Below are 144,179 nucleotides of genomic sequence, written 5' to 3' on the forward strand. Positions count from 1 at the left end.
AACAATCTGGAAGTTACCATCTCTTTTCATGAAAATGACCTGGAACTCACCACACCTTTCCTAGAAACTTATGAATAACTCACCCTGCAATTTGCATTAACCTGCCCCTGAATTTGGATGTAATTACAGGTGAGTATATATACAGTTGCCAAGAACCCATGCACTGCTGACTCTGAGCACATGGCCTGTGAGTTAGCCCTGCTCCCCAAGAAGCAGTACCCTTTAATAAAAGATTACTTCTGGGCAGGGAGCGGTGGCTCACGCCTGTAATCCCAGCACTTTGGGAGGCCGACATGGGTGGATCACGAGGTCAGGAGATCGAGACCATCCTGGCCAACATGGTGAAACCCCATCTCTACTAAAAATACAAAAATTAGCTGGGTGTGGTGGCACATGCCTGTAGTCCCAGCTACTCGGGAGGCTGGGGCAGAAGAATCGCTTGAACACGGTAGGGGGAGGTTGCAGTGAGCCGAGATCATGCCAATGCATTCCAGTCTGGCGACAGAGTGAGAATCCGTCTCAAAAAAATAAAAATAAAAATAAGTAAATAAATAAAAATAAAAGAATAAAAGATTACTTCTAACACCGCTGGCTCACCCTTGAATTCTTCCCGGGCAAAGCCAGGAACCATCCCTGGCTAAGCCCCAATTTGGGGGCTTATCTCTTCTGAATCTTAACCTTTAAAACAATGTCTAGGGATGGGGATAATTAAAATAATCTCTATAGGTCCTTCTGTAACCCAGGGTCCCTGGGTTTTTGGGTACACACTGTGAAAAAGTATCCACTTGTGTCTATTGCACATTGACTTCTTGCTGTTTCAAAAAGTTCCAGAAAAGACAGAAAACCAAATACCACATATTCTTACTTATAAGTGGATGCTAAACATTGGGTACTCATGAGCATAAAGATGGCACCAGTAGACACTGGAGACTACCAGAGATGGGAAGGATAGAGTCAGGGAGGGTTGAAAAACTAACTGTTGGGAACTGTGCTCAGTACATGGGTGACAGAATCATTCATACCCCAAACCTCCCCATTGGCAATCAACCTTGGTAACAAACCTGCACATGTACCCCAGACTCTAACATAGAAGCTGAAAAAGAAAAAAAAGTTCCAGGAAGAAACTTAGCCCTGGAAAAAACAGAAAACAGCTGGATACAGATTCCTGAGTTGGAAGTGCACTTTGGCCAACTCCCTTCATTATCATACTAAAATCCCTGCCCAAGGCAGAGCTTACTCACCATTTTCTACACGTGACATGTGTAGAAGCATGATCAGCCACTGTGCCTGTGAGTAAAGCTGCCTTTACTCCATCTCTATGCACAGTGACTCAGCTAACTAGCTCAATAAAAGCCCTATTTCACCATTGTTTGAGAAGGTACTGCTTCGGGGAATTATTCCCAGTGCCCTCTTTACTTGCTGTAAGTAATAAGATCCTCTTGTTACATGCTCCTTGGTTGTGGTGATTGACAGTTACCCACCAAGCAATGGAGCCCACCCATTGTGTGGGTAACACTTCCAACCTTGACATTGTATAATTAGTGATTTAATTTTTACAACAGCTGTCCACGGATGGCAGGATGGCGATCTGTCTTTTTACATGCTCCCATGCGCACACACGTAGCTCCACAGTTGGATAAACCATGGTGTAAAGTGTTAAGAGCTGTATTTTTTTTAATCCATATGGACACTGAGCTGAGTCAAGCAGAGAGAATTTTCTAAGTTTTCATATTTGCTGATTCTATTTTAATGGTAAGCCTCCGGGATAGCTTACCCTTTACCTATAGCGTGAGTAAAAACAACAGGGTATTAGTATTTTTTTCAGCCACTAATTACAGTTACTTTGGCATATTTGATATATATTTAGATGTGGCAAAGATTATTAACTTTTAAGTGTTCCCATCCTTCTACCCATGCCCAATTTCATCCAAGGAGAGTCTGATTTTTTTGCCTTTTCTACTTCTTGGCTATCCTCAGAAGGCCTCTCCCCTCTTTCTAGGTCTTTACCACCCTTGAGTTTTTATCATGCAAAAACTGGGAACTTAGCTGCAAGAGAATTCCAGATACCAGAGGAAAAGAGGGAGGATTAAAACATGTAAATTGTTTGTTTGGTTTTGTTTGTTTGTTTGTTTTTGAGACAGAGTCTCACTCTGTCACCCAGGCTGGAGTGCAGTGGCATGATCTTGGCTCACTTCAACTTCTGCCTCCTGGGTTCAAGCAATTCTCCTGTCTTAGCCTCTCAAGTAGCTGGGATTCCGGGTGCATGCCACCACACCCAGCAAATTTTTTCTATTTTTAGTAGAGACGGGGTTTCACCATGTTGGCCAGGCTGCTCACGAACTCCCGATCTCAAGTGATCCACCTGCCTCTGACTCCCAAAGTGCTGGGATTACAGGGGTGAGCCACCGCGTCCGGCCAAAACATGTAAATTGAATTAAATAACACAGAGATAACAGAGAGGAGAGCAAACTTATCAAGACTGGAATAGGAAGTCATTTTGTTTGGGGGCTTTTAAGAGAGGTGCATCTCAGCAGCTAAAGAGTATAATGGAAGAAAATAGGAAAGAAAGGAAGATTTTTACGAAGCTGTCTTGGACCATGTATTTAGATCCTCTTCAGGCTTTTCAAGAAAAGTAAACAAAATATTTGAGCTGTTTTTGCATTCTGTTGACTGTTCCACAGCTCTGAGACTGAACCACATAAGACCTGGTAATTATAAGGGTTTTGGTTCTTTTTAACAAGAGGAAAAAAAAAAGGAGGCTTCAAAGATAAAATCTTTGTTTAAGGCCTGGCATGGTGGCATGTGCTGGTAATCCCAGCACTTTGGGAAGCCAAGTTGCTAGGATTGCTTAAGGCTAGGAGTTCAAGAGCAACTCCATCTCTACAAAAACTAAAAAAAAAAAAAAAAATTAGCCAGGTGTAGTGGCGCATGCCTCTGGTCCCAACTACTTGAGAGGATGAGGTGGGAGAATCTCTTGAGCCTGGGAGGTCAAGGCTGTAGTGAGCCATGATCCCACCACTGCACTCCAGCCTGGGTGACAAAATGTGAGACCCTGCCTCAAAAAACAAAAAGAAACACCCAGATTTTGTTTAGCTCGCAATTTGTGCCAAACTTATTTATGATAAAAACATAAACCTCTCCACCCCAAAGGCAAACTGAAGCAACTAATATTTCTTAAATTCATTAAATCTTGATTTCAGATCGTATTCTCAGTGCTTAAGGCATGGGCTATATAAACAGAGATGCCCCCTTTGCTTCTTTCAAATGCTTTTTTTTTTTTCCAGCTAAAATGATAATTATGATGGCCACAGGAAGCTACTGTGTTATTCATGCTTTTGGCACAAATGCATGACTCTCAGTATACCAATAAACAAGCCAAGGCAGATGCTAATAAGACCAGTGCTGAACTCTGTCCAGTCTCACACAGTGCTTCCTGAGTGATGAGTCTCCAACTTGCCATTTGTAATATCAGTATAATGACCAGGAAGTGACCCTCAGATTCTCAGCAGTGTCTGATTGGGCTGAGAGTTCACTGAGATGGAGAAAAGCAGGGCTATAATGGAAAGGGTTAAGAGTCCACCTCCCCATTTGGAGTCATTGTCAAGTCAGCCATGTAGACGAGAGAGAGAGTTCACTATTTCTGTGAATTAATTATCTGCGAGTGAATTCTGTGAATTCATATCTTTGGAAAGGAAAAAGCTATTATATATTAAGATATTCATTAATAAATTAATCATTTATAAAATTAGAACTCACTCAATCATCCCTCTCTGATAACACTGCAGAGCAAGCCTAAAAACGTTCAAAGAGGCAGAATTACATGTAGTTGACAAGGGTGGTGTTGGAAAACTGCCAGAATCACCAGCCAATGTAGATCTGGGAAAATTACTCCCCTTGAAGTTTGAAGAAAATGGGTAAGGATGTTGACGTGATGGATTGTTCAAAAGGGAATGGTTTGGGCTTAGAAAGATGAGAGAGGCCCTTGGGAAAATTGATGTATCCACTGAAGGCTTTTGCAAACATCTTCTATGATTGTTGTGTTAAACTTGAAGTGATTGGCATTGTATCTTGCTATTATATAATTCTGTTTGAAAATCATGCTTTTAAAAAACCTACATTCAATTTATTTTTTGTTTATTCTAGGAATTAGTACAGAATGCAATTATATCCCAAATCTTTCCAAATATACAATAAAAACTTATTTTTTCTATCTGTTTCATTTCTTCCACCAGAATATCTGAAGCAAATCCACCCATGTATGTATGTGTGTGTATGTATGTGTATATATGGCTATTTTCTCTGACCAATTATTCCACATTATCCCAGAATATACCATTTATTTGATCTGATAACTGGTTTTTATGCTAGCGGTAACAGGAATGATAACTATGGGGTGGATAGCAGGAAACTGGTACCTCTCCCCGTCCTCCCTGTCCTCACCATTCAAACTGATCTTAAATTGTTTCTCAAAGACTGGCTGTGTTAGAATCCTATCTGCAGCTTTCCCATCAGGACACATGAATTCTCTAGAGTAAAGCATCGGGTAGTGTCAGCCAGTAGAGGGCACCAGCATCGCAGAATGTGTCGTCTGTTGTTCAGACAGCTGGAGTCCTTGGCATGTAGCAATTTTTGTCAGCCGTTTTCAGAAGAGAAGCAGTTGGCTTTTAATGCTGGCAGGAGGTCATTGGTAGGTGACTGCTGTATTATGGAGCAAAACTTTGCAGGTGATCATTGGTAGTTGACTATTGCGTAGCAGAACTTTGCCCATTACTTTAAGATAAACAAATAAAAAGCATAGCTCATTCCTAAATCTTAAATCCTTTGCTTGTCAGTGATACTACCCCACATCCCACAAACCTCTTTCAGCTTTTACTTATAAGGGCCACTCTGGAAAATTCCATGCCATAGGGGGGACAAGATATGACAAAATCATTAAAAAGGTAAAGGAGGATAGAAGAGTGTGTCCCATTAAAGAAAATATCTTCAGTACTGATAACCAGGAAACTAGAATTCATTCATTTCTATGAATGAGAAAACAAGTATGTTGAAGAGACATCAGAGGACATCATTTCAAGAATTTAGGGAACTCAATGTTAAATTAAAGTCTCATGCCAGTGGGATTCGAGTGGAACCAGGCCAGAGATGAGGAGGCAGATGACATTTCTTGTTCTGGTGCTCATATAAAAATGTTCCATTTTGGTAATACAAAATAAATAATTGAATTAAATGAATGTGACAGTAAGCAAGTGATGTCCATTTAGCAATGGTGGATCATTTCCTCTGCAGATTATTCATGAAAAACTTTAGTATTAGGTAGTCTGATGGATTTATAAGGGAGAGCCCATAAATTTTAATGGCAGTCTGAAAAAATTGAATTTGGAAAAATGAATTCTCTTCTTCAAATTACCATTAGAACCCATTCCAAAGACGAAAAGAAATGACAATTGGATTATCTGTTCCACAGTCCTGTTTCCTTAATGGAGACTGATATTTGAATGTAATTTGGAAATGTTACTTGAAGAAAGTAACAGCCAAGCAGAATTAAGAGCAGATAGATCAATAGATAAGCCATTAGGCCCTCTATTCAAAATGTCACTGCGCAGTGCTGTGGCCCATGTGTTTGTGATTCGCTGTTCTTTTCACTGTCACTTCATTCTCCTGGTCCTGCAAGTTCATTCTCCTGATCCTGTTAGTTCAGCCGATTAGAAGAGCATGGCGCTAAAAATAAAACCAAGGTCACAGGTTTGACTCCTGTACACTCAGGATACTGAGATTTTAAGGCTTCTCGTTGCATTTTTACAGCCTCCTCGCAAAGACTAGTCCCCCCTCTGCCCAGCTAGCAATGGCTTCTCTGTACAAACCCTTATTCCAGCAAGTCCAGAATTGATCCCATTTTCAGTTCTATTTTTTTCTTGTATGTGGAATCTTTTTCCAAGCCTGATATCTAGTGGTGAAAGTGTGCTCATTATTTCAGGTCCAGGTGACACACCACATGCTATACAAAGCCCTCCCTGATCGCCACTGCCTCACGAAGCATTTTCCTCCTTTGGTCTCTTCCTGCACTGTGTGTTACTTCATGAAAGCTGTCAGATATGTCACTTGCAATCATATATTTTATCTTGTAACTTATTTTTATGTATATTTATGTCACGTGAGATTACATATCTTATCTTCTAATATATCTTCTGTTATATTACTTTTTGTATTTCCCACACTACTGATATGTTGCTTTATGAAAATTAGAGGCTCCAAAAGAAATTATTGGCTATACTAATACATTAGTTAACAAATTAATTGATGTTGAGAGAGAATGGCCTGGTTCGGCTCTTGAAAAACCAATTAAATAAGACATTCGAGTGGCAGTAGGTCTGTGTATAAAGGAAAGGGCTCTTTTTATTTTCCTTTTTCCTTAAATGACAGTTACTGTGTGTACTCTGGACTGAGAGGTAATGAATTACCACGCTGAATACAACAAAGTCAGGAATAAAATATGAACACTCATTATTCATACTTATGCTTTGATTTATCCTTAGCATATGCAGAATGAAAAGAGGTGAGTGGCAAGCTGGGTATTTTACGTTTCAGATCCGTATTTTCTCTCTCTGGGGTGGAATAGAGGAAATTCTTTAGGAAGGAGGGCAATTTTTAAGGCAGAAGTCTGCATTACACTAAAGGAACACAAGAGGGAGCCCTTTTTCAACTCAGACGTAGGGAAGAAAAAGAATGCCCTTCGTTTGAAGACGGGCTGAGTTCCCTAACCCGTTTGAGGGATTTACTGACATGGGCAATTCGCTTTCGCCTTTCAAAATTTCAAAAACATGCAAAATAAAAAATAACTATTATATTATGATACATAGTGAGTTTTGAAGAAGTATGTTGAGATTGTATCTAATAAAAATATTTCCCTTAAATTTTGTTTCTTCTTTTGATGCTGGAAGCAACAAACTGAATCCATTTTGTTTAGCAGTACATATTTATCTGTACTTATATATATGTGTTTACACTGTGTATGCGATCTGGCATTTCATGTGGTTTGCTGTGTGCATTATGATTTAAGGGAAATTCAGGGAATTTCAATTTTAAGGGAAATTCAGGGAGATCTGAATTTAACCCCATTTACCCCATTGCCTGACTTTAGATGATTAATCACGTTCTCCCGTTTCTCAGTTTGCATAATCAGAAGGCCAAATTAGATGACTTCAAAGGTTCTTTCCAGGTTAAATAGTTTACTGCGTCTGTGAACTATGACTGTTTTATTAAGTCTTTGATAAAAATTTATGATTTTTAGGATTTGGCTATCAAATGGATATAGCTTATGGTTTCCTTAGTGAAAGAGTCAGTAGAAAATTGAATATGTTGAAGATACAGTGTTTTAGCAACCAGGAGGGAATATATAGGTACCCGCTGGTCTTTGAGTTCAAAATATTTTTGTGTATTTTCTACACAAATATGTTACTCAAATGGTCTTGAGGTGACTCATTTTTGGTTGCTGGGTTAGTTCTATAAATACATGAAGACATTGCTTCATCTTTCTTTTTGATTAGTGTGTTGGGTTAAATGACCCAAGGAAATGTTCTTTTTTTATTCTTCTTTTATTTTTTTAATTTTTAATTTTTGGTGAGGAGGTCGTAATGGCTAGTTTTTTTGTTTGTTGTTTGTTTGTTTTATTTTAGCAGTCTTTTTTAAGTATCTGTATTTAGAGGAGTAAATACAACTTCACTAGATTAAGATACTGTTTAAAGCACTTACATAATAATTGCCCATAATAATTGTCTAAATTGAGGGGTAGGTACCATTATCACCATAATGCTGAGCTGAATTACTTCGTTTGTGTCTTCAGCCCATGGGTGAGGTTATCACGCTAGCTCTTGTACTCGAAATCTGCCCCTGTTTGCAGAGACACTCTTTTTTCTCCCACCACCTTCCTCGCCTTGTCCTTGTTCTCTCCTGGGGGCTGAGAATCTCCTATTCCTCTATCAGGGCAAAGGAATCTGTGATAGTAAAATGGCCTGACTAATAAGCACAGTAGAGAATATAGAAACATTTGAATGGATGAGGGCTCAGGAAATTATTTTCTGGAGCAAAGTAACAGAAACACAGTGGCTTTAGTAGTTTCGGGAAAGGAAAGGCGAAAGGATAATCTGGCGGCCGCAGGAATGTAGCGCATTGGTTATGTCATTGAAAGGGGAAAGATACCTATGTAAAATAATGTAAAATATGTAAACATCATGTAAACAATTTGGAGTAGATAGATATTCTAAGGCTTGGGAATACACTTCCTCCTTTCATTCATTCATTGTCTCAGCAAGCACTTGAGCACCTTCTATGTGTCAGGTACTATATACGAGGCCCTTGATATTGACATTGAATTAGACCTGTTTCATGGTTGTAAGATTATTGGTGTCTGAATAGGAAAGTAAACAGGTAAACACATTAAAGTGGAAAAGAATAGGCATATACCAGAGAGAGTGGGGGCACACGGGAGGCATACTGGTTGTTCATGCAGCTTTGGGCAGGAACGGGATTGCAAGCAGAAGAAAATGTTTTGCAACCACACAAGGATAACAATGGCACAGCGCGTTTAGGGAACTAAACGTTGTTTGGAATTATTGAAGATCAAAGTTCAAGGGAAGGAGTGGAGGGGAGGGAGGCTGGAGAATCAGGGATGGATCAAACCATAGGAAGCTTTGTAAGCCATGTTAAAAATGCATGGCAGTGTATGTTAAAGGTGACACATCTCATGTGGGGAAAATGTGTTTTATGTGGAGGAAAGGAATGGTAAGATGAACACTTTAGAGAGATCACTGCAAAAGCTCTGAGAGATGGATGTGAGTGAGATAAGAATGAAGGCATGGAGACCAGATAGCAGGCTCTAGACCAGAAATGATGAGGATTGATTGAGAATAAGTTTTCTATAAGAGCAAGCTGCACCCTTACCTACCTTTACTGACTTGATTTTGTATAAAAATACCACTCATGACAGTGATCGTATATTTTGAGTTTGAGAGTATTTTCCTAATTTTAAAAGCCTTTTCTCCACACTCCCCCTCCCCCCGCCCTTTTGTCCCCTTGTCTGGTAAGAAAGACAAAAAGGCATCGCTAAGCTCCTTTTCCACGTGGGGAGACTAAGCAGAGAGTCGGTAATGAAACTGGGATTAAAACTTGCACTATTGCATCTGAATTTGTATCATTTTCTTTCTTTTTCTTTAACTTTTTTAGAAGCCCTTCTCCTAAGCTGCCAAAGAAAGACGTTATGTTGAAGTGAGGCAGTGGCCAATTGCAGTTAATATGGTTGCTTAAAAAACAAACAAAAATCAAGAAAGTGAATTTCACCAGGTGAAAAACTCAGCTGCCAAACACATACACATGTATGCATATATGTGCATGTGTGTATGTGTGCATGTGTGCATGTGCATATAGGTTGTGTGCTTTTTTTTTTCTTTTCTTTCTTCCTTTTTTTTTTTTTTTTTTTCTGAGATGGAGTCCTGCTTTGTTGCCTAGGCTGGAGTGCAGTTACGCAATCTCTGCTCACTGCAACATCCACCTCCTGGGTTCAAGCAATTCTCCTGCCTCAGCCTCTCAAGCAGCTGGGACTACAGGTGCACTCCACCACGCCCAGCTAATTTTTATATTTTTAGTAGAGACGGGGTTTCACCATCTTGCCCAGGTTGATCTCAAACTCCTGGCCTCAAGTGATCAGCCTGTCTTGGCCTCTGAAACATTACAGGCATGAGCCACCATGCCCCACCGGTTATGTGCTTTCTGACACAGATGAATATGGGTGTACATGGTAGCCGCTTTGTACCTTTGTGCTTGGACTTCGTTTTACAACTTTGTCCTTGATTTTCTCCATGCGTGGATTAGGAAAAAACACTGTGGAGCAAGGTCAGTGGCATCTGGTCTCTTAGAAATGGGTTCTGTAGGTACCTTTCAAATGAAAAGCACTGAGCAAGAACTGTTATTGCCGACCGTGTGTTTCTCTCCTGCTGGTTGACAGAGTCAACAAGCAATCCTATTACCCAGAAAGAACACATTTCTTTAAAGGCTAAATTTGTCCATGGGGATTTTTTTTAACATTTTTTTTTGGTACAAAACCTGCCCAACCCGAAATGCCTTTACTGGTGTTAGCACCTGGTGACAATTATACATTTCTCTCTTATTATTGGATATAAAGAGGCAGGTTGTATACCGAGGCATCATTTTCCTTGCTAAAAATAAGCTAATCTCTCTTACCAGGTCTTCGGGCACTAAACAAGGAAATTTTCTTCTTTGGTAAGTTTGCTTTTTGCTTACCTAAAGTCATGTCCCTGGAAGGGTAATTAGTCATAAGCGTTCTGGCATTGAGTGCCAGCAGTACTATAACCACATACGTCAAAAAATAAAAATTCTCTGGAAAAAAAATAAATGCCATAAGAGTTTCTCAGATGTCTCAGTATCCATGTGATAACCAGTACAAATTGCTTTGGCCTCCTGATTGACTCAGCTGTTGAGCCCTTGATAATGTATATCGGTATTATCTCAGAAATGCCGCAGAGAAAAACAGGGATTGTCCTGGAGGTGTGCTGAGTATAGTCCCTCTTCTTCTCTTTATTCTAATTGCAGTTAGATCAAAAATAGTTCATTTATCTGATTAAGGTGGACTTGGCTTAGAAACAAATGCTATGCTGACTTTAAAATGTGGAAGGCATGATTTCTCTAGAGATAAAAATATGCAGGGGAAGCACAGCTGTGAAGTGTGGGGATGAAGACTTAAGGGAAGGATTATTCTTTTCCTTGTTCCCCTGTGTCTGCTTTAGCATCTCTGCACTTTTAGGACCCTTTTTACACCAAGATCAGAATTAATGGAGCTGTTCGCTCGAGCTCAATTATAGAGTACCCATCTGAGAAACTGTAAGGAACAGAACTGTAAATCTTATATCCAAATATTGAATTATGTCTAATTTATTTACTTAGGGAATTGAGAACCCTGAGTTCTACAGTCAAATGTGTAAAGATTTATTATGAAAGGACATTTTTAAGAGCAAGAGGAACAAAGCTTGTAATGGTTTTTCTATAGTAGAAATGTCTCCTAAATAGCAGGGTTGTTAAAAGCAAAACCTAATTTAGAAAGTAGAGGCAAAGTTGCCTCTTTATACCAGACTATGGGACACTGCAGCAAAACCACCTTCAAAAGTTATTGCCCAACACTCTCTTGCCACCTGTCAAAAATGAAATGAAAACTTGCATTTTTTCCTCATACGTAGAAACAAAACGAAGCTGCAGAGACTACTATAGCATTGGTTTTGCTCTCTGACCCTCCCATGTTAAAGGAACATAGAAATTATCCAAGACAGTATTTTCAACCACATATCATGGGGCCTTTGAGATGATGTAGCATCGATAAACTTACCATATGGCTTTGAGAATTCTTATTGTTCACGTTTTATAATCTTCCAGTAGAGTAGACAATTCTGACAATTGTGTATTTTCTTCTTCTTGTTTCTTTAAAGGTACAGAATTAGAGACTGCTGGATTGGCTTTTGCAGAGGATCAATGATTATAGAATCAAATGTATTCCACATGCACCCTACTATAAATTTTATTCCTACAACATCTTGAATTTAAAAAGCCAGACCATATTAAATATTCACCAACAAGAACTATACCTAAGATACGCCTTAGATTTTTAGAGGTGATTGATTATATAAAATATCAAACTTAGCAGTCAAAAGTCTTAGTGACAAACAGTGGAGCCTCAGTTTACACAATATAAACCTGAAACAGTTGCTATGAATCTTGTACTTGTAAAATAAAACCAAAGTTATGATCGACAGATGAAGGTGAAATTGTATTTCTGAATCACCAATGGGACTTCCTCACTGCTGGTGGTCCAGCATCTTGGAAGGGAGGGGAGGGGTTGGAGGATGTGCAGAGATGGAGGACATATAGTTAGAGAAGGTCCCACAGGTTATGCTGATGTGAACGCCTACCCCCAAGCCCACACAGTTTGGAAGCTCGTTAATTTAAATCAGTGGTTTTTCTAATGTCATCTCCCAAGGGACATTTGGCAATGTCTGGAGACATTGTTGGTTGTCACAACTGCAAGAGGTACAGGTGGGAGTAACTGGTATTTAGTGAACAGTGGGTAGGGATGCTGTTGAGCACACGCTCAAGACAGCTCCCACAACAAAGAATTATCTAGCCAAAACGTCAATAGTGCTGAGGCTGAGAAATCTGATTTAAAGAAACTCTGGATCAAAGGTTGGCAGGCTACCACCTGTGGGTTAAATCTGGCCCACTGCATATTTTTGTAAATAAAGTTTTATAGGAACAAAACCATATACATTCATTTTTGTATTGTCTATGGCTGTTTTCATACTACAAAGACACAGTGGAGTAGTTGTGACAAAGATTATGTGACCCGCAAAATCTAAGATATTTATTATTTTGCCCTTTACAATTGAGCGCTTTGTAATGTAAATAATCATTTAATTTTTAGGTAGATTTAAATGAAAATTAGGTGATTATTAGATATTTAAATGGTTCTGGATTATCTATCTGTGAGTCATTGTTAATTCTTAAGGTTCCGCTCTTAAAATTTGTTCAACTAAAAATCATAGTAATATTCAATGAAGTCTATATCCAAGAGGTTCTGTGGTTCTAGGTAGGGTGGGGCCTCAATAGTATATAATTTTACGTGATTTCCTTTTTTTTTTTTTTTTTTTGTGACAGAGTCTCACTCTGTCGCCAGGCTGGAGTGCAGTGGCGTGATCTAGGCTCACTGCCTCCTGGGTTCAGGCAGTTTTCCCTCCTCAGCCTCCTCAGTAGTTGGGACTACAGACATGCGCCACCACACCCAGCTAATTTTTGTATTTTTAGTAGAGATGGGGTTTCACCATGTTGGCCAGGATGATCTCTATCTCTTGACCTCGTGATCCGCCCGCCTGGTCCTCCCAAAGTGCTGGGATTACAGGCTTGCGCCACCACTCACGGCCTGTGATTTCTCTCTCTTTTTTTGTGTGTGTGATGGAGTCTTGCTCTGTCGCCCAAGCTGGAGTGCAGTGACGCTATCTCGGCTCACTGCAAGCTCTGCCTCCCGGGTTCACGCCATTCTCCTGCCTCAGCCTCCCGAGTAGCTGGGACTACAGGGGCCCGCCACCACGCCTGGCTAGTTTTTTGTATTTTTTAGTAGAGACAGGGTTTCACCGTGTTAGCCAGGATGGTCTCGATCTCCTGACCTCGTGATCCACCTGCCTCGGCCTCCCAAAGTGCTGGGATTACAGGCATGAGCCACCATGCCTGGCCTATGATTTCTTTAAGAAAAAAAAATTATGAGGATAAAATTGCATATTTGCTTATGATGAGACAATAAATCTCAACAAATTATTGGAGCCTTGCATATTCAAGTCTCTTTCTTCTGACACCTGTTTGGTCGCTTTTCCAGAAGTGCTTGCATCAAACTGCTTCCTGATTGCATCCTGCCGTACCTTCTTCTAGAACACCAAATCACAGCAATTCTGAGCACCCACAGGGTGCTGCTGCAACCCAGGGGCTTTGAGCTCTTTGCCCACTTCCCTATATATTCAATTCTGCACAAATGTGTCTGGCAGGACTTTTTTTCCATGATTAACCAGCACCTGAAAGTCTGGGCTTTGATTCTGGCTTTGCCGCTCATTTGCTGTGTGATCTTGGGCAAGTGAGTACGTCTCTGTGTCTTACTTTACTACACAGTGAGAATGTAGACTGTTCCTTTAAGTGTCTAATCTCTTTAAGCCATCGCTCAATTTTCTTTCATTTCAAAAATTTGAATTATCTTGGATTTGTCTTAGAAAGTTTTTATTATCTGTTATATTGCCAATTCTCTGCCGGTTAAAGGAAAATTGGTATCTTAAGACCAATATTCTTATTCAGTTTCAGCTCTATTGTATCTTAGACATTTAAATAGTTCTGAATTGTCCGCCTATGAATCATTACTATTCCTTACAGTTTCTCTCTTACAATTTATTCTACTAAGCCTGCTCCATCAAAACATATGTTTTCTTCTTTGTGGCTTATTTTTTATGCTTAGAAATATGCTTGATGCACTCTATGTAAGAAGGTCAAATAATTCAGCTGTGAGAATCTAAGAGAAATATCTTTTTTCTCTTGAGATTTTTCTGAACATGCAAAGGACTACAAATCTTATCTATTTTCTCCCAGATTATCAACAGATTTTTAACTCCATTGTTCATGTTTCAAACATGAATAATCCCCTCACTGGATTTTTCATCCAAATGAGCTCTCTAACACATAACTCTAAACTACAGTCTAATTTTAGTCTGGGTATTCAGCTCAAGAACTAAAGAACTGCCACTTCGAGTTAGGCCAAGGATTAATCTTGCCCAAACTACTAACTCTGACAATGGCACCAAGAAACTTGGGGAAGGGGGATATACAGCATCAGTGAAGAGTGGTGAGATGGGAGAAAGAGGGGCTATAATGAGGGACAGAGAAAACAACCATCATTACCACCAACTGCCATGTCCATGATATTCCTAGACATTTCAATTTTATTATGCAAGATGAATTTATATGCCTGTATTCCTATGTCTGAGACCTGTTCCCACCTAGCCCTGATTATACGAGGTTATGGCAGAATCATAGATAGTGGGCATTGCTATAGAGCACCTTAGAGAGAGTTTTCTATATGGGGAAACTAAAGTGCAGGTAATTTTTAAAAACTTTAAAAAATATTAATTTTAGCTGTTATCAAAGTAATATAAGCATATCAATAAAAAATATGGAAAGGCCTTTAACACACAACAGCTTTGCCTACCTACCCTCCCAAGCCTGTAGTCACACTCCTTAGAGGCAAATACTTTGGCTGATCTTCTGTTTCCTTTTGTGTTTGCCTCCATAATTCTACATGAGATGCTTATGTAATCATTTCCTGATTTCCATTTATAGACACAAGCTATTACTTGCTGGCTCTGCTAGCTGACTGGAGGAGCAATACTGGGTAGAAGTTACAAATGAGAACAGTGGAGCCAGGCTGCCTGGGCTTAATGCTTGAGACCACTCCTTCCCAGCTGTGTGGCTTTGAACCAGTTACTTTATATATCTCACGTGCCTTGTATGTTTGATGCATGATATACACTTATTCGGTAATTGTGAGAGTTAAATGGATGAGAACATGTAAAGCATCTAGAACAGCCCTCAGTACACAGTGTCAATAAACACAAGCTGTTTTTATTTTTAATTAATAACTTTTGTTTTTTAGAGACAGGGTCTCACTCTGTCACCAAGACTGGTATACAGTGCTGCCATCGTAGCTCACTGCAGCCTCCAACTCCTAGGCTCAAGCGATCCTCCCACTGCCTCCTGAGTCGCTGGGAATACAGGTGTGAAGAAGCTTTTTTTTTTTTTTGAGACGGAGTCTCACTCTGTTGCCCAGGCTGGAGTGCAGTGGTGCGATCTCAGCTCACTGCAACCTCCGCCTCCCGAGTTCAAGCGATTCTCCTGCCTTAGCCTCCCTAGTAGCTGGGACTACAGTCACGCACCACCACACCCGGCTAATTTTTGTATTTTTAGTAGAGACGGAGTTTCATCATGTTGGTCAGGCTGGTCTCAAACTCTTGACCTTGTGATCTGCCCGCCTCCTCCTCCCAAAGTGCTGGGATTACAGGCAAGAGCCACTGCACGCCATAGGTTTAGCAATTGTATGCCACTCCCCTGCCTTATGTTCTGCTCTCCCAATACCATATTGACAGGTAAATCTCTAGTGAGTGAATATATTATTATCATCTAAAACTATTTATGAACAACAAGCTCTGAGACTCCTGCAGTTACATTTCCATTCTTGACTAATGTGTTGGTTTTTTTTCCCAGAAACCACTTATTCCCCCAAATTAGTAACATCTTCATTGATTTTTTAAAATTTTTAAACATTTTCATGACACTTGTTATTTGAAATATTACTAACTGATGACTATTTATATTAAAAAGTTAAAATCACGGCCTGGCAAAATGCTCTTTTATCACTATTTAGAATTTCCTATTTTGTGAATCCCATGTCCTCCTCTTTCTTTTTAATTTCCTCATTTTATGGGAGCATTTTTCCCAGTAACTTCCACAGAAAGTGTTCATGGAATATGCATTTTTGATAGCAAGGACTGCCTTTTTTCTGTATCATACTTGACAGACAGCTTGGGCTCTATGTAGTATTCTAGATTGAACATCATTGCCCGCAGAATGTTGAAGGTGGTATTTTCCAAATTTTTTTTTTCTTTTTTTTGAGACAGAGTCTCGCTCTGTTGCCCAGGCTGGAGTGCAGTGGCGTGATCTCGGCTCACTGCAAACTCCACCTCTCGGGTTCAAGCTATTCTCCTGCCTCAGCCTCCCGAGTAGCTGGGATTATAGGCGCGTGGTGCCACGCCTGGCTAATTTTTGTATTTTTAGTAGAGATGGGGTTTCACCATGTTGGCCAGGCTGGTCTCGATCTCCTGACCTCAGGTAATCCACCTGCCTTGGCCTCCCAAAGTGCTAGAATTACAGGTGTGAGCCACCATGCCCGGCCCCTATTTTCCAACTTTAAAAGGAATAGATTACTTTTCTGATTAATGGTATTTGTTTGTAACCTGTTTTTATTCTTCTGAAATCCTGTAAAATCTTTATCCTAAGTGACTCTTTATAATAATGTGGCAGATATTGTTTGTTTTGTATTTCATTGTATTTGATACTTGGTGAATCATTTAAATTTAAAAACTGATGTTCTTCAATTCTAGAAAATTTTCTTGAATTATTTCTGTAATAAATCTCCTCCTGTTCAATTTCTCCATTCTCTTTATGGAACTCTTAATAGTTAAATAATAGACAACCTGCGGTGATTTTTCGAACTTTTTTCTTTTATTTCTGACAGGTTTTTTGTTCTTTTTCTGGGGAATTTCCTCAGCTTTACGCTCTGGTTCTTCCACAAGAGTCTCCTGTTTTTGCAATCACGTATTTTATTTTCAAGAAGTCTTACATATTTTCTGACAGTTTGCTTTTACTTGGCATCCTGTTCTTATTTCATGGCTTTGGTATGGACAAGAAGGACTCACTGAGGTTTTAAAGAATCCTATATATCCACCCGGTTTCGTATGATGGTGATCACAGTCCTGCATGTGATCCTCAGCTTTATAAATCCAAGGGTAACAACGTTGTAAGAGATAAGTTCCCAGGAATAAAATTCATAACAAAATCAATTTACAGAGACAGATCTGCCAGGATGATAAGAGAATTAAGATATGCTGGCTAGGGCAGTCTTCCCCAGTATCAAGATTCTTAGAAACATTATCTTTAAGTTTGATAAGCAAGGAATTTTTGAGCAAATGAGTTGTATGGTATGAAATAATAATAATTTTATTTACACATGAAAATTTTCAAATGTGTATTTATTTTCTATTTCTGTTCTTGTCCTAGCCATATTGACCTGCTTTTCAATTCTACCTACACTCAGGCTTGAAAACGGCCAAATGAATAGAACAGAACCTAACTGGGCTTTAACATGACCTGGGAAACGAGTTAAAATTGTGTGTGTGTGCATATATGCATGTATGTATATGTATGTGTATGCATATACAGTATATACATACACACACATCAGGCTACATCCCAGACTTGCTGAATCGAATTTATTAGGCATGGATCTCAGCATCTATTTCAAGCACATCCCCTAATTCTGGTCCCATATACCTGCAAATTCTGAAATAAATGTTCAGACTGGTCTCCATCTAATGCTTGTGCCAGAGACAAGAGTTAACCTCACAGCCATGGCCTCTTGGGAGCTCCTCTTTTCCTTAAAACTCTGACTCTACTTGGCTCTGAGCTACTGGCCAGACTGACTTTATTGTCAGACAGAGATGGATTTTCATCTAAGTTCTGCCAAGATGTGTGATCTTGGCTAAGTTATTTAACCTCCATGCGCCTGAGTGCACTCATCTGCAAGCAGAGAATGATAAGTACCAATATAGTAGAAAAGATGCCTAATATGTGATAGAACATCAAAAAATGCTAGTTTCCTTCCTTTCTTGATGGCATTTTGGATGAGTGCTTCCTGATGAGGGAGGAGATCATAAGCTCACTGATAAAGTGTCGCCAGCTACCCGACATGATGACTTTCTCTTGGTAGACCTCTTGCACGTAGTGGGCCCCATCCACAGGGTGTGGGTCTTCCTTAGATTCAGTCCTAGACAGTGGCACTTCCTGATCTGAGTGCCTTGTCCTTTTCCTGACTTTGTCATTTTCCGACCTTGTACATCTGAAGAGGCAGTCGTGGTAGAGGGGAAATAGCGTTGGGACTTGGAGATTGCCATGGCTTTCTTCTCTGAATAGCTGAATAACCTTGGAAGTTTCAAACATTTTCAAGTTATATGTTCTCTTTGTGCATTTTTATGCCACTTTTCATCTATATAATGTGATTGTTGTGTGCATTTTATAGTTACTGTATATAGCGTGTGATTCTTGGCTTAATGTATGCCTGTTTTTTGGAGTGCTAAGCTCCATGTCCATTCTGCTCAGCACTGCATCCCCAGCACACCTTGCATAGCGATGATCACCTAATAAAATCTCAAAACATACGTATTGAATGAATGAATGAATTATTAAATGAATAATATAGAGATAAAGTCATCTGCTCTTTCTTCCTCATGATAATTATACAGATCAAATTAGGTAAAGTACATGCAAATGCTTTGGAAGCTGTAGCATTGTACAAGTGTAAAATACTTCACTTTTTTTTTTTTTTTTTTTGAGATGGAGTTTCACTCTTGTCACCCAGGCTGGAGTGCAATGGCATGATCTTGGGTCACTGCAACCTCCGCCTCCTGGGTCCAAGCGATTATCCTGTCTCAGCCTCCTGAGTAGCTGGGATTACAGGTGCCTGCCACCATGCCCAGCTAATTTTTGTATTTTTTAGTGGAGACAGGGTTTCACCATGTTGGCCAGACTCGTCTCGAACTCCTGACCTCAGGTGAGCCACCTGCCTTGGCCTCCAAAATGCTGGGATTACAGGCTTGAGCCACTGCACCTGGCCTAAAATACCTCACTTTTGTTAACCTATACCTCTGCCATTTGTTAACAAACAGCAATGAGCCTAAAAAGTGTGCTTTAAATAGCCAGCAACAATGGCAAAAGATGTGTAGACCCTACCCAACACGAACTAAATCAGAACCTCTGAAGGTGGTGCCCGGGAATGTGTGTTTTCATAAGCCCTCTAGGAAGCGATTCAGACACATGCTGAAGTATAAGAACTAATATTCTGTAGGACATTCTTGACAAGGCTATTAGAATGGCAGAAATTACCATTCATCTTTATGATTATTATTTTATTTACCTAAACAATTCCTTTAAATTTCATCTTCTTTCGACCATTTTGATCTCAGAAAGTCCAAATCATCAGAAAGGCCTTCCCTAGACATCTATTCTGGACATTAGTTCCTTGTTTATTAACTTCATAGATCATAATGTATATTTACTTTATTGTTTCTGGTCTGTTTACTTTTTTAGTCTGTCTCCTCAAAATAGGTAAGTATTCTACAAGGAAGGGTGGAGTTTTTCTTAACCAATAATTTTCCCCGGTTCTCAACACAGTGGTGCCTAGCAGAGTTCAAGGAATGTTTGTTAACTGCATATGTGCCCTTAACAATATATTAATTGACAATGAGTGCCTATGGATTAATAAAATATAGACTTCATACTGAGTCATGGTTAGGCTCATATTAAAATTCATGCCTGCTTTCTGAGAATCAATACAGATTTATCAGACTCTCAAATTCTCTAAATTTTAATTTTCCTTTTTCTTTCATAAAGGAAGTTGAGATTTCATCCAGTAGTAAGGAATGAATGGCGCCTGTGCTCTGTGGCCAATATCATTCAATCTTTTTTTGCAGTAACTTGGGGTCTTTCTCAACACAGTGTCTCCTGTATAGTTAACTCTTGGTTGTCTGTGGGCAAAATATTTTTTATGAATCTTGCTTTGAGGTCCTTAATGAAATTGTATCAATTTATATTTTTAAGCCCTCCATCAGTCCTAGCAGAATTCAGCCCATCGGGATTTCTTTTTAAATAAATAATCACCTCTCCTAAGATGTAAGTGTGTGCATAATAAATACAGCGAGTTCATTCAGACTGGTTTGAGAAGAGCAACTGTCTTCCGCACTTCCTTAGCTGGTAAATAGGGAACATCCCGAGCATTTGTACCAACTGGGATAGATGCCAGCTCTCTGGCTCTGCTGATTTACCTCTTTGCCCAGTGTGAGTTGATTGTATTAAAAGAATTAGGCTTTAGGCCAGGCGCAGTGGCTCAAGCCTATAATCCCAGCACTTTGGGAGGCCGAGGTGGGCGGATCATGAGGTCAAGAGATTGAGACCATCCTGGCCAACATGATGAAACCCCGTCTCTACTAAAAAATACAAAAATTAGCCAGGCATGGTGGCATGCGCCTGTAGTCCCAGCTACTTGGGAGGCTGAGGCAGGAGAATCGCTTGAACCCGGGAGGTGGAGGTTGCAGTGAGCTGAGATCGTGCTACTGCACTCCAGCCTGGTGACAGAGCAAGACTCGGTCTCAAGAAAATAAAAAATTAAAAAAAAAAAAAGAATTAGGCTCTAAATAGTCAGTGAGGCTACCTTCCATTTAGATTAGTTTTTTTCTAAAATATTTGCCACTGGATTATAGATACTATGATTCTGTTTTATTTTCTGATGAGTCAAGGGAAGACAGTTTATATAAAACAGCATTTGCATTATTACTCAAACAAGGAGATACACCTCGTATGTAAGAATAATTCAATTAGGAAGAAAGAAAGCAATTCCTAAGAGATCCAATAATATTGTCTCCCTAGGAAAGGAAATTCTCTTTCTTGAGCCTCACTGTCAGGCAATTTACTTAGGCAGCAGCGGCCCCTTTTCCCCTTGGAACCAGGATGGCTAACAATAACTTTTTTTTCCTCCCACGCTACAGAAATCACCTCCTGGTCATTAGCCTGCTTCCCTTCCCTTCTTTTTAGGCTACTGCCATCTATTCAAATCCTTACAGGTCTGTTTTTCCAAGATGGGCTGTGATGTGCTCAGTATCTCCTAAGGCAGGCACTGAGCACTTTTAGAGTGAAAGTTTTAACTGCTACACCCTAAAAGGAAAAGCAACAGAAAATATCAAAAGTAACAAATATGGATAATTGGAGCATGGCTTAGAGCTCTTGAATTCTGGCCTGTAGTCCATACTTCTACGTTGGTAGACGGAATCACACTTGGAATATTGTTTCCTGTTTTTATTCCTGATGTTGTATTTCATCAAACTTAGCCTTTTTTTAAATTGAAGAATTGAAGAAGAACTTCATCTTCCAAGAAGATTCCAAAGTCCAGCCTAAGGAGGAAACCTGAAGGATTTGCCATAATGGATAAATAACATTTCTAACAACCTTTAGAGCAGGCCACACTTAATAGGTCTCTGCCCCCAGCAGAAATTATTCCTCTGGGATATTATTTTTGTATACTTTATGAAGTGTATGTTATGATCTCAATTTTATAGGAAATGAAATGCCAAATATACAAAAAGCTTAAATTTGTTGACCAAAGTCACACAGTCAATTTTCTAAGGGAGGATGGACTCGAATGAGGGCTGCTATGTTACAACTCAAAGGAGAATCAGATCATAGTCTATGTGGATGGTGCCCATAAGCCTGGGCAGAGTCTTCATCCATTTGGATTGCCATAACAAAGTACCATAAATGAAGTAGTTTACACGTAAGAGAAGTTTGTTTCTCATATTTCTGGAGGTTGGGAAGTCCAAAGACAAGGTGCCAGCAAACTCAGTGTCTGCTGAGGGCTTGCCTCCTGGTTCACAGACAGCCGTCTTCTTGCTGTGTCCTCACATGGCGGAATGGGCAAGGGTGCTCCCTCAGGCCTCTTTTCACTAATTTCATTCATGAAAGCAAAGCCCCCATGACCTAATCTCCTCTCCTAATGCCATCACCTTGAAAGTTAGGATTTCAAATAGGAATTTTGGAGGGACACGTTTACCATGGCAGGCAATGTGCAGCCTGCAGAACCCAAGTGCTGACCCTAGTTTGACCGGATGCCTTGCCGTGCCACACTGCTTATTGCTATCTAAAGCAGGGCACTCCACAAATTGTTTGCACGGTGAAAACCATCACTAATGAAAATAAAAGAATGAGCAACATTTATCTATCATCTATCTACCTACTTATCTACCTATTTATTTATTCACATTTAATAAATAGATTTTGTTTTTAGAGCAGTTTTAGGGTCAAAGCAAAATTGAGTGGGAAGTATGGAGTCCCTGTATGCCTCCTGACCCCACAGGCACAACCTCCACCAATATCAACATCCCCCACCAGAGTGGTACACTTGTTATGATTGATTAACCAAATTGACACATCATTATCACCCAAAGTCTACAGTTTACCTTAGGGTTCACACTCTTGGTGTTGTAAATTTTACAGGTTTTGACAAATGTATAATGACATATCCACCATTATATAGAATAGCTTCTCTATACTAAATATCTTCTGTGTTTTACCTATTCATCCCTCCCTCCCTTACATACCCTGGTAACCATTGTTTTTTTTTAATCTGTTCACTGTCTCCATAGTTTAGCCTTTTCCAGAATGTCATAAAGTTGGAATCATATAGTATATAGCCTTTTCAATTGGGTTCGCTTACTTTGCAGTATACACTTCAGTTTCTTGAACTTTTTTTTATGGCTTGATAGTTCATTTCTTTTATCACTAAATAATATTCTATTTTATGGATGACCAACGTTCATAACAACGTTTTTTTCTGAAGAAATAAAGAAATAAATGTTACTATGAATTAGAGAAATTTTAGTAAAATAAGTTACTTAAAAATTCCAACTACTTAACAATAAGATCCTGAAAGTTTCTTTCTTTGCCCTTTTGCTAAGATTATGTCACAAAATAATATGTTTATGGTTCGCATAACTTTTAAAAAATAATTACAAAATGAAATAAATACCAGACTAGGAATTAGAAGACCAGTGATTAGTGTCCCCTATACAATGTGACATTGGTAGAGAGCAAACCAAGTAACCTATTTAGACATAAATTTGCTAATTTGTCAAAAAAGGGAAGTTGAAGATCTTTAATATTCCTAATGAACAAGAAATCTAGTCCACAAACCTGTATTTCATGATAAGTGAATATCAAGTACATTTTGTTTGAGTTATCTAGTAATTTTTGTCTGTTATTACCCTGGACTTCTCTTAACATATCAAATTTTAATCCAGGAATTAAAGACAGTATACTATAACATTTCTTCACTATCAAATGTTTTATCTCTTTCTAAATCCATTCAACAAACAAGACTCTTTGAGCAGAGATGTTTTAGATATTAAAGCATCCCAGTAATTTCTTTTTGCATAAGGTGGTGGGTTTCTTCAGATATAATAAAACTAGCATCTTCAAACTTCTGAAACGTGGTGCAGTATCCTTCATGAATTCCACAGTACTTATTGAACACCTACTGTATACTGTGCCAAGTAATGTAGTTGTGAACAAAAGAGACATGGTCACTACCCTCCTGATATGCACAGATTGGTGAAGTGTGAAACACTGAGCAAGGAGGCACACAAATGAATATATAATTGCATGGTGTGATAAACATCATGAGAGAGAGGGAGGATGCAACAGAGAGAGTTCATTTAGACCAGGACAGTGAGGGAAACTTCTCTGAGAAAATACAATTGAGAACTGAGTGTTAAGCAGGTGTTGAAAACTTCCAGTTAGGATTAAGAGCTTGATTTTGGATAAGTCTGAAAGTTATTTTCCTGAGCTATGGAAGTATAATTAGGGAATCTTCAGCTTCATATAAAAGTCAGGAGCTTGGAAGAAAGATCAACTTTAGAGCAAGATCTACAATAGAGCAAACATCTCTGTGTACTCAAAGGTTAGCCTAAAATAGAGTTTGAACAAATATTTTAAAGGTGCAAAATACTATTAGAAAATACTATTTGAGGCCATGCGTGGTGGCTCACGCCTGTAAATTCCAGCACTTTGGAAGGCCAAGGCAGGCCAATCACTTGAGGTCAGGGGAGTTCAAGACCAGCCTGGCCAACATAGTAAAACCCTGTCTCTACTAAAAATACAAAATTAGCCATGTGTGGTGGCAGGTACCTGTAATCCCAGCTACTTGGGAGGCTGAGGCAGGAGAATCGCTTGTACCCCGGAGGCAGAGGTTGCAGTGAGCTGAGATCACACCACTGCACTCCAGTCCGGGTGACAGAGCAAGACACTGTCTAAAATAAATAAAGGTTAACCAAAACCAGAAATGACTAACAGCATGAGCAACAATCTAAACTGCACTTGGACCAGTGTGGTGGTTTACATCTGTGATTCTAGCACTGTGGGATGCCGAGGTGGGAGGATCACTTGAGGCCAGAAGTTTGAGACCAGCCTGGGCAACATAATGAGTTTAGCCGGGCTTGGTGGTACACCCCTGTGGTCCCAGCTACTTGGGAGGCCGAGGTGGGAGGATCACTTGAGTCCAGGAGGTTGAGGCTGCAATGAGCTAGGATCACACCTCTGCATTCCAGCCTGGACAACAGGGAGAGCCCTTGGCTAAAAAAGAGAAAATACATAAATAAATAAACTATAGCGTCCGCAGATAATCTGAGCCCAGTTGTTCACTGGCTGTGCATGAGGCTGTGCTTTGTGTGCTCCTTTCAAAGTTGCAGAACGAGTGTGGCAACTGACCTGGGTGATGGTCAGCCAGTGTGAGCCTGCCTAGGTCCACTGTCTCCTCACTCTCTATATGCCCATATTGATTGACAGATAAATCTGTCTACTTTGGAGATTTATTTCATCTACAACAAACAAACATCTGCTGCCTCTAGAGATAAGTATTCAAAGCTCCTGAGTAACTCTTCCATAACATTATATGGTGATTTATCACTGAAAGAACAAAAAACTAACAATAATTGAAATGTGGGTGTTTTTACTTTCAAGACAATGACCCAGTCTTGTTAATGACCTAAAAGTCATACTCTTAAATATTTACTTCTTTTAAAGGATACCATAAAGTACCGTCAGCTTTGCTGTAATAAAAAAGCAAATAGACAATCACCAGGACACAAAACTCTGATTTTACAGGTGAAGGAACTAAGGAACTGAGAAGGTAAGACTCCTTTAACCACTTAAGTCCAGTTACTTAAACCCCTGTAACCAGTCGTCAACTCTACACCTAGAGTATTTCCTCCTTTTTCTTCCTTGTTGCAGAATTCCATTTTGTTCAGGCACTCATGGTGAGATTTAGGAAGAGTTTTACTAAAAGGGAGAAACAATTATTCTAAGCATTGTCTCATCTAGATCTGATTTCTAGAAATGTGGCAACCATCATGTGATAGCAAAAGGAACTAGCCTAGGACAGGCTTAAATACCAAGGATGCATAACCAAAAGATTGAAAGAACCCAGGTGCTTGACACATCCTTGAGCCATCAGATTAACTAGCACTGGCATGGCCCCTATCTCTGGGTTAACTACTGTGTAAAATAATGCTGCTTTCTGTTGTTGAAGCCATTTAGGGCTGTGCGGTTGCTCTGTTTCTTCCTGTTGAAAGCACCCAACTAAACGACACCTTTAGTACACCATTCTAGATGATACCTTTTGAAGGTTTAAGTCCCTGCTTTATTGAATGAAGATCAAAATAGCTCTATCATTGAGTTGTTGAAAGAGATTAATGAGATAATGTTAATAAATTATTTGGGCCAGGTGTGGTGGCTCATGCCTGTAATCCCAGCACTTTAAGAGGCCAAGGAGGGCAGATCACTTGAGGCCAGGAGTTCAAGACCAGCCTGGCCAACATGGTGAAACCCCGTCTCTACTAAAAAATACAAAAATTAGCCAGGAGTGGCAGGTGCCTGTAATCCCAGCTACTTGGGAGGCTGAGGCAGGAGAATCGCTTGAACCCAGGAGGCAGAGGTTGCAGTGAGCTGAGATCACGCCACTGCACTCCAGCCCAGCGACAGAGTGAGACGCTATCTTAAATAAATAAATAAATAAATAAATAAATAAATAAATTAGCATGGTGTCTGGTATAGAGTTCCACACATGATAGCTAGTATCACTCTAAGTCAATGTTCCTTTTATTGTAATACCCTGCCTTCTAGACAATTTCAAAGTATAACCAGACATTAAATTGTAAGTTACATTTGAGAGACCAAGATATAACAGATATGATATTCTAAAGTAAGGTTACAGACCAAAATGCAAAGTGTCAAATGTTTTAGGTCTTGTTTGTTTGTTTTTAACAAAAAGCAGTTCCCTGACTGCTGAACTCCTCTTCTATATCTAAAGTACAAAAGCTTAAGAAAGAATGTTCAGGAATATTTACTTGGAGAGAGAGCTGTGATGTGAGTTCTGTCCCCTCCCCTAAACACATCAACACTCCAAGTGGGAGGACATATTTCTCACCATCTCAAGTCAAGAGAGGAACTTGAAGGAAACTGATCAGAGGACAGAATATGTGTGGTCTGAAGTATTTAGCAGGGTGGGAAGAGGGACAGCCTTGACTGGTTTAACAAAGAGGAAGGGTGGAATAAGGATATTTCCCTGCTGCTGAAAGATGAGTAGAAGCAAGGCTACACTGGATTTGGCCCTTGGAGGGCAAAGGGTGCATGAGAATTTCCAGGGAACCAGATGTGGACCATCCATACAAAGGAATATCTAGAACTTTCCAGTAGGGCCACCAGGAGGGGTGATGTGGCTGAAGGGTTGCTGTATTCCTAGAAGCTAAGGAGGGATAAAGTGACAAACCAGAAAGGTATAAATCATTCATGTCAAGAAAATTGTAGCCACCCAGTGATGGGGGAGATAAACTCTAAAGAACCCATAAAAGCAGCCATGAAAGAAACAGGTTGTAACAACTGGCCAGGTCTAGAGAACACAGACCCATCTTGTCACAGCATCCATTTTATTAGGCCTCACCAGCTCCTCTTGTACCTTATCTCCCCAGCCCTTGCATGTTGCTGGCTGGCTGTGGGCCTTAGGCACGAGAGAAGACTCTGCTTCAGTGAAGATGAAACCTTTCATTCTTACATAGGTTTACTATTCTAAGTACTGAATTGAGGCTGTTTTGTGACATAAAGTGATTCTAGGGCTTTTAACTTCTTGGGGCCTGTCCAAATTTTTATCTAGGATTATTTCAAAAAAAACTACCACAATGAATGGCTTAAAGGGAAAATAAAAATCAAACATTAAGTTGCTTGCATGCTTATACCCCATGACTTCAGCTCTTCCAACATACTAGTTACACAATTTCCTATTATATGCTCACTACGTGCTCTGCACTAGGATAAGTCTTTCAGAGATTAATAGAATCAGACCCAATCACCAAATCGTGTTGTATATTCCACTACATTGTATATTGCTGGGGATACAGAGACTGGCTCGTATCTGCTACTTAATCCATTTTAACTGTTAGTGCAAGGCTGTCCCTCTAAAACCTTGCAAACTATTGGTAGAGATGGGAATGGCAGTTATAAAATAATTACAAGAACTGGGTTCTAGTTAATGTTTTGCTACTGAGAAGCACTGAGACATAGGCTATTCACCCCGCTTTTGTGATGCTTCATTAGCATATCCGTAAATGGAGAGGAACGGGCCACATAAGCCATATGGCACCTTCTAAAATTCTGTAATTCTATAGCAGCATTATTCACAATAGCCAAAATTTGGAAACAACTCAAATGTACATTAAATCCTGAATGGGTAAATAGAATGTGGTGCATCCATACAATGGAATATTATTTGGCAATACAAAGAATGAAGTCCTGACCCATGCTTCAGCATGGATGAACCTTGAAAACATGATGCTAAGTAAAAGAAGCCAGAGACAAAAGACCACATATTATATGATTCCTTATATGTGAAAGTCCAGAATAGAGAAACCTATAGAAACAGGAATTAGATTAGTGGTTGCCTAGCATTGTGGAAGTGAGGCAGGGAAGCTGAGTGACTATAGGGAGATGAGGGTTTTTTGATAGGCAATAAAATGTTCTTGAATTTATTGCGATGGTGGCTGTATCACTCTGTGCATATACTAAAAATAATTTCATTTACATTTTAAATCAGCAAATTGCAGCATATGTGAATTTTATGTCAATAACATTGTTATTTAAAAATTCTAAAAATTTTTTATATAAATTGGAGTAAGAAAGTCAGAAGACACATTGAATGTTGAATAATGAAGTAACAGTTATTTTCTAATAACATTATATTCACTAAAAGAGAAGATAGCTTTGTAAATATTTTTATTTGTTGCATTTCAGTAATCTAGATTCAGATATAATTTATGAAAGGATGAAAGAAAAAATAAAACTTTTAGGATCAACAGACTGATTTTACCATTCTCCTTTTAACTTCTAAGTACTGACAGTAAAATTATTGTTAATGTTATCGTTTATTGATTGATGAATCATTAAAATATACATGTAATTATCAACCTTGTTTTTAATTTCACCTTATTCTTCTATTAAGGAAAAAGAAGAAGAGTACACGCATTAAGCCACTACTATTAGGCCTTGTACCAACTGAGCTTACGTATAGCATCTGATTCACTCCTCAGGGCAGCCCTTGACAAAAGTAAAACTATCCCAATTTCACAGAAGAATAACTGATGCTTAGAAAGTGTACATTATTTGCACAAAGGTACACAATAACACTAAGCAAATTTTGGATTGAATTCTAAGTCATTAAAAATAATATACAGAAATCAACTTGAGTTTTAACTATGTCTGTCTTCAGTGGCTCTACACAGAGCCTGTTAGATTTATGACTAACTCCCCTACCTAGCACTGAACGCATTTGCTAATCTGATTCTATTTTTAAATGATCTCTCAAGACTATAATCACAAATTCTCCAGCCCATTTTGGGAGTTTTCATACTGTTCTTCAACTAGAATTTCCTTTTCACATATATATTTTGTATTTCCTTAGCAGAGGGCCTTAGCTTAAACTTAAGCTGATATTCTCTCCTATTTGAACATATTTGCTAAATAATGAATGAGGACTTTGGGGATTAATTTTCCTGAACGTGTGAGACTGGAAGAGAGAGGGAAACACAGCAACACTGTTTAACCTGGAGAGAAAATCCCCTGCCATGGGTATGAACATGAGTATTCACACACAGAGCACCACTGCCACCAGCAGTGATGAGTGACTTCCCCTAAGTGGCTTCACAGGTGGCCAACTTCTAGAAGTGATGAACTGATGGACCCAAGAAGGCTATGGGGAGCTGATGTGAAATGCGTGCTCACCCATAGAAATATTAGAATGTGATTTTTCAAGAGATTGAGTTCTTAATGAGAGCAAGCACAAGCTCCATGTTGGTCTCTTCTCCAACTTGCATTTTTCTTTCTTTTGTGCAGTTTCTAAAAGATAAATCATATATTCATTGGGGTTAGTAGTGTGAAAGAAAATAGAATCTTGGGGCCCCAAAACACACTATGACAAGAGAAAGTTAAGCTTGGGAACGGACACCGTTTTCCTTTTGTTCCCAAATAGCTGTAATTTCACAACCCTGTGCCATAGCCCCATTTCCTCTGCTCCCTCTTTTCATGCGGTTACTTTAGCTATGTCAAATGTAGTTGACTGAGCACAGGACAATGCGTCATTGACTTTTTCCCCTACTCCCTCTTCTTCTTATGTAAAATGTAGATTTACTGAAGCTAATCAGAGCCTCACAAGAATGTCACCATCTGCCTCACTGCCTATCCTCCCTCTCTTTTTTCCCTTCCTGCTTGCTTTTTTCCTTTAATACTGAAGTTCCAAAAGCTCCCTGTCGACAAAAAGAGTCAAACTGTAAAATATTTGAAGAGATTTATTCTGAGCTAAATATGAGTTACCAATGGCCTCTGACACATTCCCAGGAGATCCTGACAACCTGTACCCCAGGTGGCCAGCTACAGCTTGGTTTTATACATTTTAGGGAGTCATAAGGCATCAATCAATACATGTAAGATGTACATTGGTTTGGTCCAGAAAGCCAAGACAACTGGAAGTGGGGGCTTCCAAGTCATAGGTGGATTCAAACATTTTCTGATTGGTTGTATTATTATCTAAAGATCTGGAATCAATAGAAAGAAATGTCTGGGCTATGATAATGGGTTGTGGAGAGCAAGGTTTTACCATGCAGATGAAGCCTCCGGGTAGGAGGCTTCAGAAAGAACAGATTGTAAATGTTTCTTATCAGACGTAAAGTGTCTGTTTTACCAGTTCTAAGGTCTCTGTGTTGATGTTAATGCTAGTCAGCTTTGCCTGAATTCCAAAAGGGAGGAAGGTATAATGAGGCATGTCTGACTCCCATGATAGGAGCATCACGGCCTGAACCAGTTTTTCAGGTTAACTTTGGAATGCCCTTGGCTGAGAGGAGGGGTTCATTCTGATGGCTGTGGAGCTTAGAATTTTATTTTTGGTTTACCACCTTTTGGAAAAAAACACAAGTCACAGATACTCTTGGGACTTAAAATTTCCCCAGGGATGTCTTTAACCTTGGCAAAATACCTCTCTATGGATTGAGACCTGCCCCAGTCACTTTTTAGTTAATAGTAAAAATACACATTGCTTCTGTTACGTCAGTTAAAATGCCTGGCTTCAGGATTACATGCTCCAACCTTCTCAGTTTATGGTCACAGCACAGAAGTTACATGGCTTCTTCATGTTAAATCACACATCTAAGTTTAGAAGGAACACCTGGATGGCTTTCAGGCTCTCTTAATTGGAACTTTATAAAAATTCCACATTCTTTGTCTATTCCTGCTCATCTGCAACTGGAAGTGCTATTGGTCAACAACATGGCCACAAAGCAGGTAGTGCAATGGAAAAGGAAAGGAAATTAACATTTGCTAAGTGCCTACTATGTATAAAAACCTGTTCTAGGCAATTTGCATGTTAAACTTGCTTAGTCTTCATAACAACGCATGGGATAGTTGTTAATAGCACTGTCTTGTAGATGGATAACAGAGGCTCACAAAGGTAATTTACCTACTCAGTCAAGCAATTATTAAATGGTAGAACCAGACTATGACTCCAGGTCTGTCTGATTTAGATTCCTTGCTGAAGAAGCCATAAAACTCATCACCTGTCTTTGAATAATCGGGAGGCACCATGGACATAAAACTTTCTTGTGTCTGAGTTTCAAAGATCTATAGATATCTCAAAGAAGTTCAAGTAACAAAAATATGTCAAACATCTCTCTAAAGTGCATATTTCCCAGAGTAAACCCAGTGGCCATTAAGATCTGGCAGGAGATTTTGCCAAAAGATTGGGATGAACCCAAAAAAGACAGCATGAAGAAGTCTTAAATTCTTTTCACATGTGTATCATTTTTATGTTAGCAAGGGGGCCACTTTGATCCTACAATCAGATAACCCAGGAAGTGATTTGGAATTCTTTTAAATATCTGTACCATCCTCAGGGCAGGACACAAGGTCAAGTCTATTATTTTGATTCATGTGAAAAGACTAGAGTCGACGCTAGGCAGTATTGACCTCCTCAGCTTCCAATCTGAGCAGGATGGGAAGTAGCTAAAGATTAACAAAGTAAGCAAACTTGTTTGCTGTACAAACTATGCATAAGTTTGAGGCCAACTTCAGGAATTCTGAACCCTCAGGCTGTGCTATGTAGTTTCCATAACAACTGGTGACAGAAAATGAGGCAAACAGAAGTGACTCACACAAAATGTTTCGGTCCAGTTCTCAGAGGCCAAGTTTGGTCATTGGAGACCTTTAAAGAATAGAGTCATCTCTGTCTTACTAATCACATTCAAAGGGCAAAATGTTCCTCAGAAAGAACAGCTGTCTCCATGGGCCACCAAGGAAGTCTGTTCAATCATCAGTGCAGAACAATGGGGAGTCCCTGCGGTTCACACATGGCTACTCCCTGCCAAGTTCCCTCTGTAAAGGGGCGTTCAAGAACCTCAGAGTGTTACTGCTTGATTGTATTGTACATGGTGACTGACTGCAGTTAGGTCCACAGAGGATTGGGCAGCAAGCTGGTGTCATGTTTTGATGGTTGGGTCAGCATTGCTTCATGGGCTAGGTTCACCTGCCCATGAATCAGGAGTGGGGCAGCGGGGGTAAGGAAGAAAATAAGGGGGCTCTTCTTGATATCCTTAAAAAATGTCTGTAGTTCACAGCAGTCTGCAAACCACTTCCCCCTAACCCTCGTCCTGCAACTACCACAAGTCTGTATAAAGCCTGCCTCTCTGATTTCATGCCTCACTGACCTGTTTTGCTATATCCCAAGGACTTTGTGCACAGCCTCACCCTCAGACAGGTTCTTTGCCCATTTGCACTGCCCTCTGCTCCTTCCATTAATTTCATCCTTTGCACTTCCCTCTACTCCTTCCATTAATTTCATCCTTTCCCACCATCCCCTTAATGCTTGTTGGGACCACATTTCTCTCTTTTTTGAGACGGGGTCTCACTCTCACCCAGGCTGGAGTAGTGGCATGATCTTGGCTCACTGCAGCCTCGACCTCCCAGGCCCAAGTGATCCTCCCACGTCATCCTTCTGGGTAGCTGGGACTACAGGTGCACAACCACAGGATAATTTTTGTAATTTTTGTATAGACAGGGTCTTGAAATGTTGCTCAGGCTGGTCTTGTACTCTTGGACTCAAGAGATGGTGCTCTCTGGGCTTCCCAAAGTGCTGGGATTACAGGTGTGAGACACTGCACCCGGCCACATTTCTTTTATTCTCTCCATTTCTGCTTTTGTTCTTTATCCTATCCTATTTGAATTGCCACACGGCAATTCAAATGAGCTTTTAAAAATATGGACCCACTTTGCCATCTTTCCCTTCAAAATGCTTCACTGACTTTGCCTTACTCTGAGAGTATAATAAAAACTACAGGAACTCCACCCCACGCACCAGGTTTGACTTCCATTCCTAAAGCCACCAGGCTACTTTGGTCTCAGCATTTTTTTTTTTTTTTTTTGAGACAGAGTCTCACTCTGTTGCCCAGGTTAGAGTGCAGTGCAGTGGTGCAGTCTCAGCTCACTGCAACCTCTGCCTCCCAGGTTCAAGCGATTCTCTTGCCTCAGCCTCCCGAGTAGCTGGGACTACAGGTGCCCGCCACTACGCCCGGCTAATTTTAATTTTTTGTATTTTTAGTAGAGATGGGGTTTCACCGTGTTAGCCAGGATGGTCTCGATCTCCTGGCCTCGTGATCCACCTGCTTCGGCCTCCCAAAGTGCTGGGATTACAGGAGTGAACCACCGTGCCCGGCCTGGTCTCAGCCTTTTGTAACCCAGATCCTTCTGTCTCTTCCTCCTATTTTTCACCTAGCTGACCTATTCTTTCCATCTCACTTTTAATACCTTTTTCTCAGTGAGGACCCATGTAAACATAGTGGAAGACGGTACAAAAGTGGAATGATGCCTACTCCTGGGTACTTCCTTTGTCCTCAGGTAGAGACTTCCAAAGTACAACATGCAAGAGACATCCCTTATTTCACAATTTTTGAAACCTGTTGAATCACTGAGTAGGCTATTCACAGAAGGTTGGTGATGCAAGCTCCTTATTATCCCATGCGCAGAGGAAGCTAACACACTTGCTCTGGCTAATTCTGGTCTTGAATCATTTCCTGTTAGCTCTTGAGACTCCTTGCATGTGGTACCAGCTTGCTGAGCAATGATCTCAGTTTATAGCAGGTTGCTTTGGCCTCTGGGATGTCGGTCCTGTGTGGCAGAGCCATGATCCAAGGAAGTTTCCCAGGGAAGCCCTGGGATTTGGAATTGGTGAGTCAGTTGAGACTGACAAAAATCAGTTTGTCAAAGAGAGGCTGTCTGAAAAATATACTGCATGGTGATAAACTGCCTTTTTCCCCCCTTAGGGCAATGCTAAAATTACAAAACAGAAATTCATTCATAAGAAATTCTAATCATAATAAAAATTGAAAATGGAAGTATTTGGAATCTGAAATCTTGATTGTTTTTGTTTTGATGCCTTCAAATTTAAATCAGAGTATGGAAGGAGTGGAAGTTCTTAAGACAAGTTAGTTATAGGCTCACGTATAGAAAAGCAAGCCTCTGAAATAGGCAAAACTCTCTCCATCATTCCAGTAAGGAGAATGAAGCCAAGAGAGGTTAAACGATGTGCCCATTGTCACAGAGCCAACGAATGATGCACGAGGATGGGTCCCCAGAGCCCAGGCTCATGCAGGCTTATGCAGGGGCCGAGACGGTTCTGAGTGCTGTGTTCCCCGGAGAAGACAGGCTTCCTATAAACCAAAAGAAACATTTATATACATAGCCAGTATAATCAAAATGCTGGGAAATCACACAGAAATCTGTTTACTTTTCTAAAATATTGAGTTGGAATAATTGGAACAAAATGTGCCATTCTCTTTATTGGATAACATATTTTAGTATAAATCATATAAAGTTGGCATTTTTGTAACTCAAAAGCAGTGAAACATTGGCAATTTGAAATTACATTTGTCTTTGAATTGGCTGTCTCTCCTGATTCTACTGTATTTTATCTCTGGTTTTAGCACTCAGCACATTACCAAGTACGTAGGAAAAACCCAGGAAATGTTTATAGAAGAAATGAACAAAATGAGATTCTGTTATCTAAGATACAGACAGCCTTGTGTGTTAAGCTTCTTACACAGACATGACATTTTAATAAAATAGATGGTAGCTTTATAAGGGCCTCTTGATAGAGAGGGATGTATGTAGGCTTTGGCAACGAGAAGAGAAGTCAGAATTTCACCTGCAGTACTTACTATGTGAGATCATGGGCAAATTACTTAATCACTCTGACAGCATTTCCTCATTGCAGAATGGGAATGATGATAGATACCTGCAAAGATTATTATGGGAATCAAGTGAGATTGTGTTTATACTGAATCAGTCTTACAGTAGCCACTCAGCAAATGTTATTCTTGATTCCAAATCCTGCTACTAGGTTACCACTTAATGCTTTACATAAAAAAAGTGGAGTTCTAAAAAGGTTGTGTTTTTAATGCTGGCTTCAGCTAAGCAGTGCTGACTAAAATGTTTCTTAGGCAATAAACGTTTTTGAATTATTTTTTGAAACATCATTCAAATAAAAATAGAGAATGAAGCAGCATTTCCCAAGTATTAATGACACGAATGCCTTACTATATTAATACAGCACAGTAATATCAACAGATTGAAGAAAGTAAAAATTCTAGTTGCTTTTCCTTTTTGGGAGAAGCATCTGTGTAATAAGGAATTCTATTTTAATACTGAGAAATGGTAAACTTCCTGTGTTCTAGTTCATTATAATTGCCCCGCCCTTTGAAGATGATAATGGTCTGCAAAACAGAGCTATTTTGGTACCAAGTAAAGCTGCAAAATCTCCCTCATCAGCAAAACTGAAGGAGAGGCAAGGAAAAAGTGTTTATGTTTGCAATTAACTGGGTCTTTTTTGATATTCAATAGTAAGAAAAACAAAGTTTTTGTTGATCTACAACAATTTGATATTTTAGGAAAAAACAATTCACATGGAAAAATGTCTTCAATTTAGTTTTGCTGCCATGTAAGAAGATATTCTTAGTGAAAAAAAAATGTGATGTGCATTCACTATAGGGGAAGATTTTCAGATTTTTTTTGGCTTGTCTTTATTATTGTTTATTTTTGTTTTTGTCTTAGATCTTAACATAGCTTTAACCACTTCCTTTTCCAGGGGTTACAATTGTGTTTATTCATAGAACTAAAGTTCAGTACCTTCTCCCTTTATTCATTTAGAATTCCACAAATATTTACTGATTATTACAACATACATGACACGGGCCTAGACTCAGGGGGACCCAGTGACCTACTAGAAAAAAAGTGTTTTGCCTTCATCAAATTTATATTGGAGGTAATTTCTGCCACCCTGATCATTATCATCTATGTTAATTTATATTTTATTATAATTCATGGTGACACAATGCTAAAATGACCTGGTTTGTCTATGTATTCTGATCTAGTCATTATATAGTACATTGTATATATTATACAATGTATGTATGTACAATGTATGTATACATTATATCTATAGTATATTGTATAGTACATAGTACATTGAATAGGACACATGCACAAACACACTTATATAAGCACACAAATACACATTTAATCCATATGCTATATATATATATGTTTTTTGTTTTTTTTTTTGAGATGGAGTTTCACTCTTGTTGCCCAGGCTAGAGTGCAATGGCACGATCTCGGCTCACTGCAACCTCCACCTCTCGGGTTCAAGTGATTCTCCTGCCTCAGCTTCCTGAGTAACTGGGATTATAGGCGTCTGCCACCATGCCCAGTTAATTTTTGTATTTTTAGTAGAGACAGGGTTTTGCCATGTTGGCCAGGCTGGTCTTAAACTCCTGACCTCAGGTGATCCACACACCTTAGACTACCAAAGTGCTGGGATTGCAGGTGCAAGCCACTGTCCCAGGACTGCCATAATATTTTAAGTTCAATTCAAATTCAATGGAGCAAGTATTTAAGGCCCAACTCTATAACAGACACCATCCAGGGGTTTGGATGAACGTGACCAAGTCCTTCCCTCAAGGAGCCTTCAGTTCGTTGAGGAAAAAGACTTGGAGAGAAAGATTTGCCAGGGAGTGGAGAGAAAAACGGCACTGATGCCCCATCCTGAAACTGAGGAGATGTCATCACAGGGAAGACATTTGACTTAGCTCATAGAAATGTAGAGGATTTGAGTAAGAGTGTGGGAAGAGAACAGTATTTCATGGCGGAGAGAGTAGCCTTGCAGTTCCAAGCTTTGGTTTGCAGAGCAGCAGCTTTGGCATCACCTGGGAGCTTGTTAGAAATGCAGATGCTCAGGCCTCAGGGCACACTTCCCAGACCAAGTCAGAATTTGCATTTTAGCAAGATCCCCAGGTGATTTGTAGATGCTTTAAAATTTGAGACGCACTGGGTAGAACACAGAGGATGAAAAGTCGGGGCCTGTTGGAAGATGGTAACCTGGGCCAAAGTGGTTGGAGCACAGAATCCCAGGCAGGGTGCAAGGAGGAGGCTGGAGAATCAGAGGGAGAAAATGCTGCAGTGGAATCCAAGTAGGATTCTTCAAACTGGGTGGGAGTAAACTCTAGGCAATCAATACTTTCTCCTGGAAACATTAACCGCTTCCTCCTCTGATTGATGATCGTATTTTTCTTTGGTTGTGCTTGCTGCCCTGTTACAATGATTGATCTATGTGTCTGCCTTCCTCCCTCCTCCCACTTTCCCCTGACCCCACTGCTGATATTTTAAAACAGACCTATTTGTCGTTGCATCTCTTGAACCTGGTACTCAAGAAATAACTCAACTGAACTGAGTTGTGACTATGAATCACTGGGTCACACAGTAGCCTATCCTCACGTTGCTTATAGTTCAGTATTGTAGACCAGAAAGAGTTGTCAATCATTCATTAATTCACCAGTTCAACAACTATTCATGGCATGCCAGGCACTTTCTACCTTCCCCGTCTGGTTCCTGAGAATGTCTCCCTGCCACCACCTCTCAGCACCCTGGTCCCTCAGACCATCTGACCACTCTGAACAAAGCACATGAGTATTGATCCCATCAGCAGCAACAAGCTCTGCATACCAAGCACCTTCTCAAGAGAAAATGAGATTTCTGCTTCCACTGACACATAAAAAGATTACTAGCATTAATGACAGAAGATGCCAGTGCCCATGGATGATGGAGACAACACTAGCTGTACTTAGTAAGAGCTAAAATCTTCAGAAAAATCTTTCTAAATTCTGGGCCAGGACAGAGGAAGAATGGTATTAAAGCAACAAGAAGGGCAACGGCAGCTGGGAGCGGTGGCTTACGCCTGTAATCCCAGCACTTTGGGAGGCCAAGGCAGGTGGATCACAAGGTCAGGAGATCCAGAACATCTTGGCCAACACGATGAAACCCCGTCTCTATTAAAAATACAAAAATTAGCCAGGCGTGGTGGCACGCGCCTGTAGTCCCAGTTACTCTGGAGGCTGAGGCAGGAGAATCGGTTGAACCTGGGAGGCAGAGGGTGCAGTAAGCCGAGATCGCGCCACTGCACTCCAGCCTGGGCAAAAAGAGCTAAACTCTGTCTCAAAAAAAAAAAAAAAAAAAAAAGAAGGGCAAGGGCATTCCAGGAAGATAGAATGGGAATAAATATAAAATCCAAGATAATGTTTAGGGGAGTGTAGGAAGAGTGATCAGAGCACACAGATCTTCAGATATATTAAAAAGGGTCTAGTCTTAAGCTAGGTAGTGTTTTTTACAGTAGTCTTTAACCTGCACCTGCATTTTATATTTCTCCTTTATACGTATGGTATATTCTATATATTTCTAAAAATCAAATATAAATAAGACAGAAAAAGAAAATGAAGCAGCAGGAATGCTTTGTGACAAGTTAGTTAATCTGGCCTGTGATAGATGCTGAAGAAAGTTTTTTTTTTAATTAACTGAGTCCACATTTATTTATTTATTTATTTTGTGCTTTTGCGACAGGGTCTTGCTCTTTTGCAGTGAGGGCATAATCATGCTCACTCCAGCCTCAACCTCCCGGGCTCAAGCGATCTTGATCCTCCCACCTTAGCCTCCCGAGTAGCTGGGACTACAGGTGCACACCACCACACCCAGCTAATTTTTGTATTTTTGTAGAGACAGGGTTTTGCCACGTTGCCCATGCTGGCCTTGAACTCCTGGGCTCAGGTGACCCACCTATCTCGGCCTGGGAGGTAGTTTGGGAAAGTGCTGGGATTACAGGCATTAGCCACTGTGGCTGGCCAGTCCATGTTAAAGCAATGTGCTAGGTAGGTTTAGAGAGACCAGATTACAATGGGCCTTGAATGCCCAGCTAAGGAAGCTGGACTTAATACTGTAGGCAATGGGTAGACTTTGAAAGTGCTGAGCAGGGAAGTTATGTGTGTAGAGTGGCATTTTAGAAAGCTAAATCTAGCTGTAATATAAAAGACCCACTGAAGGGTAAGAGCAGAAGGCAGTGAACTCCTTTAGCTATTGCAGCACTCTAGTGGAAGATGCCCAGTGAAGGTGACTATGACCCCGGAGGGAAATGATTAATTGGGAAATCATAATGCAGAGGATGAAGCCAATGCATCTTCAAATTCTGGTGATGCTTTCTCCCTAATTACCTCTGACACTCAACTACTTTCCATCTCTTCTTCATATGCTCTAATCTAGACAACTACAGTAGCTGCCTAAAGCATGTTACGCTCTCTACCCTCTGGTTCTTCCCCAAAATGCTGCCAGCTTGACCTTTTAAAAACACGAATAAAAATATTGATATTCTCTAGCTTGAAAGTCTACAATGGCTCTATTAGCATTATCTATAACACAATGTAAACTCTAACCCAGCCTCAAGTGCTTTGGCCCTGCCTATCTCCATTTCCAGCTCATGCTATTCTTTCTCCTGCTCTCTGAGTTTAAGCAACATTGCTCCAGAAAATTGCTCTAATTTTATTGAACATGTTATGCTTTTTCCAAAATAGAATCTTGTTTTAAACTAGTTCCCCTCTTTAAAATGCTCCTTTCTCCATCTTTTGCCAGGATAACTTCTCATCCTTTTCACTGTGGCTTATAATGCAGATGAGTGTAATCTTAGTCCCCCTGTAAGCCTGTAAATCTGCAATATTTTAAAGGTCACTAAATAATTTGGAAATTGAATGATGCGAACATTTCTAAAAAAAAAGTGAATTCTTTTTTGAATTATTGTGTTTTGTTACTGAAATTCAAACCACATTTTTTTAACTTCCTTTTTTAAATTGTAGCTTTATTTACCACTTCAACTACATTTAGGTAAATAGTTTAGGGGCATAAAGTACATTTAAATGCTGAGAAACTATCATCTAACTCCAGAGCTCTTCTCTTTTCCCAAACTGAAACGCTGTACCCACTAAACATTAACCCCTCATTTCTCCTCTCCTGAGCCCAGCCTCTATGAATTTGGCTACTCGAGGCATCTCATATAAGTGGAATCATACAGTATTTGTTCTTTTATGATTGACTTAATTCACTTTGCAATAATGTCTTCAAGGTTGACCCATGTTGTAGCCTGTGTTAGAATTCTCTTCCTTTTTAAGGATGGTTCATATTCCATTGTATGTATATACCATTTTTTGTTTATCCATTCATGTGTTGATGAACATGAGTGTTGTTCTCACATTTAGACTATTGTAAATAATGCTGCTAGGAACACAGGTGTATCTACTCATGTTCCTAATTTCATTTTTTTTATATATTACCAGAAGTGGAATTACAGGATTTCTGTGACAATTCTACGCTTCATGTTTTGAGGAGCTGTTGAACTATTTTCCACAATGGGTGTGCCATTTTACAATCTTGCCAGTAGTGCACAATGGATCTAATTTCTCCACCTTCTCTTCAATACTTCTTTTCCATTTTTTTTACTTGCCATCCTAATGAATGTGGAGCCCATACCACATTTTGTAACACAGTTATAAATTTAGGAGTTAGAAGGTCTGTCATCTCATTTAGTCTCTTATGTTCCAGAAGAAGATGAAACCCAGAATTTTAAGTGCCTTATCCCATGTCACCTATCAGAATGGGGCTAGAACCAGGTCTCTTCTTTGCCGATGTTTCATAGAGCCTCTTAGACATGGTATATAAGACTATGGGAAAAAAAGCAGTTAAGCGTCAGACTTGAGAATACATCAGAGCTGACATAAAATCATATATGAAATCGAGATGGAAGTCTGACTTTATACTCTCCTACCTTACGAAGTTAGACTAGCACCAGAAAAGTTCGTGAACCTCCAGAGCTTCAGTTTCCTGATCTATCAGATGCACATAGTAATACTTGCCTTGTAGAAATTTTGAAAAGATTAAATTAAATTATTCAAGATCGTATATAGTCCTGAAGCTATTTAGACATTGAAAAAATATTCCTTCCACTGCCAACATCTAGCACAATTTGGGATACATGTTAGGTGCTAAACCAACACTTACTAATTTGACTTGCTTTGACAACAGGGTCTAAAACTGCTTTAGGCTTCAGATTTCTTCTGGCAATTTATTTCCAATTTAGGGTGGGTGCTAACAAAAGGTCAGAGGAACAACGAAAGCAGATGGTCTTCCTGAAGCGTGTGCCAAAAGGATTTGTGAGTGTATTGGGGTGACGTCTCCACCCATCGCACAGCTTGGAGGCTCAAGGGCAGATCCCCAACATTGTACTGGTCCCTTCCTGAGCACTCCCTGGTGCAGACTCCAAGTCTGACAAGGAAAATGTGCTGTGATCATCCTACGGGGGACAGAGCAGCTGCTCCAAGGTGGAGTCTATTGTCAAGGTCCTCCTGGTAACAAAAAGAGGAAAAGGTCTATCAAAGCATTTCCTGCCCGCGGGAGCCATGTGCTTCCATTAATTCTTTTCCCTGAGTCAGTCTGTCTCCCTCAGCTCATGTCTCTCCATGTCCACTGTCCAGAGAAAAGAACAGGCATTTTTAGCAGTTGATTTAAAAACCTTTCCACAAAGTGAGGTTAACGAGAGGAACAAGCTCAGATATTCAGTGGTATGCATCTATATATTTCATAAGGAAGCTGGCACTAAGAAAGGGTGGTTTACGGCAGTTATGATTTTTCAGAAATCTGCTCATGCCCTTCAACTGCTTTGGCACTGCCATGGGTACCTGAGGATAAGAGAGATGTCTCTGCCATCTCTGCACCATCAAGAAATTACAGAAAAACCACAGTGAATATTCTCTGAATATTACATTGGTAACATTCACACATTATAGAAAAAATTAGTTAGTGATGGGAGTGAGTAAACAGTATTTCTCAATGAGTGACTGAGTTTGGTGAATCAAATTTGTTAGCCATGGGAGTCAATAAAAATATATTTCTAAATGAGTGACTGAGTTTCATGAACTAATTGAATCTCAGTTCAGGGAAGAAGGCCTGGAGGGTGACTCTGATGAATAAGGTAAAATGTGGTCATTTATAGTGCGCCCTGTTCCAGAAAAGATAATGTCACAAAGAAAGAAGATGGTGAGCATGGTGTCTACAAACAGAGCAAAGAGAAAGAATTTGACAAATGCTTATCCAGCACTGTTATGATGAAAGCCCCTAAGTGCTAATATGGCAGATTGCAAAAAATGGTGGAAGAGAGTCAAGATGCCGTGGCCAACGACCTGCCAATCGGACAGGTGAGTGAAGTCATCCTATATCACCCAGCTACCAACTGACCACAGATGCCTGAGAGAGCTCAGCAGACAAGAGCTGAGTTGGCCCAGGCCAGAAGAACCCAAGCTGACCCACAGAATCATGAGTTAAATTGAATGCTTGTCATTTTAAGTTGCTAAGCACTGGGGCAGCTTGTTATGCAGCAAAAGGTAAATGTTGTAGTGGTCAGTAGCTAAGAGGTCTCTGCTGTGAAGCTAATCCTTCAAACCTTGCCAAAACCAGGGAGAAATTGCCTTCAAGACTCTTGATCTTGCTTGGCTTTCACTTATAATTTTTCCTCCTCCTTGGCACTTAAATTTTTCCTATGGATGAATAAATTAATGGTCCTACATTATCTGTTTATTTATTAATTAATTTATTTATTATGTTTTGAGACAGGGTCTCACTCTGTCACCCAGGCTGGAGTGCAGTGGCATGGTCCTGGCTCACTGCAGCCTCAAATTCCTGGGCTCAAGCAATCCTCCCACCTCAGCCAGGCCCCCAAGTAGCTGGGACCACAGGCACATGGCACCACACCCAGCTAATTATAAAATTTTTTGTAGAGATGAAGTCTTGCTATGTTACCCAGGATGGCCTTAAACTCCTAGGCTCAAGAAATCCTCCCACTTTGGCCTCCCAAAGTATTGAGGTTACAAGTGTGAGCCACCAAGCCTGGTCCTTGTTCATATTGCAGGCTGAGAGTTTAGTTGGCATAATTAAGTCTTCCCATCTCTCAACCATGGTGCCTAGAGTATTGAATTTCTGGTGTTTCTTAGCTGAAGAGCAGAGTTTTGAGTGGTTATGCCTCTGGCATGCACTTGTCCTGCCCAAGTAACCAGCTCTGTCTTATTTGTGTTGAATTTTTACAAACCTCTCTAACAGCAAAAATGAGCCCCTAAAATTGAAAGAGAAAAATTTAATCACTTTCTTATATCAATTTAAATTTTTTTAAAGGTATAAAGGAATAGTAACTGAAATACATAAGAAATCTATCCAATATATACAGAATCCTGGTCTTGATGTCCCTCAAGGATGACAGAGAGTCCACATGCCAGGCTAGATAATCATTGAAGAATCCCAGGCCTCTTTGATCCTGTAAACAAGGTGAGGATGTAGGTATCTTCATCTTCCAAATATATGTAGAATGAAATGACAACACTGGCTTATGTCTACTCAGCACGATCATGTGATCATTAACAATGAAAAGTTAAAAACCAGATATTCAGACTGTTATTTTGGCCACAAGGTATCCCACCCTTGCTTGGCTAATTTATTTTAGTCAATTGATTTTATGAAGTTATTTTTCTGTGTCAAAGTAATAGGGTCTTCAGAGTTGATATGATATACATTTAGTAATTTTCTTCTCAAATTGAAATTAGATAGTAGCCAATGGCATTTGATCTCCAACAACATCGTGCAGGGCTCTATTCCACCAAGATTCCCACACTTCTTGAGCACAGATTATGAAGCACTCTAAACTCATTCTATTCATGCTGAAATTCTTACTATATAAGGTAAGATAGATAGAATTACTTTTGTGATGAGCACAGCCTTTTTCCTCGTATATCACTTGGAGATTTTAAACCTTCCCAGCGTTGCTCCCTTCCCTCCTTTCACTCACCCAAATGAAATGCCCAGCGCTGTGACATATGACCCTGAAGCTGGAAGGAGAATAGGAGAAAACAATAAGAGAACTTGTTCACTTCCACTGAACATTTGAAGCCATTCCTGTATAATGAAAAGCAAACAAAGTTTTTAGTGGCAGAAATGCACCATTGCACAATGCCATTTCGACATGGCTCTTTCAGCATGAACTGTGGTTCATCCCCGGGTTCAGCTATTCAATGCTAATGGAACACTGTTGACTTAGCCCTCCTTAGAGATGCTTAAGAGACAAAAAGGGTACAGATGTTGACTTCAGAGGTTAATAAACAAATACCTCATTTTTAAGGGATATTTGTGTGTTCATGTTCAGAAAACACTTATGAGGAACCCACCCCACGCCAGAGCCTGTGCAAGAAGCTTTGTAGAACTCAACCATGAGCAAAGTGTTGTCCTGGTCCCCAAGGGCCTTACCTTCACAGATATCATACTTAACTTGTGGGTGTTTTCACATATGTTGCCTTATGTTATGCTTACAACAAGCAAGAGAAAGAAATACAAAGATGTTAGGAGCTGAACTCTGTTTCCCCAACCAAAATTTACGTGTTGTGGTCTTAATCCCCAGTACTTCAGAATGCAACTGCATTTAGAGACAGGGCCTTGAAAGAGGTTGGTAAGTTAGACTAAAGTATTTAAAGTGGGCCCTAATTCAATATAACTAATGTCCTTATAAGAAGAGGAGATTAGGATATGGACACACACAGAGGGAAGACCATGTGAAGACACAGGGAGAAGATGGCCATGTACAAGCCAAGAAGAAACCAACCCAGTTGACAGCTTGATCTCAGACTTTCCCCCTCCAGAACTGTGAAGAGGTAAGTTTCTGTTGTTTAAGCCACCCAGTTGGTGGTACCTTGTTACAGAAGCCTTAGTAAACTAATACAGAAGGTATTATTGTCCCTATTTTATAAATGTTAAAGTGAGGTTATGAGACATTAAGTAATTTACTCAAAATTTACACATACCTCATAAATAGCTGAGGCAGGATTAGAATCCAGGTCTTCGTAAACCCTATAAACTCCTCTACTGATCTTTCTACTGCCAACCACGCTGTACGCACATTGAGCTATCCCACTATGTAACAGCCAAGACCAGGGCTAGGAAAAATTAAGATGTTTTTCTTAGTGAAATACTACCTTTGGTTGTTTTCTTCCTTACCAATTTCAGGTGTTCTCTGTCCTTGGTTTCAATCTTTCTGTTCTTCTGCCACTCTCCTTGTATGATTAAAACCACACGATCTCAGTGGAAGATATTTGCTGTTAGGAAGAAAGTGCTTTGTTAAATGCTAGTATTCTAGTTTATAGAAGTGACTGCTAGTGATAAGTGCTACTCATTCTTTTTTTTTTTTTTTTTTTTTGACAGGGTCTCACTCTGTTGCGCAGGCTGGAGTGCAGTGGTGCGATCACAGCTCACTGCAGCCTCGACTGCCTAGGCTCGAGGAATCCTCCCACCTCAGCCTCACCATCCTTGTATTTTTTTGTAGGCAGGGTTTTGTCATGTTGCCCTGGCTGGTCTTGAACTCGTGAGCTCAAGAGATCCTCCTGCCTCGGCCTCCCAAAGTGCTGGGATTACAGGCGTGAGTCATCACACCCAGCCTAATTCTTACTTTTGAAAAGACAAATTTCTCTGGACTAAGAAATGAATCTCCATTTAAGCAGGCAAGTGGTAAATATATTTAGGGGGAGACAGCCCTTACATTCTTTGGAAAAATGTGTTTTCATTGCTGCAACCGTATGCTTTATGGGAGCCTGATGGGAGTTAGATAATGATGTGATCATTGTGAGTTGGTAGGATTTCTTCAAACAAATAAAATTTAGAGCAAAATCAAAATGATGGTATTATTTGAATTAGAGATAGTAGGAATAAGGTATTCCACAATAAAGTCCTAGTCACATTTTGCTGCAGTTGTTCGGTCCGAAAGGTATTGAGGCCTGCAATATGCCTGGGGATACATGGATGAACTGAAATGAGCCGTGTCCTCACACCGTGCACAGTTTGTGATTTTAATCTAGGTCAGTGCTTCTCAATATGACTGAGCAGCAAAATCACCTGGTGAGTGAGTGAAGCATGGAGCTAGCAGGTGTCCAGCCCCAGAAACTCTGAATCATTAAGTCCAAAGGCCTGGATTTTAAAAGTCCCCAAGGAGACTGTAATAAGAGTAGGCCTGGAAACAGTTGTTCTGTCCTAGGTATTCTGCAATGTCAGGGGAAGATGGTCCTCAGACACAGCATTTCAGATACTGTGGCTGCCAGTACCCTTCAGGATCACTAGGCTTCTCTGGAATCTTTCAGATGATAAAACCTGGGCATAAATAATAAACATAGACAAATTGCAAAAAAATTTAAAGGATAGGTAGTGGTAAGAAACAGAAGCTTTCTTTTTGGTCAAGCATACATGTATCAGGGTAGATAAATATCAGACCGAAATTCAAGAAAGAAAAAACCCAGAATGAATTAATTAACATAAATACATACTGTAATTATTCTCCTCAAAATATATTTATTTTTGGAGGGTATCTGTATTAGTCTGTTTTTACACTATTATAAAGATACTCCCTGAGACTAGATAATTTATAAACAAAAGAGGTTTAATTGACTCACAGTTCCACATGGCTGGGGAGGCCTCAGGAAACTTGCAATCATGGCGGAAGGTGAAAGGGAAGCAAGGCACGTCTTACATGATGGCAGGAGAGAGAGAGGTCAGGGGAAACTGCCACTTTTATACCATCAGCTCTCATGAAAACTCTCTCACTATCACAAGAACAGCATTGGGGAAACTGTCTCCATGATCCAATCACCTTCCACCAGGTCCCTCCCTCAACCTGTGGGGATTACAATTCAAGAGGAGATTTGGGAGGGGACACTGAGCCAAACCCTATCAGTATCATTTTCAATTAATGACAGAATTAATATGGTAAAACAAATTCTAACTAATGCCATGAAATCAAACCCTCTTTCTTGGTCTTTATATTATGAAGTGCTACCAACAGAAGAGCCAATGTAACATAAGAAATAGTTCCATATATCTCATGTTCTTTATAGTTGACTGTAGAGCTTTGTACAAATACCTAGTCCTAAAAACAATGCCTGGAGAGTTTGGGACCAAGAATCTCTATTTTTAAAACTTTACATATGAATGCAATTCTCACCAACAGTGGAGATTGTCTCAGTGACTCTGTCATTGCTTGGCTATGGAAGAGATAGTCAAAATATTGCCAGCCAGCCAGCCCTGGCACAGGCACCAACCAACCAGAATGGAGGCAGGCTATTAAAAAGCAGAGATATACATACAAAAACTGATTTTCCTCACATTGTGCCTTCAGCAACCACTGGCTAAAGATGAAAACTTTTAAATTAGGCCTTTATCATACTTAAGAGAAATTCTTATCATATATGGAATACCAACTGGTCCAGAAAAAAATCCTATCACGTAAGGTGGCACAGTTGCTATTTCCCATTGATGTAGAATATAAGAGCTGATAAAGGTCACAGACATCATCCATCTGGTCTAGCTGTTTTTTTTCTTACAGATGAAACCCAGAGATAAAAAAGGAATTTGTCTAAGGCAGGGTCGGGAAAAACCCCAGAATTCCAGGCTCAGTCTGGGGTTGTTTGCTCAACACGATGCTATTGTCCACAGATGAGGAAACAAAAGCTCAGGGAAAAAAACTGATATGCTTCTAGTAGGATTATGTGTCTGTAGTGTGTGTGTGCACATGTGTGTGCATGTGTCTGTGTGCACATGTGTGTGTATGTGTGTGTGCATGCTTGTGTGTGTGTAAGGAGTACAGAGGGGAGAAAGCAGCTACACTAAAAGTCTTCTGATTACTCATCCACTTTTAATTTAAACAACAACAACGACAACAACACTGCTAAATCTTACTGGCACAGGATGCTTATTTCCAAAGCTCTGTAACATAGTTTTGCCAGTACTTTGCTGAACCATATCCACTGTCAATGTGTATAGACATTGAAATAGAACACATTTGCATTACCCATGATAATCACTTAAAATATCTGGAAACTGTTTGCAGAAGAGTTTTTCAAGACAAAAAAAAAGAGCTTATAACCATTTATTTATAATACTTGTTAAATAATAAGACTCATTATAAGGATCAGGTGTAGTCACAATTTCTTAAATATTTAATTGGGCAATATGTTAGTTTGCTGTTTCCACAATCTGGCCTCACAATGCTTTTCTTCATAATCTTTTACTTCTGTTTTATCTTCAGCTGCCACATTGCTGCCCACTGTTATTGAACTGCAAAGGTCCTCTATAGCTTTTCATTCAGTGTGAAGCTACAGAGTTCTGCAGAATCTGACCAAGTTCAACTGCTAGATGGTGGATTATTTTTCAAGCTATTAACCGTATCTTTTCCTAGGACCCAATACACAGTAGCTAGACAGTAAATGTTACTTTTAATGTTTCTCTATTACCTCCAGAATATATAAAATTAATACTTACACTTGTCATTTAAAACCCAGCTGCCTTTCTTTTTTTCAAGATGGAGTCTCGCTCTGCAGCCCAAGCTGGAGTACAGTGGCGCGATCTGGGCTCACTGCAACTTCCGCCTCCCAGGTTCAAGTGATTCTCACGCCTCAGCCTCTCAAGTAGCTGGGATTACGGGCACGCACCACCACACCGTGCTAATTTTTGTATTTTTTACTAGAGACAGGGTTTCACCATGTTGGCCAGGCTGGTCTGGAACTCCTGACCGCAAGTGATCTGCCTGCCTCGGCCTCCCAAAGTGCTGGGCTTACAGGAGTGAGCCACGGCACCCGGCCCTGGCTGCCTTCCTAATTATTAGCTGGGAATGCTTAGGCCCCTAGTCAGACTGAACCGCCTGGAGATTCTCAAGTACTCTTTCCTGCCTCCTTGTCTTTGCAAATACTATAGGCATAGGCTGAAATAAAAATTTTTCTCTCTACTCCCCCAACTCCTACTTTCAAACAGGGAAAATTCTCTGTGGAATTTGCTAGGGTCTCCTCCAACTGGATTAGGCCTTCTCCAATTCTCCTGCTACTCCCCAAACACACAGACATACAGACACAGACACACACAAGCACACACACACAAACACAAACACACGCGCGCGCACACACACACACAAACACACGCGCGCGCACACACACACACACAAACACACGCTCGTGCGCGCACACACACACACACATAATTCCTGCCTTATGCTTCCAGAGCATTTGTCTAAACTCCCATCACACTTCTCACCGTGTGATACCCCTTTTAAAAACCTTTCCTGTTCTTCTGATATGGAGAACCAGGATCCATTCTGGCCATGGAGGCTCCCACATATGGGTGCTTACTATATTTTTGTTGCATGAATGGGTAAGATACAAATGCTGCCCTGCCCCCCACATCTGTTCTGCTGGGAATCCATACAGGCTGTTCTGAGAAACCCTCATGTGGAGTATAGAAAGGTCAATTAAATACTCTGAAAAAACATGCAATCCCCAGGCCATGGCTTCATTATTAGTTTACTAGCAGATGAAATTTTCTAAGGGAATGTCAATTGCGTACCCTGGTTACCCTCCAATGATGAGAAAAATATAGTCAACCATACACCCTGGACCCCTTTCTCAGAAAATACTATCTTCTGGACAAATCCCCCTTTGCTGTGGGCCAGGGGATGAACTGAGTGAATAAAATATTGAATCCATGGTTTCTGAGTTCCTTCAATGAACAAACTAAGACCCAAAGCTTACGTATGGCCCTGTGTTCCAGGATGCTAATACAAGTGTTATTTTAACTGCAGGCTTGAAAGACTATATCTAAGCACATCCTTGATACAATTAAAACTATTAAACTAAGACTCTTTCCCCATGTAGCACATGTAACAAATAAATAGACAAACATACCCAGGTCTGATAAAAGTGATGCTTCAGATGCCAGGCCTTCCTGTCTTCATGACTGACTAACATAGAAGTATCGTTACTTAAAACAAAAAGAGAAGCTTGGTTTCTCCTAAAGAACCAGTATAGTCTAGTGGCTGGGAATGAAGGCCAGAGTTCCTGGATTTGATTTCTGCAGTTATTAGCTGCGTGTCATTGACCAAGTTACTGCACCTCTCTGTGCTTCGGTTTTATTACTATATTACACATGCACATGCCCTTAGCATTTATGTCATGGCACTAACTAAGTGATGTATTAGTAATACACAAAAAAACACTTGGAAAATTGTCTGACTGAGAGTAAACACTCAGTGAAAGTTATTATTGTGATCTCATGATACAAATATGATTAATGAGCTATTTAATCTTTGCTGCTTTTATTTCTTCAATTACAGTGAGATGTCCTGAGATATATTTGTTTATCCTTGTGCCATAAATTTCTAAACTGAACCAATCCTCCCCGTTCTAATGATGTTTATTTTCACCTCACATTAAGTAATGAATGTATTATGAAGCTAAAAATCATCCTTGTGCAATTAAATTGATTCCGACTTTTGTTCTCCACGAATGGTAAAGACAACACGTTTGTGATAATCTACTGGATGTGTTATTACTCTCCATACCATTGTGGAGTGCATCCAAATTGCTTTTAAATTTGTCTCCCATGTTACAGCCTTGAAATCAGAAAATAACGTAATATACTGCAAGAAAACAACTTAATACATGCTAATGTGAAAAGAGGAGAAGATATACTTTGTACCCTAATGAAAACAACAGTGGCAGAGTAAATAGTTATGAGTATGTATAATACACTTAACTCTTGAACTACATTTAGCATCCAAGTGTGCTTCAATTTTTGAATAGAAAACAAAGATTTTCACTGATGGGCCCTATCAAGAGAAGGAAGTTATTTCTAGCACACGCAGTGAACATTAAGAAAGCTCAGTTCATAAGGACGGGAAAGTAGGGTTATGGAGCCAAGGGCCTCTTTACAGCCTTCTCTTTCATACTCCCGTAACACAGCACAGTAAAAATGAAACAGGGAAAATTTCTATGGAATTGTCTACGATGTCCCCAGCCTGGGTTAGGCTTCCTCCAATTCTCCTGCTACTCCGCAAACCCTTTTTCTGTTTATAACTTTTTTTGGAGTTATAGCTGTCTCTACAAATCTCGTGAAAATTATCAATATTCCTCCTAGAAAAATGCACACACACACACACACACACACAATTTTGCATATTAATGTGTTATCTTCCTGAATGCTCTCTTGGAAAGAACTCATTTTTAATAAAGTGCTTTGCATTATCTTCAGTGAACGAGTAAATTACTATTTGAAAATAGAATTTGCCATTTGATTTTCTTTTTAAAAACATAGTATTTATAATCCTGACTTGTAACCCTCCCAGCAGATGTGAGGTAGTTCACTTGTTTTGACTTACTGTGATCAGCATTTTGAAAAACACTTTAGGTGTTTCTAAAATGCTTAACTTCTGGAAAAATTTTATTTTTGTTAGGAAAGCATAGCAGGCATTTACGTATGCTGTCCTAGAAACATTTTATTATAGTTTTAACGGGAAATAAGCAAAGAGATAATATTATTTCTATATTTGTTCCTATTAAACAAACAGTAGTAACACACAGAATCTTGGTCATCACTCAGACTCTAAACCCAAAACATATTGCTTGGGAAAAATAGATGTACACATGTACATAGCTACTGTAATCATAGAAGAAATTTTTCAAAAGTATGAAGAGAAAGCCTTTTAAAACTCATCCTTAATGGATACATAAATAGAAATGCCAAGGAGTCAATCTATGAACTTCTATATCTATATTTTATATTTTAAGATTGGGACAGAGAAACTTCCCAGATATTTGATGTAAGAATTTGTTTTGAAAAAGTTTGGTAATTAATATAAAGCTACTCTGAAATTAACTTTTATTGTTAGAGACACATCTTTAGAAAAGTTTGTAAATATCAACATTTACCATCTTATTTTTTCCTTTGAGACCAAGCATCACAGACCAAAAGCCACAAAGCTTACAATAATTTATTATTGTTGCATGACATTTGCCAGTAAAATAAATTATAGAAACTATAGAGTATTTATAAACTATTTTGTATATCATATTCACTTCCTAATGCTTACTGCAGTAACTGTATGAAATTTAATTAGATTATGTTTTAGCATTAGTCAGAAGATTTAAAAAATATATAAAATGTTTTCACAGTACTTTGGATTTATAAAAGACCCCATTATTTTAACTTTTGTGCAACCTGTTTGAAATGTATAAAAAACCTTTTACAAACCAAAAGGTGGCGTAAGGTTTCACTGAGTTGCTGAAGACATCTTACTTTCTTGAATTTCTACTTAACATCCATGTGGTGCACTTTTTCAGGCATTGTAATAAGTGCAAATAAATAATCAATTATTGATTTCTAAAAATCTATACCAATAGACAATACTCAGGCTTGGAAATATTTTGAACACTCAGATATAAAAATTCAGTAAACAATTTATGCATGGTATTTTCTCTCCCTGTCCTCCCTCTCCCTCCTCCCTTCCCCTATCTATCTGGTTAAAAAAAAAAAAATGTTCAACTTCGATTTAAGTCCTAGGGCCTGACAAAGTGACCCTGGATATATGTCATCTCCAGCCATCTGTTTTCTTTAGTTCTCATTACATCTGTCCAGGCTCTTCTATCAGCATCAATCCTTTCCTGGAGGGACGGAAGAGTTTTCAAATCCTTGCTGAAAGCATTTTGTTCTCCTCTGTAACAGCACAGGGCATGAAATTGTTTGGAGTCTTTGTAACCAGTCTGTTCAGTCCTGGTCCCTTTCCAGTCCCGGTCCCCTTCCAGCCTCTGGAGTCCTGACAGAAGAGAAGCTTGCAAGGTAGCAGCAAAATGCTGCATCTGTTAGAATCTCACAAACTCACTTGGTCTTTGAATGTCCATTCTTGGATAACGTCCTTATCCATCCTCTTCTCCTCAGTGAACTTTGATGGAATATTTCCGCAGTTTCAGAAACTGGAAAAGCTTGTCTTTTGTCCTCTTCTTCAAGGCCATCAGGGCACGCGTTTTCTCCTCCACATCTTGATCTATGGCAAAAATGATCTTGGCTCTCTCCTCTGCTTTCTTGTCTCCAGAGTTTCTGAAGAGCCTTTGTAGTGATTCTTGGTCTGTGTTTTCAAAGATGTTGCCCACGGCTTTCTTACGAGAGGCTGTGTCGAAGTGGTAGCCATGGATGGATGGGCTGACTCGTAGCGACGTGGACATGATGATGGCTTGGTGGCTTCGCTTTGCTTTCATCGATGTGGGGATCTTCCGGAATTCAGCTCCCAGGCTTTCCAGAGAGTCTGTAGTGAAATCATTCTGGGACTGCTATTTAAAGTGTGAACAAAAGCTCCAGGCTCAAATTACACTGGTGACATCAGAGTGATCTCAAGGAAGAATAATCACAGAAAGGCTTAACAGTTGAGTTGCCAATATCCTGTTCTTGTGTAAAACATTACTAAAAGCTGTGTTCAGTGATTAGGCGCAGGGCTGTGAGTACTCATTTTACTTCATACGTGGCAGTAGGATAATACAGACCTGGGCCTTCCTTTAAGAAAATAGCTGAATACAGGAAAATGCAAAGATAAGACATAAACGAGGTTGCTTAGACTCTCAAATCTTCCCAAACGACAGTTAGAACAAGGGGTTCTGCTAACTACAGGAAAGCTTTCGTTCGCAGAGAAGTGATTAAAGTGCACTGCAAACATTTGGCAGTCCACATCAGTGCCCTTTGGACGTCCGTATCAGGGGCAACTCCAGAGCTACTGAGAGAAAGCTGAGCAATCAAGGATAATAATTTGGGGTGTGATCAATTCTAGGACGGGATTTTACATACAAAACGCTGACATGACACAGCTTGAAACGGTGACTTTTCAGAGATTGCGTACAAGTGCTAAGTGTCACTGAACACCACTGTAATTTGGGTGTAGTAATAATATGAATAGTAGAGGCTATCTCCTTAGGCTTGTGTATACATCCACAACAACAGCTATCAAAAAAGCCAGCAGGAAAAGTTAATCAAGTGTTTTACGTGCACAGTGCCCAAAATGAACGAGGTGATCTTTTGTTTTCAAATTTATTTTGGCATTACCCAGACATAGAGCAATAACTTCTTTGGAAGCATATAAACGTGTTCTTCCTGTCTTCCATAATATTCAAGCCAGCCAGTGTCCTCACTGACCTATGGAGCTGTCATATGCTAAATGTGAGCTTCAAAGGGTCCTGGAGATTCTCTTTGTGGATCTTACGCCTGGTCCGCTTTCTAGTCCTTTAAGAAAGCAGGACAGGTCTTTTCGTTTTTCTTTTTATCTAGTCAAGTAAGATCTAGAAAATGCGCAAAGGGAGACACCGTGGGGAAGGTACCTCACTAGGAAATTGAGTTAGAGACTCTCCTTATATTTTAATTCATTCATTCACTTACTCATTTATCCACTCGTTTATTTAATCAATATTTATTAAAGGTGTGTTATTAGCCAGAACTTTTTGAGGCATTGGAAATGAAACAGTAAACCAAACAAAACCAACCTAACCAAACCATGCAAAGAATCCCTTTTTTACCTTAATGAAGTTTATGTTCTACTGGGAAATAGACAATAGAAACATACATTTATAATATATATCATGTCAGAGTAAGGAATATTATGAGTAAAAATGAAGCAGAGTTGTACAGGAGTGGAAGGAGAGTGTTGAGATTTTCCTAGGATATTCAGGCACAGCTTCTTGTAATGAGACATTGTGCAAAGACTCGAAGGTCGTGAGGGAGGCAGTCAGCTATATGGATATCTGTAGGAAGGGTGCTGTCAGAGGAGCAAGTGCAGAAGGTTGAAGAAAAGAGTGTGCAAAGAGTGTATGGAGAACAGCCAGGGACCAGTGTGGTCAGAGCAGAGTGAGCAGGGCAGAGTGGGAGGAGATGAGGTAAGGGCGAGTAGGCAGTGGAAAGAGGGCAGGAGCAGGCTGTGTGCAACCTCACAGCCTTTGATTGTGGATTTAGCTCGTACACTGTTAGGAGACAGGTGGGCTTTGGAGAATTTGGAGCAGAGAAATGGCATGGTTTTCCTTATAATTTTAAAAGCTTACTGACACTTCTTAGAAGAGAATAGATTTCAGGGAAGCAAGCAGGGAGTGGGGAGCAGGAAGACTAGTCAGGAGATGTTCAATAATCCAAGAAAGAGAGGATGAAGGCTTCCACTAGGGAGAATGTGGAGGTAGTGAGAACTGATCCAATTCTGGCATATTGTGAAGGTAAAGCTAAGAAGATTGCTGAAAAATTAGATGCGAGGAATGAATAACAAACAGGAGCCCAGGCTGATCTCTTCTGAAGGATGCCTCCTTGAAAGACATTTCCAGGTGTGCCAGTGGTCAACTCTCCAACCATGCAGCTCATGTGTGTTCCAGTTTTTCCAAGGGTTCCAGAAGAGCCCTTTGTTCTGCTGTCTATGGCTATGGATTTACAGGCCTATATAGCACACCTTTGTGGCAGCATCGTTTCCCTTGCTAAATTAAAAAAAAAATTATTATTATGGCAACAAGGATTTACTGAGATTTTATTATGTGCCAAGCAGAGGACAAGAGATTCACAAAACCTCTCTTAATTATTGTCATAACTCAAGGATTTATCAAAGTTCTCTCTTTTTTTTTTTTTTTTTTTTTGAGACAGAGTTTTGCTCTTGTTGCCCAGACTGGAGTGCAATGGCGTGATCTCTGCTCACCACAACCTCCGCCTCCTGGTTCAAGTGACTCTCCTGCCTCAACCTCCCGTGTAGCTGGGATTACAGGCATGAACCACCACGCCAAGCTAATTTTGTATATTTTTTTTAGTAGAGATGGGGTTTCTCCATGTTGGGCAGGCTGGTCTCGAACTCCTGACCTCAGGTGATCCACCCGCCTCGGCCTCCCAAAGTGCTGGGATTACAGGCGTGAGCCACTGTGCCTGGCCTCAACCTTCTTATACTATGTTCTTTCTTGAAGTGATTCTTATGTGGGCTCATGCTTTTTCTGATACCCTACTTATTGATTACTCCTAAATTTTGATCCCTACCTAGCCCTGGCCTCTGAAGTGTAAACTCATTTATTCATCTAACTAATCAATACAAATATATAAAAATATGTTATACATATTCATTCTGTTATAAAATAAACCTGGCTATGATCCTTAATAACTCCTTTTCTTTCTCTCCCTATACATAATCTATGGCCAAGTTCTGTCAGTTCTATCTAGAAAATGTTCCCAAAGCCATCTACTTTCTCTCTATTTTCATTGCCATTTATGCCAGCCCTTCATACGGTGGATGCTGTGATGCATGATCCAGAATTCCCTTTAAGATTTTCCCAGGTGCTCAGCTATCAGCCCGCTTTGGGGACTGATACTACTGAAGAAGTTTACGTCACCTAAGGGTACCCTTTTTCCCTTCCAGGTGCAGCTATATCCAGTGACTGATCCACATGGTGGTGTCAAATCCTGCTCTCCTTGTCCGTATCAACTCTAAGGGGTCATCTAAACTTCAGAGCACCTTTCAGGGTAGGCTGAGATCTCCCTCTGTCCAATCCTGCATCTTTCCCATCTGCAGGCATTGATCCCAACAGCACTCTACAACCAGTCACCTGACTGCTGATCTGCATCTCAGAGTTTGCTTCCTAGGGACCCCAGCCTAAAATACTGTATCATCTCTTGCTAGACTAAGATCAAGTAACTCACTTTCCTGGCTCTCCTGATTTGCCTCTTGCCCCAAATTCCCTACACAGCACCCAGAGCCATATTTCCTAATAAGCGCTCTGATTGAACCACTCTTGACGTAAACTTTGCATGACCTCTTTGAACATGACCTGCTATGTCTTTATGCCTTCAGATTCCTTGGATACACCACATTCATTCCTGTAGTGAGGATTTGCATATCTTTTTCCTTTTTCTGGAATGTTCTTTTATACTTTTTGTCTCAGCTAGGTAATTCCTGGTTATTCATACAATCTCAACTAAAAGCTACTTTCTCAGAGAGGCTTTCCTAATTCTTGCCAACATACCCATTACTCTTCCTTAGTAGCACTTTGTATTAGAGTTTGCAAACATACCTTTATTTGGGGGATTCTCATTTAAAGGCTCTATCAAGAGCAGGGATTGGATCTACCTTTCTCACTATGTTCAAAGTTCCAAGGTCACTTAATAAAAGGATTGTTTTTATAGTAATGTTAAATGACAGCATATGCAATTATATTTAATTCTCATAACGACCCTTTGCAATAGGAACTATTGCAGATCTTAAGTCAAAGATAAGAGAACTGAGGCGATAAATGGAATGATGGAATAAATGGAATGATGGCTCCATAAGATGTCCATGTTTTAATCCCTGAAATTTATAAATATAAGCAAAAGGGAACTTTAAATAGCAAAAGAGCTTTTGCAGGTATGAACAAGTTAAACATCTCCAGATGTGGAGATTTAGCTTGGATTATCCGGGGCAGCCCATGTAATCATGAGTTCTTATAAGAAGGAGTCAGAAGGTCAGAAAGGAGAGAAGATGCTGGGTTATTGTCTTTGAAGATGGAGGAAGGAGCCGTGCTCCAAGGAATGTGGACAACAGTTAGAAACTGGAACAGGCAAGGAAACAGATTCTTGCCTAGATCCTCCAGAAACAACAGATTCCTGCAGACCCATTTTAGACATCTGGCATTCTAAACTATAAGATAATACATTTGTGTTGTTTTAACTCACTAAATTCATGTCAGTTTTTTACAGCAGTAATGGGAAAATAATACACTCCCCTCACCCTTCAGCTGTAAGACAACCTGAAGCCAGGGCTACTTGACTCCAAAGTCCATAATCTTAAACTCTATCCTGCATTGCTTTCAAATTAGCTGCAAGCTCTGTCTTCAGAAAGTCTGGATTATATTTTTACATGACATTGAACAGCTCTCCTTGAGTACTGCCTACAAGCATTCAGATGAATTTGAGAGATTAAGGAGTTTCAAAATTGTTTAGAGGACAAGACCATCTGCAGGAAAACAATGTCAGTTTCTGTTTCCCAGAAATGTGACACGTGCCCTAAGGTTATGATTTGCTGATCCTTTTTGCCAAAGGTAACTATGTATGCTTGGAAAGGTGTTTACTGTTGCCATCCTGTTCTTTCCCTTCTTTGTATAAATATTTTCAGTGAATGATGTGGTTAACAGGATCTAAAAAGATATTCGCAAGATTCACAAATTGCATGTGGACACCTTACGGAATTGTGCTTTCTGCAGTAAAGACAGAAGATAATGAAGGCTGATTAAAAGAAGCAGCTTCTGGTCTAGCGTATTTTCTTCTGTGCATCAGTTTTCCTGTATTTGTTCATTATACAAAGAGATTTAGTATTTATTTGCCAGCGATAAATGAGCTTCATTAGTTTTGTGTCCAATAAAGAGATTTTAGAAAAAAAAGGTAAAGAAGAAAACAAAAATTTCTTAAGTGACTAGTATATCTGGTTTTCTACATCTAATAACTAAATGACTCTTTACAACCATATTGGAGGTAGGTATTATTGACCTTAATTTTCAACACAAGCAAGGAATTGGACTCATTGAGGCTAAACAATATGTCCGTGCTAAGTGTAAAACCTGATTTCATTTCCAAAATTTTTTTATATCTCCAAAATCTTTTCTGCCAAGAGTTTCCTTAATCTTTGTTGCTCCTCCTTTTGCCATGCACTGTGCCTTAGGTTTATCTTTTTAAATTAAAAATGATGGTGAATTCTTACTTATAGCTTTAGTGCATGGTATAGCAGCTGGTACACAGTGTACATCCAATGAACAGTTATTTAATTACTACATTAATAGGTAAAAGAAATTAAGTGCATAGAATTTACTTTGATGATGTCTTTGTGCACTAGTTTACCTCTGCGGCAATTTCCTGAATGCGACTGGAGTGTAGAGGCCGGCAATCTGAAATTTGTACTTTAAACATCAGCTGAATTATCCCTGTTCATTTTTGCTTTAACACAAAAAAATTCACGCTGTGTTCAAATTTAAAAAGCACGTTCACATATATTATCTCATTTGACTTTCACTACATCACTGGTATTATCTTCATTTTACAGATGAAAAAACATTAGATTACAGAAGTTAAATGAGTTTTCCAAAACTTAGAGGTAATTAAATGAAGAGCTAACCCTGGAACTTTTATTTTCTAATTTCAAATTCTGTGTTCTTTTCTATCGTGGCATAGCTTCTTATTATACTCATTATCTATTCGTCTCCTACAGTTTAAAGATTCTACTGCAGCTTTCTTCCATTTGTCTTTTCATGAACGTATTCAGTGATTTATAGATTTATTCACAAATATTTGTTGAATGCCTACTCCGTGTCAGGCATACATTGAGAGGGAAATGGACGTGGCCCTTGTATTTGTGGAACATGAGGTCTAAAGAAGAAAAGAGACTTTAAACAAATAAGTAAACTTGTAATTATATGAAGAAAATGTTTACACATGCTAGCAAATGAAATCATCCAAAGACATAAAAGAGAAACAAGGCGAGGCTTCATTTAAATTGGTCGCGTCCTGGAAAGCCTGTGAAAGAGCACAGCAAGGAGCTTTGGAGACGCAAGGAACATCCTGTGCAAAGGCCCTGTGGTAGGAATGAGTTAGAAGACAGAAAAGCAGACATAAAGACAACATATGTGGGGAACAGAAACAAATGAGGAGAGGAGAGGAAGACAAGGCTAGATTGGCAGGCAGAAGCTGAATGCTGCAGGGTGCTGAAGGTCATGTTAGAGATTTAAAATGTTATCCCAAGTGCAAATGGCAGTCTTTAAAAGGTTACAGGCATGGAAGGAAAACTGCTCAAGTATTTAGATTTTGTTTTCTTCTGAAGTCACTTTGCTCACTGAGCTTTCCTAATTCCTGCCAATATACCCATTGCTCTTCTTTACTAGCACTTACTAGAGTTTGTAAACATACACTTATTTTGGGGAGTACTCATTTAAAGCCTGTCTCTATCAGAAGCAAGGATTGGATCTACCTTTGTCACTATGTTCAAAGTCCCTAGATCACTTAATAAAAGGATTGTTTTTATAGTAATGTTAAATAACAACGTATGCAATTTTATTTAATTCCCATAATGACCCTTTGCACTTTGGCTGTTGGGCCATTAAATACAACAACCAAAAAAGAACAATCGTGGTTTCAGAGAGCAAGCAGATTATTTGAAAGGCATTTTGGAAGTAAACGCAATGGGATCTGGTGATTTGGGTAGAGAGTAGGGTAAGGGTCAACGGAGCTCCCAGGTTGAGTCTTGAGCAGGTTGGTCAGGAAGGCTGAGGTGGGGCAGGTGAAGGTGGAGAGGGCATGAGAGAAAGATCGAGAGTTCAGACATGCAAAGCAGTAAAGCTGAAATGCCTGCAGCACAGCCAAGGAGGCAGCTGAATATAGGAAACCAGAGCTCAGAGGAGAAATCTGAAATGTAAGTTTAATTCTTTATTCTTTTTCAGTAAAAATGGTCAAGAAGTCAACATTGCCTGTAGCTTTCTTCACTCAACTCATGTATAAATCCAGAACCCAAAATGATGCCTGGCATGAAGTAAATTTTAAATAGTTTTAGAATTCTTTCACATAAAAATAATTAGTATTTAGCCCAGGGAGGGATAAGCAACATACAAAGATGAAACTGCTGCTTAGTGGCTGTGTTGTTTCTATTTTTCTGATGTTGAGTGTCTTTCATTTTTCTATACTTAACAACTGAAGTGACAATCATTCTCCTAAGCAATTAGTTGTTCGGGGTCATTTTCACACAAGGTCAATTCTGGGTTTCTATTCTTCTATAGCTGTGGTTGATCTCTTTTTAAAACTAATCAGCTAACATTTTTCTTTTAACAAATTTTGTTAAATACATTTTTAATCTTTAATTATTGCTGATAAGAAAGAGTAGTAGTTTAATTTAGAAATTTCAATTCTAACATTTATTTTGGATCATAGAGAGGAAATAGGAATAAATTCTGAAGCAATACAAATTTCAAAAAACAAATCTGGTGAAATGCATTTTCAAAGGGTTTCTGTCAAATTATGGTGAAAAATCTGCAACTTTATTGAAAAGAATTACAGCCAAAACAATTTTCTAGAAGTGCCTCTTTTCACATGATGTTTTTGCATGTGAAATGAAACAGCTGTCTTTTGTTAAACCATCAGTCTATATTTGAAATGTTTCCTAAAAAAGGAATGGAAGATAAGCTGTTCTTTTTTAAAAATTTTAATTAGCTGTTCAGATTCAGATATTGAGGCCCTGGTATTTATAGCTTCTTTAAAAAGAAAACAGTTGTGAACAAAAACTAGCATGTTTTTCTCAGGAAGTGAGCATGAGATATTTATATGTATTTATACTAGCGTGTGCGTTTCTAAAATCTATGACTAAAGCCAAAATAAGTCTTTATGAACTATCTCTTCCCAGTCCTCACTCCAATTCGCTCAATGTGTGCTTCTGGCTGAGCTTTGTGACGTTGCCACACTTCAATCATTCTCCAAGAGGGATCCATAAGGGAAATAAAACTTCTTACATGAGCTTCCCAGATGTTATAAGTAGTATCGTAAATGATACCCAGCGCCATTCCTGAAGCTCGTCGCCTGTTTCTTCTCTTTTCCTGATCAGGGTGCAGCCACATCTGGCTCTTCTCTTTGCAGGACAATCTAATTCTATCTTTCTAAGAGCTATACGCAGCCCAAACAGATGAGGGTATATAGAGAAATTTAATCAGCAAAGGTTCATAACATCAACTGAGTTGAAGCCCAGAATGCTCTGTGAGGTGAAGCGAAACCTCAGCAGGGACAACATGTCTCAGTTCACGTGTTTGAAGGGTTATTGTGCGGAAGAAAAACTAAGCTTGTCTGAAAGGCGTCTAGAGATAGATAGAAATTGGGCTAATCAGTAAGCTCCAGGAAGACATATTCTGACTCAGCAAAATTAAAGAGAGAGTTCATGAAAGAATAAGCAGTGACGGCATTCACATAGAGTCAGGATGACAACCAAGCAGGTGTAGAGCAGACGCATGTCATTAGTGGGAGTAGATTAGTGATTATTTTTATTTATCTTATTTTTTGCCTATGACCTGTAGCCTATGTCACCAAGTTACACACACATATAACAGTGTAACGGGTTTGTTTCAGTTATTATAATAAAAGAACAGGCCAAGTGTGGTGGCTCACACCTGTAATCCCAGCACTTTGAGAGGCCTAAGTGGGTGGATCACTTGAGGTCAGGAGTTCGAGACCAGCCTGGTCAACATGGAGAAGCCCCATCTCTACTAAAAATACAAAAAATTAGCTGGGCATGGAGGTGTGTGCCTGTAGTCCCAGCTACTCCAGAGGCTGAATCACTTGAACCTGGGAGGTGGAGGTTACAGTGAGCTGGAATCACACCACTGCACTCTAGCCTGGGCAACAGAATGAGACTCTGATTAAAAAAAATTAAAAAGTGGGGTGGAGCCAAGATGGCTGAATAGGAATAGCTCCAATCTACAGCTCCCAGCATGAGTGAACCAGAAGATGAATTATTTCTGCATTTCCAACTGAGGAACTGGGTTCATCTTACGGGGGACTGTCAGACAGTGGGTGCAGGACAGTGGGTGCAGCGCACCAAGTGTGAGCTGAAGCAGGATGAGGCATCGCCTCACCTGGGAAGCGCAAGGGGTCAGGGAATTCCCTTCCCAAGCCAAGGAAAGGGGGAGACAGACGGCACCTGGAAAATTGGGTCACTCCCACCCTAATACTGTGCTTTTCCTACGGTCTTAGCAAACGGCACACCAGGAAATTATATCCCGCGCATGGCTCAGAGGGTCATACACCCACGGAGCCTCACTCATTGCTAGCACAGCAGTCTGAGATCAAACTGCAAGGCAGCAGCAAGCCTGGGGGAGAGGCACCTGCCATAGCCAAGGCTTGAGTAGGTAAACAAAGCAGCCCAGAAGCTCGAACTGGGTGGAGCCCACTGCAGCTCAAGGAGGCCTGCCTGCCTCTGTAGACTCCACTTCTGGGGTCAGGGTACAGCCAAACAAAAGGCAGCAGAAACCTCTACAGTCTTAAATGTCCCTGTCTGACAGCTTTGAAAAGAGTAGTGGTTCTCCCAGCACGCAGCTTGAGATCTGAGAACGGACAGACTGCCTACTCAAGTGGGTCCCTGACCCCCGAGTAGCCCAACTGGGAGGCAGACCCCAGTAGGGGCAGACTGACACCTCACACGGCCGGGTGCTCCTCTGAGACAAAACTTCCAGAGGAATGATCAGATAGCAACATTTGCTGTTCACCAATGTCCACTGTTCTGCAGCCTCCACTGCTGATACCGAGACAAACAAGATCTGGAGAGGACCTCCAGCAAACTCCAACAGACATGCAGCTGAGGGTCCTGACTGTTAGAATGAAAACTAACTAACAGAAAGGACATCCACACCAAAAACCCATCTGTATGTCACCATCATCAAAGGTAGATAAAACCACAAAGATGAGGAAAAAACAGAGCATAAAAACTGGAAATTCTAAAAATCAGAGTGCCTCTCCTCCTCCAAAGGAACGCAGCTCCTCAGCAGCAAAGGAACAAAGCTGGACAGAGAATAACTTTGACAAGTTGAGAGAAGAAGGCTTCAGATGATCAAACTACTCAGAGCTAAAGGAGAAAGTTAAAACCCATGGCAAAGAAGTTAAAAAACTTGAAAAAAGATTAGATGAATGGCTAACTAGAATAACCAATGCAGAGAAGGCCTTAAAGGACCTGACGGAGCTGAAAACCATGGCATGAGAACTATGTGACAAATGCACAAGCCTCAGTAGTCGATTCGATCAACTGGAAGAAAGGGTATCAGTGATGGAAGATCAAATGAGTGAAATGAAGAGAGAAGAGAAGTTTAGAGAAAAAAGAATAAAAAGAAACTAACAAAGCCTCCAAGAAATATGGGACTATGTGAAAAGACCAAATCTACATCTGATTGGTGTACCTGAAAGTGACAGGGAGAACGGAATCATGTTGGAAAACACTCTGCAGGATATTATCCAGGAGAACTTCCCCAATCTAGCAAGGAAGGCCAACATTCAAATTCAGGAAATACAGAGAATGCCACAAAGAAACTCCTTGAAAAGAGCAACTCCAAGACACATAATTGTCAGATTCACCAAAGTTGAAATGAAGGAAAAAATGTTAAGGGCAGCCACAGAGAAAGGTCAGGTTACCCAAAAAGGGAAGCCCATCAGACTAACAGCTGATCTCTTGGCAGAAACTCTACAAGCCAGAAGAGAGTGGGGGCCAATATTCAACATTCTTAAAGAAAAGAATTTTCAACCCAGAATTTCCTATCCAGCCAAACTAAGCTTCATAAGTGAAGGAGAAATAAAATCCTTTAGAGATAAGCAAATGCTGAGAGATTTTGTCACCACCAGGCCTGCCCTAAAAGAGCTCTTGAAGGAAGCACTAAACATGGAAAGGAACAACTGGTACCAGCCACTGCAAAAACAAGCTAAATGGTAAAGACCATTGAGGCAAGGAAGAAACTGCATCAACTAACGAGCAAAACAACCAGCTAACATCATAATGACAGCATCAAATTCACACATTACAATATTAGCCTTAAATGTAAATGGACTAAATGCTCCAATTAAAAGACACAGACTGGCAAATTGGATAAAGAGTCAAGACCCATCAGTGAGCTGTATTCAGGAAACCCATCTCACGTGCAGAGACACATGTAGACTCAAAATAAAGGGATGGAGGAAGATCCACCAAGCAAATGGAAAACAAAAAGAGGCAGGGATTGTGATCCTAGTCTCTGATAAAACAGACTTTAAACCAACAAAGATCAAAAGAGACAAAGAAGGCCATTACATAATGGTAAAGGGATCAATTCAACAAGAAGAACTAACTATCCTAAATATATAAGCACCCAATACAGGAGCACCCAGATTCTTAAAGCAAGTCCTTAGAGACCTACAAAGAGACTTAGACTCCCACACAATAATAATGGGAGACTTTAACACCCCACTGTCAACATTAGACAGATCAATGAGACAGAAAGTTAACAAGAATATCCAGGAATTGAACTCAGCTCTGCACCAAGTGGACCTAATAGACATCTATAGAATTCTCCACCCCAAATCAACAGAATATACATTCTTTTCAACACCATATCACACCTATTCCAAAACTGACTCCTCAGCAAATGTAAAAGAACAGAAATTATAACAAACAGTCTCTCAGACCACAGTACAATCAAACTAGAACTCAGGATTAAGAAACTCACTCAAAACTGCTCAACTACATGGAAACTAAACAATCGGCTCCTGAATGACTACTGGGTACATAACGAAATGCAGGCAGAAATAAAGATGTTTTTTGAAACCAATGAGAACAAAGACACAACATACCAGAATCTCTGGGACACATTCAAAGCAGTGTGTGGAGGGAAATTTATAGCACTAAATGCCCACGAGAGAAAGCAGGAAAGATCTAAAATTAACACCCTAACATCACAGTTAAAAGAACTAGAGAAGCAAGAGCAAACACATACAAAAGCTAGCAGAAAGCAAGAAATAACTAAGATCAGAGCAGAACTGAAGGAGATAGAGACACAAAAAACCCTTCAAAAAAATCAATGAATCCAGGAGCTGGTTTTTTTGAAAAGATCAACAAAATTGATAGACCACTAGCAAGACTAATGAAGAAAAGAGAGAAGAATCAAATAGATGCAATAAAAAATGATAAAGGGGATATCACTACCGATCCCACAGAAATACAAACTACCATCAGAGAATACTATAAACACCTCTATGCAAATAAACTAGAAAATCCAGAAGAAATGGATAAATTCCTCAACACATACACCCTCCCAAGACTAAACCAGGAAGAAGTTGAATCTCTGAATAGACCAAAAACAGACTCTGAAATTGAGGCAATAATTAATAGCTTACCAACCAAAAAAAGTCCAGGACCAGATGGATTCGCAGCCGAATTCTACCAGAGGTATAAGGAGGAACTGGTACCATTCCTTCTGAAACAATTCCAATCAATAGAAAAGAGGGAATCCTCCCTAACTCATTTTATGAGGCCAGCATCATCCTGATACCAAAGCTGGACAGAGACACAACAAAAAGAATTTTAGACCAATATCCCTGATTTACATCGATGCAAAAATCCTCAATAAAATACTGGCACACCGAATGCAGCAGCACATCAAAAAGCTTATCCACCATGATCAAGTGGGCTTCATCCCTGGGATGCAAGGCTGGTTCAACATATGCAAATCGATAAACGTAACCCAGCATATAAACAGAACCAAAGACAAAAACCACATGATTATCTCAATAGATGCAGAAAAGGCCTTTGACAAAATTCAACAACACTTCATGCTAAAAACTCTCAATAAATCAGGTATTGATGGGACGTATCTCAAAATAATAAGAGCTATCTATGAGAAACCCACAGCCAATATCATACTGAATGGGCAAAAACTGGAAGCATTCCCTTTGAAAACTGGCACAAGACAGGGAGGGATGCCCTTTCTCACCACTCCTATTCAACATAGTGTCGGAAGTTCTGGCCAGGGCAATCAGGCAGGAGAAGGAAATAAAGGGATTCAGTTAGGAAAAGAGGAAGTCAAATTGTCCCTGTTTGCAGATGACATGATTGTATATCTAGAAATCCCCATCGTCTCAGCCCAAAATCTCCTTCAGCTGATAGACAACTTCAGCAAAGTCTCAGGATACAAAATCAGTGTGCAAAAATCACAAGCATTCTTATACACCAATAACAGACAAACAGAGAGCCAAATCATGAGTGAACTCCCATTGACAATTGCTTCACAGAGAATAAAATACCCAGGAATCCAACTTAGAAGGGATGTGAAGGACCTCTTCAAGGAGAACTACAAACCACTGCTCAATGAAATAAAAGAGGATACAAAGAAATGGAAGAACATTCCATGCTCATGGGTAGGAAGAATCAACATCATGAAAATGGCCATTCTGCCCAAGGTAATTTATTTATTCAATGCCATCCCCATCAAACTACCAATGCCTTTCTTCACAGAATTGGAAAAAACTACTTTAAAGTTCATATGGAACGAAAAAAGAGCCCGCATTGCCAAGTCAATCCTAAGCCAAAAGAACAAAGCTGGAGGCATCACACTACCTGACTTCAAACTATACTACAAGGCTACAGTAACCAAAACAGCATGGTACTGGTACCAAAACATAGATATAGACTAATGGAACAGAACAGAGCCCTCAGAAACAATGCCACATATCTACAACTATCTGATCTTTGACAAGCCTGACAAAAACAAGAAATGAGGAAAGGATTCCCTATTTAATAAATGGTGCTGGGAAAACTGGCTAGCCATGTGTAGAAAGCTGAAAGTGGATCCCTTCCTTACACCTTATACAAAAATTAATTCAAGATGGATTAAAGACTTAAATGTTAGACCTAAAACCATAAAAACCCTAGAAGAAAACCTAGGCAATACCATTCAGGACATAGGCATGGGCAAGGACCTCATGTCTAAAACACCAAAAGCAATGGCAACAAAAGCCAAAATTGACAAATGGGATCTAATTAAAGAGCTTCTGCACAGCAAAAGAGACTACCATCAGAGTGAACAGGCAACCCACAGAATGGGAGAAAATTTTTGCAACATACTCATCTGACAAAGGGCTAATATCCAGAATCTACAATGAACTCAAACAAATTTACAAGAAAAAAAAACAAACAACCCCATCAACAAGTGGGCGAAGGAAATGAACAGACACTTCTCAAAAGAAGACATTTATGCAGCCAAAAAACACATGAAAAAATGCTCATCATCACTGGCCATCAGAGAAATGCAAATCAAAACCACAATGAGATACCATCTCACACCAGTTAAAATGGCGTTCATTAAAAAGTCAGGAAACAACAGGTGCTGGAGAGGATGTGGAGAAATAGGAACACTTTTACACTGTTGGTGGGACTGTAAACTAGTTCAACCATTGTGGAAGTCAGTGTGGCGATTCCTCAGGGATCTAGAACTAGAAATACCATTTGACCCAGCCATCCCATTACTGGGTATACACCCAAAGGATTATAAATCATGCTACTACAAAGACTCATGCACACATATGTTTATTGCGGCACTATTCACAATAGCAAAGACTTGGAACCAACCCAAATGTCCAACAATGATAGACTGGATTAAGAAAATGTGGCACATATACACCATGGAATACTACGCAACCATAAAAAATGATGAGTTCATGTCCTTCGTAAGGACATGGATGAAGCTGGAAACCATCATTCTCAGCAAACTACCACAAGGACAAAAAATCAAACACCGCATGTTCTCACTCATAGGTGGGAATTGAACAATGAGAACACAAGGACACAGGAAGGGGAACATCACATACCGGGGCCTGCTGGGAGGTGGGGGGAGTGGGGAGATATAGCATTAGGAGATATACCTAATGTTAAATGACGAGTTAATGGGTGCAGAACACCAACATGGCACATGTATACATATGTAACAAACCTGCACGTTGTGCACATGTACCCTAAAACTTAAAGTATAAGAAAAAAAATTTTAAAAGTTTTAAAAAGGATATTTGTGTGTGCGTGTGTGTAGGGCACAAATATAATTGATACATATTATAACTGAAACACAAGTTTCAAAAAGAAGTAAATTTACTAGCCTTATGCCCTGTATTGTTTTTCATTCTATTGTATCATTTTTTACAAAAAACTGCTCCCAGCCCATGGAACCGATCTCAGAACTCACTAGCGGGCCATAACGTGCAGTTTGAAAACCTCTCAACTAGATAATTTTAATGACCTTTCCACTGCTGTGCAGGGGAGATAGTTATCATTTTCTTCAATAAACTTTTGCGTAATGAGTTGTTGCTGCTGCTGTTTTGGGCAATTTTGTGTAAGACCTTCAACAAAACTACCCTGCACTAATAGATAATCCAGCACTACACGACCATCATCTTTGGAGTTGTTTTAAAAATATCTCTTTAACTAAATTGTAGGACCATATAAAAATGTCTCAATAATTTAGACCATACGGACACTCATTCATGTCTTTCTTTGTGTATTTGTCCTTCTACTTAATAAAGTTTCAATTTTATTTCTAATGCCTTCCATCCACTTTGCTGTCTCCTAGAGAAACAAATACTATATATGTTTATTAGTCGTGTTAGTCACTCCTTCAAACATCCCAAAGTGTCCCTTCTTCCATTTATAGAGGGATAATGAAAAGGAAGCTGGAGGACCAAGGTAGTGAGAACAGGACAATGGCAAAGGACACTAGTGGCGCTGTTGGGTATGGGGTGAGGTCCTGAGTAGCTCTGGGTAAAAGTTGATAAATACACTCCCAAGAGCTAACCACACTCCCTACTCAACAGCCACCTGTTTTAGAAGGCATGGCATGAAAAACTGACCTGCAGCTAATTTACTATTTGTTGATATATCGATTAGGACTACCTAAAATGCCGGGCAAGTTCATATAACTGCATAAAATCTAAGCATGTACCTCTAGAGAGAAACTTACTTTTCTGCTAGAGTATGTCAAACCTAAGTTTTTAGACAGTCTAAATGGGTTAATGCTGTTCTGGGAAGGAATAGAACGTAGCTTTTAGTATAGTAATGTGTTTCAGGATCACTCATAGATTAGCACTCAAAAAGGATATATTATGGATTTTAAGTCTCAGATGCAGAGGAAATGGATCATAGTCTCTGAACTTTGTAGTTGTTTTGAACATTGATTAACGTTGGAAGTAAATGCAATGGGGTCTAGTGATCTGGATAGAGGTGGGGGTAAGGGTCAACGGAGCTCCCAGTTTGAGTCAAATAAGTGTTTGATATCAAATAAGTGTTTGATATTGATCACTGAACAATATCAAATAAGTGATATTGATCACTGAACAATATCAAATAAGTATTTACTGAGCCCATTAGCATGTACTGACTTTCACTTATTTTCCCATAATTTTACTTTATGAAAAGTCCCTGATGTCAACTTACTGTGTTATCTTTTGTCTTTTTTCTTCTCAAGGTATAATATTCTACATACGCTCACAAATCTCATTAAGTGTTATTTCTAGTTAACTGCATTCTAAGTTTTACTTTAGAATTATTTAGAAACTACCTGCATTAAATAATCCCTCTAGTGATTAAAATGGGTTCAGCTGAAATGTTGACTGAACTATGCCATATGTCCTACCATGTAGATTTTGTAAACAGAATGGAACCACCATAACCTTTTTAAAAATTTTATTTATTTTACTTTAAGTTCCGGGATACATGTGCAGAACATGCAGGTTTGTTACATAGATATACAAATGCCATGGTGGTTTGCTGCACCTATCAACCCATCATCTAGGTTTTAAGCTCCACATGCATTAGGTATTTGTCCTGATGCTCTCCTTCTCCTTGTCCCCGACCCCCTGACAGGCCCTGGTGTGTGATGTTCCCCTCCCTGTGTCCATGTGTTCTCATTGTTCAACTCTCACTTATAAGTGAGGACATGCGATGCTTGGTTTTCTGTTCCTTTATTAGTTTGCTGAGAATGATGGCTTCCAGCTTCATCCATGTCCCTCCCTGCAAAGGACATGAACTCATTTTTCTATGGCTGCTCAGTGTTCCATGGAGTATATGTGCCACATTTTCTTTATCCAGTCTATCATTGATGGGCATTTATTAGAAAGTCAGGAAACAACAGATGCTGGAGAGGATGTGGAGAAATAGGAATGCTTTTACACTGTTAGTAGAAGTGTAAATAAGTTCAACCATTGTGGAAGACTGTATGGCGATTCCTCAAGGATCTAGAACCAGAAATACCATTTGACCCAGCAATACCAATAATGGGTATACACCCAAAGGATTATAAATCATTCTACTATAAAGACACATGTGCAAGTATGTTTATTGCAGCACTATTTACAATAGCAAAAACTTGGAACCATAACCTTTAAAAAAATTATAAATATAGGGCCTTGCTATGTTGACCAAGCTAGTTTTGAATTCCTGAGCTCAAGCGATCCTCTTGGCTCAGCCTCCCAAAGTGCTGAGATTACAGGCGTGAGCCACAGACCATCATAACCTTTTTTAACAGATTAGACTGCACAGTTGAGGAACTTTTCTGAGGGGCATAAGCTGATTTTTGGTGCCCCAGCCTAGATTAAAGAAACCAAAGGCTGAGCTCCTACAAATCTGGATAGTGGACAAAGTACATCTTTAGTGCTCCAGCGTCCTGCCTTCTTCTTTCTGGATGACAAATGCCTTTCCTTCTGTTAAACCTACTTTGCAACAGGATAGAGAATCAGTGCTTATGAGAATAACTTTCAGTGGTGGTTTTTAGAGCAGGTATTGCATTCAAGCCTTATTTCTCTCCTAACACACTGCAGAGCTTCAGCTTCATGCAGTCAACGAAACTACAGTCAACTCTCCTTCCTGGTGACAATTTCTGCTTGGTTGCTTAACCATTGATCCTTATTGGATTTCACAACAAACCATGCTATTTATGAATAAAGAGCGTGTATTCATTAATCACAAAGTATATGTTGAGGGTCTGCTAAGTGTCTAGTCTGAAGCTCACTTATTTTGACTTTCCAGAGAAATATGCACAGCATTCTGGCAAATTCTGCTCACTTGAACTGCGGCTGGTTCTCTCTTTTCAATTCCCAGCCCATTACCAACATTCTGTTTTTCTAACCTTAAAGACACTTCAGAACACCGAGTTCCCGGACATTCCCCTTGTCCAATCAGGTTCTGTGTTCACAGAGTGTGCTGCAGATCATCCCCAGCTCTTCGTCCAGAGGGAAGTAGGAAGCCCAGCCAGAGGCTGTACCATGAGCAGCTGCGAGGTTACGCGCCTACTGGCCCTTCATGCTTCTGAGGCCCAAATCCCTGGGGTTACACAAAAGGCCCAGGCTGTGTCAAAACGGAATCGGCTGTCCTGGCTCCCTCACCTTCCTTCCTCTTTGTACTCCTGGCAGGAAGTCACTAATATCAAAAGATACTTTAAAAAAAGAAAAGAAAAGAAATAACAGAATGCTGCCTAAATCTCAGGCTTAGTTCATCATACTCTACTTGCGTAGGAGCCACTAAAACCATTAAAGACCACATCAGATGGCAGCATCTATTTAGCAGGTATTTTGAGAAAGACCTTGTTGCTGGATCCTTTACCTATAACCAAATCCCATGAGGATGGCATCCGATCATTTTAGAGCTGAGAGGGGTGCAATCTTTTAGAAGAGATGTAGCAGAAGGATCAGAGTGATATGCTGCAGAGCTCCAATCCCCCTTTCAGAAGTTTGCTGCTGTTTCTCTGAGACTTGAGTGACTGCAGCACAACTCAAGACTTAGTTTTTTAGAGACCCCCTCCACCCTCCCGAGAACTACAGGGAGCAAGAAGACATCTCACTTTTCAACTCCCACCTCTGGTTTAGACCACACATTCATCATTTTAGGAAACAGTTAAGAGGTTTTCCTAACTTTGCTCTTATACCCCTGGCATTCCTCTCAGTTATCAATTATCTTTATTTTGGCGATAGTAAGAGAGGCCGAATTCATTTCTTTTTTAGAAACGCTGGAGAAGAGCTCGTGTGAAAAATTACTCTCTGAAATTGAACACTAGATAAATGATTACCATAAATACCCAGCATCCTGTCAAGCAGGGATCCACACGTGGGCAGAGGAAAGAGGGAGGGAAAGTAACATTTCATGTTTCCCCTGTCCTAGGCACCTTTCATACACTTTTCAAATCATCACCGCAGTCCCACAAGGTGGGTAGGTAGTCAGACATTTGTGGAAACTGAGGCTCAGTTAATAAATGAATACGCAGGGCCTTGGTCTTTGTTTGGGTCTATCTGAATGCAAAGCCAGATGGCTTTTCACCAAACGGCTGCATCGCCAATCATTGACCTAGTCGGGGCTTCTGCCTCTCCCATGTCTTATTCATGGTGTGCTTTAGCCACAACATTATACTCCATATATTATCTAAAGCAATTATCACAGCAACGTGTTAAATTCTAGAAATAACTAAGCTGTAGGGCAGTTAAGTATCGCGTAGGACGTTAGATAGCTAAGATGGAATGGCTATCCCAGTTCCTGTGACTCTAGGTCCCTGCTTTTTCTACAGAGCCACCACCTGTGTGTGAGACATTTGGAAGTGGGCTTTATGCATGCAAATAATTTTCCAGCTGTGTTAAACCCAAGAGAACCAAGAAGGAAGAGCTCTATGAAAGAGAGAGAAAACATTTAAATGGGGTCAAGAAGGAAGGGAAGTCGTAAATTAAATGAAGAGTCTAACAGGTTTTGGAGAGATGGATAACACACATTTTTCATATATTTTTCAAGTGCTTACTCTGTACCATAGCAGTATACTTTCTCCATTCAAGAATTTATACCAATGGAGGAGATAGACACAGGAAAAACAAAAACAACCAAAAAACCACAACTCAGTCTCTACTCAACCCCATAGTCCACAATCTTCTTTCCCTCCCAGCCCATCTTGTCTTAGTTAATGGCAACAATACCCACCTGGGCATCTTTCCCTCATCTCATTTCCCCTCTTCCTCCCACCTCACATTCCATTTCACGAATTCTGAATGATGGACCAGCTTCCCCAAATTTTTCTCCTCCACTGACTCTTCTGCTACCACCACATTCTAGCTCCACTGTTTTTCCTGTGAACTACCACAGATGTGTCTTATTTTGTTTTATTTTTATTTTATTTTATTTTATTTTTGAGACAGAGTCTTGCTCTGTGGCCCAGGTTGGAGTGCAGTGGCACGATCTTGGCTCACTGCAACCTCTGCCTCCCAGGTTCAAGCAGTTCTCCTGCCTCAGCCACCTCAGTAGCTGGGATTACAGGTGCATGCTACCAAGTCTGGCTGACTTTTGTGATTTTAGTAGAAAGGGGATTTCACCATGTTGGCCAGGCTGGTCTTGAACTCCTGGCCTCAAGTGATCCACCAGCCGCAGCCTCCCAAAGTGCTGGGATTACAAGCGTGAACCACATCGCCCAGCCAACAAGTGTGATGGTTTCCTTAAAATATAGATAATAACTTTTCTCCAAATAAAATTATTCAGCTTCACGTTGAATAAAATAAAATCAGAACTTCTTATGTCAGCTTACAAAGCTCACTGTGATTTGGTTCTTGCCTACATATATGGCCTGTATGGCCTGACTTACTTTCTCTCTCTCTCCACCCCCCGCACCACCCCCGTCCCCCCACAACCCCCTTTAGTCACATTGGTCTTTCTGCCTCTTAACCTTGACATCTTTAGGATTTTTATACTGTCCTTTACATGGAAGTATTTTTCCCCAGGGCTGCCTTGGGCTTTCTTTTTCTCATTAGTCAGATCCTCATTCTAATGGCCCCTTCCCATAGAGGCCATTATTGTATCCCCAAAAAGATAAGTTTGCATCCTAACCTCCAAAGTCTGTGAATATGACCTTATTTGGAAATAGTCCTTGCAAATATAATCAAATCAAGTTAAAGGCATACTGGGTTAGGATGGGCCCTAATGAGTTAATGGTATCCTTAAAAGAAGAGGGAAATTTTAGACACAGACACACCGGGAAGAAGGCCATGTGAAGGCGAAGGCATGTATTGGAGTGATACATCTGTAAGCCAAGAAATTTCAGGAATTTCCAGCCACCACCAGCAACTAGCAGAAGTAAAGGAAAATTTCTCCCCAAGAGCCTTCAGAGAGAACGTGCCCTGCTGCTATCTTGATGTCTAACTTCCAGCTTCCAGAATAGGGAGAATACATTTCTATGAAAAAATAAATTTCTTGCTGGGCATGGTGGCTCATGCCTGTAATCTCAGCACTTTGGGAGACCAAGGTGGCAGATGACTTGAGGTCAGGAGTTCAAGACCAGCCTGGCCAACATGGTGAAACCTCGTCTCTACTAAAAATACAAAAATTAGCTGGGCATGGTGGCATGTGTCTGTAGTTCCAGCTGCTTGGGAAGTTGAGGCAGGAGAATCATTTTAACCCAGGACATGGAGGTTGCAGTGAGCTGAGATCGTGCCACTGCACTCCAGCCTGGGTGACAGAGTGAGACTCCATCTCAAAAAACAAACAAACCAATTTCTGTTGTTTTATGCAACCCACTTTGTGATAACTCATATGGCAGCCCCAGGAAATTAATTTAGAATTCAATCAGAATTTTCTAGCTGTGTTAGACCTAACAGAACAGAGAGAGAACAGCTCTATAAAAGAGAGAGAAGACATACAAATTCAGTCGAGGAAGGAGAATCATAAATTAGACAAAAAGTCTAACAGGATTTAGAGAGATGAGTAACGTATATTTTAAATATTTTTCAAGTGATTTGTGGTTGGTTCCCCCACAGGCAACTCTTTATTGCATAATTCAGTTTTTTTTATTCATAGTATTTATCACTCTCTGAAACAGTTTAAGTCATTACATATGTAGTAAATACGTACATTTATAATGTTTATATATGCATGTTTATCATATGTATATCTGCTTATCCTTATACAATATATAAATATTTGAAAGTGCAAAGTTTATTTACCTGGTTCACCCAACACCTAGAAGATAGCCTGGATATACAAATATCTGCTCAATGAACACATGAACTTGGTGAATTTAGTAGTATAACTAAACTGAGATAATGTCTGAATAAAAGCCTTTATTATAAATTTGATTTTGTATCACATTTGAGGAATATGTAATATGTTTGTGTGATTCTTATAGCAAAGGTCTATATTTGAAATAATAACAATAACTAGTTAATCCAAGAAGAATTGAGAAGGCCAACTAAACCAAATATAACAGGTAAAAAGATCCCATTCATTTACTTTTAGCTGTCCCCATTGCTTAAAGAATGAGATAGGATATTTCCAAACAACTGTGATTTTTCCTACGACTTGGAAAATAACTTCATTTTCAAATCTGAGTTTAGGTTCTCCTAAAATGAGTGTGGCAGTTTATGCTCTAATTTATCATGTCATCTGCTTAATTAAGTTTGAACTGATATTACTTTTGGTTTCCTAACTATACAGCCTCTCAGATGTGTTGAGTATCATTGAGGGTGCTTGTGCAGAAAAATCAAGTTTGTTCCAGTGGGCAAAACTCAGGCTTCCAGAATCAAAACCTTCCAATTTCCATCACAATATACTATATAATCATAGATAAATAACCCTAATTTTCTGAGCATAATATATAATTGTTTTTCATATCATTTGTTTCCTTTTTCAAAGTTATTATGTCCAAGCACAGTAACTCATGCCTGTAATCTCAGCCCTTTGGGAGGCCAAGGTGGGAGGATCACTTTGAGTGCAGGAGTTCAATACCAATCTGGGCAACATGGTGAAACCCTGTCTCTACAAAAAATACAAAAATTAGCCAGATGTGATGGTGTGCACCTGTAGTCCCAGCTATTTGGAAGGCTAAAGAGGGAGGGTCTCCTGAGCCCAGGAGGTTGAGGCTTCAGTGAGCTGTGATTGTGCCACTGTACCCCAGCCTGGGTGACAGAGTGAGACCCTGTCTCAAAAAAAAAAATACTATAAAGGTGATAGAAGTTTATAAAAACAATTTAGAAAATATGAAAAGTATAAACCAGTCACAATATTACCAGCCTCAAATAAGAACTGTTAACCTGTTGATGTATTTTGTTTTAGTCGGTTTTGTATGCACATATGCCTAAAAACAGAGGCACAGAAATATGGATATGCTGTTAAAAATTAGGATCATATGTTATGCAATATATAGCTTATATCATGCTTTATTTTAGGGCTATATAAATATTGGTTTCTTTTACTCATTCTATGTGAATTTTTTCTGTGACCGTGACTTTAAGTGTCAGCCTTACATTTAATTAAATGGAGATGCTATAAAATAACAAGCACTTTATTGTCAAATTAGCTATTGTTAATTTATAAAAGCTTTTTCAATAAACTTTGGTGTCCATAAATCTTCATTTACATCTGATTAATTTCTCAAGGGAAAATTCATATAAGTAGAATTGTAGGGTCAAAGTGCATGAATACTTTTAAGGCTTTCCCGTTCCTTCTAGAAGTATATTTATATCCCCTCTACACATACAGCATACAGTCATACACCTGATTTCTACCTAAATAAAAATGAAATTTTATTATTTTAATGTCCTTTTATAAGACATTTTGCAAATACTTTTCTTTATTATCTTATAATTTTATTCTTAATTTTTAATGTAGATTTTTTAAAGTCTACAGACAAGTTTATCAATCTTTCTGATTGTATTTTCTTCAATTTGTATATTGGAAATAATATCCTCACCATAAAATGATTCTAGAAATTTCTACCAAGTGACCATTACATAGCTGACACTGATCTAGGTGCTGGGGTTGTAAAAATGATGGAGCCAAAACTCCTACCTTCGTTGAGTTTGCAATCTAGTCACAGCAGATTTACAATAATCAACATAAATGGTCTACTAATTAAATAAACAAGCTGTTTCAGATAGTGATAGGTTCACGAAGAAAAAAAAAAATAGGACAATTGAAAATTGAGTGCCCATCCATGTGAGGGGTGCATGTTTAAACTTAGTTTCAGATGAAGACTTCAGGAGGAGGCATTAGAAATGAAACCAAATGATAAGAAAGAGACAGTCCTAGGCATGTGTGGGGAAGCCTCATTGCAAGGAGAGATAATAATGGTGAGTGCAAAGACTTGGAAATGAGAGCAGGCTTGGTGGGTTCCATGACAGAAAGGCCAGTCTGACTCAAGTATAGCAGGTGATGCAGAATGCAACCTTGGGAATATAACAGGACCAGATCCCATGGTTCTTTATAAATCATGAGGAGAAGTTTGGATTTCCAACTTTAGAACTTTTGGAAAGTTTCCAGTGAGAAGATGATATGTTCACTTTGTCTGCTTGGTGGAAAAATGGCTTGGAAGTGGGTCTAAATAGAAGCAAAAGAACAAGATAGGAGGCTATTAGTATAACCTGGCAGAGAGAATATGGTAGATATGTCTAAGGTTATAGCCACAGACTCTATTTTGCGGTTTCACTAATTATAGTTAAATGTATAGTTATCTGAAAATAACCTATTTATTATAGTTAACTTTTATTCCATCTTGAAGTAAACTATAGAGTTCTCCTCTCTCTCTCTTTCTTTCTCTCTCTTTCTCTCTCTCTCTCCCTCTCCTGCTATAATGTCTCTCTTTCTGTGCCAGTGTCAGCATTTTGACTATTGTAGCTTGAAAATGTTTCAATTTACTAGTAAATCCCCCATCGTTACTTTTGTTTTCGAAACTTTCTTTGCTAATACATTTTCTTCTTTTTTTTTTCAGATGATCCTTGAACATTTCCTCAAATCTCTTTTACCAATACACACACACACTCACACACACGCACACACACACACATCTGTGAGATTTTGAATGGTAATGCATTAAAACTATTTGTAAATGTTGTGGTTCTGAGAGGAACTGGGCTGAGCTACGTGGTTTTCTATTCTAATTTTTCAAATGCTTGAAGGCAGGCGTTGTTAGGGGCTTCAGTCATCTAAAAGCTCAAATTGGTTGCATATCCCAAGATAAAATCGTTCATGTGTCTGAAAGATCGTGCTGGCATTGGCTGGAAATGTAGGTGGAGCTTGCGAAGATGGTCTTTCCATGGGCTTTTCACACTAAGGCAAATGGATTCCGAAAAGGAATCCCCCAAGAACAAATTCTCCAAGATACCCAGACAGAGGCTGTAATGATGCTTACATGAGTTTGAGTCATCAATATTAGACTGTCACATCTCCCACGTTCTATTGGCCAAATGAGTTTGTTAAGGTCAGCAAGGATTCAAGGGAAAGATAATGAGACCACAACTTTTGATGGAGAAGTGGCAAGGTCCTGTCCAGAAGATCACGCAGGATGGGATACTGTGGCTCTCCTTGGTTATAGTCTGCCAGAATCCACCTCCTCAGTCCACAGCAATTCACATCCCTCCCACCTGCAAAATACACTTACCACTCCTCTAAGATCCCTGTAATTTTATCCCAATGCAGTGATCTTGAAATCTAGGTTCTCTTCAGACAAATCAAATGCAGATGTAGAAGAGGTTTATGGGTACAATTCCTCAAGAACATTTTCTTCCTGTCTGAAAACCTGTAAACAAGTTAGCTGCTCCTGTGCACACACCCAACATACAAGAGTGATCAGGAAAATAATTGTTATTGGTTAAATCGTGCCCCTCGAAATTCATATGTTGAAGTTGTAATCACCAGTACCTCAGAATGTGAAATTATTTGGAAGTAGAGTCATTGCATATGTAAATAGGATGAGGTCATACTAGAGTAGGGTGGGCTTTTAATCCAATACACCTGGCATTCTTATAAAAAGGGGAAATTTTGACACAGACATACATAGAAGAAAGACAATCTGAAGAGGAACAGGGAGAAGATGGTCATCCATAAGCCAAGGAGAGAGGCTTGGAACAGATTCCTTCCTCACAGTCCTCAGAAGGAACCAATTCTGCCAACACCTTGATTTTGGACGTCCAGCCTCCAGAACTGTGAAGCAATAAATTTTTGTTGTCTAAGCCACCCAGTTGGTGGCACTTTGTTATAACAGCCCTGGCAAACTAATACGAAAATAATTGAAGCTGAGCATATACCTGTAGTCCCAGCTACTGGGGAAGTTGAGGCAGGAGGCTTTGTTGAGCCCTGCAGTTTGAGGCCAGTCTGAACAACATAGAGAGGCTCTGTCTCTAAAATATAAATATAAAAATAAAAACAAAAATTAATTAAAATAGTCACTCTCATTGAAAAAGAAAAGAAATAGGGGACATATAGCAGCCATTAGTCCACAGCAATTTCAAAATTTCATCAGAAATGTATCACTAATATCTTAATTAGATGCTCCTTGGATCTGTTTTTTTTTGTTGATCTTAGTTCTGCTCTCAGGACTCTAAGCTCTGCGCTCTGAAATATCTCTTCTTTCTCATAAGAAATGGCTTATTTTAGGCCAGATGCAGTGGCTCATGCCTGTAATCCTACCACTTTGGGAGGCCGAGGTGGGTGGATGATCTGAGGTCAGGAGTTCAAGACCATGGTGAAACCCTATCTCTACTAAAAATCCAAAAATTAGTGGGGCACGGTGGCTCACACCTATAAACCCAGCCACTTGGGAAACTGAGGAAGGAGAATCACTTGAACCTGTGAGGCGGAGGTTACAGTGAGCCGAGATGGTGCCAATGCACTCCAGCCTGGGCGACAGAGCGAGACTCTGTCTCAAAAAAAAAAAGGCTTATTTTTTGCAGATGAGTAACTTTCTCTAATTGCTTCCTTCAGGAAGTTAGGAGTTCAAAGATGCTTTTTGTCTCTATCCTTTTTAATCCAAGCATCAAATGCTTCTGCTAGTATAATTATAGTAAAACATCTTATAGGTTTTCTGTAAATCTTGTTAGGGTTCATTCCATTAAACAAAATCCATTCCTCCACATTTCTGGCTTAGGCTGAGAATCTGGATGCTGTAAGACAAAACCCTTATATTTCTTAGACACCTTTTGGTTTAGTTGAAAGGGTTTATGAGGCATGTACTTAAATCATTTTGAAGTTTTAATAAAGGGTCTTATAACCAAACTCTTGATTTTTTTTCTTTACCCTGAGGTTATTTCTTACTTTGAGAGTCTTTTTCCATGTAGAGAAGTTAGAAATAAAAAAATAGTTTTAGTTTCAAATCCATCAAGGCCTGACTCCTGAATATTGCTTCAAACTTCTGCTTAAAAACAGACATAGTACTTTATTTTAGCTTATCTTTATCTATTGATACTTTATCATATGTAGCTAAAATAAATTAATTGGCATTTCTATTTCATTAGTCATATTTTCTATTTTCCATGTTACCACAGACCATAGTTTTGGTAAAATTTCTGCCATTACATAACACAAATTTCTTTGTATTCAGTGTTCAATGACAATTTTCTTACTATCCTTTAAGGCTACTATCAAAGACATTCCAGTTTTTGCCCACTACATAGTCCCAAAGAGAATGCTCCATGTTTTAGTTTTACATTATGACAGTACCATAATTCCAGGCACCAACTTAGGCATTGGATGGGGCAACTTAGGTATCAAATCAGGCAAACAAAACTACTAAGAATGACATAGAATAAGAAATTTTTTATAGGAATTAGACCTTACTCATTTGCGAGAGCTGGTAAAGACATATGAGAAGACTGTCCCTTGAATTCAGTGGTGAGAAGAAGCTTCCTGTAGGTCAGTAGAACCAAACTCGAAGTGACTCAGGGGAGAGTGAAGACAAGCTGAACCTGGTGTGGGGGACGAATTGGAACTTACAAAGATCTGTGGAACTTACACAGATCTGCAATCTGTGTCTCTCACCACCTCTGACCTTGACAGTGTCAGTGACCTGCAACAGAAATAAGGGTACTTTGCTGCAGATTTGCATACATACACCTGATATGTGGTCCAAAGAAGCAAAAGGACCAGATCCAGTGGAAGCTGGAAAAGCTGGGTGAGCTGAAACCAAGCACTGCCCCACACTAATACAGTCAGCTGATCAGAGATCCACCAAGGGACCTGGCACCCTGCATCTCTGGACTGCAATGGCAACTTCATCACTATCACCTTCCAATAAAAATGCTCAAACAAAAGGTAGTTGTGCTCTGTTTATATAGTTGAAGGCAGGAGAAGGGCACACATTGATTAAAATCTGATGTCTGTAGTCATAATTCACACAATGGACTTTTTATTATGAGACCAAACTCTAAGAGGATATGGAATCTCTTGATGTAATGGTTTCCTCAGAATTCATGGGGTAATAAGAAATTTGTATGTTACAGATTTTCAATTTTTGCTTCAGCTGCAAGAAACTCACAATTAAATTGTGACATTCAATTTTTGCAAATATCCTTAGTCAACATTTCCTGGCTTAATAACTGCTTCCCTTTCGTTATGACTTTTTACATTTTCTGTTCATTATTTTAATTATTTAACTTTTAATTTTGTAGGTCAGGCACCAACTTAGGCATTAGATAGGACAATTTAAGTATCTCAAATAACTTCTGGAAGTAGGTTGAATAGAAATATAATGTGTTTTTTTGTGGTAGTTTTATAGCTGTTGCCAAGGTTTTCTCTCTTTTTCTATATCTGGTTGACTCATTTCTGTTTCCCTTTGTCTTTTTTTTTTTTTTTTGCTTGTAGTTTTGTTTTGCTTTTTTCTTTTATCTTTTGTGCAAAGCTGAGCTCTTAGAATTACGAAAGAGATGTTGGATGAAATTCAAGGCTATTATATGATTTTTCAAGAGAGCAATGTCTAAGGGCTCCTTTTCACGCAACAGAGTACTATAGACAGTGTAAAGGAAGATGGCAGAAAATCCTCAAAAGAAGCATGACTCCTCCCCTGAACACTCTAAGCTAGAGTTTTGCACACCAGTCTTTAGCTTCTCCTTATCTTATACGTGGGTAAGTTAATCTCATTATGCACAATCAGAAAAAAAGAATATGATGAATTTGAGATTCTCATTGAGAATTAATCGTCTGATACTTCCCATAAATTCAGTGCCATCTCCTGAGTTCTTAGTAGCACAGTAGAAGACAAGATAAATTACCAGTGACTTTAGGTAAATTATAGAGATTTACCAATCTTAGACACAAAGCTGAAACTAGTGACATTTGCAAAATGTTCACCAGGCAACATGAAACAACTCTCAATTAAGGTGGAAATCAGCAACCATGAACTCACACAGAAGGCCTTGCTTCATATGTTTTTAAAAACAACTTCCTTGTCTAGAATATTTTTGTACAGGGCCAAGAAACTGAAAGCTGAGGATACATGTTCTCACACACAAACACCACAAACACATGCAGACACACACAGTTGCAAGCACACACCCCTCTCATATCATTTTGCAGGCAGTGCTGCTCACAGGCTTGCAGCTTTATCTAGGTAAGAAGCAAATGGCAAAAGGGCTCAAAGATAAGTGTACTCTTTCTCTTTCTTTTTTCCTATCTCTCTCTCTCTCTATTTCTCTCTTCCTTTCTTTTTTTGATGGAGTCTCGCTCTGTTGCGTAAGTTGAAAGGCAGCGGCATGATCCCGGCTCACTGCAACCTCTGCCTCCCGGTTCAAGCGATTCTCCTGCCTCAGCCTCCCGAGTAGCTGGGACTACAGGCACCCACCATCACGACTGGCTTATTTTTGTATTTTAGTAGAGACAGGATTTTGCTATGTTGGCTAGGCTGGTCTTGAACTCCTGGCCTCAAGCAATCCACCTGCCTCAGCCTCTCAAACTGCTGGGATTACAGGTGTGAGCCACCGTGCCCAGCCCCTCCCTCCCTTCATTCCTTCCTCCCTCCCTCCCTTCTTCTTTTCCTTCCTTCCTTCCTTCCTTCCTTCCTTCCTTCCTTCCTCTCTTTCTTTCTCTTTCGTTATTTCTTTTCTCCTTCTTTCATCTCTTCCTTCCTTTTCTTCTGTCTTTCTCTCTTCCTTTCTGTTTCTTTTTAAAAAATATTTCTTGATTGCTCTTGGTTACTGCTCCATCAGACCCTACATTCCCTGAGAAATCAGTCACTTTTTTTATCTCCCAGAATTATTTACATAGTCCACAATGAATACTAGGTAAATGTTCATTATATAAATTAGTGGTGTTGAATGGTCTTAAGTGAGCGGAGCCTTGGGTAGGTTTCTGCGTATGTTATGTGTGTGTAAAAAAGGAAGAGAGATAGAGAGATAAAGAAGAGAAGGTAGAGAATGTAGCAGGCACAGTGGCTCATACCTGTAATCCTAGAACTTCTGGAGGCTGAGGCGGGGGAATTGCTTGAGGCCAAGAGTTTGAGACCAGCCTGGGCAACCAAGTGAGACCTCATCTCTACAAAAAGTAAAAAAATTAGCTGGGCATGGTGGCATGAACCTGTGGTCCCAGTTACATGGGAGGTTGAGGCAGGAGGATTGCTTGAGCCCAGGAGTTCGAGGCTGCAGTGAGCCGTAACCATGCCACTGCACTCTAGCCTAAGTGACAGAGCAAGACCCTATTTCAAAAAAAGAAAAGAAAAGAAAGAGAGAGAAAGAATGTAGTATGGTGATCAGCTTCTAGTGACACCACCTGCTAGAATTACTGGAAACCGTTGGCTACCAGAGTTACCTATGCGTGCTATTAGAAAGAGACTGTTTTTCTATGAAAAGCAGCTCCATGTAGATAATAATTGGAAAACAGAAATGATGAAAAAGATTCGGACTCCAACACCCACTAAAAGAGCACAAAATTACATTCTGTCAATCTTATTATTCAAAAAAGGATTGTTGGAAAAATCTCCTTTTTCTGTGGGCTCTTTTTCTGTAGCTGAGAATAATGACCTCTTGAGTTTCGTAACATAAGTAGTTAGACCGTGGAGGCATGAAATCAAGAAAAAGAAAGGTCTGCATCTTCTGGTTTGATTGTGAAAGGTCTAATGTAGGGGCCACCTAAATCAGAAAACTATTAATTATTGTTATCTGTGGTAGTTATGTTCTATAAAGTCACCAGGAACACTGAATTTGTGAATACTGAATCACTGCTCTTAGGGGAAATGTAGGGTGAGGGTCCCACGAGCCTCTGCTCACAACATTTTCATCAACAAATCAATACATGCCTTATTTTACATGTGTCTCTGCTTAAAAACACATTATTTAACATATATTGTTGAATGATTAACATTGAACTCATGGCCAGCAGCACTACATACATTCTTGAACAAAGTTGCCTATCAACATATTTTCTCTGTAAGAGAAATGTCAGCTTTCTTGCCCTTAGGAGGACGGAGCAACACTACCCTGTAGGGGTTAGGGTAACAGAAAAATTACCAGCAAAAGGAACAAAAATGCAGAAAAGGTGGCTCTAAACAGACTGGAAAAAGGACACTTGTTAATAGAGAGTACAGAACATAACAGCAGAATATCACTTTGTTAGACCTCAATTTTTCCCCACTTGTGCATGTCTGCAAATGACCAAATGGCACTACAGGTATTGATTGAAGAGTTACAGATACATTCTAGCTGGTAGGGAAATTCACAAATATGAAATCTTAATAATGAGGATTAACTTGATATACATTAGTGGGCAAGTTGAGATTCCTGAAATTAAATGCAACTGACTGCTCTACATTTCTAACCCTAAGTATTATGCATCAACATGAGTTCAAGTGGAAGCAAAAATAAATGATTCCTACAACATGCTTCCTAGTAAATGTGTTTTTCCACTTAATGGGTGATGGAAGAAAGGCTTAACTACTTTACATCACAATGAAAATTCTGAAGAAAATGCCTATATCATTTAAGACCTAAAGGCATAAATGAAGAATATAAAAAGGTGACTTGACAAGGGAAAACAGAAATGAAGTATCTTGAGAAAAGTTGTCCAATGCTATTTTTGTGATATTTGAAATGTCCCTGGGTTGGTGCAAGCCATTAGACACTATTTCTGAAAGAGAAATAACTAACATCTAACTGGGCAGAGCTATAGGGATCTTTTCTTTTTTTTTTTTTTTTTTTTTTTTTTGATATAGGCAAAAAATCCAAAGAAATGGAACTGTCCCTAGATTAACAGATTGAAGAGTCCTAGAAAGTTTCAATGTAGAACTTTATTTGAAAGAGTTAATTCTGGCTAGCCCAAGCAGTTTGTAACTCAACATTGCTGAAAATCCTCACGCATGTAATCCCAGCACTTTGGGAGCCCGAGGCGGGTGGATCACGAGGTCAGCAGTTTGAGACCAGCCTGGCCAAGATGGTGAGACCCTGTCTCTACTAAAAATACAAAAATTAGCTGGGCCCCGTGGCGGACGCCTGTAATCCCAGCTACCCGGGAGGCTGAGGCAGGAGAACTGCTTGAACCCGGGAGGCTGAGGTTGCAGTGAGCCAAGATCATGCCACGGCACCCTGGCCTGGGTGACAGAGCAAAACTCTATCTCAAAAAACGAAAAACAAACAAAAAAACAAAACAAACAAAAAAAAACTCCTACATAATGCAGGATAGCACAATGAACATAAGGCAACATAGAAACACTTCATGATCTAGATATTTTTATGCACATTTAACACTAGGAGAATTTTATTTTCTTAATGATTGTTAAAAGTATTGTATAAATGAATAATTATTGCCAAAATTAAACATAGGACACATAAAGTTGAAGTGATGCTCCATGCATGGCAGCTATTATTATTTTGAAACCAGCTGCTAACTAAGTAGTACTTCATGGGGAAACAGAGGACCTTTTGATACTACATTGTCTAGACAGGCTTCTGAGCAGGAATGGGCATTGCAGTGCACTTCTCTATCATAGCAGAAACTGTAGCCTGCAAATTATCTATTTCCTCCCTTTCATTTCTAAAAAGGCCTAACATCATATTCTCCAAGCCTTGCTTGCAGTGAGATGTGTCCAGGTGACTGTTTTCTGGCCATTTAGGTAAAAGAGGAAACCACTGAGTAGGATTTCCAGAAAAGCTTTTTAAAAGGTACTCATCGCACCCCTCCCTCCCCCCGCCCGAAGGCCCAGCTATTGCGGAGACTGAGGTGGGAGGATCACTTGAACCCGGGAACTCAAGGCTGCAGGGAGCCATGATCGTGCCATCGCACTCCAGCCTGGGCAACAGAGCGGGACCCTGCCTCAAATAAATAAATAAATAGGATGAATGCAGCTGACGTACTTTTTTCCAGTACGTCATGAACTAGATAATGAAGTGTTTCTATGTTCCCTTTTTTCCCTGCATGATGGCTCTTGAGGTCCTTTTGAGAGTGAGGATAAAGGTCATACTCTAAGGAGGGAAAGTACAAAACTAAAGCAATACTCACTTTGTGACGAAATTGTGAAGCCTCTATACCAGCACTTGACTACCAATCTCCCATGAGAAAAATAAACAAACCCTATGTTGCTTAAGTCATTGAGTTCGGGGTTTTTGACACTAGCAGACAAATACAATTCCTAACCAACAGACATAGGGATGATGCCCTTGACTGGTGTTCAGGAGCATTTATTAGGTCCCTGTGTGGATTATACTCAAGATTTTCAGCTTTTCCTAGAAAAGAAGAGTGCCATGTTGTAACATAGAAAGTGAGACATACACGTGGTGGCTCACACCTGTAATCCCAGCACTTTGGGAGGCCGAGGCAGATGGATCATGAGGTCAGGAGTTTGAGACCAGCCTGAGCAACATGGTGAAACGCCGTCTCTACCAAAAATTAAAAATCAGCTGGGCTTGGTGGTGCGCACCTGTAATCCCAGCTACTCAAGAGGCTGAGGCAGGAGAATCACTTGAACCCTAGAGGTGGAGGTTGCAGTGAGCTGAGATCGTGGCATTGCACTCCATCCTGGGTGACAGAGCAAGACTCTGTCTGAAAAAAAAAAAAAGAAAGAAAAGAAAGTGAGACTTAACATCTGTCATTCATTTAAGGCAGATACCCTGACTTAAACTTATTCTCCTCCTCTCTGTATGTTGATGAGAATAGTGCAGAGTACATGACATTGGGTTGACACTGCTTGGATTGGTAGGTTTTCACGGCCGTTGTTGAGTAGTGATGAATGATGGCATTGAGTCCATAGAAGTATGAATTTTAAAATATAATTTTCTCCTCTTTTGTATGCTGGGTTTAAAAATAGAAGAATTCATGTGAAAACTATGGTCCATGCATTTCTTTTAAAGAGGTGAATTTCCAGGTTTTAGGTTTATATTTTATTTGAATAACCATGTCTAAAATGTCCTGTGTAAACAGGCATTTAAGCAATCCAGGGCATTTCCTCCAGATAAAATTTAGTTCACTCATAAGGAATTATGTCTGTCTTTGGAGCAGATCACCAGTTCTTCCAGGTGTTACTTTCCATTTCCTTATCATTTTACCCAGCTTCAGAAAGACTGGCCTGAGTTAAAACTTTTTGCCTTCATTTTGGTTGACAGCAGACCCCTCCCGTTTACTGAAAAGAATGTTGCAGATTTCCTGTTTAACAGATGATGGTGAAGAGGGGGCAGAGCGTGAGGCGTCAGTGATCCTACCTATGAAAAGAAGGCACATGCTTTGCTAAAAAAGGATAAAGATGAAAGGTCTCTAAGTGGCTGTGTATTCATCCATTGTTTAGTGCAGGAGACGCTGACTCACTGTGCTGACGGCCAGGGGAAATCCTGTATTTCCCTCTCTGGGACTTTTGGATTCAGCTTGCTTAAGAGAGGCAAGCACTTTATTGTTCTGCTGGAGCCTTGGTGCCACTATTCCAGACATACTCGTGTCAAGTTTCAGGTGGCTTCTATAAATCATGTCATTGGAAGTTAGGGAGCTGACTTTTTCCTCTTCTGTTGTTTGGACATACAAGCGTGGTACATGTGTGCATCTTCCCACTCACCTGAACTATGGGGCCAGGTCTTCATGGGAGCATCCTCCTATGGCCACTTGTCATTTTCAAGGAAAGTGAATCCCAGCCTTTTCATCATATTAGAATAACTCCACGTAATTGCTAAGTGTGTATGTCATCAAATTAAGAAAATACTGTATAAGTCATCCACGATTTAGGATATCACGCACTCAACAGTATTCTTATCCATTTACAGGGAGAAAAAAACATTTAAAATATGGTGTCTGTCTTAAATAAATGACAACCATAAGACAACCAACTTGAGAACTATATGGCCTAGAACTTGCATAATTTCTCGTTCATGTAAGTGAAACTGAAGACCATGAAGGACTTAGACTGTAAGCCACACAGACTATAGTTAAGAAAGTATTGGCCGGGTGTGGTGGCTCACACCTGTAATCCCAGCACTTTGGGAGGCCGAGGCAGGTGGATCACGAGGTCAAGAGATAGAGACCATCCTGTCTAACACAGTGAAACCCCGTCTCTACTAAAAACTCAAAAAATTAGCCGGCGTGGTAGCAGGCGCCTGTAGTCCCAGCTACTCGAGAGGCTGAGGCAGCAGAATGGCGTGAACCCGGGAGGTGGAGGTTGCAGTGAGCCGAGAGCCCGCCACTGTACTCCAGCCTGGGCGACAGAACGAGACAAAAATTAGCTGGGCGTGGTGGCACATGCCTGTAGTCCCAGCTACTCCGGAGGCTGAGGCAGGAGAATCGCTTGAACCCGGGAGGCAGAGGTTGCAGTGAGCCGAGAGCCCACCACTGTACTCCAGCCTGGGCGACAGAACGAGACAAAAATTAGCTGGGCGTGGTGGCACATGCCTGTAGTCCCAGCTACTCCGGAGGCTGAGGCAGGAGAATCGCTTGAACCCGGGAGGCAGAGGTTGCAGTGAACCAAGATCACGCCACTGCACTCCAGCCTGGCAGAAACAGCATATGTAAAACCTTGGAATCGAGCTAAATACGTGTTGGCAGAGAAGAGTAAATTTAAAATCTTGTCTTAAAAAAAGAGAATTTGTTGCATTTTAAGAGCTGTAAAAGGATTTGTAAAATATTAAGAGATTTTAAGACAACTGGTAGCATTTTAAGAATTAAGTTAGGCAACATGATGGAAGGTATTTGAGCTTGATCACTGGGAAACAGAAAATCTTCAGATACACTCAGGGATTCAGTGAAAACAATGTTTGAGAAGAAAAACTTTGGCAAGTGTTCATGACTATTGATATAATGCTTACAAAATGAATAATAAAATTAAAATTTAACATAGGGATGTTTAAAATTACTTGAAAGGAAAAACTGTTTACTTACATTAAAGATTTAATTAATGGACAATTATGATGCTTTATCCGAATTACAGAATAAGAAAACTGGTAAGAAAAAAGAAATAATTTCATTCAATCTTCTAACACTTCTAATGGAGAATTTCCTCTAGGCTGTTGACTACAGTATGTGATCTATTATCTTAACTAATGAACACTGGCGTAGACAGCCTGATGCAGGTCACATGACTTTAAAACATTACATCATTGGCCGGGCGCTGTGGCTCATGCCTGTAATCCCAGCACTTTGGAAGGCAGAGGCGGGTAGATCACCTGAGGTTGGGAGTTCAAGACCAGCCTGACCAACATGGAGAAACTTCGTCTCTGCTAAAAATACAAAATTAGCCGGGCGTGGTGACGCATGCCTATAATCCCAGCTACTCGGGAGGCTGAGGCAGGAGAATTGCTTGAATGTGGGAGGCAGAAGTTGCAGTGAGCTGAGATCACGCCACTGCACTCCAACCTGAGTGACAGAGTGAGATTCTGTCTCAAAAAAAAAAAAAAAAAATCCATCATTCAGAATGAAGCTAGGTTTCTACTAATTGCTACAAATTAGTGAGGGTTTAAACAGTTGGAGTAAACAAACTGCTGTGATGTTCAAGGTTATAGTGAGTTGGCAAACCTGTGCAGATAGAGATGGCATTAAAAGGGCTATTGTAATAAACTGAGATTGTTGCTCATGTCCATTGCATATAATTTACTTTCCAATTCAGCTCCTCTGAACAACAATTTGAACTTGGAAATTATTTTTGCTGAAAGTCCAATTTTTTCATAGATTTAAAATCAGTTTATTCAAGTTATTTTTCTTGCCCTCTATTTTTCCTACCCTCTTTATTTTTCTTTGTCATATTATTGCCTATTTCTTCAGGCTCAATGAGCTCTCCTTTAGCTCATGTAAAATTGGATGGATTTAATCTTTCTTATTTGGCACCTTGGTTATTTCCCATGACGCTTCTCCCGGGTGAGATCTGACTCTCATCCGTCATTTTGGGAGGAATCTAATATTAAAGAATCTTCCAGTATTCATCTCTTGGGGCTTGTGGATGTTACTCAGGGATGTCTGTCAGAATTCTGGCATGCAAAGTGACAGCCAGTAGGTTCAACTTTGATAATTTTTATTTTCTTGCTATATGAAATAGCTTTATCCAAAGGTTTTAACTGTAAAAAGCAGTCATCTGAGTAATAAGCAGGTCAAATCTTTGGATATAGTATCTCTCAGTTTCTAGAAGGGAAATTTCATTCTTCATTTAGGGAATGTTTGGGCTATGTGTGAGTTTTTAGTTCCCAAGTTTTCAATTTGCATGTTCTCTTTATCATTTGCATATAATTTATATATTGCAGGGTCTTGTTCTCACATCACAGTTTTAAGATGAAAAGATTTCATAATCATTAAGTGTCTCTCACTGACATGATTTTAATTACCAGTGCTATAACAGGGTAGGCCTCAGTTCAGGAAAGAGGACCTGGGAAACACAGGCAAGAATGACCTCTTCATTGCCAAGAAAAAACTACAGCTTGCTTTATTTCAGACTTTTAATATACCTTATATTCCCTTGAATTCGAGAAGTAATTTTTCTGTTGTATTTCACAATGTGTTCTGATATGTTTACCAACCAGGAAGCTCCACCAAACTTCAGGGTCCACAGTTATTAAGGTTTCATTACACAGGCACAATTGGTTGAATCACTGGCCACGTCTTTGGACTCAATCTCCAGTCCCCTCTCTTCCACCGAGGCTGGGAGATTGTGCTGACATGTAAGTGTGGTCCCAGAGATCCATTGTGAATAACAAAGGCACTCTTATCATTTAGAAAATTCCAAGAATTTAGAGTCTCCCTTCCAGGAACCAGGGACAAAGACCAGTCAAATTATTTATTATACAACCGAGTTTAATAAATGTAGCTAGTTTTATTAATGTTATTATACCTTTGAGTATCATAATAACTTTGTGAGGTGGAGAGAGATAACTTTGTGAGGCAGAGAGAGTTTTTCCTATAAATGTTGACACTGTGTTTTTTAGTGATGAGAAAAAAGGGCAGATGGGAACATATGTTCCATTGAAGATAAAATTTCTGACACTCGGAAAAATTAAATACCTGAAGAAAGTAAAGAAGAACATCAAGTGTTTCACACATTTTCAACTTTCAGGCTTGTAAGCAAAAGAGTCAAAGGGTTAACTATAACATATTCTCTAAGTTAAGTCACATAAGAATACATACTTAAATTCTGTTCAAATTATGTATAACAACTATCAAAAAATGACTTCTGTGAAAAAGCAGATTAACTTTCATTCTTAGAAGAACAGATAGATGGAAGGTAAGCTGGAACCCTCCAAAAGACAAGATACAGATATCTGGCATATGCTGTTTACAACCATTATCATTACCTGGTGGCGACTAAGGAAAATGAACTTCTGTCAAATGCTTTGAATTTTGCTGCATCAGTGTAGGTTCGATTTACCTCATATTCCTCCCAGAGAAGCAATAACAGATTTAAAAAGATTACATTAGCATTTTTATACCTTTATAGCAGTGGGGTAGGTGATGACTTTGCATTTTTTTAAACAAAAATAAACATATTTAAAGTGTTCTGCTACAGTTATGAAATGTAGGAGTCTCATGGTTTACTTACCCATTCCAGCTGGCTCCTGACTCAGCAAAAGAGCAAAGTAAGAAACCCGACTGGCTTCACCAATAGCAGGGTTTGAAGAGGAAGATTAATTAACAGGTCCTTGAGAAGGGAAATTAAGAAAGCCTCTCTTGCCGGGCACAATGGCTCACGCCTGTAATCCCAACACTTTAGGAGGCCTGGGACGGGCAGATCACTTGAGGTCAGGAGTTCAAGACCAGCCTGGCCAACATGATGAAACCCCTTCTCTACTACAAATACAAAATTAGTCGGGTGTGGCACGCGCCTGTAATCCCAGCTACTCGGGAGGTTGAGACGGGAGAATTGCTTGAACCCAGGAGGCGGGGATTGCAGTGAGTCCAGATCATGCCACTGCACTCCAGCCTGGGGACAGAGTGAAGACTCTGTCTCAAAAAAAAGAAAGGAAGGAAGGAAGAAGAAAAGAAGGAAGGAAGGAAGAAGAAAGGAAGGAAGGAAGGAAGACAGGCAGGCAGGCAAGCTTCTCTTCTGATTTCCTTCCTTCAGACAGTTCAACAATTTGGTAACATTTTACATATGAGACAACTATGGCCAAAAATGAAGTCATTTGATCAAGGCTCAGTGGTAGATCCTGTGTAAATAAGAATACTACAAAAACGAAACCCCAAAGTCAATGAGTTTACAACGTTTCCAAGCAATCCACCTACTTTATATGATGGTATAAATGATAGAGGCTGTTAAGAAATTATTTACAAGAAAACTGTGGCTTCACCCAAAAAGAAGTAGTTATTTTAGCATTCAGAGTTATCTATTTTGTATAACATTTAAGTAGACACTTTGCTTGTCAGATTCCTTGTGTCGGATTGGCATGATTTAATGGGATGATTATCTTAAAGTTTTAAGAGAAATTGGTCCCTCTGTGGTGTTGGAAACTCTGTTAATATAATGTGTCAGGATCATAAACCATCAGCGGGGACTGTTTGGTTACTATGCAACTCCAGGAGACATTGTTTTCTTCTGTTGTTTCTCGCAGAAAAGACTGCAGAGGTTGAACATAAGGACAGAGACAGATGCAAACCAATGCACAGGCACCAGAACTCTTCCATTTCTGGATAAAGGAAAAGATAAAATAAATTCCAACCATGAGCAACGTAATTGGTTGCCTTTATGGTATAAATATGGAGTCCTCAAAGGGACCTCCATTTGGTAAGATCTGGTTTCTGTAGAGTTCTCTCCCAGCATCGGTTATTTCACCATGCACAGTTTGTGAGTCCTATTTGTGACCCAGGTCCTTGTCGGTAAAGCCCAAGATTTCATATTGGGAACATATAAGATTGGCAGTGATTGATATTTGTAATGTATAAAGAACTGTTAAATAAAAAGATGAATATCTAACAGAAAAAGGGGTGAATGGTATTGAAGCAGCTATGTTGTCTGAGATGTATGCCCTGGGGTTCGTTGTTGCCTGCCAGGAAAATTTAGGACATGGACACACACGAAGAGTTTAGGAGTGGAGGTTTAATAGGCAGAAGAGAAGAGAAGGGGATAGAGTAAGGGTTCTCCAAGTGGAAAGGACCAGATAGTAGCAGATGCACCGGATTTTATAGTCGAGCTTGAGGAGATGGTGTCTGATTTACACAGGGCTGACAGATTGGTTCAATCAGGTATGATGTTTACATAGCATGCGAGGAAGGCTGGTCACCCCACCCTAATCTTATATTATGCATATGGACTTTCCAGTTGATCCGGGCCATCTTGTTTGCTCCTTATAGTACAAGTGACTGACAAAAGGAAGGGAAGATGGAGCTGCCATCTACAACATGTCTAGTCCTTAGTTCCTGCTGGCATTCACCGTGCAAGCTCTCAGCTTGCTTGTCTATGTCTGCAGATTGACTTTACAGGCTGCTCTTTGTTAGACAATGATCTGGGCCTGCTTTTCATTAAAAAGGAAAGGCTTATGTAGGACTCCCATACCCTTACTATCTGCCTACAAGATTTCTTAACCCTGTATTAATATGTAACAGGCAACTTAAAAAAGGAGAAATGCAATTAGCCAATAAAAATTTTGGAACAGTGTTCAACATCACTAGCAATCAAATAAATGTGATTGGTAAAATATTTAGCAATTTTTATTTACCCAATTGACAAGCATATAAAAATGATGCAATCTTCATTTAATGTCAGGAGGCTGGTCCGTGACTGCATGAAAGCCTTCCCTTGCCCTCTCTCTTTCATTTGGACTCTCACTGGGGTGAGGAGTAGGCATCAAGAGATCAGGATACCCCATGAGTTTCTCCCTGCCAGCAAGACTGTGTCTCTGCAAAAGGCACGAGCCATTTCAAGCTGCAGCATGCTCTTCAGTTCTGCGCTGCAGAAACCACTCTATTCTTTAGCTCCTTCTTTCCTTATAGTAACAATTGGACAGCAATATGATAATAAACTTGAGTAATTTTTTTAAGTTTTATATTTTTGAAACAGAAATTGTACTTTGAAGAATTTATATTACATAAGAGATATGCAAAGATGCTGTTGAAAAAGAGTGTTCATTGCAGTGAAAACTGGAAACAATGTAACCTTCTAACTATATGAAAATTCTTAAATTATAAGACACCTTTATGATGAAATATTTATTATACAGTGATCAACATCATCTTCTTCAAGTATAATTAGCCTAGGGACATATATGTTCATGATATATTAAGAACAAAAGGAAGATTTCAAAAATGAAGTATGATTCCTAGTAGGTATAAAAGATGTTATACATTAAAAAATTACTGGAAGCATAAGCTAAAATTTTAATACCAGGTATCTCTAGGTATGGAAACACGTTTAATTTCTTTGTTTTTCTTTATTCTTTTATTTTTCTATTTCTTATGTGAAACGCAAATAACCTTTAGAGTCAGAGAAGACAACAAATGTTATTTTCCCAAAAGAAATTAGAGGCAGGGTGGATAGAAAGATCTTTAATCTAAGAAGGAAATTAATAGCCTTTCATCATTAACATTTTGAGATTCTTTTTTTTGGAAAGAAAGTATGTTCACACATGGTCACACTTTAGTCAGTTAATGGGGATTTATTTTGCATATCATCTTAGTCCCATGTGGCATGCCTCTAAACTAAATAGACGTGAGGAAATAAACATTTTGATTGGAATAAAATTGAGTCCAAAATTTTAGGAGGCCTTGGATGCTTACTAAAGAAGAGCATGGACTCTCTCTACTAGCCTGAAGCTGACTCTATAGTAGTAGCAGAAAAGACACCTTTTCCATTATTCTTTCTAAACTTTGAGTGCAGAGTTTTCACAGACATTTTCCGGGGCAGCATTTCTCCAGATTTTAAAACAATACTCACAGAAATAAGCCCATTTTATGTAGCAACCCAGTACACAAGTACAGGTGAAAGCAGGCACACATGCACACACACAAACACACACACATACACACACAAGTACAGGTGAACACAGGCACACACACACACCCCACTCAAGGACAGGTGAGCGCAGGCACACACACACATTCCCCCACACAAGTGACAAAAAAGTTTCAAACGCACACACACACACATAAACTTACCACCCTTACCACATATTGACACTTCTATAAACCACTTCATTTTTATAAAAACATGATTATAATAGTCTAGAACTTTGCATTGTGAAGGAAGCTCAAAAAATCATAAACACGAAAGAATAGAAATAAGCACTAGAGATGGAGGAAGATCAAGTTACCAAAGTGGGGAAGACTGATTGAGGTGAGTGAAAAAAAGAGCTCGAACTTTTATTCATATTAATTTATTATTTCAAGGTCGAATTATGTGTCCTTTAAAATAATGCATATATTAGAACTGCACATGCATATAATTTATAAACATATGACTAAACATAGACCAGAAAACTATGCTTAATTTTTTTTTTCTTCAGAGGCTCTGTGATCAAAAATTTTGGAGAACATGGATTTGGATTATAGGTGCAAGAAGAGTTGAGAGTAAAAGACATTTCTGGGGATATGTCATTAACAAAGTTCCCCAGAAAATAATATAATCTGATATGGGCCTTAAAAGATGGGTACTCTCTGGCCAGACATATGTTAAAAGATGTCATGTAGCAGTTTCGTATTCAGAGGATCAGGTTGCAGGACAAAGGGGAGAGGGGTCTTTGGAGGATCTCAAGAGAGGTGGGAATCAGATATTAAATTAAAACAAACAACATAGGAAAATAAGTGAGATGGATCAGCCAGTCTCCCTTCCTTTTGAAGACACTAGGGCTAGGGATGTTTTCTGAAGCTCCTCTGTTACTGATGCCTTAGAAGCTGTGATGGATGGCTTCCATGGACTTCTCCAGATTTATTCCCCACTCATACCCACCTGCTTAATGGCCCAGGAGGCTGGTCTATGGCTGCATGGAAGGCTTCCCTTGCCCTCTCTCATTCATTTGGACTCTCACTGGGGTGAGGAGTAGGCATCAAGAGGTCAAGGCACCCCATGAGTCTTTCCCTGCCAGCAAGACTGTGTCTCTGCAAAAGGCTACGAGCCATTTCAGGCTGTGCCGTGCTCCTCAGGTCTGGGCTGCGGAAGCCACTCTATTTTTTTTTTTTTTTTTTTTTTTTTTTTTTGAAACGGAGTCTTACTCTGTCACCCAGGCTGGAGTGCAGTCGCGGCATCTCGGCTCACTGCAAGCTCCGCCTCCCAGGTTCATGCCATTCTTCTGCCTCAGCCTCCTGAGTAGCTGGGACTACAGGCGCCCGCCACCACGCCCAGCTAATTTTTTTGTATTTTTAGTAGAGACGGGGTTTCACTGTGTTACCCAGGATGGTCTCGATCTCCTGACCTCATGATCTACCAGCCTCGGCCTCCCAAAGTACTGGGATTACAGGTGTAAGCCACTGCACCCGGCCAGAAGCCACTCTATTCTTTACCCCTTTCATAGCAGGATGGTATGGCTTCTCCTCCACTGCTAGCCCAGGGATAATATATGATTTTTCTATTGATTTCCCTAAATTCTGTTCAGACCTCTAAAACAAACAAACAAAAGATTTCTATTAAAAATTATCCTCAAAATGTGAATGTGCTATCTATTTCTTGCTGGAACCCTGACTGATACAGATGCAAAATAGGTGGGATTGGATGTCTACAAGGCGGAATGTGGCACAACTGTGGTCTGAGCACTTGGAGAAAAAGCCAGCACACAAAGAGAGGTAGATGTTAGGTGGGAATGCCAATAAGAGGTTTATCAGGCCGTTTCCAGAAATAATCTTACGCAGAAGGGGCCTGAGGAAGCAAGTGCATCCTGAGGTTTCACAACCCAGCCCAAGAAGAGAACAATGAAAGGGAAGTACACTCAGGGGATTTCTTAGGTTCTGCAAATGGTCAATACCTTAATCTGGCAGTCAAGGTACAGGTGTTCATTTTATTGTTTACTCTTGTGATTATACACAAAGATTTTATACACTCTTCTGTACTCAAGATGTATTTCAAAATAAAATGAATGGCGAAGGGGAAGAGTGAATGATGGTGGGCATGGTGAACAATGTCCCACGGGATTCTGTCAATACAGTGTTCAATATGTTTTACATACTATTTCATCTCTTATTTAATTTCATATTAGGATTGTGAGGCAGAACTCATCATCTTTTGTTTCAGATATTCCCAGGGATGTAGGAAAGTGGTACACGCTAGCAGTCAATATTTTATGGGACAATTTAATCAGAACAAAAATTGTGAAAGACTGCCCAGATTATTGAGCCTCATTTTGCAAAAAAAAAAAAAAATCCTTGCTTGCCGTCTCAAATCAGTTTGTGAACCAAGAGTGGTTTTAATAAGTAATTATTATCTTCTAAAAAGAGTCTTTAATCACTTACAGGAAATGTTAAAGTGCAGTTGATGCAACATCAAGACTCCTGCCAGCTTGGGAAACAACCTTAAAACCTAGCTTTAAAATATTTACCATATTTTTGTCATTCTGGCTTTCAAAAGCGAAGAAAAAATTCAGTTTATCTCAGTTATCACAACAACGTGGGATGCTTATAAAAACCAAAGCAGGATGAAGTTTGGCGTTATATCTGGTTTCTAAACAGAAACTTCCCCAGTACATATGTGCATAGAGTCCCCTTGAGATTGACCTAGCAATGGAGATTAGTTTCGGGGATAAAAACAGAAAAGTGTTTGTGATACTCATTCCCTACTGAGAAAATAAATGAGTAAAGACATTATTATTAAACAGCTTTTGAATTAGATTTTTTTCCTCCAACAACTCACATTATTGTGGTTAGTTTCATTTTAAAGTCAATGCAAATTCAGATGCGAGGAAGGAAATGCTTTATTCATATGAAATTTCTGCTGTGATTTATACACGAAAGCTTCAGGCAAAAAGTAAGACGAAATCAGTTTACTCCCTATTTAGATTTATTTTCTACAGCTTTTAAGTAAAATTCCTTCTTACTGGTTAATGAGTTTAAAGCCACCCCAGGCCCTGAAAAAATCATGAGAGAGGTGTTCTACTACTTGGACTAAGTCCCATCCTATTATCAAAGATGCTTAGGCAAAAGGTTCTAGAGTCTCAGCAGCAAAGATATAAGAAACTAGCCAAGACGAGTCTACCAAAACACACAGAGTATATAGTCTGACTTGATTTCTGCGGTGGGCTACTAAATTAAAAAGTGGAAGGAATTGGACAGGGTTGGATATTCGACAGCCTTGAAAACTACACTGAAAACTTAGCAGTTTTCACTTACCAAAAGTAAATCATCATATGTTCTTGAGAAATAGAATAATTCAATACAGGTAGTATTTCAAGAGAATTAGTCTGACTGCAGTGTACCAGTTGAATCGTATGCAGAGAGGACAAACTTTTGGAGTAACTCACAACTGCAGCATTGTTCTGAAAATGTTCAATACCTTAATCTGGCAGTCAATTCACTGGTGTTCATTTTGTTGTTTACTCTTGTAATTAGACACATGAATTTTATACTCTCTTTTGTGCACATGCTGTATTTCAAAATTACAGACCTGTGACCTGAAAGGAGAGACAGACAGGGAGATCACTTGAATGGTAATTTCAAAGAAAGAAGAAGATTTTGAGGGAAATACAGACATATAAAAGAAGGAGTTGGAAAAATAAAATATAATCATAAAGGTTCTGTCCTTCAAGATTGAGAAGATGGTAGTAAGAGCAAGACCACTGGGAATGAATTTGTAATCTGCGTATGGGTTTGGGTGAGGAGACCAGTTTGATTTAGGCATGTTAAGTTTCTGATGACATGCAACATTCAGCTAGATGTATTTGGTGAGTAGTATGAGTGGAATGGTACAATCTATGTAAAAATATTGATATATTGATAGTGGCTAATTCTCCAAGGGAATTAGAATGAACAAGAAGAGCAGAGGGGATTATGAAGACCTGTAGTGAAAGAGAAAAATGTGTCATGAAGGCAGAGTGAAGGAAAAGGAAGAGAAATAGGAGGAGAAACAGGATGATGCAATGTTATGGAAACAGGTAGAAGAGCTTCAAGAAGTAGATGGGTACCAGAGTCAAACATTTCACCGATGTCAAAGATGGATGTGGAATTTGAGAATAAGCCCCCTTGGATGGAGCAGCTGAATTTAATGGGGTGGTCAGGGTGAAAGTCAGAGCATAGCAGTTGAAGGTAGATTGAAGACAGGCGGCTAAATGAAGATGTTGAATGCAGGTCACAGTAAGAAATGAGCAGAGGCAAGGAGAAACTGGGGGTGTAAAAATATGATTACAGTTATAGAGCAAGCAGTGTCAACTAAAAAATGGGTTTTTTGTTTTTGTTTATTTATTTATTTTGGGGGGGGCTTGAGATTGTTGGGGCATGGGAAGACTTTTGGACCTGAGGTCAGGGGCTACATATTTCCAAATAGAGTACTATCATGTCTTAAGGTGCTGTGATGAGCCTGGATAATGAGTCCAGTGCCAAGGGTTGGTTTAGGGTTTTATATTTGTGGCTTGAAACGTGAGTTTCAAAGACCAGCTTTCGTTAATAAAAAGGAAAAAGAAGAAATGCTAAAATGCTTTTATGTACTCGGTCTATAAAAGACAACCTCACAGGCCCCTCCTTAGTGGTCAGAAACCAGTATCTTCAGAACCCACTTTCTTCCTGCTCCAACTGTGAGGATAGACTAGAACCAGATGTGTCTTGACCTTCTCAAAACCTACACACAGGCAGGAGGCCATAACATACTGTTCAAATACAGCCCACGTGTGGCTAATACAGGATCTCATTTTCCATGATGTACCCAACAGACTGGGGCACAGCCAGCTGCAAAGGCCCAAGGCTAGAATCTGACAAAGAACACATTCCACTGGGAGGAAAGGCTGTGCTGTGCCCAGATTAGTCCCAGAGTGGCCACTCTTCTACACGGAGATGCTTCACTTTAGGGTTAAGCCACGTAGGAGAAATCCGACACATAATTTTGACCCTTTTCAGTATCCTTATAACAAATGGAAGAAATGAAGATGGGTTTCTGAAAGGTCAACTTTCAGAAACTGGAAAAGTTTTAGTTTTGTTTTTGTTTTTCCAAAACTCAAACAATAGTTTGAGTTTTGGAAGCTCTTGCTTACTTCCCATGCAGTTCGGTTCCACCATCCAGATTATCTCTCACTGGGAATTTTATCTTTTTAATTCAGCTTTGACATTTTACTTAATTTGTTTCCATTGCTCCTTTTAGGCCACCCTGAACAAATTTTTCTTTTATTTTTCAAGCTCTCTCTCTCTCTCTCTCAGACACACACACACACACACACACACACACACACACACACACGCACCACTCTTTTTCTCTCTCTCTCTTTGTTCTTACAGGACTTAGGTAATGTTTTATTTTCACCTTCCAGTTTCAGTTCAATGAATGTGTACTGAGTACCAACTGTGCACTAAGCAGTCATTTGTTCTCGTTTTATTTTGAAAATAGCTATATTGCTTTTGGGAAAAAAATCATAAAGGGTTTCTGTTGACACATATAAAGAAGAAAAATTCAAGAAAATATTTCCAATCCCACCATCCAAATGCCATTCAATATTAACCATAGGTTAGTTATTAATTATCCCTTCCTGCATATTTATAAAAATGGATATATATATATGTTTATAATTTTTCCAAATAGAATCATATACCTGTTTTATGAACAGTTTCTTTTACTCAATATGCCATGAATATTTTTCTGGTCAAAAATGTATCATTACATCCTCATTTTTAATACAGTCATCCATCACATAATGATGTTTTGGTCAATGACAGATTACATTTATGAAGGTGGTCCCGTAAAATTATGGTAGAGTTGTGAACATTTCTGTCACCTACTGACCATGTAGCTGTTATAAGATTGTAGAGCAATGCATTACTCATGTGTTTGTGGTGATGCTGGTGCCGCCAGTTGTGTAAAACTCCAGCGCATACCATCATGTACAGTGTGTAATGTCTGGTAATGATAATAAATGACTATGTTACTGGCTTATGCATTTACTGTTCTATACATTTTATTGTTGTGTTAGAGCATACTCCTTCTATGTGCAAAAAGTTTACTGTAAAACAGCCTGAGGCAAGTCCTTCAAAACGGATTTCAGAAAAAGGCATTGCTATCGCAAGAGATGACAGCTTCATGCGTGTTATTGCCCCTAAAGACCTTCCCGTGGGACAAGGTGTGGAGGTGGAAGACAGTGATATTGATGATCCTGACCTTGTGTAGGCCTAGGCTAATGTGTGTGTTTGTGTCTTAGTTTTTAACAAAAATGTTTAACAAGTAAAAAATCAAAATAAAAAATTAAAATAGAAAGCTTATAAAATAAGGATATAAAGAAAGCAAGCATTTTTGTACAGCTCTGCAAATGTGTTTATGTTTTAAGCTGAGTGTTATTACAAAAAAGTTAAATGAAATTTAAAAGTTGATGAAGTAAAAATGTAAGCTAAGGTTAATTTATTATTATTATTACTTAAGATTTTTTTTTGCCCATGACACAGCCCCAGGAGGCCCTGAGAATATGTGCCCATAGTTAACTTATCATTGAGGAAATAAAATTTTAAAAATAATTTAGTGTAGCCGAAGCACACAGTGTTTGTAACATCTATGGTAGGGTATTGGAGTGTCCTAGACCTTCACATTCACTCACTCATTCGCTCACTCACTCACCCAGAGCAACTTCCAGTCCTGCAAGTTCCATTCATAGTAAGTGTCCTATACATAGACAATTTGTGTATTTTAGATAAACAAATACTTACCATTGTATTACAATTACCTATAGTATTAAGTAAAGAAACATGCCGTACAGGTTTGTAGCTTGGGAACAATAGTCTATACCTTATAACCAAGGTGTGTAGTAGGCCATGCTATGCAGGTTTGTGTAAGTACACTCTGATGTTTGCACAAGGATAAAATCACCCATTAATACGTTTCTCAGAACATAGCCCTATTGTTGGGTAACATGTGACTGTAGTTGCACCACATCACATGATAAACATACATGGTAATTTTCTTAACTAATCTCCCAGTGATGGTCATCTAAGTTATTGTGATTTTTTTCTATTCAAGCTTCTATAAGTAACCTTATGCACATATAGTTTTTCATTTGTTCCCCTAAGTGCTTACTGTTTGTTGGTAGGTGAAGAGGTCTTTTCCCCAGCTGCTTCATCTGCGTACTCCAGGTTGACTGCAGGCTTGAGAGTGATCTTTAAATACATGAAGAGCTTTCAAGGAAGCCACATTTTTTTTGTGCTGCTCCCAGAAAATGAGATCAAAGGATGGAAGTCACATGTTGGCAGATTTGGGCTCAACACACAGAAGTAAATAAGTAATATAGATGAAAAAGTGTGCTGAGAGTTGCATAGTATAATAATTGTTAAACAAATACCATTATTATGGTGTAATTATGGAAGAAATTGCTTCATCGCTTGGTGAATTTCTAGGTCTTTACTCTGCTTGTCTGAAGCTGGGTGAATAACTTTTAGCAATTACAAAGCATTTTTGTCCTAGGTGGAACTTTGAATAGATTGACCTCTTATTTATTAGGCTCCTAAAAGTTTCTAAGATTCCATGATGGGGCTAAAATTGACTTGGGTTTTAACCTCAACATCAACTCCCCAAGTCCTCCATAAATGCCCCAAAGTATTTATGCCTTAATAAGAGACTTATGAAAGCCTTAATTTTGGCAGATTCTTGGCAGGTAGGCAGAGAGAGATATTTGGGGTCAGAGAGCCTTTCAGGGCCCCCATTTAAATCACAACTTTTATAATTATCTATTTATAAGAGAAGTTTCCAACTCAAAGGTCATGGGTCTCAAATAAGACAACTCCCCCTATCCCCTTCTCTTGCCCACATCCAGAGTTTCAGCCTATACCATTTGCTAGGTTTGGGGTCACTGCATGGATGAAAAAGAAATAACAATAAGAAGAAACATGAACATCCCTGTAGTGCCTTATATCCCCAGTTGTAAACCATGAAAAGATATCATATGCTAGACATCAAAGCAACGTAAATCACGTAAATCAAGGTTGTCAATCAAAAGCACAGGCAACATGGACACCCTGTTTTGAGAATTAATTTCTCCCACAGCCTCAAGAACATCCACCCTTCCAAGGAACCATCCCTGTCCCGCTCTCAGAAGCTGGGCCCAGCCAACATGCAGGAAAAGTCTCAATTGCAATGTTCTTAGCCAGGTTCAAACAAGTAAATTAAGGGAAAGTAGTATTATCTCACCAAATAGGAAAGGCCTCATTGTTGCAGAGTGAAGATCTGTACCCGAAAATTTATTATTTAACAAGATAGAATCATTCTCAAATAAACTTTTGACTTTTTAATAAAGAAACAGTGGTCTCAAATAAGGAGCAAAATGCATATATTTTTCCAGGTGGGGAAATACATTCCCCAGTGTAGCCCTCTATTGGCCTCTGATCCATTCTTGGAAGAATATGCTGAAATAAGAATGAAATAATGTATGTGCCAATGATTTGAAGAGGTAAAGATTGTCCATGTTTAGCAATGACTGTGGTGATCTTCACCTCTGTCCTGCGTAGGGAAAGCTTAAGAAAAGGAAAGGTCCCCAAGAACAGAACAGGTTGGCATTTGCCTGCAGCTCTTGTTTCCTTTTTAAAGTGTGCCTGGCCTGGTGCAGTGGCTCACACTTGTGATCCCAGCAATTTGGGAGGCCAAGGTGGGCAGATTGCTCAAGCCTGGGAGTTAGAGACCAGCCTGGGCAACATGGTGAAAATCAGTTTTTCCAAAAAAAAAATACAAAAATTAGCCCAGCACAGTGGCTTGCCCCTACTAGTGCCAGCTATTTGGGAGGCTAAGATGGGAAGATTGCTTAAGCCTGGGAGGTGGAGGTTGCAGTGAGCTGAGATCGCACCACTGCACTTCAGCCTGGACGACAGGAGTGAGATACTGTCTCAAAAAAAAAAAATATGTCTTACTTTCAGCTAGTGTATGAGTCTCTTTTCAAAATATTTATAGTGGTTTTCTGTAGCCTAAGGCTGGTGCTTTTTATTTGGAATGCTCTTACCTCAAGGATTCTTAGAAATATGGGGGGTACTTAAAGCTCTAATTAAAGCTCTAAGAAAAGACATATCCTGCAGCTTGGATTTTTCTGGAAGTTTCGATGAAAGAAAATCATAATTGTTATAGAACAACTAAAATAAATAAGATGCAATAGAACGCAACATTCATGGACATTATTTTAGCTTTAAAAATAATCCATTATACATTGTTAGATAAAACTTTAAAATTTTTGCAGTCAAATGAGACAATATTCCTATCACCCTTAGGGAAATTTTTGAGAAGCATTAACCTAAAAGCAGAGCACAGACTCCCAGCCTGGTATTTAAAATCCCTCATAATGTGGTCTCAATATTCCTCTTTGAACTTTTTCCACAAGCCTCTTATCTGAAATCTGAATTCCTCCTGGCATGTCCTCAACCTCGTGATCCTCCAGGTGTCCCACAAAATGCCTAGTTCAGTTTTCCCTCCTAGAATGTTCCTTCCTCTCCTTCTTCCTCTCCCTCACTTCTGATTTCCAAAGTTCAGCTCAGGCAAACTCTTCCAGAATCCCCAAATATCTTAGTAATCATTGTTTCCTCTCTACCACATTTACAGTTTCTCTTATGTTATTTGCCATTCATAGCAAAATACATTCCTTGGTTAAAAAAAAATACAATGTATTGTTTTAATTGTATTGTTTATCTTTCCAACTTAGACCAAATATTCCCAGAAAGGGGGAATTTTAATATTCTTTGTAACTCCTGACAAGTGTCAAGCTCATGGCAACAGATTACAATATGTGGACAGCATTTTAGAGGTCATGGAAATTTGATTTCTAATTTTGTGGATAGAAAAATTGATCAGTGGAAAAACAAATAGGAAAAAAGAAAGAAAACCTGGAGGAAATGACAAAACAGTGAGTTACACTGGGTCATTCTTCTTTTTACTTTTGTGAAAATCAATTAACATACAGGTTTTGGGAAATTAATCGAGAAAGGGGGACAGGGAAAGAGAGAAGGAGATATTTTCACTCTAGCCTGTAGCACATAGATTAGGTCAGATATAAGGAATTCTGTCTGATGGAAAGGACAGATCTGGCCCCTGATCTTTCGTGTTCATCTGAAGGAGGTCAGCATTTCCCGAAGCAGGAGAAACAGGATTTTTGTGATCTTCCTCATCTACACCAAGCACTAGCTTGGTCTTCATGTTAGCATGGGTTTATTTTAGCATTCACCCATTCACATGCAACACCATAAACCCCAAGCCAATCTTCTGAAAAGTTATTTGCACTCTTTTTCACCATTTTTACATCACCACTGAATTGGTGCGTTTGAGTGTGCCAAGCCTCTTTCTTTATTGTGATGTCATTGGAGGGGTCTGGTGAAGGGTGAGCTTTGAAAAAAAAATGCAAATGGTGGAGCTAACAAATGAGACTTGTGGTTCCTAGTGCATAATTTGAGAGGGCAGGTGAGATAGGACTTCTGTATTTATATTCTCTTAAGAGCATACATTTATATTATTATATGAATTGATATATGCACCGTACATTTATTAACTCATTTTATTCTCATATCAACCCTAGGTGATAAGTATCATTGTAATCAGAAACTGGGGACAGAAAGTTTACAGCTCACCCAAGTAATCCAGCTTACTAGGTGTCAGTACCAGTATTTGAAAACAGAAATTCCAGATTCAGAGTCTGTGTTTTCATCTACTACACTACAGTGCCTCTCAAGGGAGACATTTAATTTAGGAGTAAAATTAATTTAGAAATAATTTTAATATATAAAAGAAATTTAAGGCAGTGAAATTTACAATGGTGGACTCATACCCCATTATGACTTAAATTATTTCTAGGATCTGGATTGATCATGATTATATATGCAACTTTAGAAAACTTACAGAGAAAAAGTGCAGTTGTCAAAGCAATGAACAGTTCAAACATTTACCTAACTCAAAATGTGAACACTCCTTGCTAGCCCGAGAAGCCAATGTGATGAAGACTGTATGGAAAGATATGACATTCATCAATGAGAGACCTCAGATACTCATCTACAGGTGAAGCCCTGCCTATGTTGACACATCAAATATAAAATTCACTCCTAAGTGACTCAGGCTGACACACATTTATCCTTACCTTTCCTGTAAGAGAGGTTCTTGAGAAAGGAGGGTGAGTAACGTGGTGAAAGTTATGTTTGCAGAATATTTGGTATACAGAACAGACAGAAGATAAGTGAAGGCAAAGACCAGGAAAAGGAGAAACCCATTAGGAGACTACACCAGTAATTCAGGGAAGGTGTGGAAGTCTTACGAAATGCAGTAAGCATGCCATGAAACACTCATTGGAAATCTATGACTGAGTAGAAAAGAAAGGTGAAAGATGGACAAATAGCAAAGGACTGCACGGTTTGCAGTCAGGGAGGTAGAGATAACGGAAGTGTCAGTGAGAGATATGAGCTGAGGGGGGCTGTAGTGGAATGGGAGATTTATGAGGGCAGGGACTACCCCCAGTGCTTGACACCTAATAAATCCACAACAGATGCTGAGTAAGAGTTTGCAATTTTAGTCTTGGGAAAGAGGAATTACTCTTAGAGGAAGGTGATGGGCTGACTCAGTTTTGTAAAATGACTTTGAGTCCAGGATGCTGTATTCGTTTGCTGGGCTGCCACAACAAACTACCATAGTTTGGATGGTTTGAACAACATCAACTCATGTTCTCACAATTGTGGAGTGTAGTTCAAGACCAACGTGGTGCCAGGGTTGATTTCTTCTGCCATCTCTCTCCTCAGCTTGCAGGTGCCCATCTTCTCCCTTTGTCCTCACTTAACCTTCTCTTTATGTGTGTCTATGTCCTAATCTCTTTTTATAAAGATATGTATCATACTGGATTAGGTCTCACCCATACGACCTCATTTTACCTTAATGACAACTTAAAAGACTGAATCTCCAAATAGATTCTGAGGTACAGGTGTATAGTACTTCAACATATGAATTTTGGAGAGACATAATTCCACCCATAACAGATGGTATTCGCATGCATATCCTGTAAGCAACTGGAAGTGTAGGATTATAGCATGGAAAACAGGCCCAAGCTGATGAGAGGGACTTGAAGAATTTAGTGTAGATGATGCAGTCTTGAGACATACTGTGTTTTGCATAGCAACTTGCCCTGAATAGAAAAAAATAAAAAGAACAAATATGGGAGTTTCTCAGATAAGAACTGGGGAGTGACTGAATCTAGGTGGGACCAGGAAATAATAAAAAGAATAGAGCTAAGTCATGACTATAATCACAATTCCAACAGTGCTAATCTAGAGGATCTCCCAACTCCCGTCCCCACTGAGTGGGGTTTAGGGCAATTGCTCAACTGAGCCACATCATTTTGTGTCTCAGGCAAACACTCACATGGTAAACTGATTTGGTGAGTCCCCAGACTACAAGAGATATTTTAGGTTTGTGATTGTCACCCTAATTCTTTTTTTTTTTTTTTTGAGACAGAGTTTCACTCTTATTGCCCAGGCTGGAGTGCAGTCGTGCAATCTCGGCTCACCGCAACCTCCGTCTCCCGGGTTCAAGCGATTCTCTTGCCTCAGCCCCTCGAGTAGCTGGGATTACAGGCATATGCCACCAAGCCTGGCTAATTTTTTTTTTTTTTTTGTATTTTTAGTAGAGATGGGGTTTCACCACCTTGGTCAGGCTGGTCTCAAACTCCTGACCTCAAGTGATCCACCCGCTTCGGCCTCCAAAAGTGCTGGGATTACAGGGCTGAACCACTGTGCCCAGCCCCCTAATTCTTGCTAGGCCAAGTTTGGCATTACATTCTCCAAAGAAAAATGTATATTCACAGCTGAATTTACTATATTTTAGACAAAGGAAGCTCACTGTCTCTTCAATTCCCACTTTCCTCTGTACTCTCACTTTCATCTCTACTCTAATACTACATTGGTGTGGTTGCATCCACAGGGTAGATGTTACCAGTAGTGTTCTCCTAACTCTAGGATTTGTCCTAAATCATAGCTATTATGGTGCTGATGTTATAAAGGTAAATCAACGGAGTGATAAATTGACTTCACAAAGAGGAAGAAAAAAGTCATCTGTAGCTGCATTTTACTACCAGGAAATGTCATAACAATTCTTTTCAAAATAGGATGATGTGAGTCAGAATGCAGTGTGGAAATTAAATATAATATCTATAAAGGCTTCTCCTTACACTTAAATAGAGACCTTCAAACCTGGCTTACCAAGCTTTGCATAATCTGGCCATGCTGAACTCTCTAGCCCAGTTTCTCAGCACTTCATAGTCATTCTCTTTTTATCATGCAAATCCTCACCCCTGCCCATCCCACCTCACTGACTTCTACCATTTACAAGACCTCAGCTCAAATATGATGCCATAATTGAAGTTCACACCAGGTTGGGTCCTGATAGATCCTTTTATTATTTTTATTATATCCTCATATTATTTTTTCTTCATAATACTTATTAAACATGACTAATTGATATCTATCCACTTCCCAAGACTGGAAGCTCTATAAGGTGCCGACATCACATCTTCTTTATTTGCACTCTACATTTAGTGTCTAGAATAGTGCTGGATCAAAGCAGTCATGAAATCAGTATTCATTTAATTAGTGCATGTATTTATTAGTAGGTATTTGACTGGTCTTTTCAGCACCTCGAGTTTGTTTGTATGTTTGTTTGTTTTAATAGCAAGTAGTATGGTATGATAGAAAGATCGCAGGTTGTAGAATTAGACACATCCGAGTTTAAATGGAGTTGTCACATTTTATTTGTCTAGAGTCAGATGAAAGAGCTATCAGTTACTAATGTTCAGTTCTCATCTTCTTTGATCTTTCAATTGAACACTCACTTTTACTTGAAAATGTTCCCTTCACTTTGTGGTATCACTTTCTTATGATTCTCTTTCTAACCCTCTGAACACTTCCTTATTTTTTTTTCCTTTGTCCCCAGAGTACTATTCTCTATCTTTTCCTCATTGTTGCACACTTTTTAAAAAATATGGCTCCTATTTCCTCTCATGATTTCAACAGTCCAAACCTGTTTTTTTCAGCTATCTCATTAATATCTCACCTCTTTAATCCCAAGCACTTTGGGAGGCTTAGGAGGGAGGATCGTTTAAGGCCAGGAGTTCAAGACCAGCCTGCACAACATAGTGAGATCCCATCTCTACAAAAATATTTAAAATTATCTGAGTGCAATGGCATGCACCTATAATCCCAGCTATTCAGGAGGCTGAGGTGGGAGGATCACTCAAGCCCAGGAGTTCAAGGCTGCAGTGAGCTATGATTGTGCCACTGTATTCCAGCCTGGGTAACAGAGCAAGATCCTGTCTCCAAGAAAAATAAATAAATAAATAAATATATATATATATATATATATATATTTGAATAAGAACTTATTCTGTGAATGTGCAATCTATAATATACAACTGCATATACCTCCTATTGCAAGAACAACTTATGTTTCACTGAATGACCTCAGAGATCAGAGATTCCTTCTAGTCCATTCACAGGACTCTGAATTTAAATACAGTATTCTTCAATTAGAGATTCAGAAGAATGAAATCCATAGAAAGGGAAATCTGCACCCTAAAAATAACTCCAAAAGAAAGTGCAGATATTGTGGTATAAAATATGTTATCCAGACATATTTCTGTGCTGACAAAGGCATATCCGCACTGAATAAAACAATCTAAAATGACATAATCTTCCTTAAGAGGGAGGATAAAGATTTGACTGAGAAGGATCCAGTGAAAATCAAACCTGCCATTCATCAAAGAGAAATAATTTTTCTTTGTGTCTAAATAGACTCTGCTAAATCAAGATATTTTCTTTGATAAAATTTATTAGCTACATTTTGAGAATCATATTAAGAGCTTTTAAGAGTGATCCACAAATTATGCAGAAATATGTTTTTAGGTTACTGTGCAGCCCAAGAATACAAGAAATATAAAAATCAATCAGTCCATAATTGTGGAGGGTACAATTGACCATCAAGGCTTACTCTTCAAGATATTTTTGCATGACAACTTTCTCATGTCATCTCTGAAATCAGTTTTGCTTAGATACCTGGAGACTAGTTGAGTAAAAATATTAGTTTCTTCACAGATCTTCTAAACACTAGCATCTAACAGTTATAACATGGCCACATGGTAGGAAAACAGTTGTCTTCAGAGTTAAATTTTAACTTTTTTTTTCCCTAAATACAGAAAGAAAAAAAAAGAGAGGTACTGAAAATATTTTGTATACAAACATTGACTTACATCATGTATCAGTTGTCCAGCAGGCTTAAATATCTGAAACTTAAAAGCCAAGTCTCTAAGTGACTATGAAGTTGGTGCCTGCAGTGAGACTGATCCACCTGACCTGCAGACAAACTCTTTAGGTATTTATTCAAGCCCATTTACGTTATTTTATGCTATTTTCAATAGGTTTTCATAGTTGATAGCTGAGCCAACATCAGTTTAAAATATAGGAATTAGAATATAGAAACAGGCAGGCCTTACTTTCTGCACTGATACAAAGCATTTGAAACTCTTTGGCAAAAGAAAGAAAAACTAAACAAATGAGAAATATCTCAAAGAACACAGAACATTTGATTTTGAGGGAAGGGTGAGGAATCTTACACAACAAAATAGGTCTTGAGGAAATAATGTATTATAAACAGAAAAAAAAACAAACAAACAAAACACCAGCTGATTCTTGATAAGACACCAAGAAAAAATAAATTTAGAATATTCTGTGAAGAAGAGTCCAAATTTTCCATTTAAAATGGATATGAGTCTTGTGGCCAGGCGCGGTGGCTCACGCTTGTAATCCCAGCATTTTGGGAGGCTGAGGCTGGCGGATCACCTGAGTTCAGGAGTTCAAGACCAGCCTGGCCAACCCCATCTCTACTAAAAATACAAAAAGTAGCTGGCATGGTGGCACATGCTTGTTTGTAATCCCAGCTACTTGGGAGGCTGAGGCAGGAGAATCACTTGAACCTGGGAGGCAGAGGTTGCAGTAAGTCAAGATCGTGCCACTGCACTCCTGACTGGGCAACAGAGTGAGACCCTGTCTCTAACATTAGAATAGAATAGAATAGAATGGAATAGAATGGAATAGAATAGAATAGAATAGAATAGAATAGAATAGAATAGAATAGAATAGAATAGAATAGAATAGAATAGAATACAGTACAGTACAGTACAGTACAATACAATACAATACAATACAATACAATACAATACAATACAATACAATACAATACAATATAATACAATACAATACAATAGAAAAACGAGTTTTGGTGTTTAAAGAAGCCTTTAGCTATTCATAAAGTTTGATTGTGCTAGTGATGTTCTACTTTCTCTCATCTTCAAGTCCACCCTCTGTTGCCTGCTATGTGATGCTGGGGCTGGAGACTCCCTTGCCATTTTGCTTCTGATTCTTTCCTGGCAAGGGGAGGCACCGGGAGGCAGGAAAGAGGAAGGAGGAATGCAAACCCTCCTGTTTTGCATCACTCATTATTTCTCCAGCAGAGACACACAGATGGTTCTAGCCTACAGGTTCTCTCAGCTCTCTCCTCACCTGCCTCAACTGAACCTTCCCTGAATTTCCAATCCACAAAACAGTGAGCAAAATAAAATGGCTGTCGTTTTGTACCACGAAGCTTTAGGACAACTTCTGATGCAGCAATAGGAGCCAGAATCATGGACTTCTTTGACTTGTCCTCACACTAGGTGCTCAAATCATATTTACTGTATAAAAAATAAATGCAGAGAAACTAGGTGGGGGAAGGTGGTGGTGGTGTATGAAAGGTAAATCTATTTGCTCTCTAAATTTATATCAAATTGGACTGAGTATGCAGAAGCAATCCAGAGACAGTTCAGAAAATAAATCTTCCTATACAAAGCAGTTTTATTTCCCTTTCTCTGAAGAGGAAGATTGTTTTTACCTTATAATTGAAGAAGCCTGCTTGTTGACGCAATATTGACATAAAACAGTAATTTTCACATTTCTCCTACTGCCACCTCAAATTACGTTTTATCCTCATCCACTTCCAGAGATTAGATTTTCTTCATGCTATTTTAAGAATTCTAAGAATTGATGTTGACAAAGTACTCAGACTATCTCATAATCCCAGAATTGGTAGGCGTGTGGACAGTGATTAATAAACACGTTGGCATTTTTAATGAATCAGCATAGAAATTCCAGAGGAAACTCAGATTCTAAAGGTTTACATGAACATCACAGTAGCAACAAGCACACTGATCTTGGTTTCTATTATCATTCTTCAATCAAAGGAACCAGGGTTCCTTGAAGAAATAGCAGATCCTTGGATTGGGGCAGGAAATATACAAGATGGGCTTGGATCATCTTGTGGTGCCAGAAAGCAAGGAAGTTCTCCAACAATAAAAAACCTGCATTGGGCCAGGCGTGGTGGCTCACGCCTGTAATCCTAACACTTTGGGAAGCTGAGGCAGGCGGATCACGAGGTCAGGAAATCGAGACCATCCTGGCTAACACAGTGAAACCCCGTCTCTACTAAAAACACAAAAACAAAATTAGCCGGGTGTGGTGGCGGGCGCCTGTAGTCCCAGCTACTCAGGAGGCTGAGGCAGGAGAATTGCTTGAACCCGAGAGGCGGAGCTTGCAGTGAGCCGAGATCGCGCCACCGCACTCCAGCCTGGGCGACAGAGACTCCGTCTCAAAAAAAAAAAAAAAAGCCCACATTGATGAAGGCTTGCCAAAAGAATATGGGAGCCAAATGAAAGAACTCCTAATGGTCAAGGCTAGACCAATGTGAGCAAAAAATAAATAAATAAAGTAGTATTGAATTATAGCCCAAAATATAAACTAAATATCCTTGAATCCACACTTACATAAATAAATGGCTGAATAAATAGATAAATGGGGAGAATAGATACATTTCTCATGTGGAAGAAATCAAAATAACGTATGTAGGTACTCCGCTCTTAAGAAGGTGAACTGTAACTCTCCACTCTGTGAATGTGAGCTGCACATAATGACCTCTTTCCAAGGAGTGAGTATGGTATAGAAAGGAAAATACAATCTCGAGGCGCCAGACTCACTATGCCAAGGGAAAAGTTAAGTTTGTTGAGTCAGGCAAAACTGCCTCCCATTTTCTTCCTAAATAGGTAACTGCAAAGACAGAAGCCACATACCTCCCCAGGGGGCTTCCCTCACAAGGACATTCTTTCTGGGCCCCAAGATCTTTACCCTAAAATGGAGTTCTGTTGACTTTCATCCCGACAATGTAAATTAACAGCTTCTTTTCACAGGTAAAAGACAGGACAGAGACAGGAACAGAAGTCATCCATCTGCTCAACGGAGACTGAAACATATTTGACTGCTTCCTCTACTCTATGTTTACTTTCTCTCATGCAAAAATGCAGATTCACTGAGCGGACCAATGCCTCTGCCTGCTCCTTTCTTTTTGTTTTTTGTTTGTTCTTTTTGTTTTGTTTGTTCGTTTTGGTGGACTCTCGCTCTGTTGCCCAGGCTGTAGTGCAGTGGCAAGATCTCGGCTCATTGCAAGCTCCACCTCCTGGGTCTAAGCGATTCTCCTGCCTCATGCTACTGAGTAGCTGAGATTACAGGTGCCCACCACCACACCCCGCTAATTTTTGTATTTTTAGTAGAGACGGGGTTTCACCGTGTTGGTCTGGCTGGTCTTGAACTCCTGACCTTGTGATCTGCCCACCTCGCCCTCCCAAAGTGCTGGGATTAAAGGCGTGAGCCACCACACCCAGCCTCTGCCCACTCCTTTCACATATACCAGGTAGATTCAGTGAATGCTGATGAAAATCCCAAGAGAATGCAACCACTTGCTGCTTTTGTCTACACTGTTCTGTTTTGGTTCCTCCTTTCCCCTTCTACCTACTTTTTCCTCTTTTAAATACTGAAGCCCTCAAAATCATCTTTGGAAAAAGTATGGGCCACAGATTCTACTGCAGCCTGTGTCTCTTTTTCCTGGGTGCATCCTCAATCTTGGCAAAAATAAGCCTCTAATTGATGGAGACTGTCAGTCATTTCCTTTGGTTTCACAGCAGGGAGGGAGTTGAAAGAACAGCTTTACAGGAGAGAAACTGACAAACACTACCTCGATCCCAGTGATCAAGATGAGCATCAAAGTCATAAGTCATGCGACAGCAGGCACCCTCTATGAGACATGATGAGAGGGAATTCTGTGGGCTTGCTTACCTCTGTTGTCTTTCTTTCCAAAATACATTATCCCAGGCTTGCCTCCCATTCTATTCAAAGTTATCCCTGTGCTCACTGAGGCAAAGGCATATCAGATTGCCTCCTTTGGAAAGGCTAATCAGAACCTCAAAACAGGCCGGGCAGTGTCTCAAGCCTGTAATCCCAGCACTTTGGGAGGCCAGGGTGGGTGGATCACTTGAGGTTGGGAGCTTGAGACCAGCTTGGCCAACATGGTGAAACCCCATCTCTACTAAAAACAAAATTAGCTGGGCGTGGTGGTAGGTGCCTATAATCCCAGTTACCCAGGAGGCTGCGGCAGGAGAATCCCTTGAACCTAGGGTGTGGAGGTTGCAGTGAGGCAAGATCGCGCCATTGCACTCCAGCCTGGGCGACAAGCTAGACTTTGTCTCAAAAAAAAAAAAAAAAAAAATTAGAAGAATGCAACCGCTTCTCTCACCTATCTGTGACCTGGAAGCTCTCTCCCCGGCTTAGAGTCTTCCTGCCCCTGCTTCGAGTTGTCCTGCCTTTCCAGACCAAAACAGTGTACGTCTTATATCTATTGATTGATGTCTCTTGTCTCCCTAAAATGTATGAAATCAAGCTGTGCCCTGACCCCCTTGGGCACATGTCATCAGGACCTCCTGAGGCTGTGTCACGGTCGGGCATCCTCAACCTTGGTAAAATCAACTTTCTAAATTAACTGAGACCTGTCTGAAATTTTCAGGGTTCACATAGCCTAATCATGAAAAAGACACCAGACAAATTCCAATTGAAGGACATTCTAGAGAATACCTGACCAGAACTCCTCAAACCTGTCAAGATGATCCAAAACAAGGAAAATCACAGACACTGTCATGACCAAAAGGAGGCTATGGAGACACAGCTACTAAAAATAATGTGGTTTCCTGGATGGGATCCTGGAAAGGTAAAAAGACACAAGCGGGAAACGGAGATAGTCTGATTTAAGTATTGATTTTACTTAATAATGATGTATCAATATTGGTTCATTAATTAGGGCAAATGTGTCATACTAATATAAAATCTTAATCAACAAAGAAACGGGGTTAGAGTATGTGGAAATTCTCTTTACTGACTTCACAATAATTCTGTAAATATAAAACTGCTGTAAACAGGTTTATTTTTTTTTTAATGTTCACACATGACTCTGTTGGCAAAAGTCGACAGATGCCCCGCTGTGTGCACAAATGTCCTGTTGATGCTGCAGTGTCAATGACCAGCCTCACAATACAACTCAAACCTGTTATGCTTGTGACTCCTCCTAAAAGGCAAAGATTGCAGTCCTGCTGAGTTTGGTGATTAATAGTCAGTATGCTTCCATGGTAAGGCTGTTCCGAGAATTTAGAAAAAGCATTTTAATCATCTGCCCACTCTCTCCATTAAATGTGATTTATGGACTATGGATTTCAGTGTAGCAAAATCTTGAAAACAACAGCAAATTGTTCCTTCGACATGAGGCGTCATGGAGGGTGAGGCCCACAATTCTCAGAAACAAAGGGGAGATACAATTATTGGAAGAGAAGAATGGCATCATGTTGTTAGGATGGTCCTAGAACATAATTAGTACCCCGAACTTTGTCCCCAGCCCTTTCCACTTACCCCAGTCCCAAAGAATCCAAAGAATTCATGAGAAATGTTGTCTCAAACTTTCTTTTTTTTTTTTTTTTTGAGATGGAGTCTCGCTCTGTCTCCCAGGCTGGAGTGCAATGGTGCCATCCCAGTTCACTGCAACCCCCACCTCCCGGGGCTCAAGCAATTCTCCTGCCTCAGCCTCCTGAATAGCTGGGATTACAGGTGCATGCCACCATGCCCAGCAATTTTTTTGTATTTTTAGTAGAGACGGGGTTTCGCCATGTTGGCCAGGCTGGTCTCGAACTCCTGACCTCAGGTGATTCGCCCTCCTCAGCCTCCCACAGTGCTGGGATTACAGGCGTGAGCCACTACTCACAGCCATTCTTAAACTTTCTGAAACAATTAAAAGCACTGTTTCAAATAAAAAAAAAAAAGTTAAAGAAGAAATACATCTCAATCTCATTCATGTATTTATAAGAATTGATTTTTCACTTTTAATATTTAAAACAAACCCTGGCCAGGAGCCTTGGCTCACGCCTATAATCCTGGCCCTTTGGGAGGCCAGGGTGGGTGGATCATGAGGTCAGGAGATCGAGACCAACCTAGCCAACGTGGTGAAACCCTGTCTCTACTAAAATACAAAAACTTAGCCAGGCGTGATGGTGCACACCTGTAATCCCAGCTACACGGGAGGCTGAGGCAGGAGAATCACTTGAACCCAGGAGGCGTAGTTTGCAGTGAGCCAAGATCGTGCCACTGCACTCCAGCCTGGCAATGCAGCAAGACTCCATCAAAACAGCAACAACAACAAACCTATAAAGTGTAGTACTGATGAAAAAAGTCCATACAACCCTTCTTGAAGAGACTTTGAAAATGACCTCTGTGTCACTTGGGCGACATGTCTATCTTAAAGGATAGAGGAACAAAATAAGTCAAGACCTTATAACTGACCACAGGGAGGTTAAGGCCATCGACCCAAGTGGAGAAGATATTTTAACCGTGGAGCTTTAAGGCTTTTCACTGGTTCCCAACTGATTTGCTTTAAAACCAGGAACCTGCAAATGAATCCAACTGTATAATCAATTTATTCCATTATTGTATTTAATCAATTATTAAATGGCTGAAGTGCTTCTCAAACTCTTTTTTTCATGTATAACTCTTGCCCCTTCCCCCTCCCACTCTTAGAACAGTTTTGCTCCTACGTTTTTTTCTACCCCAGCTTATGTTATTTTTAAATGAAAATAGTTGGGCTTTCCTATAAACGCTAGCATAGAAAGAGCTGAGATATATGGTGTTAGACGCTGTGTAAGTGTAACATTTGTGCCGGGTGTGGTGGCTCATGCCTGTAATCCCAGCACTTTGGGAGGCCGAGGAGGGCAGATCACCTGAGGTCAGGAGTTCGAGACCAGACTGGCCAACATGGTGAAACCCCATCTCTACTAAAAATACAAGAATTAGCCAGGCGTGGTTGTGGGCGCCTGTAATCCCAGCTACTTGGGAGGCTGAGACAGGAGAACCACTTGAACCTGGGAGGCGGAGGTTGCCGTGAGCCCAGATTGTACCACTGCACTCTTGCCTGGGCGACGGAGTGAGACCCTGTCTCAAAATAAAATAAAATAAAATAAAATAAAATAAAATAAAATAAAATAAAATAAATAAAATATCCCTTGAATCCTGGAAGCGGAGGTTGCAGTGAGTGAGCCAAGATAGCGCCATTGCACTCCAGTCTGGGCCTCACAGGGAGACTTTATCTCAATAACAACAACCAAAAAAAGTGTAACATTTGTGATAACATCTGGGACTAAAGCAGGTACAGAGTGCAGGGCATTGGTAGGACTCACACCCATGACAATAGAGACTAAAAAGCAAAGACGGAAATGCTATCCATTTACATGTAAAACGGCAATGATAGGAATAAGAGGGGGTATAAGATACAAGTGCTGGATAGAGCCTGAAGCAAAATTAAAACTGAGAAATTATCAGTAATTTGGCAAATGGAATTCACTTTAAAATTGATCTATTAGCAAAATAGCCTTTTGCAAACTGACCTGCTTCTCTTTTGATAATACCATACTCTCTTCTCGTGAGACCAAGTTAGATTGTTCTGAGCTTTACCAAGAATACATAACAAATTAATTGGGCAATAAACTTTTAAATAGCCATGCACATGATCCTATCTCTCATTTTCCCTACCAGTTTCCTGTGTGTCTTGAGTAAGAGCCCAGGACTGCTTGAGTTTAAATGTTCTGTCTATTTAGGGGAGAAGAGAAAGAGAAGACAGGAGAGAGGAGCTCCTTGCTTTTCCTACCTTCTGAATGAAATCAACTTACCAATAGTTAGGTCTGCTATCTTGCTTCAAACGACCCCCTTCTGACACCAGGAACCTCTTTAAAAGAATACTGTGATCTTTCAGTTATAAAATCATAGAGGAACTAGTAAAAATGAATGGAGGGTATGCTAGTGATCTGGGGCAACATCATCTTTACATTCTGTAGGCTAAATTCCAACATACTCAGAATAATAATATAAAGTCCTGAATAATATCATAGTATTCTACCCAGCAATATGTTGGAAGGAAGAAGGAAAGGGAAGGAGAGAGCGAGAGAGAAAGGGAAGAAGAGAGGGGAGGATTTTGCGTTGAACTCTTCATACGGCCAACATAGAGCCTACCATTGTGGAGATTACAAGATACAATTTTCCCACCTTTTCTCTCGCCGGCCTTTCCTAGTGATACAGCTCCAGTGAGTGGAGGAACACCAGGGCTCTTGTCTCACGTCGAATTGTACAAAACGACACGGGCACACATGGAGTGGTTTTAAGGAGTGGAGAGTTTAATAGGCAAGAAAGAAGGGAGAAGAAAGAAGGAAGGAGCTCCCCTGTACAGAGACAGAGCGGGGCGGGGTCTCCAAAGCTGAGAGAGGGAACCCCCAGGGCGGCTGATGCCAGCCAGTTATATGAAGAGGCTGGAGGAGGTGATGTCTGATTTGCATAGGGCTCAGGGGATTCGTTTGACCAGGCATGTCATTCATGTAGCCCTCGAAAAAAACTGGCCCTCCCACCCTAGCCTTTTAATATGCAAATGCAGGGTGCCAGGATGTTCTATACATGTTGGGAGATGTGGGGGTGGCCATGTTGCCAGGCACATGAGGGAGCAAATGCAAGAAGAAGAGGGCGGAATCGCCATGTTTGGGTGGACCAGTTTCTAATGGTCTGCATTTGCATGTCGAAGGTTGCCTGCCCACCTCTTAAGAGCTGGGGCTTTCCTGATAGACGAGAAACATTTCTGGAGCTGCTTTAAAAGAAACAACTTTCCAAGGACCACTTTTCCTCTCTATCTGCCTAAAATTATTTCTTAATGTGTCCTGTAACACTAGGAACAATCTCACCACTGCTCTCTGAACAAGCTGTACTTAGCCAGACCTTCTCACTGTTGATTACCGTTCCTCCTACCTGTGTCTGACTCTCCAAGTCCCAACTACTTGTCAGGATCGTTTGGTGTCTTTTTTTTCCGCCTTTCCAAACCACTCTATTCTCTTTTCATCTCTCCCTTCCATGAATGCACAGTCAGTTTAGGAAAGAAACTCATCTGAACTTTGACCTCTTAGTTTGCATAAATAACTTTGAGTAATAAATGAACAGGATATTAGGCCCCTCACATACAATGTCTTGCATTTCTTTTTTTTTTCCCCTTCAACGTTTCTAGCAGCGCTGGATCTATTGCAAGTGCTCTGTAAATGACTGATTGAGGAACGTATGGATTAATGAATAAATGAACCAGGGAATGAATGCACTGACATGACAGTTTCAGACATAGATGGGGGAGCATGAGGAAGAGCCAAGCAACAGAGCAAAGCATCAGGTCAAAGCAATTTCAGTGGGTTAGCCCTCACTCTTTCCCACAGAGCTCTCAGCTTCCTTTCGGGATTGAAACTCCATTGTTTTGAAATAGTTAAGGCAAAGAAAGTGAGAGAAGACTTTTAAAAAATGGATGCTTTCAGAAACATGGATTCTTACACTAGCAGCCATTTATCGACAATAAAAAGTCAGGAAGCAAACCTAATATAAGCTTTCTTTCCCAGAGCCCAAGGGAAACATAGCCGTGGGACATCTTTCTTCAATGAAGTCTACATTTACAGCAACCAAGCGCACACAACTCAATTTCCTGTTTATGTAAGACTTCTTGCTACTGGATGCAGGGAAAATATATCCCTCTTACTGGCTTTCCCATAAAGGTATCTCCCACTCACCAATGCCCTATTCTTTTCAGGTAAGATTCGTTCACGTGACAACTGATTACCAAAAGACTGTATTGGGGCAAACCTCATGTTTTTTGTGTCTTGTCATTCTATAGGGAGGGAAATGTCTCTTGCCTAATACTTCACTTTGTTCCATGCCCACTGTGTTCCATAGTTTGGGAAAGCATACTTTAAATCCAGCGTGGGATCTGTTTGAGTGATCCCTGGATTTGTATTGGTTTTGTTTTCTGAAGCAGGTTTGTTTTAGTGGGTGCCCTTTAGAGATCACTTTTGTTATAAAATGAGCCAAGATTAATAGCCATCTCCATGTCATGTGTTTGCATGTCTTCAGCTGATGAATTTCAAATGACCTTCTTGTTCTGCCAACACATTGTGGAGATAACATCACTGAAAGCCGGCCCTTGCTACTGCTGACTCTGTCATATGGGGAAGGGGACAGCGTGTAATTCTGCCTCTGTTAATCTGCTTGTGGCAGTGATTTTATAGCCTGCAAACTTTTGCTTATTGTACCTAGATGTTGTATGATACTTTGCCAAAAATACATCTTTTAAAGAATCTGTCTTAACTCTTTGTTTTGAGATAATTTTATGCTTACAATATTTGTCTCATCATGTTCTCTCTCTCTGTCTGTATGTAAACATTTTTGAACCATTTGAGAGTAAGTTGCAAAGAAAATACACCATTACCTTAGTGCACAATTCCTAAAAATAAGTGTATTTTCTTACAAAACCAGAGAACAATTTTCAAAATCAGAACATTTATGTAAGTGCAGTTCTATTATCTAATACATAGACTTTAGTCAAGTTTTGTAATTTTTTACTGGCCCAGGATCAATCTGGTATTCATGTTGCCCTTGGTTTTCTTGTCTCATTATTCTCCATTAATTACAAATAACTCTTTCTTTCTTTGTCTTCCACGACTCATTTTTTTGAAGAGTAGTGGCCATGTGTCTTTTACAGAATAGCACTCAGTTTGGGATTGTCTGAAGCCTCTATATGTTTAGATTCACACAATGCATTTTTGGCAGGAACACCACAGAAGCCATGTTGATGCAGGGACATTATATCTATTTGTCTCATTAATGGTGATGTTAACTTTGTTCATTAATGTTTCCCATCAAAGTTTTACCCATCGATGATTCTTGCCTAAAACAATTATTACTACAGCGGTTGTCAAATGGTGATTTTCTGAACATATCATGCCTCCATATTTATTACTGACTTCCTACTGCAAAGAAAATCTTTCCCCTTTTCTTATTTGTTTATTTATTTATTTATTATTCCACATTCATCTTCAGTGTGGATTTATGGATTTTACTTTATGGGTTAAAAACAATTATTATTTATTGTGATGTCCAAATTACTTCACATTTGGCCAGTATATCCCCTTGGCGTGTCCCTTCATTCTTTGAGAGCTTCCTTGATTTCTGACATAAAAATATATTCTAGGATTATCTTGTGCATCTCCAGCCCCAGCTTTGGAACTGGTGGTTGATTTCCACAAAAGTCCCTAATTCCTTTTATTGGAAAGTAGTGCTTAGAATCCAAGATCTAGGACTAGGTGTACCAGTTCCTATTAACAATGTCAGTGTTCCAAGAAACTCTCACTGGACAGAGTAAAGAAAAATGTATACGTGTGTGTGCGTGTGTACACCCATGTGCCCACGAACACATGTATATGTGCACCTAAATATATACATACACAAATTTACATTTGTATCTATTTGAGGTTTTATTACATATCCTCAGTTCCAATCCAAGACTTGAGTTCTCAAAATGAAATGGCTATAAAACCTCCTGCAAAATAAATATTTTTGGGCAATTAATTAACAATTGAAATCTGTTATCATTGGTTTGAGCTGATGACATCCCAGTTTTGGCCCATATAACATTTTTTGGTAGCCAAGTAGAGGAGGCTATAATGTAATAGAGGTACCACGTTTTAGGCACATGTGCACATAAACAATTAGTTCTTTCCCATCTATTGATCCCATCACTTAAAAATGCCATAACTGGGCCTATTCTCCAATTCCAGTGACTTAATTTGTAAGCTCATTATCTCTTGCTTGGACTATTGCCATAGCTTGCTAATTGGACTACAAATCCTCTTCATCTTCACACTGCAATCCATCTCCACATAGACCTCTGACTGTAATGTAGATTATGCTACTTTCCCATTTTAAAAAAAGAAATGTTAGGCTTCAGTTAGAACAGAATGAAATTCAACTCCTCAGCAAGCAAAAGGAACCCTCATCTGAGTAAATTTAAGCCCAGTAAAATTTTAACTCATTCTTTGCTAAGCACTAAGTTACCTGTAACACTTAGTTTATTGTTTCGTCCTCAACATGACATAAATGTGCATGAACTGTTTCACTGGATACACAATTGCTAAAGCAAAGGCCTATCTATCTGCCTAAAAAAGACTTAACATATAACAGAATATAATGTCACTTAACTATTAAGGTTTATTAAGTGTCTACCATGTTCCAGGCACTGTGCCATATGTATTCTTGTATTTAATTCTTACAATCTTCTGAGACAAGTATGATCAGGGCAGTGAGGAAACTGAGGTTTAGAAATAAAAATAAACTCTTATACGTTCAGACAGTTAATAAACTTGACAGCTCAAGTGGACCTGTCTGACTCCAAAATTCATTAACTTTGCTACGGCCTTGGACCAAATTCAACTGTCCCTCTCGAGTGCCCTTCCTGGCACCTGGAGGCAAAGTTAGAATCCAACAGTTTTGTCCAAAATTCTCATACAGAGCTTAATATACTGTAGTTATTTCTGACACATCTCTCTCTTTCAGTAGACTGAGTTCTTGTATGTTAGAAAACATATCTTATTCAACTTGGAATTTTCCTTTTGGACGTCAGTGTTGAGTTAGACAAGAAAACTTAAATGTTTGGGAAACCACAGGTGGGGATGATGTGAGAGCAAAAGGCCTGTGTTTACAGTGAAGAGAGAGGGGGGACTATGGAAAATTTCAAAACAAAAATGAGTAAGTACTGTAACATTCTATTAGTGTGAAGATAATGTTTTTTACAGATACTCTTTGCATTCTCAAAGGATGGAAGAAAATTTGATTTATATTAGAAGTGACTACAAGGCAGGAAGTTATAAAGTTGGTGAGGACAGAAATAATTGGGCACTTTTTAATTTGATTTTTTGTTTTTTGAGACAGAGTCTTGCTCTGTCGCCCAGGCTGGAGTGCAATGGCATCATCTGGGCTCACTGCAACTTCCGCCTCCTGGGTTCAAGCGATTCTCCTGCCTCAGCCTCCCAAGTAGCTGGAATTACAGGCACGTGCCACCACGTCCAGCTAATTTTTGTATTTTTAGTAGAGACAGGGTTTCACCGTGTTGGCCAGGCTGGTCTTAAACTCCTGACCTCAGGTGATCAGCCCTCCTCGGCCTCCCAAAGTGCTGGGATTACAGGTGTGAGCCACTGCACCCTGCCCTACTTGATTTGTTTTTATAAATAGATCTTTGCAAATATCATAGACATCAGGGTTGCCACTGTAAAATAGAGTGGTGGTCTAGGTGGCCCTGCACTCATATGTTTATCACAGCACATTCACAATAGCAAAAATGTGGAACCAGCCTAAGTGTCCCTCACCATATGATTAGATCAAGAAAATATGGTGTATATACACAATGGAATACTATTCAGCCATAAAAAATAATGAAATCATGTCTTTTACAGCAACATGGATGGAGCTGTGAGCCCTTATCTTAAGTTAAATAACTCAGAAGCAGAAAGTTAAATATCACAAATAAGTGGGAGCTAAATAATGGAATAATAGTCCTTGAAGGCTTGGAAGGTGGGAGAGTGAGTAATGAAAAGTTACTTAATGGGTATGAAGTCCACTATTCAGGTGATGGCTACACAAAAAGCCCAAACTTCACCACTACACGTCGATGTAACAAGATTGCATTTACATCCTTTACATTTAAGCAAATAAAAAAACACATACAAAATACATTTAAGCAAAAGAGATTGCCCATTCAATGAGCCAAATAAAGTTAAATTCAAATTAAGAACTTGCAGAGGGAAATTATAATATATTGGCATTCACAAAGATCATTTGGATAAGAACATTAATCAAGAGGGCAATTCAAAGTTTAGGATGATTCTAGATGACTCTCAGACATTTTAGAATGTTGACTAAGCAATATTTTCATAACTGAAAAAGACTCTCAAACATCTAGGAATTAGGCCAAATAAGATATTGATTAATATTAACGGACTTCATAGAAGAGCAGAAAAGTACCAAAGCAAACCTGATTTTTAGAGCTAGGGCAGAAGTGCCTTCTACGTAATTTATTGAAAAACAACAGCAACGTCGACAATACAGCCTGAATCACCTGGCGCATCCACAGAACCTGATTCTAGGAAATGAGACAAAGATGGTAGAAAAATTGGGAACTTTCTTGAATCTAGATTCCAAGTGTCTCAACCCAGTTCCATTCCAAATAATCATGAATATAAAAGAAAAGAAGAGAAGCAGGCTGTGTTTTCTGCAAGCTGGCTTCAGGGACTAGAGAATGCCCTGAAGAGAGCAAATGGAAGCCCCATTAGGAGGAAAACGGCTGCGAGTGATGGGAACAATTTTAGTTAGAAGCAGGAGGCTGTGCTTGAAATGGAAATTTATCTTTGTGGAATTCTAAACAGAGGGAAAGGGCATCCAAGGTTAGCCAAAGCTAGCAGAGGAGAGACATTAGCAAAGCGTGTGAATAGAGTGAAATGCTTTCAGAGTAAACAAATACCCAAGCCGTTCCTAGGAATCTGTTCTAAAGGCAGTTTGCACGAACTTTCTCATCTGTTTTGCTACAAAGAAAGAGTGAAATTGAAGCCCCCAGCCTTCTTTTCCTCACATTATACCCAGGAAATCAATTTTGCATCAAAGGAACACCTGTTAGGCATTTTCTGAATTAATATGGCTTAATTTGCTTTATTATGGTTTAATACCAGATTGTAAATGGCTCAACCTACTGCTATTTACTGAGGACCTGCAATGTACAAAGCAATAGATGTCCCAGATGATAACCAGAGTTTGATATAAATGTCTCAGAATGGATTGTTTCAGGTCATTTTATCACATTAGTGTTTATTTGGAAGAAGAAAACCGAGAAAGCAGAAGTTGTAAGTGACTTTATCTAGTTCTCAAGCTCCTGCAGCTTCATTAAAATACACAGAAACGTATGTCTTAAAAGCGTTCTATTCTGTCTTCCTTTTCTCCAACTTCTTCCTTAAAAATACATACTTTGCATCTGCTTTATAAAAATACAAACATTTAAGAAATGTTAAATATATAAAAAAAGAAAGAGGCACACAAGTATCCACCAGATAAAACAAATAGCATCTTTTCCATACTTGTCACAGATCAATTCAAAGAAGAAAATATCAAAGAAAGACTTAAATCTCCCTCCCCATCCCATTCATCCCTCTTCCTTCTAAGACAGCACCATCATTTCCAGGCTGTTGTGTGACATTTCTTTTTATGTTGATAATTTTACTAAATATCTGTGTGGAATTTTCTTTTTCTAATTTAAAATGTCCTAAAATTATTTCCTGGGCTTTTCAGAGTTGTTTTTCACTGTGATGACCTTGCATTCGTTTGCATTGCAATGCTGTAGTGTGTGTTTCAGAGCCAGCGCTCTGCCGCCACACTGCCCATGTACAAAGCAAGGTTCTTCTACTTACTTGTTATGTGACTGTGAGCAAGTTCTGCCTCTTTCAAGACTCAATTTATTCATCTGTAAAATACCCCATTGGCAGGTGGAGAGGATTAAATGATTTAACACATAAAGCATTTATTCACTCAACCAATTCTTGACGTGTCATGAGTACTCAGTAAATGCTAGTTATTATTAGTATTGCTATTGCTGGCATTGTTATCATGTGAGGTCCAAATTTAATTTAATTTATTATAAATGGATAATTACTCCAACAATATGTATGATGCAGCCATAAGCCACCTCATATAACAAGCCTCTACATATTCAAGTGTCTGTTCTAGTCTCTCTCTGCATCCATACCACACTACTGTCCTAATTAATAGCCCTATAATAAATGCTGTATCTGGAGTGGTTAGTCCACCTTCTCTTCTCCCTCTTTAGAGTAGTTTTGGCAATTCTTGGCCCTGTATTCTTTCATACTAATTTTAGTGTACATTTGTTAAATTCCTTTCAAAATAACAAACAGTCCACTGTGGGGTAGTGGTTAGAATTATATTGAAGATATTTCATCTTCTCATACATGAACATGTATTATATCACTTTTATATTTTATATTTTGTCCTTTTAAAAAATCCTCTTATATTTTTCCATAAAGTTTATTCTCTACTATTCTAAATTATATTCCCTGGCCAGGCTCAGTGGGTCATGCCTGTAATCCCAGCACTTTGGGAGACTGAGGCAGCGGATCACCTGAGGTCAGGAGTTGGAGACCAGCCTGGTAAACATGGTGAAACCCCATCTCTACTAAAAATGCAAAAATTAGCTGGGTGTGGTGGCAGGTGCCTGTAATCCCAGCTACTCAGGAGGCTGAGGCAGGAGAATTGCTTGAACCCAGGAGGTGGAGGTTACAGTGAGCCAAGATCGCACCATTGCACTCCAGCCTGGACAACAAGAGAGAAACTCTGTCTCAAGAATGAATGAATGAATAAATAAATAAATAAATAAATAAATAAAATATATTTCCATATGCTGTTTTTGCTATCATGGAAAAGATTTGCTAAATCATATTTTTTAAATATTTTCAAATTTTTACAGTCATCATAAAATGTTATTGTTATATCCAGTAATGCTGATACACTTTTACTAATTGTAATAGCTTGTGCATTTTCTTTCTTTTCGATAAAGATAGCCATGTCATCTTTGAAAGATGTTCATTTGTTTCTTCCAAATTGCACTTTTTTACATTTTCCTATCTTATTGGGCTGGCTAAGACTGTAGGTACAATTGTGAAGAAAGCACTGATAGCAGACATCCTTATCTTTTTCTCTGCGTTAGAGGGAATATTTTACTAATTGACCATTAAGTATAATATTCAATATTCAATTTAGGATTTTGCATAATAAGCTTTACTAACATTTTATGCCTAGTTTAAGAGTTTTTTTTAAAAAAGTCATGAATATTACATTTTAACATACCTTTTTATATTTTTAAAGGTAATCACATTTTATCTCCTTTAATCATTAAATTTTAAGTGCTGAATTGTAGTTGCAGATTTTCTAATGTTAAACTATTTATAAATTACTGGGATATACCCCACTCGTTCACTGAAAAAAAAATGCTGGATTCAATAGAGTTTACTAATTTTTGTTTATAATTGTTTTATTTGTGTGCCTTTATAAGATTGCCTACAATTTTTTCTTTTGATAGGTTCTTGGTCAAATTTTAGAATTGAGATTACACTAGCTTCATAGAGTGAATTGGGGAGTTTCTTCTCTTGGCCCATTTCCTGAAATACATTGTGTTAAGATTGTCTTTACTCACCTTCTAGTTAGAATATTTTTTTAAGAGGGGGGGAGAGAAGAAATAAGTAGATAATTTGAGAATCAACTGAACAACTTTAATGACATAATTTCTAATCAAGTTACCTATTTCTCCTTGTCATTTTTGTTTATTTTCCTAAAAAATGGTCCATGTTTCCAAGTTTTCAAATGTATTGGTGTAAGTTTTACTTAATAATCACTCATTTTTTTCTAAAACTATTTGCTCCATCATCTGTCTTTCTATTATCTTTCTGCCTCTTTGTCTCTGTCTGTCTGCCTGTCTGTCTCTCTCGCTGGGATTTACCTACACTTTTTATCTTTTCAAAGAATCAGCTTTGAGTTTTGTCGATCCTCTTTGTTTTCCTTGCACTTGTCTTTCTCCTCTATTTCCCTTTCCTTTCTTGGAGTTTACCCTCTGAGTCTTCTCCTACTTCATAAGTTGAACAAATAGATCCCTTATTTTTGATTGTGTCCCTTGTTCATGTGTGCATTTCAGGCTCCCAGACTCTGGAAGCATTATTTCAATTGCATCTCTTGAGTTTCAATATGTAGTTTTTCAGTTCTCTGTGTTTTTCAGTTCTTTAATATCCATTCTGAATTTCTCTTTGACTTATGAAATACCCAAACAATCAAATTTTAAAATTTTAATACAAGTTGTTTATTGTTTTGGGAGGTATTTTTGTAATGTGCTTTTGAGGGGTTTGCTATTTTTTTAAATTTTTTCTATTTCAATGCTGTAGGGGTACAAGTAGTTTTTTTATTACATGGGTGAATTGTATAGTGGCGAAGTCTGGGATATTAGTGTATGTGTCACCTGAGTAGTGCACCCCAGTAGGTAGTTTTTTAAATGTTGTCTGTACCAGGTTAAATTCTGGTACATGTTTAGACATGGTCGATGGTTATCAAAATTCTATTCTGCTAGAAAGTAATGAGTACCTTAATTGTTGGGTACTGGGCTTTGTATGACAATTTGAGCAAATTTGTTAATTGTGCTCCTTAATGTTTTTACGTTTTTCATTTTTCCCTTTTTCTGTTTCTGCCAGGTGAGCTAGAATCTTCTGTTATGATTTTATTTGAACAATTTTCCCTCTGAATTTTTTTTTGCTTTATACATTTTGAGGTTACACTGTTAGAGGAGGATGGATTTAGTACTATTTCATTTTCTAGATAATTTTACAATAATTTCCATGATTGTCTTTATCATTAATATTTCTTTATACCTTTAAATTTAATTGAATGACATTAGTATTGCTACATCATTTAACAGCTTTACGCAGATTAGCATTTGCCTAATATACCTTTTCCCATTTTTTATTAATATTCTTTCTGTGTAATGCCTAAACATTACATATAACTTGCCATTTTGTTTATCCAACTAGAGGATCTTTATCTTTTTTATTTTTTGAGATTATGGATATATTTGGAATTATTTACGTGACAAGTTTTTTTTGTTTTCATGCTATTTCTTAATTATTTTTCTCCTCTTTTTCTCAATCATCCTTCTGTTGGATGATTAGAATTTCTTTCCGCTTTGTTTCCTTCCACCAAATTAAAAGATGTTTTATTTTGTCTGATATAATGTTAAAATGCATACCTGAATTAGCAAGGTTTTATCATTGCCAATGAAGAATTGTAGAATGTCCACATATTCCATATTATTGTTGTATAGTATTTTAGTTACATCTGTTTTACTCCCCACCCATTGGATATTATTTTAATTATTATTCATTTTTATAATAATTTTATTTAGATTTACTCACATTTTTCTGATTTATTTTGTAACCACTCATTTTTGCTTTCTATTTCTTCCTTCTTAGGTTCAGTTTTTATCTTTATGAAACACACCTCATATATTCCATTTCTTGGCCTGCATGCATTCACTTTACACACACATACACACACACACACACACACAACGTTTATCTGGACATAAGTTTATTTAAAAATAGCTATTAAATAACAGCTGTAACAAAAGAAAATAAAAATAAATAACAGTTGTGTCTTTCAGCAAGATATATGGGTGGCAAAGTTAGCATTTGTGTGAAAATATATTTGACTTTTGAGGGTTTAACTGGGCATAGAAGTCTAAGTTCACGTTATGTTTCTTAGTAACTTCAAAATACTAATCAATTTTCTCTATTTTCTGTATGCTGGTAGAACATCTAATTGACAATCTGTTCCTTTTTTGTACGTAATCTTTTTCTACCTGATTGCTTCTGAGAGTTATGCTATTTCTCCTTTTCCCTGCAGTTTCACTATGATGCATCTCATTAATTTTTATTTTTAATTATCCAGCTCAGGAATTGGTATCATTCCATATTGTAAAGATTAACAGTTGCTCACCAGCTCTGAAAATTCCTAGCCATTTATCATGTTGTATATTTTTTTCACCCAACGTTTCCCTATTCTCTTCCTCCACAGCTCCTATTTAGACATATGTCGGTTATTTTTATTCTACTCACCATGGCTCAATCTTTCCTTTACATTTTCCATTGCTTTATCTCACTGAATTATTACTTCTTGTAGCAATTTCAGCAGACTACTCTTCCGTTCTCTAATTTTTTTGTTTAGTTGTGCTCACAATTCTTTATTCAGTTGTGTGCAACATGATGTTTAACTCACTGAGTATTTAGTTTCAATGAGTATATTTTCATTTTTAATGTTCTTTTTGTTTTTCTTTTAAAATATTATTTCTAAAATGTTGTCTACTGTAATTTTATTTCATGGTTTTATTTGTGAACAATTTTAAGCACATTTTATGATTGTTGTATTACTTGAGTTCTTGAGACCATATGCCTAGGGTTTATTGTTAATCAGATTCTCTCTCATGACAGATTATTTTCTCATGTGGTTTGTAATTTTGCATGTGCTCTTTTATTCAGCAGGAGTGTGTGTGTGTGTGTGTGTGTGTGTGTGTGTGCACACACACACTGGGTAAAAAATACTCCCATAAAAAATATTTTCTGTTTGCTTAATAAGTCGGGACACAAGACTATCTTCATATGGGAATACATATTGATGCCAACTTTTCCTCCTCATTTGGCTGTAGAATAGGTTGGGGTTTCCATTTTTCTTTTTCTCTCTTTTTTTTTTTTTTTTTTTTTTGAGGCGAAGTTTCACTCTTGTCACTCAGGCTGGAGTGCAATGTCATGATCTCGGCACACTGCAACCTCCGCCTGCTGGGTTCACGCGATTCTCTTGCCTCAGCCTCCTGAGTAGCTGGGATTACAGGTGCCTGCCACCACGCCCAGCTAATTTTTGTATTTTTAGTAGAGACAGGGCTTCACCATGTTGTCCAGGCTGGTCTCAAACTCCTGACCTCGTGACCCACCTGTCTTGGCCTCCCAAAGTGCTGGAATTACGGGCGTGAGCCACCGCACTCGGCCCAATATTGCCTTTTTGAATGTACCTCTCGTCACTTCTTCGCAGGCGTAATCACTCCATCCCTGGCAATTAAGACCTGTACCAGGATTCAGTTCCTTCCTAGGCCACCATGGCATCACTCCTCGAGGTTTTCCTCTGTTGTCTCCGGCATCTAGGAATTCTACCTTCTTTCTTTTTAGGTCAATTATATATTAAACTATTTGTATTACATATTACCAAGCACTTCTTTGTATTTGTAGCAGAAAGATACTCACATATTTCAGCATGCCTTGAAAGAACCAAATGTCTGATTTACTCTTCAGAAAACAGCTATTGTGAAATAAACATATTTACCAAAAAATGCTGTGTGTGTGTGCATGTATATGTGCACTTGTGTGTAAAGGGAATGCCTGCAGGTCAAGAAATGGAACATTATTGCCAAGACCCTGAATTCCCATGTTCCTATCCCAGTGATAACATTCATCTTCTTCCTTGGTAGTAATTACAGTATGACTTTTATGACAGGCACCTTCTATCTTTTTATTGTAGTTTTACCACTTATATTAATTATGAAACAAAATAACTTAGTTTTCCTTGAGTTTGAACTTTCTATGGCTGATATAATTCTGTATTCTTTCTTAGGTCTTATTTCTTTTGATCAAAAGTATGTTTTTGACATTTGTCTGTGTCAGAGACTGGCAAACCTTTTCTTTAGGGACCAAATAGTAAATATTTTAGTCTTTACAGGCTACCTATGTTTTCTAACACATACTTTTTTTTTGCTTGTCTGTTTGTTTTTCAAGCTATAAAAATGTGAAAATGTTCTTAGCTTGTGGGCCATGCAAAAATAGGTCACAGCAGGTTTGTTTGGCCCAGAGGATCATAGTTTGATGACTCTTGATCAAATATCACTATAGGGAGCTTTAGTTATTTATTTGTATTGCTATTCAGCAAGGTACATTTATTCATCCTAATGCAAATGTACACTTTGAGTTTTTTCAATGTAACACTAATGGCATTATTTTAGAGACATATGAGTACACATTTTCTGGTAAATATATGTGTAAGTTTCTACTTAAGGATGCCATTGCTTGGTATGCATATATTTGACTTTTGAAGACATTGTCAAAAATTTTCTCAAGTGCTGGTATTAATTTATATTCCCACCAAATAGTATGACATCTTCTTTTGTTATGTATCCTTGCCCACATTAGCAGTAACAGAATGTTTGGGTTTAGCCGATCTTGTTGATATGTAGTAGTAGTATCTCATTGTCATTTTTTATCAACAATTTCTTGATTATTAGTGAGGTCGAACACATTTTCAAATGTTTATTGGCCATTTTGATCTTGACTTTTGTGAGGTGCCTGCTTTTATTTATTTATTTATTTATTTAGAGACAGGGTTTCACTCCCATCGCCCAGGCTGGAGTGCAGTGATGTGATCTAGGCTCACTGCCAACCCCGTCTCCTGGTCTCAAGCCATTCTTCTGCCTCAGCCTCCCGAGTAGCTGGGACTGTAGGTGCACCCCACCACACCTGGCTAATTTTGTATTTGTTGTAGAGACGGGGTCTTGCCATGTTGCCCAGGCTGGTCTCCAACTTCTGAGGTCAAGTGATCCACCCACCTCTGCCTCCCAAACTGCTGGAGTTACAGACATGAGCTGCCACCCCCGACATGCTCTCATTTTTCAATCATTTTTTAAAATGGGGGCATCTGCATTTTTCTTATAAGTTTTGTAGGAGTTGTTCATATACTTTGCATAATAATTATTGACCAATTAGTTATGTGTCACAAATATTTTCTTATGTTCTGTGGCTTGCGTTTTCTTTCTGTAAATGCTGTCTTCCGATTAATGTAAATACTTAATTTCCAATTAGCTCAATTTGTCAACCAATCCCTTTTTTTGACTCTCATTTAATAAATATTTCCCTATTACTAAGTCACATTCTTTTATATCAATAAGATGTTTATATTTTGTCTTTTATATTTAGGTTGTTGACCCACCTAGAGCTGATGTTTTCTGCATGGTTTGTAGCAAGAAGCAAATTTCTTTTGTCCAAATGGAAATCCAACTGTTCTAAGATTCAATACTTAAAAAGTATAATTCTGTCATATATTGAATAATCACATATTTATGGCCAAGTACCAAAGTTCTCTATTCAGTTCCATTGTATTCTCCCAGAGCAAATGAAAAGCAGTTTTTGTTATTGTAGTTTTATAATAAGACTTGAAATCAAGTAGAGCAAGTTATCCTGAATAGTTTCTCTTCTTTAAGTGTGTCTTCACTTTACTTGGCAATTGCATTTCCATATTATTCTTACAGTAAGCTCATGATATCCTAAAATAAAGCAACAACAATAACAATAGCTACTGGGTTTTCCAGGCCATCAATAGGTTATATTCCTTCCTCTATTTAGATTTTCCTCCTTGATATCTCTCAGAAACATTTAATGACTCATAATTTTTCCATAGAAGTCTTGCACACATTTGAAGGGTTTTTCCTGCTTGGTCATATTATTTGATGTTACATGTGAATAGTATCTTTTAAAATTTACTTTGTATAAATGTTATTAGTCTTAATTTTTTTTTTTTTTTTTTTTGAGACGGAGTTTCGCTCTGTTGCCCAAGCTGGAGTGCAGTGGCGCGATCTCGGCTCACTGCAACCTCCACCTCCCAGGTTCAAGTGATTATCCTGCCTCAGCCTCCTGAGTAGCTGGGACTACAGGCGCGTGCCACCACACCCAGCTAATTTTTTGTATTTTTAGTAGAGATGGGGTTTCACCGTGTTAGCTAGGATGGTCTCAATCTCCTGACCTCGTGATCCACCTGCCTCAGCCTCCCAAAGTGCTGGGATTACAGGCGTTAGCCACCATGCCAGGCCTAAAATTTACATTGTATAAATGCTATTACTCTTAATTTCTAAATTTGTATTTATTGCTATAATAAATAGAATTTGTTGTTCTATATTGCTTCAATGGTTAACTGTCTGTTATAAACAAACCCTCTTATTAATTCTAATAATTTAGGTATGACTTTTTAGATATTATACATATAAAATCATATTTTATTTCTGTGCAATTGCTCTTCACTTTCTTTCCCAACAATCCTCATGTTTAATTCATTATCTTCTTCTCCCAATATAATACTGACTAGAAATAGTGACAACACATATACTTTCTTTGTTTCAGCTTATGATGTTGCTATTGGTTTCATGTCAATTTCCCTGAGATGAAGGAGTTTTATTTCTAGTTTAAGAATTCTATTATGAATGAAGGTTGGATTTCACAAAAAAATGTTTAATGTCTTGAGAAAATCATATAAGGTTTCTTTTTGAATTTGCTGATACTGTGAATAAGGTCGAATTTGGGGCTAAAAGTTTAGTATGCATTAGTATGTAAATTATTCTTAAAGTCAAAGCAATTCATAAGCTCATATATGGAAGAGTGCAGAGACAGAGGAGAAAAAGTCAAAGACCGAGCCCTGAAGAAATTCAGGGTTTTGTAAACTAGAGGGAGCTGGCAAACAATACTGAGAATGCATATTTTACAAGAAATATCAGAGAGTTAAGCAATCTAATAAAATACCTACTGGTTGGCAACATGAAGGTTTTTGGTGTTTTTTTGTTTATTCATTTGTTTGTTTTTTGAAATGGAGTCTCATTGTGTCACCCAGGCTGGTGTGCAACCTTACAGCAACCTCTGCCTCCCGGGTTCAAGCAATTCTCGTGCCTCAGCCTCCTGAGTAGCTGGAATTACAGGTGCCCACCACCAAGCCCAGCTAATTTTTGTATTTTTAGTAGAGACAGGGTTTTACCATGTTGGCCAGGCTGATCTCAAACTCCTGACCTCAGTCCATCCACCCACCTTGGCCTCCCAAAGTGCTGGGATTACAGATGTGATCCACTGTGCCCGGCCAACATGCAGGGCTTTAGTGATTTTTGCAATAATCATCTTAACTGAGTTGGTGAGGGATTGGAGGGTGGAGATAGAGAAGCCAAATTAGAAAGAATTTAAATTAGATAGTGAAAAAAAAAAAAAAAAACAACGTTACTGAGATGAGTGCTCCCAATAAAATAAGGTACAATCTAGAATAAAGTATTTTCAAAATCTTTTGTAAATGTATTAAGGAATACCAGATAGTGCAAATTTCCTGAACAAGTCCTGGAGGAAAACTGGAATCCAGAGACTTAAGCAGAATATGAGGGTAGCCAAGTCAATTTTCTCTAAGAGGATTTTGAGTGTAGAATCAAGCACAAAAGATGCCATCTGAGAATTGCTTATTCATGGGACTAGTATGGTTCTTAGACCTGAGCAGGAAAGATGTCTACCCTGAAACTCATGCTTCAGAGTACCCCTCATAACACAAATCCAACACCAGTGGTAACAGCAACACTGCTACAATTGTTAACACCTCTCTCTGGGCCCCTCTCTGGGATCTGATACTCACTACAGCCCCATAACAGCACTTGAAATTGCTGACATCTGCTCTTTGATGAATGCCACTGAAGGAAACACTTCAGCGTGTCTTGCTAGATACTTTAGAAAGGAAAGGCAATTCTGTTCAGAGTCCATAAAGATTTGAAAGCTGTGCCACCGCTGACATCACTGTGTTGAATTGCAGGGTTGGTTTGAGTGGATTAAGTGCTTAACTAAGAGGAAAGAAGCATTATAATCTGTCAAATCCTACCTCTTCACATCAATACAATAGATGTTTATATTTCTCAGAAATGTCTAATGCCCAATTTTCGGTTTTTCTTGTATTTCAGTTGTGGTTCTGGAGATATGTACAACCTAACAAGAAACAGGATACTAGCAAGAACTCCGAATAGTGTCTGAGTAACATTCCGAATACTAAACAATTCATTTTACTCTTGAATTTAAATACATGTTGGATGTAAAATGCGTGACCCCAGGGTTGGTCAATTTCATGCCAGCCACCGCGGTCAGTATAGCTTAGTTAAACTTTCGTTTATTGCTAAAGGCTTATCACTGCTGTCTCCCGTGAAGAGTGATACCCACTATTTACCCTTGCAATAAGATGAATAGCAAATGCTAGAACTCCGAATAGTTTTAATTTCACAAAATTATTTAATAGGTTTACTTGCATTTGAAAGAAACCATTACATTTTCATTTTTATTTAAGTGATTTGCATTTATAAACTTTAATATTTAAGCATATGGCATGTGGGCCTCCTTTTATACTCTTGGCCTGGGCCCTGAGAATGTTAGAGGCAGAAGACTTTGTGAGTTCTTAGAACCACAGGACCCTGTAGTCATGATAGCACAGGTTTGTTTTTGTCTTTATGTGATAAGAAACCATTAGAGCATGTTAAAGTAGAAGAGTGATGTCAGCTGAATTTGGATTTAAAGGAATGATTCTCAACATTATGTGGACCTTGTTTTTACTTTAAAATATCTAATTATTAAATAAAGATTGGATACATCCAAGATGTACAACATGATGGCTAGATATATGTACATATTGTTCAATGATTATCACAGTTAAATTAATTAACACATTCATCACCACCCATGCTGTATGTTAGATCCCAAGAGTTTGTTCAGCTTATAACTCAAAGTTCATACCCTTTGACCAGCATCTTCCCATTTCCCCCATTCACCAGCCTCTAGCAATCACCATTTTACTTTACTCTTAGCTTCTAAGTGTTTGGCATTTTCAGGTTCTACATATAAGTGCAACCACACAGGGTTTGTCTTTGTATGTATGGCTTATTTTGCTTAGCGTAATGTTCTCCAGGTTTATCCATGTTGTTGCAAATGGCGGAATTTTCTTCTATTCTATGACTGAATAATATCCGTTTTGTATATGTACCACAATTTCTTTATCCATTCATCTACAGATGGATGCTTAGATTGATTTCATATGTTGACTGTTGTGAAAAATGCTGCAATGAACATGAAGATACAGATATCTTATTGAAGTACTAATTTCATTTCTTTTGGATATATTCCCAGAGTAGGATCTCTGAATCATATGGTAGTTCTATTTTTAATTTTTTGATGAACCTTCGTACTGTTTTTCATGATAGCTGTACCAATTTATACTCCCACCGACAGTGTACAAGTGTTGAGGTTCTCTTTTCTCCACAGCCTCACCAACATTTGTTGTCTCATATCTTTTTGATAGAAAATTTCCTGTAGAGAGAAAAGAATAAATCCAAGAGACTAAATTAGGAGATTCTTAGGGCAATCTAGGCAGTATAGAGTGGTGGTTACAATCATAGCCTCTAGAACCAGGCTTCTCAAGTTTGAGATCTCTTCTTGGGTACATGCTATCTCTATGATACTATGAAAATGACAACCTCTGTACTTTTTCCTCCTTATTAGTAAATTGAAGGCAAAAATCACCTAGTTCATTCATATTTTGTAAATATTAAGCAAGTTACACAAAACACTTGCAACTGTACCTAGCACTCAGTAAGGACTATCTGAGGGTTAAGCATTATTGGTGAGTATGGCATGGGAAAGGAATTGAGGGTGATCTTAATGCTTTTAGTTCAAGCAATAAGACCAATACAAAAGAACAATTTTTTTTTATTATAGTTTAAGTTTTAGGGTACATGTGCACAGCATGCAGGTTTGATACATAAGTATACATGTGCCATGTTGGTTTGCTGTAGCCATCAACTCATAATTTACATTAGGTATTTCTCCTAATGCTATCCCTCCCCCAGCCCCCTGCCCCCCACCCCCCGACAGGCCCCGGTGTGTGATGTTCCCCACCCTGTGTCCAAGTGAGCTCATTGTTCAATTCCCACCTATGAGTGAGAACATGTGGTGTTTGGTTTTCTGTTCTTGTGATGGTTTGCTGAGAATGATGGTTTCCAGCTTCATCCATGTCCCTGCAAAGGACATGAACTCATCCTTTTTAATGGCTGCATAGTATTCCATGATGTATGTGTGCCACATTTTTTAAATCCAGTCTATCATTGATGGACATTTGAGTTGGTTCCAAGTCTTTGCTACAATAGCACAATTTAATGAGGTGAGAAACACTAGGAGAGGAGTGGGTTTTGGTGGAGAGGATGGAATCAAGAATTCAGCTTTTGACTTAGTGAATTTGTGATTTCTATTAAATATCTAAGTGAAGATGTTGAATGTTGAGTAGGAAGTTGAAAAAAAGAAGAATCTGTAACAGGAAGAAACAGTTAATTGATGTAAATTTGGGAAACAACATTGTACTGCTTGAGCTTACCTAAGGAGTGAGTAAAGATTTAGAAGAAAAGGAGTTCCATGGAAGAGCCTTGGGTCACTCCAACACATGTTTATTGTGAAAAGAAAGAAACACAGCAAATGAAAAGGAAAAGAAAGTCAGTATGGGAGAAGGAGAGCCAGAAGAGTATGGAAGTCATGTAAAATAACATCTCTTAGGAATGTGTGGGAGGTCATTGGTGAAATAAACTCTTAAGAGGGCAGGTAAGAGAATTGACTATTAGGGTTGATCATGTAGAAGTCATTGTTGACCTTGATTACCATGGTTTCAAAGGAATGGTGAAGATGTGAATATATATTGAGTAGATTCAAAAGAGAAAGGCCATAGAGAAAGTTGAGACTATGAATATAAATACACACTTGTGGTGGTGTCTGCCACCATTTTCCACCATGAATTTACCCTTTTCCATCATGAATTTACACTTTTCCTGTTTGAAGTAAATAAGCGAGTTGTGGGGAGTTACTTTGATGTTATGTAAACTTCTCATTTCAAATCAAACATTCAATTTATTTATTTATATCACAATTAAACTCATGGCTTTCTGTTTTAGTCAGTGGTTTATAATCTGTTACTATCATTATTTCTTTTGAGACCCAATCCGTGATTCGGCCAACGGAACCCCCTTCAAGCTGGATGCCAAGACCGACTGATGTGCACCTGTTCTTTACCCTGCTTGTCTTTGACCTCTCAGACCAGGCTGACTTCCTGCATGGAGGCCCTCCTTACTCCTCTTGGGATGCAAACCCTTTGTTTTTCCACTCCCATTTTCTTGTCATACACACTGCCTTTACCCTGCAGGGGCTCTAACATGATGCTCTGAACTACCAGGGCCTTTCCACCCTGGCTCAGACACTTACCTTGTTTGACCCACTTAATAACTTGTGGATTTTTTAATTGTTCCAGAAGGGAAGAAAATGGATGTGAAAGACTAAAAAGGGGAAGGGATATAAATAAAAGAAAGGAAAGGAAACTAACTGGAAGGAAAGGGATGGGGAAGGGAAGGGGAAAGACCTGAAGGAAGGAGAAGAGAAGGGGAAAGAAAAGGAAGGAGAAGAGAAGGGGAAGGAAAATGAAGAAGAGAAGGGGAAGGAAAAGGAAGAGAAGGAGGGGAAGGAAAATGAAGAACAGAAGGGGAAGGAAAATGAAGAAGAGAGAAGGGGAAGGAAAAAGAAGAGTGACAATAACCCCTTAGTAGTCCTTTCCATGTGCACTTGTGTCCCCTTCCCATCTGTGACCCACAGAACATTGGGAGTGAGATTTTTTAGTACTAAATCAAATTATGTCAATGTTTTGCTTATTGAAACTCTGTAACATGACCTAAATGGCACTGATTTATTTTCTTCTACTGACTTCTCCATCTTCGTCTGTTCCACTCTCTCCTTGATTTCTTGTAATGCTGTCATGCCAATGTCACTTTGACCTTCTCTCAGGTTCTCACACAATCTTTTTCTTTCCTCAAGGACCTCAGCATGTGGCTTCCTGTGTCTGGAAAGGTTTTTTTCCTTCCCTTTGCCTGGCTAACTCCTGCCCATCCCTCTGATCTTAGGTTTAATAGAACTTCCTCAAAGATGCTCTCTCTCACCTGCTGAGCTATAAAACACTTCCCGTCTTATTTTTTCACTGCACTGTGTATCCTTCCCCAACCTCACCGCACTTAACACAACAGATACTTATGTGTATGTTTTATTTTAAAATGTTCAGTCTCATTCATTAGGGATAAATTCTACTTTGTTCATCATTATACATGCAGTGCCTAACATATGTTAGGTATTTAATAAATACTTAATAAGCAGATGAATGTCAAAATAGATTAGTAAATAAAGGTGGCTGACTTCAAAGCCAGGCAAAGCCCTTAAACTGCTGATTGCATACCTCTCCCTTCCTTGGAATCATTTTTTTCTCCTACCATGGGTTCTTTTGAGTCTGTTAACTTGACACTTCTTGATGGTCTGAGATGTGTAAAACCAAAATAATTCTTATTCTTGTTGTTCTGATGTCATACTTTATCCTAGAGCCAGCCCCTGGGGGAGCTTCTTGGACAATTTCTTGATTCTGAGACAGTACAGCTGACAAGGTATGAATCACATCAGAAAACTGAGAAGACCTCTTCAGAGCAAGATCACACTGAACAATATATAATTTTGTGTTTTTATTTGCATAAATTTAAGGAGTACAAGTGCAGTTTTATTACATGGATATACTGCATAATGTCTAAGCCTTCAGTGCAACAATCACCCAAATAATGCACATTGTATTCATTAAGGAATTTCTTATCCCTCAAGCCCCTCCTAGTCTTCCACCGTTTGGGGTCTCCAGTGTCTATTATTCCAGTCTGTTTGTCCATGTACACACATTATTTAGCTCCCACTTTTAAGTGAGAACATGCAGTATTGAATTTCTGCTTCTGAGTTATTTCACTTAAGATGATGGCCTCCAGTTAAATCTATGTTGCTGCAAAAGACATGATTTCACTCTTATTTATGGGTGAATAGTATTCCATTTTATATATATATACACATATATATATATACATATATATATATATATATATAAAACATTTTTTCCTAATTATCTGCAGATGCAAACTTAGGTTAATTTCATATCTTTGCTATTATGAATAGTGCTGTGATAAACATATGAGTGCAGGTTTCTTTTGATACAATCATTTATTTTCCTTTGGGTAGATATCCAGTAATGGGAGTGCTGGTTAAATAGTTTGTTTGGACAGTGTGGTCATCTTAATGATATTGATTCATCCAATCTTTGAGCATGGGATATTTTATTTGTTTGTGTCAGCTATGATTTCTTTAATCAGTGTATTGTAGTTCTTGCAGAGATCTTTAATATCCTTGGTGAGATGTATTCTTAGGTATTTTATTTTTGTCTGTGGCTACTGTAAATGTGATTGTGTTCTTGGTTGTGTTTTCATCTTGATTATTATTGGAGTATAAAAATGCTGTCAATTTTTGTATGTTGATTTGTATTTTGAAACTTTACCAAAATCATTTATTAAATCTAGGTGTGTTTTAGAGAAGTGTTTAGAGTTTTCCAGGTATAAGATCACATCATCATCTCATAAAGATAATTTGACTTCCTGTTTTTTGTATGCCTTTTATTTCTTTCTCTTGCCTATTGCTCTGGCTAGGACTTCCAGTATTATGATGAAGAGAAGCAATAAAACTGGTCATCCTTGTTTTGTTACAGTTCTTAAGGGAAATACTTTCTACTTTTCCCCTTTCTCTAGAAGAAAACCCAGAGAAAACTCTTCAGTATGATGTTGCTGTGGGTTTGTCATATATGGCTTTTATCATATTTATCTCTACAATAAATAATAATAGATTTAGTATTTATTATTTTGAGGTATATTTCTTCTGTGCTTAAGTTTGTTGAGGTTTTTTTAATCATGAAGAGATGTTGAATTTTATCAAATGCTTTTTCTGCATCCATTAAGATAATCCCACAGTTTTTGTTTTAAATTCTGTTGATGTGATGAATTACATTTATTGATTTGCATATACTGAACCATCCTTGCATTCCTGGAAAAAAAAAACAATGTTACTATGATGTACTCTCTTTATGATGTGTTGTTGGATTTGGTTCGCTGGTGGTTTTTTTTTGTTCTTGTTGTTGTTGTTTTGTTTTGTTTTGTTTTGAGGATTTTTGCATCTATGTTCACCAGAGATATTGATCTGTAGTTTTCTGACTTTGATATCAGAGTGATACTGCCTTCATGGAATGATTTAAGGAAGATTCCCTCCTTGATTTTCTTGGAAGAATTTCAGGAGGATTGGCACCAGTTCTTCTTTGCACATTTGGTAGAATTCAGCTGTGAATACATCTGGTTCTGGATTTTTTGTTGGTTGGGAGACTTTTTTTATTATTGTTTCAATCCCACTACTTGCTATTGGTCTGTCCAGGATTTCTATTTCTTCCTGGTTCAATAGTGAGAGGTTATATATTTCCAAAAATTTACCCATTTCCTCTAGGTTCCCTAGCTTATAATCATATAGCTATTCATAGTAGTCTCTGTTGATCTTTTGTATGTCTGTGTTCTCAGTTTTAATGTCCCCTTTTTTATTTCTGATTATGTTTATTTGGATCTTCTCTCTACTTGGTTAGTCTAGCTAGCAGTCTATCTATTTTGTTTTATTTTCTGAAAGAACCAACTTTTCATTCCATAGATCCTTTGCATTGTGCTTTTGTTGTCAATTTTATTTAGTCCTGCCTTGATCTGTTTGTTATTTATTTATTTTTTTGCTAGCTTTGGGCTTAGTTTGTTCTTTTTATTCCTAGTCCCTTGGGGTATGCAACATTAGGTTGTTAATTTGTTGTTTTTCATTTCTTTTGATGTAGGCATTGAACACCAGAAACTTCTTTCTTGGAATTGCTTTTGCTGTACCCCAGATGGTTTTGGTATATTGTGTATATTTTTATTGATTTTAATTTTTAAAATTTCTATCTTAATTTTGTCATTGGCACAAATATCATTTCTGAGTATGTTTAATTCCCATGTATTTGTATGGTTTTGAGTGTTCCTCTTGGAATTCATTTACAGTTTTATTCCGCTGTGGTATGAGAAGATACCTAGTATCATTAAAACTTGTTTTTTAAAATTATTGAGACATGTTTGGTGGCCTAACACATGGTCTATCTTGGAGAATGTTCCATGCACTGATATGAAGAATGTATATCCTGTTCTTGGGAAGGATAAATAAATATATTTACAGTGCACCTAGTGTTGGGTGATTGTTATATCCTCTTGTTGAATAGATCCCTTTATCATTATATAATGGCCTTCTTTGTCTTTCTTATTGTTGTTGATTTAAAGTTTATTTTATCTGATATAAGTATAGGTACTCCCGCTTGCTTTTGACTTCTGTTTGTGTGGAATATCTTTTTCCACCTCTTTACCTTCAGTCTATTTTTCTTTACCAGGAAGGTGAGTTTCTTGTAAGCAGCATAGAGTTGGTTCTTTTTTTTTTCCTTAATCCATTCCACCAATCTATATTTTTGAAGTGGAGCATTTAACCCATTTATGTTCAGGATTAAAATTAATATTGAGGATTTGTTCCTGTCATAATGTTAATTGTTACCTAGTTGCTTTGTAGATTCCTTGTTTCTTTTTATTTTCTGTTTGACTTAGCAGTTTGATGGAGTTCTCTCATGCTACCATTTGATTTCTTTTTTTTTTTTTTTTTTTGAGACAGAGTCTCGCTGTGTCACCCAGGCTGGAGTGCAGTGGCTGCATAAATGTCTTCTTTTGGCATTTTGAGGAACTCCTTTTGATTAGGATCTGTTGCTGCACAGTTGTTGTGATCCTTTGGCAGTGTCACGTTTCCTTGCTTTTTCATGTTTTCTGTGTCCGTCCATGGATATCTGTGCATATGGTGTAGCAGTTACTTCTTTCTATTTTGTTTTGTTTTGTTTCGAGACAGAGTTTCATTCTGTTGCCCAGGCTGGAGTGCTGTGGTGCAATCTCAGCTCA

General features: G+C 39.1%; 1 protein-coding gene and 1 long non-coding RNA gene across 3 annotated transcripts; both read right to left on the reverse strand.

Annotated features, from left to right (window-relative positions):
* Positions 1-33,482: 33,482 nt before the first annotated feature.
* Positions 33,483-102,868, reverse strand: LOC134759031 (uncharacterized). 2 transcript variants are annotated; one of them, XR_010134883.1, is made up of 8 exons: positions 102,636-102,868; positions 80,924-81,152; positions 79,396-79,488; positions 44,998-45,095; positions 43,711-43,838; positions 40,969-41,312; positions 34,761-34,837; positions 33,483-34,253 (listed from the first exon to the last, which is right to left on the reverse strand). It is a non-coding gene; the product is annotated as an uncharacterized lncRNA (long non-coding RNA). The 2 variants fall into 2 exon arrangements; XR_010134882.1 differs by lacking the exon at positions 40,969-41,312 and adding an exon at positions 45,889-46,140 and having other exon boundaries at positions 43,799-43,905.
* On the reverse strand, positions 51,671-53,184 carry TCIM (transcriptional and immune response regulator). Its single transcript, XM_004046936.5, has one exon. It carries the CDS (start codon positions 53,058-53,060, stop codon positions 52,740-52,742), a length of 321 nt encoding a protein of 106 aa, XP_004046984.1. The 5' UTR covers positions 53,061-53,184; the 3' UTR covers positions 51,671-52,739.
* Positions 102,869-144,179: the final 41,311 nt, after the last annotated feature.

The sequence above is a fragment of the Gorilla gorilla genome, chromosome 7 (assembly GCF_029281585.2).
Source record: "Gorilla gorilla gorilla isolate KB3781 chromosome 7, NHGRI_mGorGor1-v2.1_pri, whole genome shotgun sequence".
Lineage (NCBI taxonomy): Eukaryota > Metazoa > Chordata > Mammalia > Primates > Hominidae > Gorilla > Gorilla gorilla.

Excerpts from the sequence above, each read along its gene's own strand:
- TCIM (XM_004046936.5), bottom strand. The coding sequence starts at position 53,060 with ATGAAAGCAAAGCGAAGCCACCAAGCCATCATCATGTCCACGTCGCTA.